Source organism: Genypterus blacodes, unplaced genomic scaffold (assembly GCF_046128005.1).
Source record: "Genypterus blacodes isolate CSIRO-AG114 ecotype Tasmania unplaced genomic scaffold, CSIRO-AGI_Gbla_v1 ptg000003l_1, whole genome shotgun sequence".
Taxonomy (NCBI): Eukaryota; Metazoa; Chordata; class Actinopteri; order Ophidiiformes; family Ophidiidae; genus Genypterus; species Genypterus blacodes.
Window position 1 is genome coordinate 5269471 of NW_027466817.1, and position 144179 is coordinate 5413649.

The 144179-nt window shown below is 42.2% G+C and overlaps 4 protein-coding genes across 17 annotated transcripts in view; 3 read left to right on the top strand and 1 right to left on the bottom strand.

Annotated features, from left to right (window-relative positions):
• The first annotated feature begins 2792 nt into the window (after nt 1–2792).
• get1 (guided entry of tail-anchored proteins factor 1) lies at nt 2793–5840 on the top strand. Its single transcript, XM_076145230.1, has 5 exons — nt 2793–2921; nt 3668–3833; nt 4764–4831; nt 5131–5245; nt 5472–5840. Exons 1-5 carry the CDS (start codon nt 2832–2834, stop codon nt 5543–5545), a joined length of 513 nt encoding a protein of 170 aa, XP_076001345.1. The 5' UTR covers nt 2793–2831; the 3' UTR covers nt 5546–5840.
• A 4101-nt stretch (nt 5841–9941) lies between these two features.
• On the top strand, nt 9942–20317 carry sh3bgr (SH3 domain binding glutamate-rich protein). 8 transcript variants are annotated; one of them, XM_076145184.1, is made up of 12 exons: nt 9942–10078; nt 10916–11101; nt 11428–11508; nt 12001–12093; nt 13868–14086; nt 14673–14699; nt 14791–14814; nt 15654–15677; nt 16080–16106; nt 17332–17358; nt 18644–18702; nt 19637–20317. In XM_076145184.1, exons 1-11 carry the CDS (start codon nt 10034–10036, stop codon nt 18656–18658), a joined length of 768 nt encoding a protein of 255 aa, XP_076001299.1. In that variant the 5' UTR covers nt 9942–10033; the 3' UTR covers nt 18659–18702; nt 19637–20317. The 8 variants fall into 8 exon arrangements, with proteins under 8 accessions (XP_076001299.1, XP_076001300.1, XP_076001301.1 ...); XM_076145185.1 differs by having other exon boundaries at nt 19691–20317; XM_076145186.1 differs by having other exon boundaries at nt 13868–14071.
• Nucleotides 20318–20799: 482 nt separating this feature from the next.
• On the top strand, nt 20800–74897 carry LOC142994540 (uncharacterized). Of its 5 annotated transcripts, none has more exons than XM_076145252.1 (11): nt 20800–20925; nt 21321–21411; nt 23067–23393; nt 26222–26349; nt 26847–27012; nt 27172–27303; nt 29242–29266; nt 29935–30032; nt 30295–30359; nt 67746–67797; nt 74172–74897. In XM_076145252.1, the coding sequence occupies exons 2-11, from the start codon at nt 21363–21365 to the stop codon at nt 74300–74302; spliced, it is 1173 nt and encodes a 390-aa protein (XP_076001367.1). In that variant the 5' UTR covers nt 20800–20925; nt 21321–21362; the 3' UTR covers nt 74303–74897. The 5 variants fall into 5 exon arrangements, with proteins under 5 accessions (XP_076001367.1, XP_076001395.1, XP_076001358.1 ...); XM_076145243.1 differs by lacking the exon at nt 20800–20925 and adding an exon at nt 20932–21101; XM_076145280.1 differs by lacking the exon at nt 21321–21411 and having other exon boundaries at nt 20826–20925.
• An 8404-nt stretch (nt 74898–83301) lies between these two features.
• Nucleotides 83302–144179, bottom strand: part of dscamb (Down syndrome cell adhesion molecule b) — an 82470-nt gene continuing 21592 nt past the window's right edge. The window contains exons 3-33 of one of the 3 annotated variants that reach the window (XM_076142191.1): nt 119052–119198; nt 117917–118195; nt 117249–117524; nt 116196–116492; nt 114966–115238; nt 113555–113833; nt 113342–113461; nt 110436–110615; nt 101588–101784; nt 100627–100723; nt 100373–100501; nt 100083–100250; nt 99333–99403; nt 98718–98961; nt 97641–97787; nt 96337–96492; nt 95901–96034; nt 95556–95709; nt 95258–95375; nt 94910–95076; nt 94446–94544; nt 93716–93904; nt 93058–93348; nt 91146–91322; nt 90666–90696; nt 90343–90458; nt 90072–90221; nt 88844–89044; nt 88339–88641; nt 84595–84807; nt 83302–84564 (exon numbers count right to left, since the gene is read on the bottom strand). In XM_076142191.1, the coding sequence (XP_075998306.1) occupies nt 84239–84564; nt 84595–84807; nt 88339–88641; nt 88844–89044; nt 90072–90221; nt 90343–90458; nt 90666–90696; nt 91146–91322; nt 93058–93348; nt 93716–93904; nt 94446–94544; nt 94910–95076; nt 95258–95375; nt 95556–95709; nt 95901–96034; nt 96337–96492; nt 97641–97787; nt 98718–98961; nt 99333–99403; nt 100083–100250; nt 100373–100501; nt 100627–100723; nt 101588–101784; nt 110436–110615; nt 113342–113461; nt 113555–113833; nt 114966–115238; nt 116196–116492; nt 117249–117524; nt 117917–118195; nt 119052–119198 (5729 nt within the window). In that variant the 3' untranslated portion in view covers nt 83302–84238. Of the gene's footprint in view, nt 84808–88338; nt 88642–88843; nt 89045–90056; nt 90222–90342; nt 90459–90665; nt 90697–91145; nt 91323–93057; nt 93349–93715; nt 93905–94445; nt 94545–94909; nt 95077–95257; nt 95376–95555; nt 95710–95900; nt 96035–96336; nt 96493–97640; nt 97788–98717; nt 98962–99332; nt 99404–100082; nt 100251–100372; nt 100502–100626; nt 100724–101587; nt 101785–110435; nt 110616–113341; nt 113462–113554; nt 113834–114965; nt 115239–116195; nt 116493–117248; nt 117525–117916; nt 118196–119051; nt 119199–144179 lie in introns of all 3 variants that reach the window. The other 2 variants (XM_076142201.1, XM_076142209.1) reach the window with 2 other exon arrangements.

The window sequence follows — 144179 nt, forward strand, 5'->3', positions numbered from 1 at the left end:
TAACACTGCAATCAAAATGAGTTTGCAAATGTTGCTTGCATGTTTGTTTATCATGGTCCTGCACTGAGACTTTAAATATAATCTTGTTTTTTCATGGAATGAGAAAATCCTATTGTGCTTACTGGAAACATTCATTACACTTTGAACATCATCAGCTTTAAGACCACAGATGCTCCAGCAGTGCCACCTACAAGTCGCATTGATCTTTGCACAAAGGCAGACTAGCTTGTTGGACCTAAACAAGCAATAAATATCGCTCTCCTTAGAGCTACACAGTCTGTTGCACAATTTAAACCAGGCTGTAGCAAAAACCACAATGGTCCTTTACCAAATCCTTTAATTTGCATTGACAAAAAAAGGAGAACAAAATGTTCATTTGCGTGTCGTTACACATCATGGCCACAAAACAACCAACGTGGACCGAAACTGAAATCCTAAGATACTAACCTCCGCCTTGGCGACTGAGTTCGCGGACTCCTGTAACAGACAGAGAGAAAAATATAGTATTTAGCCAAAAACAACAATCATTCATGAGTGAGCTGAAGTGGGTGTGTGCGCCAAAGGGGGGATGGGCACCTTTCCCTCCTTCCCTCACCCCAGTCACAAAGACATTATGCAATCTTTAAATGGGGAGGGGAGGCAAACAACATCTTGAATTCAACCAAAAATGCATATTCGCCGAGAAACGACGAGATTTAGAATGTGGCGGACTTATTGTTGAGTCAACATGTGCCCGCACAATAGGAAAATGAACAACGTATAGTCGCCGTTTCAATAAATGAATCGTTAAACGTCCTCCGTGTGGCCAGCGCGACTCGTTCACCAGGTTGCCTGCAGTACTTTATCGCACCGGTTTCAGGTGCAGGCGGCCGTGTTGGTGTCTTTTCGGCTGCCATGACACTCTTCAAGAAAAGACCACACGCCTATAAGTGCAGCATACGAGACGCGAACAACGAGGTCAAAATCTGGACGCTGTGGGCTGAATTTGGCGCCGGGACATGTTGGTACAAAAACACATCGCCCGTACGAACAGCTAAATGGTTGAATTTAACTCGTAAATGCACATTGATAGTGTTCAATAGTAAGAAAACCCGTCGTCCATTTTTAATCAAGGAATTTGTCTGCAATGGCAACCTGTGCATCGACGGCGGTTACACCCCTTTGTTTGATCTTAATGCGGAGTAGCGAAATTATTAAACCCCAAGGTGAAAAGCATTGGGGCAGCGAGACTAACAAACAATTAAAGGTGGAATAGTAAACGCGGTGATACAAGTAGAGAGCAGGAGCGGCGGAAACCCGCGTTGAACGCAGAGTAAAAAGGCGCCACTTCCCAGTATCAACAGGGCAAAGGCGGAAAACCGGAGCACAGCAAAGGTGGACATCTTTCATGCACATGCACACAAAACAGCTGCTCATACGAATAAAACACACAATGGCGAACTGGAAAATCGCGTATTTTTCAGTGAATGTATGTTTCTGTCTTGTAAATAGTAATTACACGCATTTAAACGGAAAATAATGTACATATTCGACTTACTTTTCTTCTTGGCATTGTTGCTTAAGGTGAACAACCGGGAGATAGAGAACTATTAAAGCGTTTAAGCCTTTTGGTTAGAGGGAATCAATGAAATGTGTGTTAACCCAACACCTCTGCATACACCTCCGGAGCAGTCTGTAACTTAACATAAATGTCCGATCAGGACCAGAACAGGCTCAAACCGGATTGGATACCCTGTCTGGTATATTTTATCCTTCATCCTACCGACCGACAGGGAAAGAGCAGGCCCCGCCCCCTGCCTGCGCCCATTGGCTGCTATGTCCGAGCAGCGCATTTTTGAACCACAACAAGTTACCTGTGTGGGTACGTTTGTGTGCCAATCAGTCCACGTAATTTACTCTCACTTTTTAATCTTTGCTCGTTTTTTGAAGAAGAAGAGGCTCTTAAAGAATTACAACCACCCAAATGATGGAATAGAGGTACAGGAGCATACCTAGTGTTAAAATGTGACTCTCCACAATGGAGTTTCTTTGTTTTAAAGACACATCTCTGTTGAATACTTATTATATTAAAGACATGTCTCTTCTATCTGATGAATCCTTGCAATAACAAGGCCACAAAATGCCATAGACGATTGAGAACGGCTCCCCCAGCCAAGTCATTTAGTTGACATTTTCATATGTGAACTAAGAAACAAAGTGGGCCTTGTAGTGACCCTGTACTATTTTAATTAACTTATATTTTCTATTATTCTTAGGCCCAGCACAGCACAACACAGCCTATTATGTTTCTTATATAACCCCAGTGTGGTCATTTTTTCCTCTCATAACTTTATTGACATAATGTGATAACAATATGAACAGAAACATACACAAATGTGCAGTTAATATCAGTCAATAATCAGAGTAGAAAGACAATGCATACATAATAAAGACACCAACCATCAAGAGACAATGATAATGTTTTTACATTGGTGAAGGAGCTTTAGTATTCTTAAAGCTGACTGGGTTCAACATGAGCTTGACTTAAATAAACAAAGGTTAGACATTTTACTGAAAATAAACGTTTAACAATAATTCCTTTTTTTAGAAGATGGCAATCAACGGCCAAAATATGGCATTATAGAATATAAGGTAAATATATGCAGTACGTGTATATATCTGTAATGTCCGTGCATTTGCGGATAGAATAATAGAAAATAGGATAGAAACAGACAGTATTTCCTTGCTTTAATTAGATAAAGGGTATTTGTGAGGGAATATGGAGTTTCTCTCTATGAACACGATCGATAGTAATAATCTCCAGCATCATTCCGGCAAACAAGACAACAAACATGGCGGCGGGGTACGCGTGGTTCCTTGTTCTGGGATCAGTATTTCTGTGTAATCTCATGAAAACACTCTTACCAACAATGTCCTCTTTCGTAAGTACGGATCAGTGCTTGATTATACGGAGTGTTTGGCGCAAAGTCACAGCCTGTTTGTGTTGGAATTGAGTGTTAAATTAGGCTCGACCCAGAACAGCAAAGCCTTATTCACATAGAGGCTAAGCTACATAGCTAATGCCATCGTTAAAGCGGTAGAGGGTGTGGTTCTCCTGCAACAACGAGAATATCTTTTTTTAACTTCCATTGCCACTCTGTCAACATTATAACAAGTACTGTTATTGTTACTTCAAGTTTCTTCTTATATGTGCTTACAAAAACGAATAACGATGGTTTAAAGTCACGCTGAGCCGTTAGCACAATACACAGGTGTTAGACTTAACGAGTGACCATGTTAACTGGTGACTTCAGATGCGGGTAGATGGAGACAAATGGAAGATGTCTTTAGTTGCCCCCGTGAATGCCTAAATGGCGATGTATGTGTTTAAATTAGAATGTTTAGTGTTGGTGACATTTTTTCACTTCATTTTCACACATTTTCTTACCACTTTATTGAGCCATCATTTTTCGAGACATATCTTAACTGTTTGCTACATTGTGAATATAAAGATAACGCTATCAATACATTATTCACGTTTTTGACATCTTTCGAGTCCCAATCCAGAACAATTTGAATGAAATTAACAGGACGTTTTGAAAATACTTAATCTTCATACATAAATACCTTATACATAAAAGCAGATAATTGTTATGTGTCCTAATTGTTTGTTTTTTTTCCTTTGAAGCTGTCAAAGATGGTTCAGAAAGATGCTGAACAGGAAAGTGAAATGAGGGCCGAAGTCCAGGAGATGAAGAAGGAACAGTCTTCAATTAGCATGATGGACGAGTTTGCCAGATATGCCAGGCTGGAACGCAAAATAAACAAGATGACAGACAAGCTGAAGACACATGGTGAGAAACAAAAGGTCTAGTCCTTATGACCAAAGTACTCGTGACACACCTGGGCTACACAGAACCCCTTAGTATGCAAATGCAAAGACCAGATGAGGTTTTAGTAAAAAAAAAAAAAAAGAAATGGGTACTGGAAATGTTGATTTGACTCTGTGGTTCTTTTTGAGGATGTAGTTTGTGATCCAATACAATATACAACAATTACAAAATTACAGTCTCAAAAGCTAGAATAAAGTTGTCCTCCCCTCTGTTTAAAAAAAAAAAAATTGTGAAAATTGTTATGAATCTACTATAAGTTATAACCAACAACTGTAAAAAAAGGCGGGAGGTTTTGAATAACACACTGTGAGACTGTTCTCTGTGCGAACAGCTGGTGCCTGTTGCTGTCTTTCACTCTCAGCCGTAAGATTAACAGAAGCTCAGTGTTTTACAGAAAGAGTACAATCCGTGCTTTTTTGTAAAATAATTCAATTAGCATCATCGGCCTGATTTTGTGTTCAGATTACAACATTTGCACTTATAATTGATACGTAATAATGTGTTTTTAGTTTTTTAAGTATTTAGTGATAAGCCCACATGGGCATTAACTGAAGAACCATGACCGAAACACTGTGACCGTAACTCCTCAGTGGAAGTTCTCATCTGTCCTACACTTATAACCGTTTGAATTAACACACTGTCTGAATCTATCAAAGTTATTGAATGTACTGTGACAATTATATGGTATGCGCATTTATGTTTTAATGACTTAGCTTCTTAAACCCCCGCTTATTCCCATGCTTTCAGTGATAATGGATGTGACGAACACATGAATTGTGATGTACAATACTAGGCACTGGGGCAGTATAATAGAAGGCAAAATCATCACAGAAAGCCTGTTGATATCTAAATTGTGTATTAATCAATGATTCTGTCTCTCCTGGTTTGCAGTGAAATCGAGGACAACCCAGCAGGCAACAATGACATGGGTCGTGAATATTGCCTTTTATATATTACAAGTAAGTGGAGAACATGAAAACATACAGAGGGAAGGAGATGGAGATCTCCTGTAGGAATAAGCACATCTATGGGATACAACATTGTATGTTGTCCACGATTTTGATTATTATTAAAGAGACAGTAAGACCTTACACTGTCTACATCATGGCTTGCTGCTGAATGTACAAAGTAGACATTTAGCCATCTACATACATACAGTACATACAAACTCATACCAGTAAGTACTGCATATTTTGTAAAATGATGTACTGCATAACTCACAGAAGTTGTTTTAACTTGCTATATTTGTATTTTTCAGGCTCTTCTGATGATCTCATTGATCTGGCAGTATTATTCTGATCCAGTGACAGTGGTTCCCAATAGATGGATTGCCCCCGTGGAGCGCCTTGTGGCTTTCCCCACAGGAGTAGCAGGTAAACAGTGATTAGTCCTCATCAACGGAGTCTTCCCTTGGCATTATTTTGGAAGTATATCAAACGGACATTGTATACTACACATAGGACAGTTTATAACATGTAAGAATACGGCACGTTTCCACAGTAACACAGTAGCAGATCTTTAAGTTTGGAGATGCAGTTATAATCTTATGAAGCACATTGTGTTTGTACATTCATTGACTGAACTCTTCATTTCTTTCAGGTGGAGTTGGAATCACATGCTGGTTGGTGGTTTGCAACAAAGTAGTTACGCTGGGACTCCATGCTTTCAGCTAGACCATTCCAGCGGTGATCACAAAAGCTATATTTATGTGTTTTCTAATTTATTGCTCGACATCTTGAGCTAAAATTTGGAATTCTTAAAAGTTTATTGTTTTCTTTGAAAAATTTGCTGCTCTGGTTGGCACATAACAAAGCTCTGCTGTGTTAGCATTGGTCATTTGAAATGGTAACACGGTCATTTGATAACATTTCATTCAGTTATGTTTGTGTTGATAATTATTTATTTGTGTAAATGTTTGAATGGACATTTTTTTTTAAATAAAAAAGGAGAAGCGCTGAGCCATTGTGACATTACAGATTGTGTATGTTTATTGTCTCAAAACAATCAAGATTTATTTTAGTTGACTAAAAATCTAGTAAACAACATAGACCACACAATATTATATAATCAAAATAAAACATTTAATAATTGAATATCCAAAAGCATGAGTTCATTATTGTCGCTGCTGCAGTGAATCTCCATGTACAATTGTAGTCAAGAGCTTTTGGTAGCCATCCACAAGCTTCTGGTAAGCTGGTCGAATGTTTGACCACTCCAATTGATATTGGTGCAGTTTAGCTAAATCTGTTGGCTTTCTGACATGGACTTGTTTCTTCACACTGCCCACATGTTCTCGAGTCAGGACTTAAGGAAGGCCGTTTTAAAACCTTCATTCTAGCCTGATTTAGCCATTCCTGTACCACTTTTGATTTGTGTTTGGGGTTATTGTTCTGTTGGAACACCCAACTGCGTTCCAAGACCTAACCTGGGTAATGATTTGAGGTTCTCCTGAAGAATTTGTAGGTAATCCTCCTTCATTATTCCATTTACTTAAATTTACTGGTGCTTTACTTTACCATTGGCAGCAAAACAGGCCAGAGCATAATACTACCACCCCCATGCTTGATGTAAGCCATCGTGTTCTTGGGGTTAAAGGCATCACCTTCTTCTGCTCCACACACATATCTGGTTATTGGGGCCAAACAACTCAATTTTTGTTTCATCTGACCACAGAACTTTACCCTAGAAGTCCTTTCAGTGACGGCAGCAAACTTCAGTCGAGCTTTAAGGTACCACTTCTGGAAAGAGGCTTCCTTCTTGCACGGCAGCCTCTCAACCCATGCAGATGTAAAACACGCTTGACTGTGGACACTGACACCTGTGTTGAAACAGCTTCTAATTCATTACAGAACTGCTTTTTGGTGGTTCATGGTTGACTCTTGACCATCCTGACCAATTTCTCTCAGCAGTAGGTGATAGCTTGTGTTTTCTTCCTGATCATGGAAAATCCAAATTTTTGGATCATGGAAATTCCAAATTTTTGGATCGTGGAAAATCCAAATCCATGTCTAAGTCCATGTCAGAAAGCCAACAGATTTAGCTAAACTACACCCATTTTATCAAGAGGAGTGTTCAAAGATTAATCGAGAAGCTTGCCAGAAGCTTGAGGATGGCTACCAAAAGAGCCTAATTGAGGTGACCCTGGCCATGGGACATATAACCAAACAGTAGCACTGCTGTATGTATACTTTTGACCCAGCAGATTCTGTCACATTTTCAGTAGACCCATAATACATTTATAAAATAACCAAACTTCATAAATATTTTTTGTGACAAAGTAGTTTGGGCTCCAATCACTCTATCACAGAAAAATAAGAGTTGTAGAAAATATTGGAAACTGCCATGACATAGATGTTCATCACAAGTTTTTACCACAACTGTACATAGCTGTTGGTTCAGTCAATGTTGAGCCAAACACGTCGGTTCAATGTGTGACTTCAGTATTATTTCTATGTTCTCCACCAACCCAGAATGTGGCTGCTGGTGCACTCTTAACACACATTTCCTACATCAGGTAGGCACTTGGCACTGTCATTTGACACTTGGTACAGATTGCTGCAATAGCCGGATCTGTCAGCATTCAGGTTCTCCATGGTTTGCTTGAGGGTGCCGTGGAGCCAGATCCTGGGGAGCTTGAATCTATCGCCCTTAGGTCCAGCTGTATTTTGAAACTTCTTTGAAGCGATATGCGACATCTGGCTTTTGTCAAACCAAAGATTAAAGAGTGAAAAATAGTATGTAATGATATGAGAGTGACAGGGTGAAATTACATAGCCTCTCCTACTTAGCTTAAACATTAATAAATGAAAAATGGGACAAAAGAATGTAAGACTTTCTCATCAGCTTGTCGGCATAAATCAATGGTTAATGACTCAAAAACAGCATGGAATGGAGTCCACGGTACTGGTATTTGAATGGTATTTCAATTGTTTGCTACATACCTAGTTCACAGAGCTATCCTGCTTGTCAGGCCTCCCCTCAGGCCCGAATACTTCTCCAAAAGATGCAGTCTCAGTGGGGTTTGAATCGTCTTGTTTTGTTGTCTGTAAAGTGGACAACATGATCACACATATTTGCTCTTGCAGATAGTAGGAATCTTTCTTGCTATCATTGGTCTTTCCACTGTGACTATTTGGCAACTGTCTTGGCACTACCATAGTTTGTAATAAATCATTGTGGGAAAAAGAACATTTGATCAATTTAATCATCAATTCCTATCATCATTAATGTGACAAATCTGATGTACTAAGTTGCAGAATGTTATCAGAAATCAGACAAACTGAATAATTCACAGGGAAAAGTTTCACTTAAATCTCTTCTTTATTACTTGAACTATGTTGTAGAGTTGTACTGCTGAACTATGTGTCCAAATGTAGATTAATCCACATTTTAGGTTAGAGAGGCTGCTTGAACCCTTGCACAGAATGTGACACTGGACTTCCACCACTAAATCAGCCATATTCCAATCCCTGGCCATACCGCTATCCTCTTTTAGGTGCTGTTCTTGGCCAGCTTGTGGGAGAGCTCCTTCCTCTGCAGCAGGCTGTGATCCTGATCCAGGCACTGAAGACTGTCCTTTGTGTTTTGTAACTTCTTTTCTGACGCCTCCAGCTGCTTTACCAGGCTGTTGCGGCAGATGCAAGTACCACAAAGGAACCCCTGTGGGGCTTGCACCTCGTTGTTGTGTCTAACTTGTATCTATATATTGAGTGCACATTGTAGGGTAGAGCAGAAGAAGTACATTTGACACATTTTGATCAATGATGACCCCAGACCCATTGTTTATTCAACTGAATATTTTTTTTCAACATTTGGTTGATTAATCTGAGTGGTCATGTAATGCATGGCCCACATATTAAATCAGTTCAGATTTTGATAATAAGATGCCTCCATTTGTTTTTGTCTGAGCTTCCTTTAAAACCTGAAATTTAGATCTGACTCAGCATTAGAGACACCAGAGGCTAGTGAGCCTGTGGCAGGGAACTCTCACAGTGCTGCTGTGCCACCATGTGGCCATACTCGATTCTCTTAATTTCATTCTCTGTCACATCATTCCTCTGGCACTGCAGAGCCCATGCTTGCCTCTAGCGGAGTGGATCCTTGGCTGTGAGGGCTTGACTTGGCGTCAGGACTGGTGGGATGCAACATACCAATGCATGCATCAGATAACTCACATCGCATAAAATACCTTTTTTTTCCTTTTTTCCTGAGACTTGACACTGGTCTGATGATTGAGACTTTGTGTTCTTCTTTATGTGTAAGTGTGCATGGTCTTTGGATTGATGTGGACTAATTGAGGAGAACCTGAATGTGTTACTGCTGTACATTGCAGCATCACTGTGACTGCCTGCTAGTGACTCTGCTGCCTCAGAGACATGACTTCTGTTCAGGGACAAAATAAAGGCAAACATTTAATCGAATTTTCAAATTTTAATACATTAAGACAGTATACTGATACAATAAGCAAGTCAGTCAAAGAGGTCAGTCACCTGTTAAAAGCACCTTTAAGGAATTCTAGATGTGCGTAATCGAAATATACTTGTTATAGAATTGGTATGCATTAATTATGTTTAACTTGTAGTAGTGTATTTCAATGAAATGTTATTAAGTAGTGTCATTAGAGCATCGTATTTTGAGAAGGAACGTTATGAGACTCAAGCAGGGCAGTGAACAAATGGTCACTTCTCTCCTATGCACACACACACACACACACACACACACACACACACACAGTCCAAACTCCTTACAGTCTAGTGAAAGACAACAGTATTGCTTGTTTTAACACCCTTCACTGGGAACCCCCAGCTCCACACAGAACTCCAAAGAGTACCAGAGTCCCGAGTTTGGAAACTGATGACCCTCCGCCAGCCTGCTATTTCGGTCCTTATATGCACGGAACCACTCACGTCTCTGCCCCCTGACCCAACTGGCACCTCATGTTGCCAATCAGTGTGAGTGGTGCTGCTGAGACCAACCCACCAATCCTGCATGGATGCAGACCGGAGACGAAAATAGCTTCAGCAGTATGTGCGTGTGCATGCGTGTTGTGTGTGTGTGTGAGCTCTCCGTGCTATGTCCTGGGTGCGCTCTAATAATAGAGGAGGCTGCCTGCTCCTTTAAGAACCCGCTGTTGCATACTCTACTAAATATCCTGCAACAAAATGGTTATCAAAGTATTTCTCGCTACTTCATCGGGATCCACCGCGGTAAGAATTCAATCCGTCATTTGTCTTTACTAAACCAACTTTCCTGGCTCAACTGGAGATGTTTCTTCCTCTCACACCGCTAAACCCAGAGCGGCAAACTTCGACACTCGCCTTTGATTTCGTAGATATGAATCTACTCGGAGTATTATTACTCTTTGGCTAAATTTGCGCCCCGGTTTGCGCTTGTTAGATGCTCAAGATCTCTTATTTAATTGTCTCGGTACTCGTGCAGAACCGTCTAGAACAGGGGGACCCCGATATAGAGACGCTTTTAAAGCCACATACCCGGTCTGAAATACATGATTCTCCCTCTTAAACATCACATATGATTTGGGTTATACGCCTTTTAAAAGCACTTAAACTTGGTTACAGCATATATGGGGCGATTGGCACACTTGTAACGGTAACAATCACTTCACTATCTCCCATGTTCTACTTTTGGCAAAGCAAAACTAAGCAGTTTGATCCAGGCCGGGGGGGCAGTGGGGGAGGGGGGGGCATGCTGGTTGACTAGTTTACACCCCGAGCCTGCCAAGTATGTAAGGTAAGGTTCAAGTCCCAATTTTACTTGTAGGAAATTGCAGGTGACAGTTTATTAGTAAATGTACTGACCTGCTTTGAACCCTACGAAACCCTAGATCAGTCCACTAAGACACCCACCCACTCCTAGTTCTATTTTTGAAAGGTTTTTATTGCTTTATTCAATTGTTCAAATAGACCACCCTGAACAGATTTGATCCCACCACTGAGAAAAGCACACAGATGCCACATTCTGATAAGTCAAAGTATTTGAATATGTTGACTTTGCTGCCATCTGTGTTTTGTTTTGTATGTCAGATCAAGAAGAAGCAGCAGGATGTGGTGGGTTTCTTGGAGGCTCTTAAAGTGGAGTACGCTCAGCTGGACATTGCCTGCAACGAGGACAACCGCATGTGGATGAGGCAAAATGTACCAGAGGAGAAGAAGCCGTCCAACGGCATCCCTCTTCCCCCTCAGATCTTCAACGAGGAGGGCTACTGTGGGGTGAGTACAGCGGGACCTTTGCATGTGGGCTGTGGGAAACGTTATTAAACCCCAAACCAATAAGACTTAGCTTTCAAGAAGGTAAAAGTAATCTAAAGTCAACTATTTCTAAGTCCTTTACTTAACTTTCCAGGAAATCACCTGAGGGCAAGGTGATGCAAGAAGGATCATATTTACATTTGCTTCTCAGTGCTACTTAGAAGACAGACGAAATATTTGCAAATGCAACCCACAGTTCATGCTGCATAATAAAAATAGTAGAAGAAGATTGTAGTTTGTTATTATAGTTTGAGCCGTTGACGAATATTTCCCTTATATACTTGCAGGATTATGACACATTCTTTGATGCCAAGGAAGATAATTCAGTGTATGCCTTCCTGGGGCTGCCCCCTCCTCCTGGGTCCAAGGTTGGAACTCTTCCTTATTTTATCTTTATCTTACACATTACCACAATGTTTTCTATTGTGACAAGACAATAACCGAGACAAAATAAGGTTGTACTTCTTCAGGTTTTGGCTGTTCAAATGGAATGTTTGACAAAATGGCTGTGTTGTGAAACTGCATGTGTGTTATATGTTTATTTAGCATATGTTTTGTCAAGGAATGTGTTGATTAGGATAATTACTTGTAGCAAATATCACATGAGAGACATATGAGGTTATTTGATCTCTGAGCAGTTATCTATCAAGCTTGAGATGCAGTATATTAGATGGCAATGTTGTCACGACAGTTAAGTGCAGAACCAAACTCACAATATTACTGAAGGTGCTCGGCCTTTTTTCCCCCTGAAATATGCTATTTAAGTGTGTGGCTATTAGATTTAAAAAATTGTACATTTTAAGGCCTGATTCTGTAATTCTGACTCACTTGTGTTAAACATGAACATTTCCTTAATGCAGGAAGCAGTAGAGGCTGAAAAGGCAAACATTGTGGAGAATGGGACCCATGCTGCTGAAGACACTAATGCAGAGGAAAACCTTGATGACTCACTAGTAATGCCTCCGACCCTTAATGCTTTGTTTTGTGTTTATATTGTCTCATCTTTATCCTTCCATCCCGTACAGCCTAACACATTCCCTCATAAATCTCACAATCTCTTAATTTCCTATAGGCGAGTCTGTCCGATCATCAAGTTGACTAATCTTTGTGTCGCATGGGTGAGTGGTTGTCTTTCACACTAAACAACTGTGTATCATTTTCTTTCACTAAAGGGGAATGATTGAGTGTTACTATGTTTTGTGTTCCCTTTTGTTCTGACTGCAACATAGATAGATGTGCAGCATCATGTCCCAGTAGGTTAATACAATTAGTAGGTTTGCCTTGGCAAGTTGCAGTCCTCATTGAAATCAAAGCATTAAAAACGACAAAATGTTCAGATTTAAATTAAATGAAAATTTTAATAATTTGGTTTTATAATCATGACATCACAGTCAATCAAGATTAACTTTTAACATATTTAAAAGCCAGTTTGTGTCTGAAACTGTAAAAATCATATGTGAGCAAGTGAGATTAACCACTTCAATAACTGTGTTCAATTTCTACATTTTACAATGACAAAATTCATAGTAGTACCTTTATCCATCCTTCATTCTGCACACACACTTGTATTTATTGTATTTAATATGTATTTTATGCTTTCTTGGAGACAAATGTTTTAAGTGTCTCTCTCCTCACTGGAAAGGATAAAGCTGCTGTTTCAACACAATACAAACGAGACGGCTACATGCATCAGAAAGGACAATACTATCAAAACTTGCAAGTCCTGCAATAAAGGAAAAGTTTGAAGATAGGATCATATTTATAACCAATTGTAAATTCATGACAGAGGCAAAAGTTGTAATCGTAAGCAGGATTTAATTCCACTCCAATGCCATACTCGGTGTACCACAGGACACTGATATGGCCACAGAATGTTGAGCACACATAACGGTTTATTGGTTATTGTTTCTAGCTACTTTGACTCATGCTGTATACTAAAGCAAAGCGTTAAGTAGTGCGTGTCAACTGTGATGTCCTTCACAACTGACATCATTCATGAAACCCAAAGAAGTGTGTGTGTGTGTGTGTGTGTGTGTGTGTGTGTGTGTGTGTGTGTGTGTGTGTGTGTGTGTGTGTGTGTGTGTGTGTGTGTGTGTGTGTGTGTGTGTGTGTGTGTGTGTGTGTGTGTGTGTGTGTGTGTGTGTGTGTGTGTGTGTGTGTGTGTGTGTGTGTGTGTGTGTGTGTGTGTGTGTGTGTGTGTGTGATTCCATGTCTTCCACTACTATGATTTGGTAATGCAAATTAAAATAAAACTGCTAATTTGATGTAAATTACATGAAAAACACCCTACACAAATGCAGAACTCCTTAACTAATGTTTCAGGCAGCTTTGGAGGCGAGGAATGGTGCTTGTTGTGTTGACGTACATACTGTACATACATACATACACACACGCCAGTACGAGTTAGAGTAGTGATGATGATGATAAGATATTCAAAGTAGCTCCAAACTGCTGATGCGCTCTGCCCTTCGAAGCTGTGACTTTAATTTTGAGATACCCAATGCATTCAGTACTTGCTGCTTGCTCTGAATTCACAGAATATCATTCCACATTTCTTCTTTTCACACAGAGCACTGAGTCTGCACCTCCAAACTGAATGATTTCCTCCTTCCTCTCCCTCACTCTCTCAGGCTTCTCCCAGTACACCCGTGCTGCTATTGCAATTTTAACTGCTAACATTATTTTGCTCCCTTCATCACAAGTTGTTATTTTCCACCTCCCAACAAGGAGGTTCCAGTGGAGGAGCGAAATGGGCACTCACACGAAGAGGAGGAGGAGCAGGCAGAGGAGGAGCAGGCAGAGGAGGAAGGGGAAGCTGGTGAGGTGGAAGTAGCAGAGGGGGAGACTGAAGAAGTAGACGCAGTGGAAGATGAGGCACCTGCAGAGGAGGAGGAGGAGGAGGAGGAGGAGGCCGTGGATGAAACAGAGGAGGTCACAGAGGACACAGTAATTGCTCCTTACTTGGAATCCTGTGCTGTGTATCCTCCCATTGTTCTGGAATGTTTCTTTCCCTCCACTCTACTACCATCCCTGGAATGTTCTCTTTTCCCTCTCATCTCTTCCTTAAATGTCAATCGTTTCTTCCATGTTAAGGTTTCCCGTTGTCGTCCTCCTATTGCATCTCCTCCACAAATCCCTCACTGGACTCGGTTCTATACTAATCCACACCGTGTCACCTCCCCATTTGCCTCTTCAGCACCCTTGACCTGTCTGGTTTCCATTTACCTTTTTCGAAGTTCCGTCTATCGTTGCAGCCTCTGCTTGTTCTTTGTGGATGATAAGTGTTCCTCCTGGTCTTCCTTCCTCATACCCATGTTGCATTGCATATGTATTATTCATCCATATTTATTAACTGTCCCACTCAAGGTGTGTCACTACGATCCCTACAAACACCCTACATTGTCTCCCATAAGCCTGATTTATGGTTTTTGTGTAATGAGCTGTCCTGTGTTGTCCACATGTACTGTTCGTCCTGTACAACCCACGTTAGTAATGTAAAATCTCTAATTGTTGTACTTTTCTCTTCTGTTAGAAGGCGGAAGAGGAGGAAGAATATGAGGTAAATGTCTCAAACTATTTTAATTGATCTGAACTCATTTATCACACTTAAAAAGACAAATTACAGCAATATTTGTCTTTATTATTGACAGGAGGAGGAAGTAGAGGATGACAAGGTAAGACTTACTTTATTTCAGGGGTATACAATGTTGCCTGAGCTAATATTTGTTACGTTACTCACTCCTTAACATGATTATCTGACAGGTCTTATTTTGACCTAATGACATGATTAGTAATGCAAAAATACGTGTCATGGTCCTTTCCTTCATAAATATAAGCAAAGCTACTGTCCACTAATTTTCGGGAGGAGTTGATCAGTCATATTCAGAGGTATAGTCCAACTTTGACCTCAGATAGATGTAGTAATTGTAGTAATCTCCTATTCTGTGATGAAGATCAGTGGTTCAACATATGGGTTTGCATTTCTTTGATTGCAGAACGTTTTTACTCACCTACTAAACTACATTCTATCTGTAGTAGATACTCATGTCTGCTGTGGGATGTGACTGCTTCGATAGTGCTTTATAAAAATATAGTATAATCTTTAAAAGACAAGTTGGGTTTACTGTTTTATTTTTGTAAATAGAATGGAGTGCATGTTATGAATCAATCAAACCAACACATTTTAACATATTTTATCTGTAAGAATGACAGTGAATTGAACTTATTACGCACCATGTATATATTAACCCTTTGTACATACCTTTCTTATATGGCATGTTTTGTATAACATGTTTTGTATGTATATTATTAAACCTACACCCAGGTGATGCAACACATTGCTTCATTTCACAACTGAACAATCTGACTAATTTCACACCACTTGCTGTAGGTGCATTACTTTCTTGTCTTTGTATTGGTGTTTTGCGCTGTCAGCCATGTTCCTGCTGCATGCATCTAATTACCTTTGACCCCCTCCATGCCCTTTTGTCCATCTCTTGGTTTGCTCCCCCAGGTGGAAGAGGAGTTGCAGTCAGAGGTAACTGCGTTGGTGGCCGTCTCTTTCTAAAGTTACCCCACCGCCAGTCACCAGGAGTGTCGGTGTGATTGTGTGGAGATCGGAGGATGGTTTTTGTCTTGCGGTCTGCTGTTCCCACTTATCTCCATAACTTAATTGAACGCATTTCATCACCTTCCGCTTCTCTCTCTCTCTCTGATCTCTCTTAGCACCTCTACTCCAGCTTTTACCATTTCTTTTTCCACTCCTGCTAACATCCTCTTCCTCATTTTCTTCTCAGTCCCGTTGCCGCTTCCTGACAGCCTCTACCGTCCCCATAGTTTCCATTTAAAATCAGATGACTTCCTATCTTTGTAACGCATGCCTGTGGTGCTCTCTCGCTCCCTGCGCAGCCTCTGACCTGCTATCTGTTATTCCCTATAGGAGGAAGAAGAGCTACGACAGCTTGAGGTAGATTGAAGTGATTGTTTCTTTTACCCTGATCCTAGTGTCCCTGTATTTGTCTGTTCTGACCAGCCTTTCGTTCCAGGCATTTGTGTGCCTCCTTCTTTTTCCAGAACATCAGACATTCCTTTCATTTTCTCCTCTACCTCATTTCCACGCATTTGTCCCCATAAGTTCCAGGGTTTTACAGTTTGGAGTTTTATAGAATCTAAAAGTTAGAAATAGCAAGATTGTAGGCCAACAAGTAGATTTGTTCATAACCTACATTTCATATTATCTTGTAACCTTTATTTATTGCCATATTTCACTTACCAATATCAATTACAATTTTAGATATCTGCTTTAATTTTCAGATTCTCAGGATTTTCAGATTCAGTGGTTTTTTTTTGCTGTTTTTATTGAAGCAAACATTTTACATGACATTGTGCATGCAATTGTAGGATATTTTGGAGATATTTTTTATACAGAAAGAGGGAAGAGGAGAGAGAGAGAAAGAAGTAAGGTTGTATTATTATTACTATTGTTGTTGTTAAACTTTATACGTAGACCCTGAGGTAGAATACAACTACATTGAAATTGCGATGATCTCATAGGGTAAATACAGGATTTACAGGATGATGTCAAACAGCAATGTAGGCTAGTACAAATCGCATCATAGGCGAGGCTCAGTGTTCAGAACCAGCTCAGGGTGACTTTTACTGCATTTTTGAACTCGTTGGTTAACTTGTCTCACCTGAGCAACATTATAAAGCCTCACTTAGTTTAACCTAAAAAAGCTCAGGTTAAAAACTAATGTCTCTGTGTGAAAAGGATTTTGGCGTCTTGGACATTCCAGTCACTGCCTGATACTCTGTTGCACATTCTTCTTCACTGCTTTGCTTTGCGTTGCCATGGCATGGTCCTTACCTTTCTTGCAGGGGCAAGAAGAGCAGTGCAGTTAGGTTGTTTCCTGTGGTTGCGGTGTGCTTCTGTGTGTGCGTGTGTGTGTGTGTGTGTGTGTCTGATCTATAGGCATCATGTTAATGCACACCACTCCTCTCTCCCTCGTTCTCTCGTTCTCTATGCTGCATGGGCTCGCAGATTCTTTTCCTGTGCTGCATGAAAGCGTTTCACTCGGATGAGTGTAGTTTGGTTACAGCAGTTCCAAATTCAAAAGGACCACTGTGTTTGTTATTTGATCTCCTTCCTTTTTGACACGTACATACTCATTATCACCTATTATCTCCCATAGGAAGAAGAAGAGGGAGACGTACAAGAGGTATATTTTGATTGCGGATTCTTTGTCACTGGTTTGCATGTGTGTAAAAGAAATCCAAAGGCACGATATGATTGTGTCTATTATCTCTACTCAAGGCAATCGTGTGTTTTTTGCAGTGACAAAATGTGATTTTATTTTTGGCATTTGACTTAATTAACACCATTTAGTGTCAGTTTAATGTTGTAGACTGCTTTATAGTGCATTTACACTGGCACCGTCTCTTTATATTCGTGGAGATATTCTATGTGCACAAGAGTTTGAGAGATTTGGAGGTTTGGAGATGTTGCACAGTGAAGGGACTCACTGATTTGACCTGAGACAGGGTCATATCTTTTTTGCTTCTTTTTGATTAAAGTATATTTGAAAGCACAGCAGATGTGACAAATGTCCGGATTGGAAGATGGATGAGATGGTGCACCAGTTTTTTACGGTGCGATCTGAAGGGAATAGAAGCAATGACAACACAGCCTGGCCTGCTGCTGCCTAGTTTGTTGGATCTGTTTGTCTGATATTGTTTCCATACTCACACACTGAAGTCATAACACAACATAATGAAATCAATTGATCGCAGTGTCTAACTATAGCTAATGATGTCGACTCCCTCAGTCCCTTGGTGAGCCAGTTGTTTACTTTATGAACGTGGTTATGAAACACTTTCCACCCACTGCAGCTTGAGTGCTTAGAATTTAGCATAACATCTTGTAAATTTAGGCTATAATAGACAATCTTTATGGTGCATCATCTACATATCTACATATCCACGACTGTTGTACCTTACCATACCTTTCTTTGATGACAACCTATAACCTATTTTACTGCAACTATTACTATATAACATCCTTTCACCGCCCTGCTAGGGGGAGGTTAACCCCTCCGACTCGCCCGTTTCTCTTTATTTTCCGCATAAAGGAGCAAGAAGAAGTTGAAGAAGCAAAGGCAGAATAACAGCAGCCCATAAAGCAAAGCCCACTTTGTCATGACCGAGTAGCTTTGCAGAGTCTCGCTCCACTCCTGTGAACAGGAAGGATCAAATACACAGATAGACCATCTTGATTACTTACTGACTCTTACTAATGACTGGTTTTAATGGAAAATTAATCCATGCCTCCAACTCATTAGCAGACTTGGGGAAAAGCAATCAGGCAAGACGTTTGTTTCCAGATAGTGAAGCTCTTGATTAGCTTTTCTCCATTGATTAAAGGTTCAAATCCTCTTTTTCTTCGTCAGATTTTGTTAACTTGCCTAAGCGTATTTGTTATTAATACATGACTATTTCTTTCATCAGGAGGAAGCTGAGTAGTTAGGGCTGGACAACGTGGACAATATTGACTTACTACTATCCAGGTAAAATCCTTCTTACTGCTTTGTTGCTATACATCTGCTTCACCACTGGATGGCAGTAAAAGATAATGTGAATTAGGGGGAAAATCACCAACAAACCATTAACCTGATCCTTGCTGTTTCTTTTATGTTGACCATTTATGTAAACTGATTAATTTCAAAGATATACATTTACTCCTAACACTGTTTTGCTTGTGTGTACATCCTTGACACTGCTCTCAAATCAACAGCCACCCAGTAATAACATAATTACTCAAACCTCTCGGTATTGTCAGCAGTAAACATTGTACCTATAAAGGAGTAAGAGCCAGTCGCAGCAAACTATTCACAGTGGTACACCGTTAGTGAGGTGCATGAATCTCACACAGTGACACTGATGTTCTCCTTGGGTCACCTTGGGGTTTGCTTAGTGGTTTGCATGCATTTCTAATGCGTTCAATCAGAGGAAACAAAATAATACAGCAGCTTGTTTACCAGAGGCTGATGCCACCGTCTCCATCTGTGAGCAGGTTCAGTGAGCATATGGTGTGCAGAATCACCTGGACCCTCTATAAACCCCCCCCCCCCCCCCCCCCCCCTGAGGGACGCTTGGTGAGGAGGAAGATCATAGTCATGATGATCCTCATCTTCAAAGCCTGTCTCTTAGTCCCAGTTTGCATGTCACACTTCTGTGCTTCCATGATGAGCTGTGGGACATGTGTGGGTGTTGGATAAGCTATAGAACAGTTAAGAGACAAAGCAGATGTTGATGATATGGCGACAAGTTCCTGGAGCCTCTGTCAGACCTTGCTAGAGAAAGCTACGAACAGATCTTCAGGGGAGCAGTGTGCATGCTGGGTGGCAGGGGTGGATGACTGGAGACTCACCCATCGCAGAGAACCGGGAAGTTTGCTCACAGTGGTCATTGTTTGTTTCTTCTATTGGTGTTGTGTTGTAGCCTGAAGACCCATCCGTTCCATCTCCTGACGCTTTACCCTCCCCACTCCCTCAGCCCCGCCCCCAAGGCTGCGTTGGACTGGACCCCACTGGAATCCTTTGGTCATGTACTTGAAGGCCCCAACCAGGCTGAAGAGTCTCAACCCTTCCCCTTTGACTGCAACATTGACTTAATTTTTATATTTTGCATGTAGAGGAAGAAGATATGCAGAGTAGCCTAGTGCTGTTTGTTTTTACCGAACAGCTTTTGTAAAAATGCACAAACACAGTTACTGTGTTCAACTCAAACATGTTTGTCATGTTTTACTTTTGGAAATTATAGTTTCGTAGCACAAAGTAAGAGGAAGTGGCCTTCAGAAAAGTAACCTTGGCACATTGTAGCCACTGTACTTCAGTTTCAGTGGTTCATAAATCAGTAACTGATGACTAGTTAGTGAATTATTCTGTCCTTTTATTACTGTAGTTTTAGCAATATTGTGCCTTGTAGACTTGGAAAGATTCTGCCAACTGTGTGTATGCAAACTAAGAGTTCTAATGGCCACATGAGAAAGATTCTGTAAACCTGCAGTAAGATGCATCTACTCTACCGTTATGACAGCTAAACTGCTGTCTAATCAATGCACTTTGTTGAATATAGAGCGAAATGTGACTGCAATGGTAAATGCAATAAAATAGACTGGTTAAAAACATCTCAGTGGATCTATTGTCTTTTATTTTAAACTCCTTTGTTGGCATATTTATAGATCAATGCACAATTGTGAAGGCAGGGCAGTGCTGTGGTGAACAGGAAATAAAAGTAAAAGACAAATCCCTTGGGATTCTGGGGATATGGGGGAACTCTCCTGAACCACTTGATTACAGGAGCCTATAATGGGAACTGAGGTATTTGAAGTTTGTCCAAGTTTAGAGACGACACTCAAAAGCTGAAAGGGATTTTGGGGATGATCCGAAAAAGGATCTGAACCAAAAAAATAAAAAATGCCCTGAACAAAACCTATTCTCAACATCTAGATTAAAAAACCCTGTCATAAACAACTGATCCATCATTCAGTGTGTTCTTTCTTTTAGAGAGGGAGGGGGGCTGAGTCGTGAGACCCGTGGGAATTGGGGAATTTCAGGAGCATTGTTCACAATGTGAGTCATACTGTGTATTTAGCACAGGGCAAAGTTCCCACTCAGTTTGGTAATATTTAACGTGATGTTTTGGGTGATACGGGTGAGTAGCGACATCGCCAACACTGTGGAACTAAGTGTGACACCTGCTGCTGATCACAGAGAGACCAAGCTGAGGTGAGTCACGCTAACACTTTACTGGACTCCAAGCTTACACTGGGCTTTCAGAGCTGCAATGTAACAAGGCTCTTATTGAGACGATCACAGTTATTTTCCTTTGTAACTGACACATTTAGTGGAATTTGCTTTGCTAATGCTGACATGAATGCATGATGATGAATCAAGGCTCAGAGGTAAGAACATGTGAATCATTGGAATCAAATGATTTATCACTATTTCACTTAAAGTACATTTACCAACAGAAAATCTCATGACCAGATGTACTATTACTTTCTATTTATTTGACGTTTCAAACATTCACATGAATAATTTCTACACTACAAACCAACACACACTGTTCAATTATGAATCATGCTGCTGTCTAGGGAATCACTTCCTTCTTTTCCTTTAAGGTGTCTTCACTGAACGATGGATTGACTTGTTTTCTGCGAACTATGGACCATTCAGTCCCGTTAGTGCTGCTCCTTTCATGTATGATTCAAGGTGAGAGTTCAGTCCTGCATAAACACAGCAGCTTGTTTGGTTTGAGATTGAGGTCATGGATATGGAGACATTTTCTGTTCTATGCGGTGCTTAATAGTAGCACCCTTGATATTAAAACCACAGCCATCTAATTAGAGGGTCTAATGATCTACATGCACAGTATAATTAATTTTCTTCTAAATGAGCACCCATCTAGTTCGCAGCAAGATGTAGGCAGTGGTCAGGGGACTTCAGAGTCACTGGTTCATGTTCCCAGTAGGAGCACACACAGATTATGTTCATTAGTCTGCCATTCTCTGATTGCAATGAAAAGAAAGAGCCATGGACTGGCCTAGATATTTCTCAGACCTAATTTCCTAAACGAATGCATAATTTACGGCTCCACACTCTGGCCGTAGAAAGGAATGCAGTTAGTTTACCACAAACAATGTATACATCACCCTGAGTACTGTTAGTTCATATTTCATGGTTAACATTAATATTCACTCCTTTTCTCTCTATTTCTCTCTCTCAATGCTGGAAAGCTACAGATGTGCTACACATGCATCTTGGTGATTTTTATAAAGTAAGCCAAGAGTAGGCCTTAATAGTGTATAATGGCTGAACATCTGTTTTATAGTGCGTAGTGGCTGAACATCTGTTTTAGTCCTAATCACATGCACAGTACTGTAGGTTTATCACATTCTACTGGTGATCGGAATTGCAGAATGATGTTGTGGCCTGTTGCTGGCAGCTAAAGATGAAACCATGTGGTCCTTTATGTCCCTGTTTAGTCCCTAAATCCTGTTTGTCCTCATTGTTGCAACTCAGCCAGATCACAAATCTCTAGCTGGACAGTTCAGAAACCGATTTAGGGAGTTCAGCTGTCATTCGCTTTCTTTGTCTATTCATCTCTCTCTCTCTCTCTCTCTCTCTCTCTCTCTCTCTCTCTCTCTCTCTCTCTCTCTTGGCCGTCCTCTCTTTCAAGCTTGTCTTTCTTGTTTCCATCTATTTTCTGCGTTGCTAGTTTGGGAAAAACTGTCTGCAGTCCTCTGTCACTGCAAGATATAGCTTTGGATGGTAGCCTACATCGATTCCTCTAGATCACATCTTTTTCCAAAAAGCTGACTCAGTCACTGCTATGAAGACATAAACCTGATCTTTCAAATGTTTTTCCTCCTTGTCACAATCTCTTACTGTATGCACGTGACTCATAGACTGTAATTCTATTGTAGTCATCCTGTGTTCGACAAATTCACCAAAATGCATGACAAACCATTCTTCAATGTAGCTTATCTTAATGGTTTTATACATTTAAAATCAGAATATATAATTATCTTAAATCGTATACATCTGGTACTGTTTGAATGTTTAAAGCCTTATTTCTTCTACAAATTTTTAGTAATGCTTTCTAATCTAATTTTCTGTCCTTGGTTTGAGATAAACTCTGCTCTGTTAATTTCCTATTAACCTGCTGATGTAATTTTTTTCACTCACTGTGCATATCTGAATTGCTTTGTCTTTCCTTTTTAATGAATTTGCTTACTAACTGGTTTTTTGATCTTGTAATCTGTGTCATTTTGTGACATTGCTTGATTTAAGTTTAGCACTGTTGCTGTGGGTGCTACAGCAGCAGTTTCAGTACAAAGTCACTCATCTTCAGTCCATGCCTACAGGCTCTTCAGCACTTGGAGCTCAAATTGAGCTGGTGCCTGAAACCTTGACTGTCCTACGAGGGGAGGAGGCCCGACTGACTTGCAGCACTACCAACACCCAGTGGACAGTGATGGTGTGGCTGCTGAACAGCGCCTCTGTGCTGACCATTTCCAGGGAGCACGGCGTTCTGCCCTCCAGCAACCCTAATGTGACTGCGGAGAAAAACTCCAGCAGGAAAAGGGACAGCTGGGTGTTTGTCCTAAAGAGCGCAGAGAGGGACCACCAGGGACAAGTGACCTGTGACCTCCAGAACTTCGAGAGAAAAACAGCAAGCCTGTTTGTACAAGGTCTATATGTTTAATGTGTGTTGTATGTGTGCATGTATATATTAAGCTGTGTATGTGTGTTACCCTGATTCAGTGTGGCTGGAATATCCAATGGCTTTTGTGAATCTGGGGTTTTAGAGCTACTTGCTTGCACAGACACACACATACACACACACAGTCAAGTACATGCACACAGCAGCAAAGGAAACCAAGCAGATGGCATGTCTCTTGAAAACAATTGCAGTGTGAGAGTGCAAACACACTGAATTTAACCTTGACAATGCAAAAAGCAAACGGGTAAAATGAGAGCCAAATGAAGGGACAAAACAAAAAGTTGTGTAAACGCTTTGATTCCACCCACCCACACACGGCTGTCTCTGCTCTGAAAATAAAGCTTCCAAGGTGCATGTGTTAATTAACTGCCTTTGTCTCAGTTTGCTTGAGGAATGCTGCACATGTTTCCAGTTTTGTATAAATGCGGTGCAACTAGGAACCTGAAGGATCCATAACGGTGCCTAACAGAGGTGGAGAATCACGTGGGCCTGTGTGTCTGGAGTACTGTTCGCCCAGACATGTTGGATGGTCCCAGTGACGTTGTTAATGGCCGTGTGGGTGGTGTCGAGGAGGGGAATTGATTGGTTAGATGTAGAAGTAGAAGACGGCAGGGCAGGATTTACAGGTTGCAGCTATACCCTCTCCTCTCCTCTCCCCTCCCCTCCCCTCCCCTCCCCTCCCCTCCCCTCCCCTCCCCTCCCCTCCCCTCCTCTCCTCTCCGTTCCAAAGGGCCAATGCTGTGTGAACACTGTGTATTACATTTGTGAGAGAGTCGAGAGTCGGAGCAGCAGAATTGCTCGTTCCCTACAATACTAATAGAGATGTTATCTTGAGCTGGAACGAACTGCAGTGAAAACCAATGGGAAGCACAATGAATAAGCATGTTAGAATAATACATTATTTCAACTTTCAATTAACAACTAATGTTTTAGAATATCTAAATTTCTACACAAATTAATTAATCAGTTGCTTAATAAACAGCTCATAAGATATAACTGACGTGTGTGTTGCTGGGTGAACAATAATGGAACTATTGATCACTAAGTGCTCCACCTCACTTTGAGTGGCAAATCCCAAACCAGATGACACCTTGGACACCTGCTTTAATGCTGTGAATTTGCATTAGTCTGTACTTTGGTATTGCTCAGCTAATTTGCAGCCAGGCCCCACTGAATTGAGAGCTCAGCTAAAAAACTTGCATGGAAACAACGCCTCTGCAAAAAGCTAGCGGTAACAAAACCAATGACCCATTGCTTCCAATATATTATGGAGAGAGCCTCCATTGCTGCCAGTGCCACAAATCCCCACTGACATATGCACCCATTAACAGTAGTAGGTGGATCAGGGCCTCCAGTATGGATGCAGAGCATCCACTATGGCCTGACACAGTCTTTGAATTAAGTGTGCATCTTGGCATGCCCAGTTAACAGTAAGCAACTCTGCCTGTGATTTGTGTACTGCAGCCCCAAAGATATTGTTGGAAAAAAGCCACAAATCTAGTCTGATCTAGGCTGATTCTCTATGCTACAATCCTCAATCCTCGCCTTAATTGTCCAATATGGGGATGGTTTTAATATGACCACCCTACTGCTCGAGCTCACTGCTCTTTCTCCCTGTTTACTTACTCACAAACACACGTGCATGCAAACGTTTCACACACACAAATCAATATGGCTGCACAAGCTGCTGAGTATGAACAGGATGGGTGGTGAAGGCTCCAGCTGCAGAAAATGGGGCCACTTTGATATAAATCACAGAGGAGTGAACATGCCTTCGGTGATTGGGCTGTACATGCACACTGCCCCCCCCCCCCCCACACACACACACTCAAAGGAATAAATTCACCCCCGCACGCATGAAACCACACACATAAATATGACACAGATCATCACATGCACACGCATTGCCACTAATCCTGAGGAGAGATTCTGCTCATCACAGCAGAGGAGCACTTCTTCCAGATTAAATGTTGCTTTCAACACAGCAATTTACCCTCTGAGGGCCTCTGTTGAAAAATCACTGGAATTAGCTGGAGCTTAAATTGCTACAGTGATTAACAAACCTTATGAAACCTGACTAAGATTGGAGCCTTAAGAAGGAGTGCTGATGTTGTTCAGATGTATCAATCAGCCATGATTGTGCAGAGCACTTCATCAGTTAGTGCCAATGAGGTTGTTGGTTCCTCTCCAACTTTTATTTTGTTCAGTGGCACCGGGATAGTCTAAGAGCAGCTGGAGTTCTCTCTGAGGGCCTGTGGCTTCTGAAATAAGATATGTGAATCAAAACCTTCCCATTGTTTATCACCCCAAGTCAGCCATTGCATTAAGGTCTGCCAGGGGAAAAGGAACATCTGAAGACTATAACCCTGAATCAATGTGGACATATTATTTGCTTAGACAAAGCACCCAAGCTTCTGTAATTATCTCACTGTCTATAGCAGTTAGCTGTTGCCGCTGCACATTTTTTTTTCTGTTAGACAATAGACTTCACAGATTAACTATCTCCAGGGGTCTCCAGGCTTATTTGGCTGGCAGGGATGGAAATGAAGGGGGAAATAGATAATTACTTCACAGGCAATTGAGACTTTTAGCCACGGTCAAGTGCCTGGGTAGTATTAAATCGGTCTTTTGTTAGTGAACAGGCAAACTAAAGAGGTGATGTTCATCTTTCGGTACAGATACTATATCCCTTTAAAAGAAGAATTAAGTCCATAAACTCTTCCACACTGACATGCAGGCACATAAATACTGTAAGAACAAATTACAAAACGCAATCCAATCTTCTTCTGATTGCAGAAAAGGGTGACGTGAGAATTTTGGGGGGAAACAAGACAGCTTGGATGGGGCACTGGATCCTGTTTCAGTGTCAAGCAACAGGATGGCACCCGGGCCCCACTTTGCAATGGGAGGTGAATGGCAAACAGGTAAATCAATCACAATGATCATTTTCTTTATCCATACCAGTATTGGTCGGTATTCGCACCTGCACTGACATGAACAGAGCATCTGTATGTACTGTATGAATAAATAGAAGGAAGAAGCTGTGGATTATTGTGCTTTTAAGTTAGAAAAGACAACTTGACAATCACATATATATTATTCCACCATGAATGCCTCTGAATTCAAGTCTAATATCTTTTTGTTCTTTTTGGTTTGCACTGAGTGGCTGTGTTACAAATAAAGTGCTGCCCCAAATCTCTGCTCACTCACAGCAAAACTGGATTGCATCATTCACTTGCTGCTGAAAGGATGGAAATTACATATTTTTGAAATCCCACTCATGCTGTTATAAGATAAACACAACAGAAAAATACCATCACACTTGTATAGGCTCTGCAGATGACGGCAGCTCAGAAACAGGGCGACAATAACTCTCTCTCTCTCTCTCTCTCTCTCTCTCTCACTGTAAAATGCTGTGCAGGTGAGCCAGAGTGACTACAACCTGAGCAGTGAAATGTCTGCACAGAGCCTCTACACTGTGTCCAGCAACCTGAGCATGCAGGCAGCAGAGAGCTCTCATGTGGACTGCCTGGCCTCTGTTTCAGCCCTCCACACACCCCTGACCAGCCGCGCCCATCTGACAGTAGGTGAGACTGTTTATAAAACAGGCACCGTCTTACATGTATGCACAACACACAATCGGACAGTATATGTCTGTGCAGAGTGGAATTTGTTCATTCTGGCCTAAATGTATGTTTTTGTGTTGTATATTAATTATATCCAAAGCTGTGACCATCTGTCCTCAGTTGCAGAGGTGATGCTGCAGGGTAATGATGCCTGCACAGTCCCATTGGCTGTAATGGGCACCGTCTCCGCTCTTCTGCTCCTTCTGCTCTGCATCTGCGTTATTCTCTGTTACAAGGAAAAAAGACAAGCAAGTAGGCACTTTACTTTTCATTAAATTCTACCTGATGGAAATTGTAGCCTCCTCTTTTCTTGTACTGAAGTGTGATTAAAGCATAAATGAAGAAGATGGGTGGTTACATTGAGTGCCTGATTCCCAGCCACCTGCAAGGGCACACAAGAGCCAGTATATCTGACAACGGTGGAACATTAGTTGTCAGCACAAAGTGTTACATCCCTGGAAACAGCAGTAGCACAAAGGTTACAGAAACAGGCTTCTAAGTGCAAGTTCAGCAGGTTAAATCCCCAGAGCACATTGGGAAAATACGCATGGAAAGGAGGAACGATCACCTTATCCTCAACTATCTCCCACTGTGAATGTGAATAACAAGGCGACCTAATATCACTCTTTTTCTCACCATTTACCAAATATGAGACATTACTGGTGGGCTACAAACTGTTCTTCCTTTATTCTTCTTCCTCTCTCTAACTGCACTAGCTGTCTGATTCTCTAAGTGGTATTTTTGAACTGTCTTTATCATATTATATTATCTAAGGCTATTGAGGGTGCTTTTCAGTTGGGGACGGGTGTGTTGATACCTGTACTTTGTCTCTTGGTAAAATCGGCCCCTTATAATTATTTATGTATTTTGTTACTGTAATCTATGAAGGAGGAGAGGCGATATCTTGTTTTGATAAAAATAAAGCAACAACAACATTATCCATCCATCCATCCATCCATCCATCCATCCATCCATCCATCCATCCGTCTATCCATTATCTATAGCTGCTTATCCTTTCAGGGTTGCGTTGGTCCTGCTCATTATGGAGTCATTCATAGTGAACAACAAATTAATTTGTGGATTGTATTGTTCTATTAATACAAATCTAGTCTGAACTTCTTTGAGCTGCATGAATATGTCTTCCAAGTATCAACTGTGATCTATCCAGGCAGATTTTCAACTCCGGAAGTCAGAATTTTGGAAGTGTCTGAGATAAGCTTGCTCCCAAAATGCTGCAAACACCTCAATACTTAATTCCAATTGTGGGACCGTTTTGCTGCACCTCTTTTAGAGCTCATAATCCAAACCAGAATATTTGTTATGAGGTGTTATGATCACCTTTCAGGAGTGCCGTGTTTGAGGGGATTGCTGCTGTAGTTCATTGAGAAGGAGGATGCCTGTTTGAGTGCGATATCAAAAAGGAGCTCAGAGTTGCGCATTTAGAACGCTGAATAATCCCCTCCATCACCAATCATGGCTGTAATTTGGAATTAAGGGATTAGCATAAAGCAAGTATGACCTTTCTCATCTGGCAGCTGATTCTGTACCTGTAAAGTCATCCTGGATCATCGTCCTTCAGTCTGACTCTTCCTGCTATAATGTGATTGTGATTCTTCAGCAACTCAAATGAATATCACAAAAGGATGTTCCGCGTCCTAGTGGATTGAACGTGCATTCAAATCACTAAGCTCTTTTTGTAAGTGATCAGCACGAAAGGGGAGTGATGTATGCTCTGAAAATATTGGAAAAATAGCAGGATAGAATATTATGACTCTTAAGGCTTTGACCAGCAGTGCAGCAGGAATTTAAAACAACAAAAGGCAATTTCTCTCCCTCTAGAAGGAGCTGTTTATTTCTCTCTGGAGATGAGCACCATCTGCATCATTATTGTTATGTTTTTCGCTGTGGCCAGGAGGACCTTCTGCAAAGGCAGCTATGAAGCCATGTTACAAGACTCATTAACCAACAGCTGCAGCTTTCCCTGTTTAACTGCAAACGGACCAGGGGCTGTGATATTAGTGTAGAACCCAAATATAATAAACGGCGGCACATTTACCGCTTTTGTGTTGCTGTAGATGCAGTGAAGCAAGCATAATGGAACTGTGGTCAATGCGGGGAGAATAATAGCGTTAGCAGCTGATGGCTTGGAATAGTTCTATAAACTTTATGCCTCTTTTTTCGTCTTTTTAGAATCAACTCTACAGGAGGCCAAACGGTAAGATTTAAAATTACTTTTTCTTGGCCCCTTTTGCTTTATGAGGGTATTTCTATGAAACTCAAACCTTTACATTTCCTCTCTTCTTACACTAACAAACCTCTGGTGGCTTCGTATAATCTGAGACTATTAGGCTGAGGAAGGATCTGGCAAAGACCCAGAAACCAAAGCCCTGCTGTATTGGCTCAGAGTCCCATTTCATATGAAGACTCAGCATGAATCTTAATAAATACAACCTATTTCAGACAATGACTGGCTTTTACAATTCCTGGTTATAAAAGAAAATTGAAGTCATGAATTTTAAATTACATGCATAAATAGTCATTACATTTTATAACAACCAAAGGAAAATACAAATTGTCATTAGCTCATTTAAGAAGTAGATATATTATTGCATTATATTTGTCAGCATTTTTAGTCAGCTGAAATCCTTTATTAAAGCTTTTTGATTGAACACATGTGCGAGAGTTAAGTAGTTTTGTTGGGGCTAATAAAGTGCAAGGAAAAGGGATGATGACGTTCATTTTTTATCTGTCAAAGCACTTGTGCAGTAACTCCTGATATACTGCAGCTTGGTGAGAAAAGAAAATTGCCATTACCTCTGACAAAGTGGCTGTGCAGCATATCTCAAGTTAAAGGTTGTGATTCTCATGGGTTTGTTCCCCTAGCATTCGAATGTTTCACCAATCAGAGAACAGGCGGAGCTCAGCTGCTAAGGTGACAGGGGGGAAGGTCAACCTGGCGTACTCAGTTGAAGGCCTCACAGGTGAGAGTGACATAGGGTTCACCATTATACATCAACATATAAGTGCCAATTTTTAAAATCTCACTTACATCTTCCTCTCTTGTTCGCTTGTATTTTAAGTACATTTCAGTTTAATCTAATAAACTAGGAATATACAATGTATATAGTGTTTCTATTGATCTCACAAGACTAAATAGTAATATATAATAATCGCAGCATTTACAAATGACTACATCATGAGGTTAAGCAAAATTGTTGTATTTCTACTATGATGCATTCACAGATGCAGGTCACAAGGACCTGATCACGGAAACCCAGAGCCAGACGGATTTTGTCAGCATTCAAAAGGTGAGACAGAGAGCAGACACAGACACAGAGAGAGACAGAAAGACAGAAGGGAGGAGACTTGTGTAGCCAGTCAATCTACAGCTGGATCTCCTTTCACCTCCTTCTGTGTGGGAGGGAAACACGCTGCTGCACTGTTCACCACTGGCCTCCCATCAAGACGGCACCATTGGGTTAAAAATAACTGTAACTGTTGGTGACAATATATCTTCCTCACTGCAGACATTTGACATGTCCAACTGAGATCTAAGTAATAGCACTAATAATGGGTACATTCTATTTAAGTGAACCACCAAGGCTGCCATATTGCACCTCTCACTCAATGACACGCCTAAATGGAACAGAACCATTATTAATGTTTCTCCTGCTATTGCAAGCCAAAGTGACAGTATGCTTGTTTAGTAATTCCTCTGCTTTATAGTGACTCAAAATGGATTAATGCATGTTTAAATTGCATCTCTAAGTGGTTTCAGAGGATACAAGAAAGCCCCTTTTACACCTTTGCATCAGCGTGTGTCGTCATTATCGAGATGCTGTCTGCATTGCCATGGGATCTGCGTAGGCAGGCTATTATGCTATTCAAGCCCATCCTTCTTCTTTTGTCTTATCCATTTATAAAATGACTATGAACTTAATCGCGTAGGCTGTTTCTGTCTGCTGTCCAGCCACATATCTCTGTTTACAGCAAGTCGGCAACTCCTATTGGATTAACTTTGTAAATGAGAGGGAGCAGGGGCTTGACTACATACGGATGTGCTCAGGCAGATCAGACATCATTCTGAGCATAGTGCGTTAACATCTGACCTCATTATCTGGATCACGTAAGAAGTTGAAGAGACCAAATATCTCGGTCATTTACATGTGCATCTCTATAGATCTGATGAACCGAGCGACAAATGGTGAAATCTGATGTTGCATCTATTTTGTGTCAATAATGCCACACCCTCAACATGGTTCTCTTTTCAAATATGTTACCTGTCAGTGCCCATGAGGTAATTGTACCTCAAAGGACTACTAAGCTTGACCTGTAAATGACCAATTGATTGTCTCATTGATTGCTGCTAACATATTGATTAATCATGAGTCCTGTCTCTCATAATGAAAAGGGGAAGGATATATGGGTCCTGTTTTTGTGAATATTACCTTTTTTATTGGTAGGTGGAAGAAAATGACTTTTCGAACCTTTAAGGCAATTGGTGATGGCTTTATGGGGAACTTTGATGGATAACAACATGCATCATCTTGTTACCAGGAATGGCTTTAGGAAAGGATCATTTTAAAGCTGTTTCTTGTGAATGTTGTCCGTCCACATTAATTCAAAGATTGATCTGGTGTATCATGTCTAACAAGAAAATCTGATCATGTCACCACAGGTCCCTGATGTTGTGTCCTCCAGCAACCTGTCTCTGCACAGTCAGAGCCAAGCCCAGGTTACCCTGACACAGGAGCCTTCCAACAGTGTCAGGAGAATTACCACAGTCTGAATATTTTCCCTTATGCTGCTATTTAACATATTGTTAACACTAGTCGACACCCACTTCCTGACGCTGTTTATTGGGTAATATTTCACCATTTTGTAATTCTGAGAGAGATCTAAAGACCGTTTTTGACATTTCACATTATTTAAGTTAAATGAATGCTTTACATTTATTAAATAGTTTCTATGTAATACACCAACTGGCTCAGATTCATGGTGTTGCTTTGTTTTGTTTTGTTTTAAAAAAAAAGAATCTTCAGTAAACATGTTATAAATTGACTTGTCTGTTGTTGATATCTCAAACTTGGCACTATTGACTGGATGAGGTTCCAGCTCACCTGATATTTTGGTTGACAAATTGTACGTGTACGTAAAAGTAGCTGCATGAATGTAGTTGCACTTTCTTTTCCCACAAACCTTCATAGACTCATTTAAGGGAATCAGGGTCCTGATTACTTCATCCAGAAGACAAAACACCTCATCACACAGTATATCCCTGCTTCACACTCACATCCCTATTCCATCATGTAGGCCTAAGCCTATTTTCAGGAAAGCCATAATCCAATATGTGATGGGTGTGCCTCTCCCGCCCTGCAAATGCAGTAAGATCTCAAATTCAATTTATTTCCCAGTTATGGAAATGAAAAGGGTGTAAAATAAAGTATCAGTGGTAATGGCCGGGGTGTAAATTAACACTATTTGACTAATGCTGCAATGAGAATGACGTAGTGGTGAGGCTGCCAGTAGTAACGTGCAGAATAACAAATTCATCTTTGTGTGAAGTGGGTGATATAACATTTGCATTTCATAATAGTAAAGGACAGTGAATAGAGAAGCGAGAGGTAATGTACAGTCAACAAATCTGCCATTCTCTATAGTTTCACAGAGGCTGCAATAATAAGTTTGACATACATTTAAAAAAGATGAGATTACAGGTCTGCAGTCCCGTTGAAATGCTCCTCTGTTGTCTATCACATTTCAGAAAACATTTTGGAATAATCTGGCATAGGGTAATTTAACATGGGGTCATTCTCTTTATTATTATATTATATTGCGATATTATTATTATTATCACAATATATCACGAAGGACCTGACTTTCCTTTGGAATCCCTAATGTGGGGTAGAATAGTTGTGGATCATTCGTTACCAACAGCATAGACCTTGAAATAATGGAAAAGCAAGCAATCAGAGGGCGTATGAATTGTTGAATGGTAAATACTCTTTCATTTCACTCAAGGCCAATCCACATTCTGATTCTACCATTTGGACCGGCTTCAATTTGATTTATCTCTGCTGGCAGGCTTGATTAGTTGAACATGACCCCAAACCCATAAGAGAATGAAACGCTCAGTAAATCTCCAAATGCACAGGCTGTTGAAAACATACAGTGATTGATACATATACAGCGTGCTCAACTGTGAGTGTGTATGTACTCTTATAAGTGAATCAAGTATAAGGGAGAATTTGTCTTTCTCTCCTCTACAAGGAGGTCAGAGGTCACAGCTAGCCAGAGCAGGACTGATGCATAATGGAGCCCTGTAGGGCCACAAAAGGCATACATCTGTCTTGTGTCTTGTTATGTCTTTTAATCTGCATTAGTATGGTTTGGGAGCAGCCTCTGATGTTAGACACTGGATGAAAGCATGAAAACAATGATGAAAACATTTTTGATGCCAAATGAAAAGGACAATTTTGCACCCAAACACCCCACACTGTACATGCCACTGAGTATAGTTTCAGTCATGTTTCCTTCTCCTTGAAAGGTCTCCTTGAATTAAATTGAATCAGTTATCTACAGACAGCATGCATGCCTGCATTATTGAAAGTAACACGCTGACATAGTTTCCTGCTATTCTCCATCACCAGATGGCTGACACAGATCTTCACTTTGGAAATCACATCTCGCCACTCAATGTGAGGAAACTGCTTGTCCTCTCCTCCCCGCTATGCTTTCATCGTTGCAGCCTTCTGTTTTCTCACACCAAATGCCTTGCATTGAAGTAGCAGGCTATTAAATAAATTAGATTTCCTCCAGTGGGCCTGACAAAATGAGAGGCCTATTACATGACCCACTTTAGAGTTTTGTTTTCCAGCTTAACCTTACCCCTCCCTGGGGCTTACTTAGGGCTCTCTACGGGTGTCAGTTACACTTCACAAATGGCGTCCTCGTATCATTTGGACGGATTGAAAACCAAGAGAGCCATTTAGGGCCAGCCAGTGTCTGATTCACCACCTGTAAGGACTCAGCAAAGGTCTCTTACTTTCACCTGTCGTTGCCTTGACATCTTCTGGAGTCCCCGTTTTGTATTCGTCCTGACCTCCTCCTTCAGGTCACTGTGCGATCCTCTTGTTACACATGCTCAGGTCAGTGCTACCAGACTCTGCTCTTACGTCAATGTAAGGCACTTGAGCAGGGATCCCCTTCCATCCTGAATGCAAGACAGATGCAAAACTATTGAGAGAAATAAATGAATAGGGATAAAGAAAGTGGATTGTATGCTGTGGCTGCTTCCTCCCCAGCTACCTTGACTGTTTTTCTTTTGTCCGTAATTAGCAAAGCATCACTGCACTCTTATTTACTATATGGATAAATAAACGGAAACTCTCACTAATGGTTCTCGGGAGCTCAGTGCAATGTCTCCAGTGGCTTGTTAAAGGGCTGCTCTTCTCTTCCTGTTCGTCAGGGTCCGCTGGCGGTCCAGTCAGCACGAAGATGAGCAGCAACACAGGCGGTTTGGGACAAAAGTATGTAAATTGGAAAGAATGGTATCGGACATAATCACATAAAAAAACGTCCCGGACGCCCTTTGGATTAGATTAGTCCAACTCCAGCTTCACCAACCCCTGAGCGACTGTGCTACACTGACAAAATGTTTTACAGTAAAAAGAATATGCCTGAGGTTGAGGTGGGTGAAGGGAAATGAGGCTTATTTGATTAGACACTTCATCACAATGGTGACAACAGTCGCCTCTTATCAGCAGCCTATGGATATGAGACAACCCAGGTTTCATTTACCATCACTTCTTCCAAGAGATGGAACATAAATCCTGGGAGCACCTCTTCAGCAGCTTTTTAAATATTTATTCATCAAAACTGAACTCAGTGAAACATAACCGCCCCCCCCCCAGAATACTGCTGTGCTGATGTAATTGACTTGAATTAAATAGGATCTTTTGGCACTAGTCAGGGCAACTGAAGCAGGTCTTGCTTTGTTTGGGCCACGAGTACTGCAGCACCACTGACAAATAACTTAACAAGTGCCATCTTTATTCAAAGCCAATGTGCTCAAGGGCAGAGGGCCGCTACTAAATCAAGGGCCTTTAAAAGTAACTCTGTGCCCCTCTATTATATGTCAATGGCCATAAACAGCAATTGAAGCAAAAATCCTTGACACGACCTTGTCAGCATAATTACGGTGGCCTTATTAGCTGATTTGTGCGACTCACCAGACCAAACGGATAAGAGCTGTTCAATGGTCACTTTTTCAAACTAAGTATTTGGGGTTCCACAGGTCGATTAGTTGGCATGAACTGACTAGCATGGACTGGATGCAACAGTCATTCCCACTTTCCTCAGCGTTTATTAGTAAGTGATGACTCAATACCACACATAGGAGAACACATTGTTTACCTATAGTGCACATACAGTAGTATGAACTGTGCAGCATATACAGTTCCTTTGTCCAGAAGGAAAGATGTTGCTACTATTTTACTATAGCGCTCAGTTTCAGAATGATCAAGTGATTTTTGATTTTCAGGCGGGTTCAGATCAGGGTGCTGAATCCACCTTTTTGTTATCATTGTGAGATTTTTTTTTGACATTTTTGTGAAAGGATTCAACCTCAATGGAAAAATGTATATTTGGTTTGGAACCACAGTGGATCTGGTGGTCATTTGAAGCAATTTTTATCGAGGCAAAGCCCAGTGCCTGGTTGGGGTACAAATCTGCAACATAATTCTTGTTTCACACCTGAATTGGTTGTTTTTGTTAAGGAGATTAAGTTCTTGCTTATGTTTGTTTGCGCGTCTGCTGGTACATAACACAAAAAGTTATGGATAGTTGAAGAAATGATGGCGAGGTAAGTCTGTAATGGGAGGGATCGGGACTGGGTCGAATAAGGGAATGGCTTCAAATTCTACAAACTGTAAGGGTATCATGGTCAAACAATTGGATGACAAACGGGAAATGCATAGGAATTAATGTTTTGGGTGTCATGGTAATAATGTTCAGTCTTGGCAGAGATGTGGTGTCTGGGTACTTACTTGTTTTGGAAATGGTTTTCATTTTTTTTTACAAGCTTTTGGGGATGATGAAGTGTGTTTTACTGGGCTAAATGAGAGAATTCACCTCAGGCTGTGAAAGGAAAGCCGCCCACACATCATCTACCTTATACCTCACAGGCATGGTCTGTTTTTCAAAATAGTGGAAAGGAAAAATCAATTGTGTGCTTTACACGAAGGTTGTAAAGGCAGATATTCTCCTGCAAAAACACATTTTGGAGGAGATCATGATGTCAAATGCACAGTTACCCACTGGAAGGTTCTTTCCATCAAAAGACATGGTGCTCGCAATTGGGGGGAACGGTGCTCATTGTACACACACACTCTTCAATCCTAGTAGTATACAGATAATAATATGCCTCTACGGTTTAAAGAACAAAGATTTGCATTCATTAACACTGAAGTTTGTTGGACAAACACTTGCTGTGTCAGGTGAAAAAGTATGTGTAAAGTTTGTACATTATTTGGTCCTGTAAGAAGCTTTTGGTTGATCAAAACATGTTTGTGAAGCTTTTTTATCAAATTAAACAGCTGTCACTTTTGGGTGATTCCCTTGCTTAAACGTGTCCTTCTACATTCCGCATTTCAATATTTCAATGACTCCAACACAAAAGTGGAAACACTCAAAACGCCAAAAGGGTTCTCTCTAGTGCTCTGCATAAATTGCTAGAACTGGAGCATAGCTGAAAACTGGAGAAAATGTGACTGATTTAAAAAGCACTTAAACAGAATTTCATCATTAGTATTGATAGTCTCAAGCATTTTATTCTCGCCCCTGGCTTACTCATTTTCCTACTGCAGACAAATCCCACTTAATTCCAAAGACAACTGAATAATCGCTGGTATTTCTAAGTGCTTGCAGCTATCTAAAAGAGTTTAATAATATAAATAATAGCAGCAAACAGCCTGAACGAACTCGCAGAAATCAAAGACACATTTTCCCCCTCGTGCGACTTTCTTTCCCATTAATTTTGCTTTTGGAGATCTCTTAAAAGACCAAATCACAGTGTGCATTGATTACCATGTCCTCAAGGCTATTAGGGAGCAATTGAGCATTTTCCTCTATTTAACTGAAACACACCAATCAATGACAAATGCATGACAAATGCGTTCGCTGCATAACTGATTGCAGCTGGGGATATTGCTACCACAGCCTTATTTGTTTTTAAGTCAGCTAATATTTCACATTAACAGCTTTTGACAACTTGTTTTACAGTCTTGCTGAAATCACCCTTTGAAAAGCTGGAGGGCAGGTTCTGTTCTGTCAGTGGAGCATTATTGATAGTCGTATTTGAGGGTTTATGCAATAAACCAATTATGACAAACCAAAAAGTGGAGCACTAATGTTCCTTTTTTTCCAAACCACTTAATACAAGAGTATCACTTGTGATATTTCTATTGATTGTACCTGATGAATCTCTTCATCTGGTTGACAGAGATGAAGCTCAGTGTGTTTACATGCATGTTAAAACTGTGATTGTACACTGATTAAGGAAGTAAAGTGATTACAGGATGTAAACAATATCTTATCTTATAGTTATAATCAAAATAAGCAATCATACATCTATTAAACACCCATATTTTGCAACCAGCTCTCTTGCTGTTTGGCTTCTTCAAGACCACTGTTAAAATCTATAAAACAAATATATAAAATAATGACATCATCCCTTAAAAGCCTCTCCTGTAACATGACTTGTGCTGTGACATCATTCATGTTTCTCTAAGTAGAGTGAGTCAGTGTTTTCATATCTGTGACATCATTAATGATGACGTTATCCATTCTCCGCTGTCACAAGTCTTATGTGCCCAATTTGTATACTGCAAATTGCTCTCCAAATATGAAGTAGTAAATAGATAGGATGAGTTTAACTCATGTAGTCTATATTAAAGGATGGCATCCTGTTTTAAAGCATTGCACTACAGACAAACATCTGAGTGCAGCATGAATGTAAACATAGTGATTGTGATTTTGGAGAAACAATTAATATATTGATTTAAACATTTTCGATGATTTGCTGGCCAAAACATTTCACATTGAAGAAATGATTGACATGAGGTGAAATCTACATCCTTTCTTACACGCTCTGTCAATGTCTCACTCCCATTTGTATTTTTCCTTCTTTCCTCCAAGCAAAAAACACAAGCAGTTGGGTGAATGAGAAATAATTAATAGGTTTTCCGGGCTAATGGGTATTGAAAGACCGTCAGTAATGTCCTCTCATGCTCTGACGGAGCCTCTTTGGCTCCCATCGAGAAGGTCTTTGCTTTGTTCAGCAATTTTCATGTCTCATAAAATACAACTTGAGGTAATCTTGAGAAGCGGTTTCCAATAATGCCACAGGGAGCTCAGAGGAGACAGGGTCCTCTAGTTGTGTAGTAATTAAGCACTGACTCATCTTTCCTGCTCTCTCTGTTGCTGCTGAGTTGACAGGTTCTCTCTCTGTAAGGACAGTGGGCCGTGATCTGGGCTCGACATACGTACATGGTTGTAAAGCAAATGGAAGATTATATGGATCATCACTTTCCCAGCTGAAGCAGCGACGTTGAAGGACAATTTTCACTCTTTCTCAATTTGGCTTAAGCTCTTTGGATGATCAATTTAATCAATTTTGTCTGTTTATTCAGAGGAAATGAAAGTAAACACAAAATCATAATTTCCTACAAACAGTCAATTCCCAGATTTGCTCGGCTCTCTTTCTCCCTCTGTCCACTTGAGCAGCATCAACAGTGCTCAGATCCAAACACAATTGAGCATTTGTTTACCTCCAAATGAAATTCTAAATTTTTTGTTGTACCAGTTTATGTCAGTGTGCTTTCTAAACTTTCACAGCTGTGTCATTTTATTACACAACTTCAGTAATTAACTTTGTATTTGAAGAGATTTAAAGATTACTGCAAATTTTAGTGATTCAAAGCTCCTTTTTTCTTTTTGGGTGGATGTCAACCACACAAGATTTATAGAAACAACTCTCATGTTCTAAAAATGCCACCTGCACTATCCTTATGGCAACTAAATTAGCATAATTATTATAATGGGGACGCACCTGAAAGCTACATTATGTAACAGCATGTAAAACACTCTTTTGAACAGCTGTCTTGTGTTCAAATCATGACGGCATGACTGACTTGTTGAGTTGTTACCTGAGGACATAACTTAACTTAACATATTTATTTTCTGCAGAGAGAATGTACAAACAATCCCCAGTTAAGTCTTCTATACTCAAATGACTCTTACTCTCATTTTTATTCTATGTATTCCACAGGGTGTCAATGAGTCAAGGACCTGGACAGGCAGTACATCATTGTGATTGTCCCCATCATGGGCGGTGCTACAGTGGTTCCATTCATGTCAACTTTTTGGTAATGAAATTAGAAAAAAAATCAATGAAAAGCACCCGAAGCAAATGTTGGAGTCTGAGCTAATGTTTTTGGCAAGTAAGGAGGAGATTGGAGAAAGGCTGCTCAATGCGGCTCAATGCAAATGTGCACACACATACACACACACACGCTCTCCAATAATAGTAGTAAGATTGCTGATACTTATCTTTGGCAGCCTGGATAATGTTCACAAATGGTGGAGAGAGGCTTGCAGATTATTGGACTGCCGAAGCGCAGAGCAAAGTCTTGCTCAATATCTGCAACTTTGGGCAGTCGCCATATTTGGAATTGGTGTGTGTGTGTGTGTGTGTGTGTGTGTGTGTGTGTGTGTGTGTCATTATGCAACATTGCCAGAATGTTGCCAGAATGCCCCATTTTGGCTTCGGTAACTTTATTATAAAACACAAAATGCGTTAACCTACTATAGGGCAAAGGGTAGCAAGGGTCCTATGGAAAGAAATGCAATAAAAAATAAAATATCTATCCCAGCATGCCTAGAGGCGACATAAAAGAACATTAGTTGTTGTTGTTGTAGCCTTTTCATTATTCCTGTTATATTTCACAGTTGTTGTTCTATTATTAGTCATCTTGGAGTGCTGTGTCAAACTGAATTGGAACCGTTGAATTGGAAGTTAAGTTGTCTGTGATCAGTGGCACTCGCACAGTGTGTATTGTGTTGTTTGATGGTAAGCCATGTTGCCAATAAAATCTGAGAATTTCAAGCAATACCAAAAAAGGACAGATAAAATAAATCACCAAATTCTAAAAATATCAAAGAATAAGGAATATTACAAGAATTTAAAGTAGATGTTGCCTGAAAGGATCATGATATATAAACTGTATACTCTGTTTGCCTCAAACTGACATCGTGATCTATTGATGTTACTCTTTTTAATTATCCTTAATTTGGTATTGATGCGCAGAATGAGATGAATCATTGTAAGATGGATTCAATTACTATCAATGTGTTTCTAAGTGATATGAATAAACAGCACGATGGCCAATATTCCCAGATGGATTCGTCCATGTGCGGGTGCTGACAGAGCACATCGGTTTAGAGCAGCTCCATTGCTAATACAGTTAGTATTGATCATGAGCTCAGAAAAGGGAAGACAAATTGAATCCAGACCTGACCAGTAGGGAATGAGTGCTAAATTCAGTCAGGGGACACAAGTTGGTGATTTTTAGTTCATTCATCTCTCTCTCTCTCTCTCTCTCTCTCTCTCTCTCTCTCTCTCTCTCTCTCCCTCTCTCTCTCTCTCCCTCTCTCTCTCTCTCTCTGTCAGGCAGTTATTCAACTGGCGCCTGACAAGCAGACAGGCCATCATCACTTTCCTTCAACTGGCAACATTCCTAGTAATTACACACTAATAACTGCTGTGTGCTGAGCTGAAACATAAAATGAACTGTACTCTGCAGCGGACCCCCCACTGGGCATGGCAGCTGGAGAGATACACACTTGAGAAATTGCTTTTGATGTGTGTGGTAAGCGTTTGTGTGTGTGTTTGTGTGTGAACGAGAATGAAGACGGGGAGTGATAAAGCGAGTGAGGCTCAGTGTGCACATTCATATTCATACGATTTCTGCTGGCATCTACAGAATACACCATATACAGTATGACAGTACAGTATCAGGACAACAAATAGCAAATTGAGTAGTTCCTTTTCTGACATTGCTTTATGCATACTGTTTAAACTTCCTCCAGCTCTAAACAATCGTTGCCATAGTTTTTCCTTCACACAAACACACATAGTTTGCATCTCATTTGATATAGCCTACATTCTCTTCACTAAGCTCATTGGCTCTGTTTCTCTATGCCTGGATATTAAAACTAAGAGCGGCCGTGTATATACTAAGGATCTTTTTAACATGCAGGAACCCGGCCAGGGCGGAAAACCGTTCACCAAGACGGGGGAGGGGGTGCAGGAGCGGATGGTGACAAGGCGTGTGACAGCAGGTGGAGGGTCTGCAGTGGAGGTGGACTAAAGGCAAAAAGACATAAGGAGGAGGATACAAGGAGAGTGAGGGAAGGCTAAAGGGAGCGAGGGATGGGCTGAAAATAGCTGTAGATCAGGGAGAAGTGGATCCCAGCAGGCTGAGCTGTCTGGTTCTCCCTGTGTGAGATTTTATTATGCAGCTGCCTCTGCGTCTCTCCAGTGTTGGCCGTGCTCACAGGATGAGATTAAGTTGCCAACCACAGTCATAAAAGCATGAATATCCCCAGGCTCTTTTGACACAATGTTTGTTTAGAGAGTGTGAGAAGATGCACACACATATGGACTCACACTCACACACACACAAACACACACACACACACACAGAGGCAAACACGTGATGCTTGGCAATAGTGTAGTAAAATATTTAAAAATGAGGGGTGTAAAGGTTAACTCTTCTTCATGCAAGACTTTTATTTAACAAGACTAAATGTGTATAGCCACAAAAGCAGCATGATAGCAAGGCTGCAATGCTCATTACACACAAGAGCACCAATCATTGGCTGGAGACAAATGGCTGCTGTCACCTTCTCAGGTCTTGTGTGGGTGGTGGTCAGGCTGGCAGTGATTAGTTTTCGAGGTATATTGTCTTGAACTTAATTGTTGCTCACATGGGAAGCGTGTCGGTGGCGCTACATTAAAGCAGCAGACTGTAAGACTGTGGAGTCCACGGAATTGTTTCTATCAGTTGGAGGTGCAACAGAGCGTGATGTTCTTCAAAGAGGTCCACATTCTATGTATCTGGATGTAATGAGATTTAAGCAAATTTTAATAATAATAGTTGAGTGCTTTAAGGTTGAGGTCAGTGGATCATATATTTAATTAGGATTCATCCTCTGGGGACCATGCATGTGTAAGACCAAAATGAAATTCAGATTGTCGCACACAAGACAGAAGTTGGCCTATTGGCGTTAAACTTCTGTGGATGTCTCAAAATTAAGCCATTATTTAGTTGTGTTCCTGTGTTAATGTAACTGTGCTTGGGTCTGTTGTTGTCCAGTCTCTAATAAGTGTTTACACAGAGACTGCAAAGGAATCTCAGGACTAACCTTATCTTAACTTCAACATAAAAGGCCAAGGATGATGCTTTAACCACAGAAAGGAATGCTGCATGGTCCAACAATGTTCTCAGATCACACCTCATCCCTTGGTGTTGCATGGAGGGCCATGTAATATGCATGAAGGATTGTTGTCTCAATCCACTGATCTCTGGGTGAGGGGACAAAGTAGTGGATACAATCACACATCTCAATCTGTTGTCAGTGGGTGTTCCAAAGAACCGATGTGAAAGTCTTTCATTGGTTGTGGCAAAAGTATGTAAATGTCCAGGATAAGGGTATTTAAGAGGCCATGGTGAAGGGGCTCTTTCCTCTATCTGCGCTCTGCTACCTTCGACTATCTCCTATATTCCCTTTGACCTGGGGCTCTGTCTCCCTGGCTCTTCTCTTTCTCCCTGATCCTTCCCATCTCTTGCTCTCTTGCTCTCTCAGATAAAGCACAGTTAACTATCTCTGTCCATAGGGTGTGAGTTTTTTTCATCCTTACAGTTGGTGACCTTGACATGACGCTCCACAGAAGCAATCTGAAAATTGTACGGAAATTGCGTTTTTAATCATCTGTGAATTGGTGAGTCCGTTTAAATTTGTATTTGGAGACCTCGCATTCATCAGGCTATAAGAGCGTTTAAAGGATCGACATATCGACACAAGAAAAAAAGACGCCTTTTGATGGGAGGTTTACTTTTCCTGTTGAACAAGAAATATTATGAAGAAATTGTAGACCTCCGTGATGGCATAAATAAATTGGGAAACATATGCATGGAAATGAGTAACAGACTTACAGTCGCTGAAGAGGAAAAAGAGCGCATAAAAGCTCTAAGTCAGACATGCAGTGTACAAAACGGAGTGCAAAGCATTCATGTTACATACAGTTGTGATTCTCCGTTAAACACAACTAAAGAGGATGCCTTCAAAACCGATTCAAATTCCAGTCAAAGCCAAAACCGCAATTTTCCCTATGCTGCACTGCAATTGCTGCGAAAATGCAGAGGACCAAAACGTCACAAGCGTACATCTCTCCGTAGCAACAAGTTCTGTGAGATCTGCCTTAAAGTGGGTCATGAGTCACAAAAATGCTGGGAATTGGGCAGGGGTAGGCCTCCACCATATTTCTTGAAGAGACCACAGTCCTCCTCAGTACGATATTCGGACCAGTCAGATTCAGACGCTGAGGAGAATGCACAGAAGATATTTGAGTTATTCAGTCAATTTATCATCATGGAACAAAACAGGGCACGGTGTAAAAAGATCCAGCGAAATATGTTATCATGGACAAATACTTTGCTGATGATTTTGGAATTGTTCGATATTGATTAGATTTCTCCAAGCCCTCTATTAAGAACACAGTATGGGTTTTAAATTCATTTGTGTAAGTTAATCATTGCACATCACTAAGCTGATGTACCAATAGCAGTTTTATGTGAGTATGTGTGAACTCTTATGCCTCATATGCTTTTGTAGCTGTTTATACTTGTTGGAACACTTAGACTGTACTAATCTGTTGTTTGTGTGATCCTGGTGCTTAGGTAGTTTTTCTTCTTATACAAATGCAATGAGTGTTTGGACTCTACCTTTGCTAAAGTAACAATGTACATTTCAATGCTTAATCAATGTTGTGTTTCTTCCTGAGACTTCTCTGATTGTACCAATCCTCATTGAGACTCTGGATGTCTTGAGTTAAAGATGTACAGTTATCCATATATTTTGTTGAAACATGGGTTATGAGAATCATTATTTTATCAAACACTGTACCTATTATTTGTTTGCATTTACAACTATGTTTTGCCCCTGCTGTGTTATTCTGTTCATATTGCTTAACAACCTTCTCCAAGGCTCCCCAAGGGGGCAGGTAACACGTAACCCTTTGTGGGGCTGATAATCTACCCCCTTCCAAGTTGTAGTCTGACCTGAAAATTGTCAAATGGCTTCACACCTACATCAACACTTCTCCTGGGTTGCCACATGTTGACAACAATGGCAGATCTTTGTAGAAACATGAACAGAGCTCCCAAAGGATAATGGGACATCTTGAGGAGACCACACCAACTGACACTGCCAAGCTTGCAATGAAGGAGGACGCAAGGCAGAGAAAGACTTGTGTGCCTGTGAAAGGGAAGTCAATTCAAGTACAGTTGACTTCATGGGACTCCTTTGTCTTCGCCTATTTGTCAAGAGGGCCAAACTGTAAGACCAAAATGGACATTCACATTGTCGCACACAAGACAGAAGTTGGCCTATTGGCTTTAAACCTCTGTGGATATCTCAAAATTAAGCCATTATTTAGTTGTGTTCCTGTGTTAATGTAACTGTGCTTGGGTTTGTTGTTGTCCAGTTTCTAAGTGTGTAAGTGTTTACACAAAGACTGCAAAGGAATCTCAGGACTAACCTTATCTTAACTTCAACATAAAAGGCCAAGATGATGCTTTAACCACAGAAAGGAATGCTGCATGGTCCAACAATGTTCTCCGATCACACCTCATATGGAGGGTCATATAATATGCGAATGGTGAAGGATTGTTATCTCAATCCACTGACCTTGGGGCAAGGGGACAAAGTAGTGGATACATTCACACATCTCAATCTGTTGTCAGTGTGTTTTCCAAAGATCTGATGTGACAGTCTTTCATTGTTTGTGGCAAAAGTATGTAAATGTCCAGGATAAGAGTATTTAAGAGGTCATTGAGACAAGGGCTCTCCCTCTTGTATCTGCGCTCTGCTACCTTCGGCTCTCACCTATATTCCCCTTGATCTGGCGCTCTGTCTCCCTGGCTCTTCTCTTTCTCTCTACTTCCTTTTCCATTTTCTCCTTTATTTTTGACCATCATTACCTGGTTTGTTTATCTGGTTTATTTTTTCATTTGTATTTCTTTAGATATTGTTTTACACTCTCTCAACTATTGCAACTGTAACTGTAATGTCAGCTATCAGCTCATGTTAGTAAACTATCCACCATTCATCTCACTTCTATTGTGCCATGCCTCTCTGTAAAGCTAAATTAGCATCACTAAATCATTGTGCCATTTTTTTTTATTAATGGATAAAACACCGTTAACTATCTCTGTCCATAGGGTGTGAGTGTTTTCATCCTTACACGTCTCTAGCAAATTTAATAGAAATCTATTTAATAGTTTCACTCAGGAAAGCTGCTGGATTGAAATCGAATCTCCAAAATGATGCTTAAACAGAGACACAAGGTGCAACACCACAGTAGCTGACCTTTACTTCAGCATGACAACATGAAGAACATCTCTCAGTGCTCCTTACTGATACAGAAGACACGGTGGAAAATGCTGACTTGTGCACTCGATATGTAAATTATCAACCATAGGCGTGTAAGTGTAATTCATACAAATTGATTCTACGACCCGCTGCAAATCTGTCAGTGTTTCCTCCAGCAGAAGTGGCACAAATTTGACACTTTGCCTGGTATGTTGCTCTCATGCAGCCCCAGCATCCGTGAGCAGAATAACAAACTGCAAACTGCACTGCCAATGGTCAGGTGGTGAGAGCAGGGTGGTATTACTTTAATCAAACAAGTGCAGACAGGAGATGTAGGACTGTGTGATGCAATGGCCTCAGGCTTAGGACAACAGAAATACAAAAAGGTGTTGGCTGTCTTCTACACCTTCTAGCTTTGTGATCATCTGCCTGGGTTTACAGATATGCCAAGATATGCCATAATAATGTGTATTCTCTGTATTGATGAGTTGGGGATGCTATTGTGGAAATCATATAAGCACAAGTGAATCATCTCTGACGATTTGACTGTTTATAACTTGCTACAAAATTCAATGTATCAGTTAGAAATAGTCCGCATATGCCTCAGGTTAAAAGCTGCAGTTATCCATGTGGGAGAAACATCAACCCTAGTTAAAAAAAAAAGGAGACAGCAGATATTTTTCAGGAGTCACCCAGCGGTCTTTGGGTCAGCAGCTGCTTGGTTTTCCTCCCTCTGCCTCAAGCTGCTTATATCCTTCACTATCCTTTCATCGTCATCTAGTTAAAGGTGTTCTGTAAGTTTGTGTACGTGTGAGAAAGAGGGGAATGTGGTTTAGTAATAATTTCTGTATTTTCTATTGTTTTTTGTGTAAAACTTTGGTTGGAACATCCTGCATGGTTATTAAATGAACCTGTTAAAGTTTATGTACAATTTGTTCAATAGAAGTTCATTTTCCTGATAGTGAGGAAAACAACCAACAGATTATCCTCTTCTTCACTTGAGATATTATCTGGCTAATTCCAGCCCCAACGGCCACGTTTCAAAGACAATATTGGAAAGGAAGGAAGATGTTGCATGAGATGATGCTTAAATGAATCGATTAAGAAAAGATAGAGCTAATGGAGGAGCATAATGTTTATTTTGTCTATCAAGGCAAACAGTATTCTGTGTCTGTAATAGAATCCCACAGGCATTATCGTCACGTGAGAGTGATACATATCAGGTTGAAGCTTAACCGCAGGCAGCAAACTGCAAATGCAATTCAGTATCTGTATCCTTGTGTGTGTATAGTCGGAAAGACTATAATGATAGCTATAAATCACTTCCATCTGCACATGCAATCATGTGGAGTGACACGGTGCTTGACAGAATGTAAAGGAAGCTGCATGAAGAATGTGCATGGGAAGAGTGATTTTGCGATACGAGCTGTGTTGCCCGTCCACATATACATCTGGTCCTGTCCCCTGCTGTGCACAATGATTGTGAATTGTACTTCAAATGAATGTTAATACTTAATCTACATAATTGTGGCCCTGCTTATTGCAGAAATAAATGACGGAATGATCAGATCAGGTGTGTGACGCCAGGTAGATATGTGACAGGAAGTGGAAGTAAGATGATCTCCGGTCCACGGAAATATACTCAAAGTGTCTCAGTGTTTGTTTTGTGCAGTGATTGTGATTGCTGTGTTCCTTCTCTATCATAGGGAGTCAAGTTAAGAAGCTACAAATTTTAATCTATATTATTTAGAAGGACATAAAATGCTCTTTTACCAGACCTTCGGGATATTTTATATATGTCAATGTATTTTTGCAGTACACCCCCTTTACTCAGTATGTGTAGTCTATTAGCATTGCTGTTGGCATTGAATCCCATTGGGTTTAAACATGGCTCTTCAGTGTATTGATGGTGCATATATGAGGGACTGTTAATGCCAAAGCTCAGCTCAGCTTGTGGATGATTGTGGGCCATCTTCTCCATCTCTCAGGGGGATAAACTACTACCACTAACAAATTATACCTGATACATTTTGAGATCAGAGTTAGAAATGCTTTTATTTCAACAGTCATACACTTCAGCAGTCTTAAAGGGGCAGTGATCTATAGTAAGCAGACCTCTGTGAAAAAATATTCCCAGCTCCATTAACCTGCAGAGTAGCAGGCCAATGGGTTTCCCCTCATTGGAGTGAATCAGAGATGTGATGTTGCCACCTGAAAGGAAATCACTCCCATCCTGTGAATCCACCACATAAATCCACATCTCCTTGCTTTTCAGCCAGTCCAGCAATATCTTGCAGATTTTGACAGATTCCTTACCCTTAACACCTTGATGTTTCTCAACATCTTCCAGCAACCAGCAGATGACGGTAAGAGCTGTGAGGTCATTCTCTTTGTCAAAGTCGATATGAGCAATAACATGGACCACCACACGCTGGGTTCGCACATTCTCATGCATTTCACGCTTTCATTCTGCTGTCTTACACCAAATCATTGATTGACTGAAGAAACCTGATTGATTATTGACTAATCGAGGAAAACTGTCATGGGCTGTATTATAGAATTGTGTACTCTATGTGTATATCTGTGTACCTCTGCACAAACATGTCTCACCCTGACCAAATCCTGAAAGCACACACATAACCCTGCAATCCACTGAGGGAGGCCTAACTTCAGCACAACAAAGCAGAAGGATTGCAACAGAATTATTCAAGAGTTAAAACCCCTTAGGTGTGATATAGAACAATAAATAAAAAGGTTGAAAGTAACACAGGACTTTGCACAGTGCAATGAAAGTGAAAGAGCATCGTGGTCTGCATGCCGATGTGTGTTATTGCTCTATCTTAAGGAGGTATAGAGAGAAAGACAGTGTATTTAAGGAATGTAAATATTGGCTAATACATTAAATATTGATGTAGCAGAAAGGGCTCTGTGTGCATTATCCAGAACACTGTAAAAGCAAGAAGACCCTCTATAGTCTGGAGTTAAGATAGACCACCCCTGAATCAAAGGATCCAGATGTAATCCCCTGTGTTCAGCCTCTCCCCCTGATGTGTCCTTCATCCTCTACTATGAATCTCTTCCTCCTCCTCTTTTTGTGTTCTGTAGATGTCTTTTCACCTCTGACCTCCCTGTGGAAACAATCGAGCAAAAATAGAATTCCCAATTTGGGGTTTAATTCAATGAAATCACATGCAGGTCTACTACCCAGTGCTCTTAAAGGGGAATTCCACTGTTCTTTGAGCAATGTGCTGATGAAATAGAGAAGTTCAACCTTCAGCGTTATATGGGCTATGGTGTAACAGTCTCCTGTGTCCTGCCATAATAGGGTGAGCATTCATACAGATGTACCCACTGTCCCACAATACCTACAAAATCCAGATTCAGTTTCCTCCGCAGCCACAAACACCAAAACTAATATTACTTTTACCTTGCATTCGCATGATGATCAAACGAGCACATAACACAATCTGCAATCTACAGTATATCAGCGAGCAATTTCTACAGCTGCTGAGATAATGGTGTGTCATATGTTACACTATAACGTCATAGTCACAGATATTGAGACAGGGGATGTGAGACCTCAGTTTACAAAAACAATCAGATAGACTGGTACAAATCCTCTTGCCCAGCATCATGCATTAACAGAGAATGGTACCAAAAAATGCAAAGTGTGGGTCTGATTGCACCATCAGACGTAATCATAACTGCTTTTTCCCATCCACAATTGAGTGGCTCGCTGTCTGTTATGACAAACCCTGGGCATCAAATCTCCATTTGGCACCTCTTATTTTTTAATCTGTGCTTTTAACACTCACTGCCAGTGTTCTAAATCATTTCCCTTCATCTGCTCCTACAACATCCTCCCAACGGCACATAATAAACATCCTTTCTTCCTCTGACGACAACATCAAGTCCTGCCTGAAGCTAGTGCTCACTGTTTTTCCGGTGGGATTACCAGCTGTTTCCCTAAATGTGTCGCTCATGTCAATCTAGAATTAGCTGCCCAACGATATGCATGCTCATAAATGTTTCTGCCTATTCATAGAAATCTCTTCCAATTTGATCCTTTGTTTTGTTTTTTAAATTGCTGCTGTTAGTCACGTATGATTACGTATGATGATGGGAGATTACGACAGAGAATCATACGTTTTACTTAGATTTTAATTACTTATTAATTTTCCATTAAGGAAGCTCCCTAATCTATAATGGTTCCCCCATATGTCCAGCCAAGTCAGATCACATGTTTGTATCCCTCACGTATGAACTAACTGCTCTTTATTACATCATTACTTCAGCAATGTTTGCCACAAAAAAACCTCAACACCAACTGGTCAATTTGGCAATCAAACACATAACATTGTCTTCCAGCTTGGCTAAACAGCTTAATTTAATGACTATTTTTTTTTACAGAACAATAGCTGCAAAGTCATTTTCATTCTATCTAGAGACAGAGACGCACAGGTCAGGTTGGAGCAGCATGTTAGGCCTCATTTATAAGCGCTCCCGTCTCCATCAGGACTCCAGAGGGACTTCATTGGTACTCTGGTGTAACTCCCTCAGGATGCCCAAACAGCTCTGAAGCTGCATCGACTTAAAAAAGTATTTCCATTTAGATGTGCACTGAGTACACACAGAGGCTCGATCCTGAATTCTAGATCAAACTTGCCAATTGCTTTGCTCAATGTTACAAAAAACCCAGTATTGGGTTTATATAAATACACTGCATAGGAAGTATGTAGTGCAAAAGACAATTAGCTTCCCCTCGCTGCAATGTATAGTTGATGCTGAAGGAGAATGGATAAGGTTAGTTCATTACATCAGATGGATTTGTATTTCATAAGCATTTAACACACAGCTTATTCTATGCGATGTCATAAATGTAATGTGTTGTATAGTTTTAGGAATGCAGGTGTGAAAATCCAATTAGCTTCCATCATAATAAACTGACTGCATAGAATGAATCCTACTGTAACATACATGGAGGATAGTAAGTAAACACCAATAAGTATTAAAGACAACAACAGGTCACATGGAAAAAGTGGAACTGGAATTGGAATATTAGAGGTTTGTTGAGGGATGACGCATCCTTATCCAAACCGGGAGTAAGGTTGATGATAATGATGATGATGATGATGATGAAAAGGGCTTACACAGCGTATGAGAAGTTGGGTGGGGACTTGTGGGGGGCGACGCTTCTGCCCGCGGCGCTCCTATTGGTTTATTGGAGACGTGATGGCACGGAGGAGTCGCTGTTAACACTTTATAAAGCTCCTCTTTCCGCGGCGAGTCACTCTATTTTGGGAGCACTGTTGCTGAAACTTCGCGCAACTGGAAACGGGCGAGAGAAGCTCTACATCACTATTCAACATGAGCGAGGTAGGAGTGCGTGTGTGTGCTCTTTTATATGTGTGTAAGCCAAAAGAAGCGCTTTGACGGCGTTTACGCGCGATCCGTGCTTAAACGGAAACGCAATTAACGAGTGTTTTTATCAGACGGAGCAATTATCGATACGATCTCTCATTTAGTATTTACTGTTTGACATAGAATCAGAGACGTGATGTAGTGCGACTAAAGTAGCGATCTGCAGCAGAGCGCTTCTGTTTACTGACGCTTTTCACCACTAAAGTCTCAATTTAGCGATTTTATCGCAAATGATTAAACATACTTCGTGAAAACTACTTCGTTTACAAGTCATAATACTGTGTGATTTATGAACTAGTGCAAACGATGAACAGGTTAGAAAGCAGGTCCGTCAAATAGATCCACGGCTGAACTACTAATAACGGCACGTTTAGCTACTTTATTATTCTTCGATTATTCGACTAAAAGATGTGAGAAAAAAACAGAAACATCCTCTGTTGAATATTCAGGGGACGTTAGTGTGATGGAAACGTATCACTGGTGTGATTGTAAGTGTTTCCAGTACTGTGTGTAGTGTAGTGCAGTGGATGGTGATGTGTGTGCGTGCGTGTGTGTGTGTGTGTGTGTGTGTGTGTGTGTTTGTGTGCAGTAGTGTGTTTCAGCAGGCTGATCTCTCCGTATGAGTAATCTAGCAGCAGCCCAGGCAGCAGGGATGTAACACCACAGGGGGGTTACAGCTCCACACTCCACACTGTTATTACATTCCCCACCGCACTGTCACAGATGTTCCAGAAAGACATCAGTGCACATTTTGTAGAAGATTTTAAGAACATTTGTATCCCGCTTTAACTCATTTTGAATGTGTGTTTCACAAGGAGGTTGGTGTCAAGAGGTCTATGGATCAGATACTGTAAGACCATAATAAAACATGATGGTAATGCAGTGTACACAAGTCTACCCTAAAGATGTACAAACACAACAGGCAAGGGACGTTTCTATGTAGTGTATTTAGCATTTAGACACAAAAGCAATTGAAAGCCAGCCAACGCTTTGGTCTTCTCCTATAGATTGTGATCGTCAGTGGAGTGATTATTGTGATTACTGTTATGAGACTTATCTGCATCCTGGTGGTGATGTCCTGGTGAGAGGTTTTGTAATCTCAACGCCAACCGCCCAGCTATCAGCCTGGAACTGCTCACTTTCAGCCCGATCAATGCAGAGCTGTAAAATTGCTCCATCGATCTCTGTAATTAAAAGACTGAATAATAAAGGGCACTGGGTTGTGCCTCATATGTACACATTTAGGCAATTATTTTGTAAGATTGATTGGCTTGGATTGTAGGAAACTTGACGATATTATGGAGCTTTGTCTTTGTTATTATCAAGGAAACCAGATTCTTGTGATATCCTGCAATCGGGCATTCAAACAGGAGCTTATTCAACTAAAGCACATTCTTATTTTGGGGGTACTTTTCATTCTTAACTCTTGTTTGTGTGAGTGTATGTATGAGCTTGTTTATATTGATTTGTACTCAAACAGTATTAGTTCCACATGCATATTTGCATTTATCTGTCGTCAGCTATCTGTGAAGTGGCGAAGCATATGAATGAATTTATGAGCAAGGCATAGGTTGGCAGCCCGAGCAGTCCCTTGCTGACACACACACACACACACACACCAAGGTTTATTCACCAGGTAAATAATGTCAATAGACACTGACAACCACTTTTGCATTAACAAGAAGACAGTATATAATTTAGATAGCAGGGGACTCAGTGTACCTCCCTGCATGCTGTTATAACAAGTCTGTCATTGGCCGCCGCCATGAATAATGAATTCTGTATGCACACACGCATCAACACAGCAGGAGCAATAACGGCTTCTGAATAATTGAACATTTGGCACAGGGTGGCATGAAAATCACCTGGGTCTTTCGCTTGGTTATAATGTGCAAAGTAAAGAGGAGCTGCTGTCTCTCATTGATTAAACCAGGTGCTATCTTGGGAGAGAAATTGTTTTTCCGCTTGGTGACTTTGTCTCAATCCAAGCCGGGAGCAAATTTGATCTCCAAACTAGACCTGAAGGCGGTAGAAGCAGAGCAGCTCAGCATGTTATGGTTGGGTGCGTCTCGCAGTGGTCAGCAGTCCTCCATCTTCTCCCTTCACCAAAGTCTCTGCCCTTCTTCTCCCTCCTTCTCCTCTCTGTTGTTATCTACGCATTACTGCTTAACGTAAATTCTGAAGTCCAGCTTTCAATCCCTGAAGTTTTCTTTACTTCAACTTGAAAAGCGACTCGAACACAGTCAAGGGCTTAAGAGAAGAGAAAATAGCCGAAGCAGGCAGTTTATAATTGTATTTCCAGAAGTTTTTGACTCCACACAAGCGGGATTTCAAGGATCTGGCATTGTAGCTGAACACCATGACGAGGTCTCAGATTTCAAGAAACTCAGTGTTTACAAGCGCTGACACTGACATTGACATTCCTGTAACACCTTTGCGGGAGACTTAAACTAGCTGCTGTTTTGGTCACCAGTGTTTTGGGGGCCTCCAGGGCGTCCTTGCAGGTTGTCCTTGCCCGCTGCTGCTCTATCAGGACAGGTTAAACTCATGAAGATTAACTGCTAAGCAATTAACATAAAACCTATTCAAAACCAAAATCATTCAGGGAGCCACAACATTACATAATATTCTGTAAAAACACTCAGGATGAATGCAGAGACTAATATGGATTCACATGGAGACACAAAACGGTGGATATTTTCACAACTATCTACCACATGCCTACATATCACAGCACATTTATCTGTATCTAAAAATAAAACTCCTTAATTTAGTCCAGTGATATCTGCGGTCTGCGGGCACGGCATCATTTGCGTAGATGTTTTGTAATCTTCGCACAGGCAGACTGGCTGTCATCATTTTTATGACCATATCACACTTGATGGAAATGATCATATTTCAGCGTTGATGTTTGTGCAGAAGCAAACGAGAGCGAGTGCAGATTGATGTTAAAAGTTTATACGTAGACCTTCCCGGGTGTGAAATCTTGACATGTGAAACAGGTGTAACGGAAAGCACAACATGAATAATGGCTGCAGCACAGTTGTCCCTGGCTTTTTTTTTAGGTCTCAGGTGCTGTTGTCTTCGGGGGGAGGGGGGCAGGGCACGCGTGGAGCACAGCAGCAGGGGCTTAGGAGGTTCCTCCCCTGGAAAACTTCAAGTTATTTAACTGAAAACTATGCATTTCCACATCGTTTTGGACCATTTCCACATTTGTTACATGAAAAGACATTGATTAAACTCACTATGTTGCATTCAGCTTTGTGTTTTCTCTCATTTGTTCGGCTTTGGCACTGCACCTAAACTGTGTAATAGAAGGGAAAACCCTGCATTCCATTCCATTTTGAGTTTGAGTCCATCGTATGCATACATTGTTCTTTGTGTTGCTCATGTACAATATGTAGATTTTGCAAACTTACAATGTTTTTAGTGTATGCAGTCACAGTGCTTGTCATTTGTTGAGGTTACTGTATAGAAAGCACAGTGTAAACAGTTACTGCTGAATTCATGCAACATTCCGAGGATGCTTGAACTCGCGTTGACTCGCAGGTATTTTTGGATTCCAAAATTGCACACAGTTGTGTTTCCACAGTCACTGACTCATAACTAAGCTGTCTCCAAGCCAGAGCAGCCTATAGGGCGACAGTCAATCCCCCTTTTCTTCTGCAGCTCACTTCCCACTCTGAAGACTGTGTAAATAAAGTCAGGGATATTCTTAGATCTTATTGATCTTACCCTGGCACCTCCCAGCCACACTCTGCCCTGCACTAATTAACATCAAAGGACTGTTGCTATGGACTGCTGTAACTTAATGCACAGACACAGATGTAGTGGGTGTGTTAGCAAGTAAAAGATGTATGCAGGCATTAACATTTTCACATGTGCATCAAAGTCTATTTCATTATACATTTTTATGACTTGCAACATATTTGGCTTTGCTGTAGAATGCTAATTAGTCCTGTTGAAAATTTGCATGAGCTCATCTTAGACTGGCTGCCAGCTGGACTACCAATATTGAGTATTACTGACTATATAAAAGCTTTAGTTTATGAGATCATGTGCTGTTTGGGGCCATTGTTAGGTAGACATTGAACAACAATTATTCAATGCACTTTAAGCAGCAGAAATTATTGTTATTTGCCTGCCAAGGTGTAGGGATGATATCACCCCGTTAATATGAATCTATTTTAGATTTTAGAGTCTCTGAAGACTTATGCTAATTGGAAATTATGGCAAAGTAAACTCCTCAGACATGCAAATGTAATGAAGCTATTTCTGGGTTCACTGTCTGACCACTTCAGCAATCAATAATTGATTCATAATTAACACAGATTGGAGGGATTGGAGTTTGGAGTCATGTTGTTGTGCTTATTATCATTTTTCACATCATGTCTAACAGTGTCTGGTAGGTGGAATGCACATTGAGTAGAGAGATGGTTTTTGCAGAACATAGGCAACTCACATGCCTGAATAGGGTCAATAGAGGCCACCTCGTAACAAAATGTGTACTTGTTATCTGGATGCCGTCTGGATTGCTGGACTGGAGATCTCGGCCCCTTTTAAGCCCCTTCTTCCTCCTTTCTATGTTGACGATCATCATCAATTCATAAAATACCTAATAGCTGTTATCCTTGGCCTGTTCTGGTTCAACATTCCGCCGGCCAAGATATCTGCTGTGTGCTGGACCAGAATGCTCTCTGTTAGCAGGACAGCTGCGTTTAAGTGCCACTTCAGTGTAATAGCCTGAAACCATAATGTAACCTTCTGCAGTAATTGCCGTACAAAAGTTGCTTGAAATTATTACGTCATCAACTTTATTTAACTCCAGTTTTGACTTTAAGCATTGTAATGTATTTCTATGTAACTGTTGATGCAACATCCTGTCAGTTTGGCATTAAGATCTGCAACGCAAGCATCAAAGTATCCAGGTCACGGGAGACATGTCAGACATACATTTTACACAGGCTAGTGTTGTTTTTACCAAATGCATTTCTTTATTGTAGTAAGGATGTTTGAGTCAATCAGGTATTAACTGACCATATTTAGCACCATTTCACACTTGGCCAGTTATAAAAATGGTCGTTCTGTTTAATTTTGGACTGACATACTCACAAATCATCACAGTCCCCTTCCTCAGATTGGGTTACTTTATGCTGCTCACGAGGCCTGGCCCAGCACTGAGCAGTGTCAAGGAGCTGGAATGAACCACAAGCTTCAGTAAATCCACTGTCTGCGTTTCTCCAGGCCTTTAAATTGGATGCATTTTCTGCTGCAGCTTGATATATCATGTTTAATAACAGCAGTGGGAGTAATAGCATTTCTGCAGAGGGAGCAGCTCCAGCGCTGCCCTCTCTCCACTGGGCTGAGGAGTGGAAATTCAGTTTTGATCAGTCAGTCTATTCTTTTTGTGTGAACCCCAGAAAATGAGATGTCATCCATTTTCATCTGTCCTCATTATCATGAAGCTGGTGTAGATGAGAGAAAAATCACTTTTTTTACACTCTACACTTTTCATCTCAGATTTCAAACGGTTACGCTCTAATCGATTCTAGTTCAAGACTGACAGCAGCAGGTTTTTACTTCGGGTTCACATGGTAGGTGTTTAATCTTCAAAATGGAAGCTGTATCTGAGGGGAGAAATCTGCGTTTATGATTAGCAAAAGTCAAAAGATAAGCCTGTAGTTGTCACTCCGGGGTGATAAACCTACATCAGGAACCGGCCTGTCGCCACAACATGTCCTGTCGCAACATTCAGGTGTTAAGCAGCTTTGAAGCATGAGCTGCTGGATTAGGGGACTTTTGTTGATTGTTGTGGATTTGCTGTGTTACTGCCTCCAATGGTGTCAGCCAAATCCTTATACACTGGCCATCAAGCAGCCAAGCCACACAAGGAGAGATCCTCCCTTACTAATGGCACACAGGTACAGATATGCTTGACCTTTCCAATTCAAATCTAAACTCATTATTGACCGACCATGATCAAATCCAAACATGCAGAGCTGAATGAATGAATGAATGTTCCCCCAGCACATTCTGTCATTTGTGTCTTTCATTGTTGCTATGGTGCTTTGTCTGTGCTTTGTGCCCAATTTTTATGTGAACAATTGTTTTTATCGGAGGCCAGGTTAATTTTTCAGAAGATACATTGGCAAATATAGTCATGCATTTTAGAACCACTCCACTGTTTTATTTTTAAAAGCTGAATTTTTGACATAAAGAAGTATTCAATAATTGTATTAGTTCCATTATAAAACCCTTCAACAAAAACTTTAATTCAGTAGGCTGAAGATTTGTATGGCAGGTCACTGAGAGCAGCGCCATAGATCAGTGAGCCAATTCCACACAGGCTGCTAAAGTGATGGTGCTGTGAGAACAGTTCTTGTAATGCCCATGTGGTCATTTGATTGCTATGCTGCCATAAATTAAGCCGCTGTGTATACAGAGCCAAGAGGCCCCTTTTGTTTGGTTGGATATGGGCTCTATTTTCCAGAGGCAATATAGAAGGTAAAGTAAATCAATACACTCAATTGGCATCTTTATTAAGTGTGTAGTGAGGTGTATTGGAAAACATTCACATCTCTTTTCTCATGCGGTGCCTGATGGATGAGCTTCAGATGAAACTACACAAATGCAAAAATCCACTCCTTTGAACTGGATAAAAAAATATGCAAAAACACAATTAAACTGAATATGAATCACTGACCATGTAACTTTAACATTCATGTTGTGCTTCTTGCTAATATTCTAATTGTCGCGCAACAGATTGTAATGAAACCTCCTAAAACACACAAAACGACGTTACAGCGTTTGAAAGCCACAGTCATCTTATCTCTGTGCACAGTGGTGTTTATCATACACATATATCAGCAGTGTCAGCCATAATGCCGCATGTGCACGCGTGCATCTGTACATGTTTCAATATTTCCCATTGCCAGTTGAATGGGTGGGGAAGGGCTGAATTAGCAGAGTGACATTCTTGCTGCACGCTGCAAGTTTACCTCCCACAAAATCATTGCTGCAGCGCACGGCAGTTTGAGTTGAGAATGGAGAGAAATCACTTTGGGGACTGCAGAGGTCTGCAAGGCAATCTAATAAGTAAAGAGGTCAGAGAATCAGTCTCCAATATCAATACCTCAAACAATATGAATATAGAACCTGTTTCATTCATTTAAACATGATTAATAATGTGCTTTTGAGCAAGTCACTGCAGCAAGTTGAAGGTTAAAGCTGTTTATAAGGCTTCTTGCTTCAGTTAGGTTCAGGTTGGCATCTGGTCCTACAGAAAACCATGCAGGCCAGGTGTGATTTGCATTGTTTTGATGTTGCCTTGTTAAATTTAACAAGTTTGAAAGGGAGGAACAGGAGATGACATGTGGATGAGAGCAGTTTTGTAATGCTTAAATCATTTCTGGACTTTATTCATGTAGTAACCTCAGTTTTTGGTCGAATCTAAAACTCTTCCGGACAGCACAGGTGCAGAACTAAATGTAAAAAAAAAAGGTTGATTATTTTCAGATAACTGGAGATTTCACAGCCTTAAGTGTGCTTAAGTTAGAATTAATCTTAGAAGATGAAGCAAAGACAACCGGCAGTGTGGCAGGAGATTTGTGGTTGTTGGCGCTTTGGCAGAACAAGAATTATGAGACAAATGGACATAAATCACCAGCTGACGGTTAATGTCTGTCATCCAGCTTCTCAGCACTTAATTAATTTGGGACCGACATGCCTCCACAATCCTCAGTGGAACCATTTGCTCCAATTTATGGCACAGAGTGTGTGATCTTCTTGGATTATCAATGCAAAAATATAAGAACATAATTCTGGATCTGATAATCAAAAACACCAACTGAATAGTAATCATGGAAAATTAGGGAATAAATCAGTTTATTCCAGGAACTTCATGCCAGTAAACTACAAGGATGGCAGCTGGTGAGCCATTAGTAAACAAATAAATTAACAAATCAGTAATGAAGAATCTGTTGTGATGTTGTTTTCTGTTTTAGAAGAGGGATCAGGCCATGGAAATTAAAGTGTCAAGTGTACAGTACACAGTTTAAATTAACCAAAGATCAAATGAAGCTTAACAAGGAAAGAAATTAAATAATGAAGAAGAAAGGAAAGGTCTCCTAAAATTGAAATACTCTATACTATAATCATTTTGGACCCAATCTGACCTTAATTTAGAGGGAATGCCAACATCTAGCCTGCCGTCAATTGTCAAGCAGTGACGGTCCAAGATCATAACAACACATATTCTAAAGATCAATGTATTTGTGATGCATTGCAAGATTAGAGCTAATAGGGATTCTGCTTAGATCCCTCCAGGTTTAAGACATACTGACCCAAGACTTGTGGCAGTAACAGGGGGATCACACTAAGACCTTATTAGAGCAAATATAACATGCAACTGCGGTCCTGTGAAGACTAATCTAACTTGGAGTCACACGCACACTTACTCTTGGCCAAATGACTTCCAACAGGAGCCCTCATTGGCCTCTGCAGTTTGCTCCTGACAGATCTATGTGGGAGTGAGAGCAAGACCAAGCACTAATTTCATCCTCTTCAACAACAGAGAGAAGAAGCGATTGAGCCTCGTCTTCTTTCTGCTTCGACTTTATGAAATTCTGGACACTGAATGTGGCAGCGAACGCTTATAACACTAAACTCTGCAGATTTGGTCGTCATCATTTATTCCTCCATTATTGTCGTCATGCTTCCAAGACGCCATAACAATTCATCTGTTACTGGTCTGTTGTTTGAATGCTATGAGATGATGCTGGTTCCTTTAACACTGAACACTCTCTGGCTGGCTGTGTACCTGGAAGTTATGTAGATTTCCTCTCGTCTCATGTGGGGCAGCACAAGTGGAGGACAGATTCATCATTTCTCATAATTAGAGCCTTAATATGAACACATTGCTCTCTTCCGGTTCATTTGCACACCTACTCTCCTGCTGCGTGGCCCACAAAAGCAGGCAGGAGCGTTTTCTGGGTTGTCTGGCTATGTAGTGTAGCGCTACGTCACACGGACAAACCCGCACCCGACGGGCGCCTGGCACTGAGTCACAGCAACAGACGAGCCAACAATCTCTGGGTCTTAGTCAAAACGGTGGCCGTGTCGCCAGAGCCAGATGAAGGAGCCGAAGCCAAAATATCAACCACGGCATTATGGCAGCCAAGCTTGTGAATCAGATATGACAGATTAACAAACTAAGGAGCTTTTGGAGGCACATGAATCTAGTTTTTCCAAATTTTATCCACTAAAAATAGCAGGAAGCTTTAACGTCCCACGTGTCTATTTCAGTAGAGGTCAGGTCTAATGTCAGTCACCCTTTCATAGTAATGGAAAATGTAATATTGTTGCACACCCACACAGGTGTTCTCAGTGAATCAGGCTCGGCTCCAGCAGAGTCCACCTCATTTCTGTGTCTTCTTAAAGGAAACAAAACTTCAATGAAAGGAAATGAAAAGCTTCCTCACCGCGGGCAGATTGTTTTCATTTCGATTTAAGTAAAAAAAAACAAAGATTTTCAAGCTCTCCACATAACTAAATCTCTTGCAGGGAGAAGCACTTTAACCAGCTGTAAATTAGAGGGCTGATGAAACCCTAAACCAGCCTGATTACAGGGGGACTCCCTCATCTATTTACTAGTTCGGCTGCTGGGGTTTGTCGCTTGTTGCTCCGTTGCACCACGCCTCTCAGTCCCCGTGTTGGGAAAACTAATCCCAAAAAGGTGGCTGACACCCACACTGACGCCACAAACACTGAATAATATAATCTCACCAATTTCCAGGCTCATTAGGTAGCGTAAGAGCTGGGACTTTGAGAATATGACTTGGAGATGACCTGTAATGTACGTTCTTATCCTCTCTGCTCCGCTTCTTTCCTCACGCTGTAATTACTGTGAATCAACGTATTATGTTTCCGCACCGACGGTACTAAGATGAAACCAATTTTGTTGTAGCTTCGTGAATTTGGCGGTTTGATCACGGATGGCTCCTCTGTATGCGTGACAGCGGGCCTGTTTTCGGCTCAGACACATAAACTCAACAAAAGCTCTCCTCAGTTCGATAGGAGGGAAGGAAGACAGCGGCGCTTATGTCTCGCGCTAAAAGTGAAGGGGAGCCGTGCGTGGGTGAGCAGGAGAAAGCACTTGGGGGGGGCCTGACAAGGGTTCACTTCAGAAGCGCGTCACCTTGGGATGGAAATGTCACCCAAATGGAAGCGTGCAGCAGTTCCACACAGTGGCAGCCTTCCCGCCTCGCCTGTCCCCCATCAAGCAGTCGACGTACGTAACAAGCGAAAAATCTGATCCTCTTTCTCCACTCCCGCTCACTCGTCCTACCTGTCCTTGAACGCTCCGCTTAGGACAGAAGTCATCGTCGCATTCACTTGTAGACACTAGAATCCACTCTGCCATCGTCCGCACACCCACGCGGTGTGATAAGCATGCAGATTAACAAGAGCCCTTGTGTGGAGAAATGGCGCCGGCAGCTCTTAAGACCCACAGCAGCGATATAAGAGAACTCACATCTACACTTAACACACAACTAGCTATTTTAATCAGACGATTACTCAGACAAAGTAAAATCGAGGTAACAGGAGTAGTTTCACATCTGAGCCGTTGCTGGTATTTGTCGCCTCACACGTTGGATCAAACTTGTGTCGCTGTGATGGTGGGAGAGCAGTTTGCTGCATCAGACTGGCCGCAGTCAATCCGTCCAATCAGGAACAGATTTGCGGTGAAGGTCGAACAGGCTCATGGATCCTTGCCCCTCCATCCGCTAAGCAGCAATAACGGGTTTCGGAATGTCATTACAAATGGTGAAGCAGGTGGATTTCCGGGTCGTGCGAGGATGGAGGAACTCATCGAATGGAATCAGAACTTCGAAATGCACAGTTTACGATTTGCGTTTCTTCACTTTTGTCAATGCAAGACTTATAATGCTTTACTTTGCTTTGCCTTTGCAGCTTTAGAAATTGCACTCACTGGTTGCTTCCCTGTGCTCATCACTGTGGTTAAATGGCTGTCAGAGAGTGGCGGGTGATTATGCTTTTCCTGGTAATTATTGACCTCTCTACTGCACCGACAACACTGCCTCCTCACTTTCTACCAGACGCGTTCTGGCTCCCCACCAAAGTGAAAGAAAACTCCAAAAAAGCTGGAGAGTTATTGAGCCGGCACTGATTTGGCAATGTTTCATCGCCCCGTAGCCATTATGACCGTATGCTTTATGTAACTGCAGAAAGAGCCAATGCAGATGAGTGGTCTGTAAACACACACACTTAAGTACACACACTCTTGCTCATGACCCACTCCCACTGCCTGCACGATGAGGAGAGGGGATGGAAAGGCACACACGGACACACGGACACACGGACACACTGACACACACACACACACGGACACACACACACACACACACACACACACAGACACACACACACACACACACACAGTGGAGCGGCGGCCTCCACAAAGTGTCACTGTCGTGGTAACAATGCAGCAACACCTACAGCAGCGTTTTTGAGACGTCAAAGGGGAGATAGTGGATACTCTCTTTGGCTCGGGTGTGTGTCTTTGTGTGTGTCTGTGTGTATGTGTGAATGGGGGATTCCTCCTCCTTTACCCCCTGACAATGAATGCCTGAGCCCAAACAGAGATAAAAAATATTTACATTTGTCTGATGTGCCGCTCGCTTCTGTGCTCACTGAATATTCCGCTATTCTGCTTCTGATTGTGTGTGTGTGTGTGTGTGCGTGCGTGCGTGCGTGCGTGTGTGTTTGTTTTCCCCTTGAAGTATTCTAATTGAGAGCCTGAAGGCACAAATTTTGTTGCAGCGACTGTGGAATTCACAACCACTATGCTGAAATAGTAGTAGACTCACAGACACACACAAACACACACACACACACAAATCAGAACACTTGATTGACCCTGTGTCCCTCTGAGTCAGCACCTAATGAGAGAAGCACCATATGTACGCGCCCCCCCAACACACTTCATCTATATCTTACAGTATATCAAACAGATAGTGTGTGTGTGTTTGTGTGTGTGTGTGTGTGTGTGTGTGTCTGCAGAGTGAGGAGATAGCCCCTTTCCCCCTCAGTAAACTCACTCACTGTGGGTGCAATTTACACTTGGCTGGGCCCCAGAGCTGCTCAGCCTGAATGGAGCCTCACTCAGTACTTTAGCTTTCATTTCCAATATTATGCCTGACGTCACCTTATTTGCGCATTGTTAGTAGCTGGATGTCTGTAGCACTTCATTTGTTTCTTCAATGCCGGTTTCTTAGCAAAAATACGTAAAAATGTTGATAGATGCCGCTATTTTGCAATGTCAACAATAAATATTCCTGGATCTGAATCCTGAACCGATAGATTGATTGTAATTAATTATCAGCTTATCGGCAAATTCTCACTTTTCGCTGCAGCCGGCTAGCAAACAGACAAACAGAATGATAAGACCCATAAAAGCTTAATCCCCTTAGCAGACAATTACATTTGAGTCTTCAGAAATATTGAAACAACTGTTAAACCACAGGCTAATTATAATCTGAAGCCTCTGCGTACTGTTTTATCTTGTTTTAATAATGCTGGAATGTTGCAGTCAATCATATCTCCCAAAACAAAGTGGAATAATGGGAAGCAGATGAAAGTTTGTTGTGGAAAGAGCTGGAGGGCAGTTGGATTGTGTTTATGAGGCACTGAGGCGCTGAGGAGCGACTTAGCCTCTCCGGTGCCGTTCGGGCGCCACATCGGTGCGTCGTGAAGAAGCTCCAGCGGTGATTTCACGGCCATTACCAGAGCCTGATGGAGAGACGCGCCTCCTTTCTTTGAACTGAGATTACAAAGGAGAGACTGAAACACTTCTCTTATCCCGTCCGGATATCATTTGAGGCTGCAGGGGTGTTGGAGGATGAGGCTCTCATGAATATATGTGGGGCGATTTCCTTTCTTGACAGATGAGAGAGATTTATTGACAGGCAAACCAACACGGCTCAAATTAGAAGTCTCTTCCCGAAAGGCAGGATTGTGTTGTGTTGTGAGCTTGCGAGGACGTTTCAAAACCCCCCTCACTGCCCATCCCACTCCTCAGCATCAAAGCCTGGGCACGCTGTTTGAAATTCATTGAAAGCATTGGATTAATAATGCAGAAAGAGAAGGCGAGAAAAGAGGACACATAGCCCGACGCCTTCCCCGACTCCTCGGTTATTAAAGTCTCAGGTCTTTCTGACACGGCCAAATGGGAAAGCTTTGAACAAGATGGGAGCAGCTGTGAAAAGGTCGTGGTGAAAGTAGATGAATCCCTCAGGAGGCCAGCAGGTACATGGTGTCTAAATGAAACCATTTTCCTTTCAGTGTTTTCTTACATCACCAGCTCCCCGGCGCTTCCTTCTGTTTGAGATCTGGGTCTTGTAAAAGGACATCAAACTTGGCAAGGAAGAATGATTTTTAGAAAACCCTTTATTGGAGGAAAAGATCAGACAAAACATTTGGGGAAGGGGCCACGCAAACACACACACACACGCACGCACACGCAAACACACAGGCTGCCAGGTGCTTAGTGGACAACACAACCAAAAGCACATTTGAGATATGAAAAATGTTTGAACATGAACAAATAACCCCAGTTCAAAGTCCAGCAAAGCAGGATGTTGCCATGGTGACAAGCACAGAGAGAACACAGTGTTTGTGAGGCTCTCAGGAATACGGTTGCTGTTCATTTAATGAAATCGCATCACTATAAATCCTACTATCATCAAAGTACACAAAACAATAAACGCATCAGAAGAGACCAACAGAGACCAACAAATGCAAAATGTACATGCATGATGCACACATTAAATATATACAAAGAAATACAAGTACACACCTACACATGTGTCTGTTGCACATACAGTACATAACACTAGTATACATACATAGAATTACACGCAGCATGCATGAACATCTGTGCGTAAACAATATAAACAAATGTACACAATCATACATACATGATACTACACAGCATACATGCATGGTACTTACATATATACACATTAATGCAAACATATAAAAGTAGAATTATCCAAACGTTGGGAATTACCGTAAATGAAAGTCGTTAAAAATTGTGTCTCTATATTGCCTCGTAATGATGGACTGGCGGAAAAAAACCCCTCAAAAATGCACAAGTTGCCACAAATTTCCATCTCTGCTGTTTCAATGTAGGTAAGGAAATACATATGTATTTATGAAGACTACAGGACATTTGAAGGTGGAGGTGTTGAGTTACTGCTGAGTCGATTCGCGTTGGAACTTTTTAAAAAATTGGCCGACTGTAAGTTGAGATGCCGCAGTCCCTCACTTTCCTCTGGCAGCGCTGGAGTTTGACTCTGGTCATTTATCTTCCCCGTGCCGATGTTTGCATTAGTATGTCTTGACTGCAGAGGGAGGTATTGATCCGCCCCTCCTGTCCTCCATTCATCCTCCTTCCCTCTCTCAGTATTCACCAGAGGATAAACCTCCCACCCAGGCCGCTCGTGAGGCCGCTGACAACCTGTCACTTGCCGCTCCGTCCAGCCCGGTAATAAGATATGAAAGCTGATGAAGAGGAGGGCGACGCTGTCATCCCTGCAATAACATCCTATCAGAGAATCATCTATTTTTCCCCGGTACACAAAGGCTCCTGATTGGAAATGGAAACAGATTGAGGAATGATTGCACAGGGACTCTCAAACCTCAGACCTGCTCTATCACCGTGTGCGGTTCCAGAGCGTCGACTCTGAGCACCGCTCCGTTATTAACCAGTTTTTCCTCACAAACTTGCAAGTTTTGGCAAAGTTTTCCTCTCTGGCGGCTACAGCTTTTTAGCTCCATCTGTATCCAGTCTCTACGGTTTGTGGCGGCCGTTCGACTCTTTCGACTTGTTTCTTCCCGTGAATCTCACTTTGATGCGGTTGTGAAGATAAATGGGCCACAGACGCCTCGACACACAACACACAACACACAACACACAACACATGGGCCCAGGGACATCAATTATAAGAGGGGTGACTAATGCTGGATTAGCAGGGGTAAATCGGAGAAGCACTTGATGCCATCATGTTTATGGCCACATTAGCACTGAACATCTTTGTAAATGGTCCCTGTCATCTGCAGTCATTTCTCCCCTCCACCATGTTGTGCAGAATGATAAATACTGGTCATGTAAGCATTTTATAACCGTATTTTTAGTTCACACCTGTGTACTTAGTCATATTTTGGATACTGGGCACTAGAAACTAATAACTCACAGTATTCTTAGCACAACACCTCTCTCCCCCGACGCCTAAACACTTTACAATTATTAATAAGAGGCTTAAAATCCTTTTCCCTCCATCCATCTTTCGGTTTCCTTTCTCCGGCTCCTTCGTCGTGTGATTCCACTCCTCTTTCTCTCTCTCTCTCTCGCTCGGCCGCATATTAAAAGCACAAGTGTAATATGATTCTAAGAATAGCCTCCTCTAATCGGCCCATTGTGTTAGAGTGTCACTCCTGTGCTTCTCTCTAATACAATATCTGCTTGACGTGTTCCACACCTTTAATGCCGCCACTACGTCAAGCCCTGAGGTCTGCACAATGCAGAATGCACAATGTGACACATGTTACGTAACCAGGATGCATGTAGATGACTGTGGAGAGAAACTGCGAATAGTTCAAACAAATTGTTGACCAATCATTTGTGAGGAAACGCCCTAAAATCAATCAGCATATTTGAAGACAGTGAGATGAAGATAATCGGGCTGGCTTGTGCTTTGTCTTAAAACTTGCATGTTACATCAGAAGAAAGGGGGATATACTATATATATATGTTACTGTATACGTTCACATACACACTGTAGGGTGAGTTCTTCAGAGATTAATGTGTGTCTGGTAAAGGAATGCAGAGGGCACAGCAGAAGCATACAAACGCCTGTAGCAGAGTGAAAGCTGATACGATATGATGAATGTTGTTGTATCTGTAGAGTGTCATGGCTATGTTCGTCATTTGGGACTCAGATTACCAAACTAAACTCTCTGTAAGCTGCTTGTACTCTGGTTTGAGAGAGTGGGTGGCTGTTTTAACACCTCTGCAGACTGCAACATATATGTCTTGTATGGCTAAGATAACCAGATATGATAAAAGTGCAGTTTTTTTTCAAATTTAATTTTGGACTTGCTTTTATTCATATATTCAGACTTTTCCAATTCTGACTCCTGTAGGGCCACGACGCCAAACTGCTGCCACGCTGCTTCTGGTACCTTTAGGCCTTTGTACTGTCACCGGGTCCTCAGCCTGCAGGGTCTCCTCTGCCTGCCACACGCTGTCAGGAGGAGGAGATCCCACAGGCTCAGGAACTCCACACTGGAGGCTTTATGGTAGCAGATTATGAAGGATCTCGGCCCCAGATACATGTCAGAGGCCTGGGCTTAATTAGAAAAGGGCACAGAGCACCAGAGCGTATTTGCCTCATGCGGTTACGGTGACGCAACCATAAATTGTGGAGTTTCTATCTGTCGTTTTAACTGCCTTTTTTTTCTGTTTTTCATTTCTGCAGAGACAAGGCTCCGGAGCAGCTGCCGCCAACAACAAGAACACTGAAGGACAAGGTAATCACGCGCACGAAATAAAGCCAGGGGTTGGTAAGGTTAACTAAACCTGAGACAGAGACAGAGACAGAGACAGAGACAGAGACAGAGACAGAGACACGGACAGAGACAGAGACAGAGACACGGACAGAGACAGAGACAGAGACACGGACAGAGACAGAGACAGAGACAGAGACAGAGACAGAGACAGCATCAGAAATTACATGTGGATCTCAGATGATCTTCAAAAGCTGCATTTCACAAGATCGCATTACATGTGCGCCACACACACACACACACTCACACAGTTTACATATGAAGAAGCTGACCGCAGAACTTTCCATCACATCCCATTGCAATCGAACAGGAGTTTATAGTCCTTGTTGACATGGGGAACATAACAGCATTTGGAGCAAGTTCATTAGTCATCTGGATCACGTCTCTTCATCTCTGCCATGTGAGGCTGTGAGAACACGAGTCATTTATTTTGAGGTTGCGTACTGAAGAAACAAGTTTCAGAGTATATTTATACATATTTCTTTATAGTGTTCTCACAAATCAGCAGAAATAATCGTTTCCATTCATAAAATTCACTTTTAATGTCCTGACTCGGCAGATAAAGCCGTGATGAGCGGAACCCTAACTGCGTAGATGGTCTCTATCAGTTTGGTCCAGGGGGAAATAAAGACTTTGAGAGAAAATGAATAACAGCTCCACACATCAAGTTCAGCATATAACAAATCATATTTATCTATCATCTATCACGGCAAAGCAAATAGAGGCTTTAACAAGAAAACTAATCTCCTCCCTGCTTCCTCCGCGCTCACAGATACAACATCAGGAGTTTGACTTCCACTCAGCACAGAAATTCAACACTTAAAGATGATTTAGCCTTAATCTGCACAATCAAGCACCGAGCAAAACGGAAAAGTGAGACGTATGCATAATTAGTTCTGAAAAAGTGTGATTTTTTTGCAGATGCTGCATTTTCCCCTGATAAGAGCTCCTGCAACGATGTCCACAGCCATGAAATTGGCCTTGTTGTTCATTTTATTATGAGCTAGACGTTGCAAATAACGCTACATACATTCGTCTTAAATGGGCACTGAGTCATGGTACAGACGTGGGATTTTTCCTCTAAAGCATATTCTGTATCAGAAACTTTTATCAAATCGAATTCTATCCATGTTGTGATATTTTCCAATCTTTGCCCCTCTGTGTTGTGTCTAAAGAAGCATTGGATTGAGATTTAGATGAACATAAATCACATAGTTTTGTGACCGGAGGAAGTAAACTCTCAGTCTGCAGCAGCACAGGGGCCCTGTGTGAAAATGAAATGGCTCAGTTAAACACCACTGCCATCCAGCAACATTATTCACCAGCGGCAATTAATGGAACTCGGATTACCTGCAGCTGCTGGCAGAGGTGAAACGTCGCACTGCAGGGGACTCGTTTTTCACTTTCACTTTAGGTTTCAGCTCCCTTTCTTTTTTTTTTATTCAAGTAATATAAAGAGAGAGTGAAGGGAGGCATACACGCTTCAGCACACACTCCACACACTGACACACACACATACGAGGGAAGTGAAATTCTTTGTTGTCTGACCTTGACAATTAATTTGATGCTTGGAAAAACTGCTTTCCCAGCATGTCGGAAGAATTTCACTCACTTGCAAAAGAGAGCGAGAGAGCTCTTAGTGTGGGTGAGGACGGCGCTGCGCTGCTATTGACTGACGCCCACTCGCCGTACCCCTGCACACAGCCGAGCGCGGCCCTTAGAGGGAAGCGCTCACAGGCTCAAGGACAGCCACAGAGAGACGCGTGCATATTCACTGGAACCACCAACGGCCATTTTCAACCCGGTAGCAGAGGCTGTTTACACCACAGCTGCAGCAATGAAGCGAAAGGGTGAATATTTGTTAAGCAAATGCAACTGAGGCGTGAGTGGAAAGAAAGGAAGAAAGACTCAGATGTGTTGCGTTTGTCTCATATGGTCCATATGTTCACTGACCTTATGAGTCAAGCCGTCTCACAGGCTGCAGCAGCTGGAGCCGCTCTGGCTTAGTGCAGCTTTCCTACTTTCACACAAACACACCAGGACTGATAGGACTATCAAAGAAAACCACTCGCTAATCTCCCCGGGAGGATGTGTGATCATCGCGTGAGAACGTTACCTCAGGAGACGGAATCTGCTCTATTTCTTTGTGCAGATATTAAGATGACAGAAGATTGTGGAATATCCACACCGGCCCCTTCCTCCCCCCTCGTGTCACAGAGACACGGACGTCGTCGCAAACTGGGACTCACCTGAGAGCTCAAAGTCATCTTATTCTTATAATTAGACGATGGCCCATTTTCTTGCACCGTTTTTTAATGAGCTTTACTGTACTCAATTAGAGCCCTAATGAATTCATCTGATTGTCAGCGGTGTAATTGGTGAATGTGCAGCACTTCACCGCGCTCGCTACGTTTCAGAGGCTTACAGCTTCACCTCGTAGGTTATACACAAGCCTCCTAAATGAGAGCCGACGCGAAACCAGAAAACCAATCAATGCGCAGCCGCTCCCTCATCTGTATTAGTGTATTGATCGCTGTGGTTACTCTCACGCTTTACTGCCCCTTAAAGTGTTTCCAGGCACTAAGGGGTCGTAATATTTACCCGACTTTTGCCCGTTTTGTGCACAATGCTCACGTGTGTAAATATCCTCACATTCTATTTGCACACTATACACACACATGGACAAATGAGTCCACACAGTACAACATGTAGAGTTATTATACTGTCAAAGCAAATTACCTTTAAAGTAATATAAGAATCTCTGAAAAAACTTGAAAAAATAGACACACAAATTGTTGGATTCACGGAATTATGGGAACTAGTTCTTTCCATACTTTCCAGTTGTACCAAATGTCATGTGTTTAACTGTTATCTAAATGTAGTGTGTATCAGTGTTAGGGGCCGTCAAAAAATGTACTTAGAGGATTTCATCATGATTGTGATGCTATTTAAAAGGTTACATGACAGGAAAATGACAAAAACATGTTTTTACAGGTATCACGGTCAAACTTTCTTTGTCCCACATTGTCAGAAGATAACTCATTAGAAGTCGTCATGTTTACCTGGTGCCATAGCAGCACAGAGCCGTGGCTTCTTCTGTTCCCCCTTTCTTCCTCTCGGCTCCATTATGCAGAGAATGACACGCCCGTGCATTCTGCTGGCCTTTACTTTCCTCTAAAAAGATGAAACGGATATTTCCCCGCCTTTACTTTGCACACACATACATTAACCGTGTTACGCTTAGAGGTCAGAGCGTGATGCACAGGACAGAGGCTTTGTCCACTCTGTGTAATTATTCATCTTTAGAGAACCAAAGCAGCAATGTTTTCCTTTTCATGTAACACAGCCTGCGTCTTTCTTGCCAGCGTCCATTCACCCTAATGGTTTAGTTTCAGTTTCATACAATCTGTTATTAAACATGTATCAAGATTGGCAGCATAGTTCTAATACAGACATCATACACATCCCAGCTCAGTTATTATTGAACGCCTTGGGGCTGCTGCTTATCTGTATTGACATTATCAGATCCATCTATGATTAATGACTAACTGACTGATCATTTAGGAAAGAAAACACAGACAAATGAGTTAAGAAATGAGTAATTGTTTATTAGTAAAAAAGTTTCTTCTCGAAAACAACAATCTCTGCCTCAAATGAAATATTTCCTTCATAAAATTTGCTTGTTTCTAGGTGGAGATGTTTTTTATTATCAGTCAATACAGGTCTCCATGGCACTTGCACTGTTATTAAGCTCTCATAGAGTTATAATATTTGCTTGTTGAAGTGTCATGATCATGAAATTTAAATTCAAACAATGGAGAGAGGGAAAGAAAGTCACCAACCCTTCATCAATCAAATACATGTGCAACATCTTTCTGGTCCATCTTTCACGTGTCCGGTGCTCCTGCTTCCACAAATCCATCTGGTGGCCAAAGTGAATTCAGGTTGTGTGAAATCAGTAAGACATCCTCGAGCTCCCTGCAGGATTTTAAAGACATTTTCAAAGGGAACCAATCAGGATGGTCTCATCGTGAATCCAAACCAATCCAGCTGAAGTTACAGCTTCACTGATTGCAGTTGTCACCGTTGCAGCTTATGAGGTGTAACTCTGCTGAGGCCCAGGCTTTTAGACACACACACACCAGGATTGAACATGAATAAATGAAAGCATTTTTCTTGCCTCTCCTGGAAGCGCGGTGAAGATGATCAGAGGTGACACACTGACAGCAGATATTACGTCCCCATTAGGCGAAGACATTGAAACTGAAAGTGCTGCCAGATGAAATTCTGATAATCTTCTGTGTGTGTCGGGGGAAAAGATGAAACCTCAAACTCTCGTAGTGGAGGAAACGATTCATCACAGCCGCGTTCAGCAGCTTCCTCCTGTCATGTAGAGATTGATGAAAACACACGGTGGTGTTCAGGTCTTGAACACTTGAACAAGATGACAGACTAATAACTGATCCGTCTGAAATTTCAATCTGGAGTTTTGCTGATATTTATTAACTTCACTTCACGGGCATAAAAATATCAGCCTGTAACTGTTGAGTTGCAGGATAGAAAGTGTGAACAAATATAAAAAATTCATCTGTGTCATATATCATAGAATAAAATGCTGCTTTCCCTTAGATTATGACTCAGCTTTGGAAGTTTTCCATATGACTGAATGAAACCCAAATGGACCCAAAGCTGCTCTATTACTTTCTGATTGATTCTTACAGTTATGTTGCAGCAGCATTTAGCAGCTCACCTGTCCTAAAGCATCTTTGTCCTTCAAGTATTGTGTAGATGTCTGGTGTTGACATGGTGGAGGACACAGTCGATAGCTAATGCTACTGGGATGAAAACAGCAGGCATTAGGCCACTGGAAAATTCAATATCAATTAATGCAGGATTCAGAGAGAGGGCTTGACCCAGCAGTTAGTGTTCTTCCTTAGAGACAGAGAGAGAGAGAGAGGGAGAGAGAGAGAGAGAGAGAGAGAGAGAGAGAGAGAGAGCTCTTCCCTTGGGCCTCTGGGGCTTAGCTGCACAGTCGATACACAGGTCGCCTCTCTGCCTTTGGTTCCCCTCTCACTGGCTGCCTCACACTCTGCTGTATCACTATGCTGATGACAATCAAACAGCAGCGGTGTGTGACTGTCCTTCCATAATTGAATACACATACACACACACAGAAATAATCTGCTAAAATGTAATTGCAATTTATTGTGTAATCAATATTCGATCTGATAAGCTGTGACTGACTGGTAAGGGGCTCAATTGTGATGATATATACATTCATACATGATCGGGCAGTTAAACCCACTTTTATTCTGTCTGACAGCAGAAATAATGATTCCATCTTTGGCTCAGGCGGCTGACACACATGGATTTGTCATGTGAAGTCGTCGGTATTAGCCGTGTCTAATAGACATTATATCCAGGGTGAAATTCCCCCCCGGGTCCGTGTTGACGTCTCCGCATGTTACCGGCCCCTAATGACCCCACACGGCCATCAAACGTGCTGAATTCCCCTCCTTCATTACGTCGCTCTGCTCTGCTCTGCTGCTGTCGCTTTGTCGCTGTCCGTTCAGCACCAAACTCTGGACAGCGACAGAGCGACACACCAGAGCAACAACACTAAGCACCTTTTGTCTCTAGAACTGTCAACATTTTGTTATGGGGCCTGAAATAATATATGACGGTGCTTTGATTTTGAATTTGTATTTTCTTATGGGCGAAATCCATGTGTTTTTACTCCGGTTCAGGATTTTGGGTGACATTATATTCTGTATGATGTAGATTTACATGTTGAATTCTTATATAAAAGTTTAAAAATGATGAGCCAGTCAGTTCATATGTAAGAAACCAAACAGGTCAAAATGATAACAGCATATGTAATTGTTTGCACATAAAACATTTCATTCCTATATGTCTTTTAAGTGTCAGTCTGACGATTCCCACTGAATCCAGCTTGTGTGATTTTAGTGTGATTACAGCGGTGCCCTCTTCTCAGTGGGACTGAGCTGAGCCGGATTAGGAATTGGGGATCAATTCCGCCGTAGATCTCTGACCTGGGACACAACTGCCCTGTGCTCGCTTTGAGAGATTGCCCACCATGAAATGAAGGGGGGGGGGGGGGGGTGATAATGGTTATGTTAATCTGTCCCACTAGATTATGCAGTATTGCTGTTTTTCTGTTCTCTTTATGTGTAAATGTTGTAGTGCTAAATACACCCCCACATTGAGCATCCTCCACCCACAGAGCTCCACAGGTGGACAGTCATTGTCCTCATAATGAAAGCCTTCAAACACTGCCTTTGTGTCACACCCTCATTTCCTGTCCTGTCCCGTCCCAGATGCGTCCAAGACGGACGTCCCTGAGGACTTTGACATCGACATGGAAGACCCCGAGACTGCGAAGGCGGCCGTCGCCATCCAGTCCCAGTTCAGGAAGTTCCAGAAGAAGAAGCGCGTGGAGAAATCCTAGTGAGGCCCACATTGCTCTGCCACTGTGCGCGGCGATGACGGCACGATGGCGCAGTGAGAGCGGTGTGAAGTTTGCATGTAAACAAATTCATACCTGTTGGAACTCCAGGGGTTGTGGTGGGGTTAGGGGAAGAATGCAATAGCCTGTTAATCCTATGAAATGTCTGTGAATTTTCATATCTCCTATTACTATAATTACTATTGTTGTCATGATTTGATTTCTGTATACATTGGTAACAGAAAGAGTTATGAAGATCTGTTTTCTTGTCCTGCCATAATTGTCCCATATATCATTAAGTCTGTTTGGTGTTTGTGTTAGAAAACGTTTTTGTACTTATCCCAGCCTCTTAGCTTACACCTCGCACCATCACTTTCTGTGCTTCTCATATCTGCTTCTCCCAAACGTACCAAATGCGATGAGCTTAGCGAGATAGACCGAGCAGAGGTGACGTTAACAAAGAGAGATTTTGGGAAACTGAGCCTGGAGGAATCCATCCTGAACAGAATATTTCAACCAGAGGCGTTTTTTCTTACCCGCATGGTACTATCAAACTGTGTATCAATGTACATTAAATCAATAAAGACTCTGTGTGGAACATGTGTGTAGAGTGTGTGAGTTCATACACAAATGTGCTAGTGTGTTTGATTTTCGGCTTTAATAAACATGCAGCAGATCCACAGGGTTTATATTCACATTATATAGACCAAATGAATTCAGACATACATACGTACAAAAAGAGTATATCCCTTAATAAAGGCGATATCTCAAAATAAAAGCTTGTCTTTGTCATCTTGTGACTGAGAAAAGACAATTGTGGTTGATTTGATTTGTCCATCTGCTGCTCCATACTCTGCTTGACTTTGTTTTCGCACTGTAAGGCCTGCCAGTACTTCAGCCGCCAGCAGCTGTCGCAAAACACATTTTCAGCTTGATTTTAAAGTTGATCGGAGAACAACACAATGCTTTCATTTCAATATACACAGCACAGCGCCCGCCAAAACTGCAAAATGTCTGATCGGTCATTGTAAAGAACAGACCAGCATGGAGACCTTTTATGGAAGCATGTGGTTTGAGGGATATAAAGCGTAATGAGTATATTTTGACTGATCAATTTGCATATAATTCATGTCACAATCTCATTGGCAGAGGCAGTTTAAATACTGCAATGAGATTAACTTTGTCCTTTAAAGTTGTACAGTATAAAACATAATGTAAAAGCATTGATAATAATAGATTATACATCACATTTGTAGTCTACAAAGTTGAGTTTTATGTTTGAAAATATGACATCATGCTGAAAAGGAAACCTTGAACCAGCAGCTAAACCATCAAAGACAATTTCATTATCACTTCACAGGACGCAGGAAGGTTGGCGGGGTGTGAGTTTAAACTATTAAAAGGCTAAGGGTGAAGAATTTGCACAGATCCTCCCTCCGCCCTCAGGATGGTGGCACTGCATTGGGGAGGATGGCTGGACTGTATTGCATCAAGGTCACGGCTGACCTTTGCACCCCAGGGGGAATTCATTCTCCCAGCAGATCTGCTTTGTAAGCCCAGAGGGATTAGACTGCCAAGATGAGTGCTCCAAATTCCTTGATATCCATAGCCAGATGTTTTATGAGGTCCAGTGGAAAACAGAAATAAAAAGAAAACTGTCCTTTACATTTCTATACAGTCTCTACATTTCCATAACAGTGGAATGTAAGGGTGGCATCAAAATGCAAATCCCTTTAAACCTTCTCATGCTCATTTACTGCTGAAAGAATGAAAAACCCTCATGAATAATAAACTACAAAGCAGGTTTGGTGCCATAGCTGAGGGGCTCTGCTGAGTCCTTAAAATGAACAGTGCGGTGGCCTTTAGATCTCCTGTGAAGGTCACGGTAACGTGGACATGAAAGCTCCTGTTACTTGTTTTTGTTTGCTTGCTGTTTTTACCCCCAAATGAATTCTAGAAAGGATCCACGATAAGTGAACCACAGGTCCACAGAGGATAACACCTCACCTCAGGCTGTGCTGTGCTCTTCAAACGGCAATGTGCAATAACGCCTCCTCTCCTCTCCTCTCCTCTCCTCTCCTCTCCTCTCCTCCTCTCTCCCCTCCTCCCTCTCCTCTCCTCTCCTCTCCTCTCCTCCTCTCTCCTCTCCTCTCCTCCCCTCCCCTCTCCTGAGGTGCACTGTGTCATTGCCTGTGGGTGTTTGCTGTGTCCCCAGAGAGCGGGCCTCCATTGGAAGGTGAACTCCTCTCACCTACAAAATTGCAGACATATTGCACTGTCACAGGCTCGGGGCAGATTTGTACTATTTTGAAGTTGCTGGTCTGGAGCTTAAAGTCAACAGAAGCACCATTTCCTTACGCTTTAGCCACAGCAACGCAAACACACACACACACACACACACACACTGAGTAAACACTGCAGGGTTATAATCTGCAAAATTCTGCATAAAAGACCTTGAAGTGCATTGTATTCCTGCTGTTTTATTTGTCTCCAGTGAAGAATAACAGTCTGACTTAACAGGCATTACCCTGTGGTGTCAATGACATTAAAGCAACATATAATGTAAATGCAGCGCACAACAAACAACAGCACAACAGTTCATCTATTATCTTTACATGAAGTCTCTAAAATGTTAAAGGAAAAGCTGCATTAAGCATTCTCTTCTGTCTGAACAGCTCAAGTAACTTGGCACTGCATGTTCACCAGCAGTAATTCATCATCCATGTTCTTATAAAAACTGACATGTTGGTGATTTTGTTCACACACTGCTGCCTGCATGTTTTATAATCTATTTATTATTGCCCTGAAAATAAAAAGAACATTTGCTCTTGTCAGTTCTCTTCTTGCATATTGCCGTGCATAGAGGTTTTATAGAATAATGAGGAGCATCTCTCTGCGTTATGTGATTGCTCAGATGGACCTGTGGGTATTTCCTTATATATATATGAACTCCCTGTAGATGGAAGATAGATGCATCTGCTTGGTTTGGTTTATTAAATATGCATTAGTCATCAGTGGCCAGCTACACTAACACTAACATGAGTTTGATCTAATCAGAAAATATGGAAGCGGTGAGGAAATCCATGGTAAAAATAACAATGACAGAAGCCTCCATGCATGGGTTTGTATGCACCACTGCTTTTCACATCGTGTAGTAAGTGTAACAGTTTGCAAAATGGGTTGAATCGTTTTAACCATGGCATCAGAAACTCTCCTTCCCTCTGTGCGCCTCACATTATGCCTTTCAAGTGGCTTTCTTTGATATTCGCACAATATATTCATCATTTTATTTCAATAAATAACCAAAGCAAAATATTGTGTTTCTGATTCAAACTTCCCATTCCCATCCTCAGTTTAACATGAGACTGAAAAGTTTGCATTTTGCACATGAAGTATATCTTACAATGAATCAAAGCAACATGAGTTTTAACATAGAGCATCTTGCACTGTTGATATAGTTGCATAGAGCAGACAGAGGGTCAAACCCAAGAGGCAACAACAAGTTTCACCATGAAACAAGAAGCGCTACTGCTAATTTCATAGTTCTAACTTATTTGATTTTGCAACGCGGGATTTGGAACCGGAAAACCTGATTTGGACCACACATCCGCTTCGCACTCAAACGAACACGGGCTCCATTTTCTTGTTACATTTGAGAATACTGATTTACGACATTTAAAATGTTTACATTTGTTTGATTTGCCTTGAGTTTGAGTTGTCTCTTGTTCATCTGCAGCCCAGCAATGACAAAATACGGAAGTGTGTTGCTGCCACAGCAAAAATCAAATACTGTGGATGCAGAGGTAACTCAGAGGTAAATGTTGATTTGATATGCACACACACTTACCCTGATGAGCCAAACAGCAAAGAACACAACAACGGGCCTCAAATTCAGAACCTGAAGTTGATGGTTGGTGATCACAAGGTTGTGAGTTCGAGGCCCGTTGTTGTGTTCTTTGCTGTTTGGCACCGCAGAATAAGTGTGTATGTGTGTGTGAAATCAACATTTACTAGACTGGAATCTTCAGTTTCCGACATAAAACAGCAGGAGGAGAATATTATTTGGGGCATTGAGTTACCGCTGGATCCACAGTATTCTATTTTGACATAGCTCTGTTTCTGTGAAGTATTTAAGGGAGTTATCAGATATAAATACATAAAAACAAGCAAAAATGACAGGGAGATTCATCAATGAGTGAACAGCAAGTCATGTGATGTAACTGATCATCGCACTGAAGTGATGTGTATGTGTCAGTGAAGTTAGGTGCACCAGCAAACTGCAGAGACAGCACTGAGCTCCAGCAGAGCAGTCACACTGCAGAATCCAAAATGACTGAAGCTCATCATTCTGTGGCTCATTTAACTGCCTCAAGTTCTTCTTTGGCAACATGAAAAATGCAACCCAAATGCCTGTTACAGTCTGAGGTGGGACAGCTGCTGACATGAAGGTAAACTGATCGGGTTTGTGCCTTAGGCTCACTGCAATCAGCTGCCACAGCTTTTCTTTCTGCTGCTGAATGAGCCTCTTCTCTCTCTCTCGGTTTCAGTATTCTGGCTCATATTAGCCCCCAGACTGAGTTAGGCTTAGCAGGGTGAGTTAAAATGCTGATGACTTTCCACATTTCATCCTCAGATTTGTGCTCTGCATTATTGTTGCCCCGGTGACCTCATGATTGAGACATAACTCCAGAAATAATATGTACTATTTATACCTGCGCTCTACCTCACTAATGAGACCGCACACAAACACAAAGGTCCCCACTGCATTGCATTATATTTCAATATATATCCATACCTTTATAGCCAAAGTGGACAACAATAGACATGATTGACAACTCAGGTAGCGATTCCCCTTGTGGTAAATGGTGGTACTGTATTTCTTGGGCTCAAATATTTATTCCAAATCAAATTTCATCAGTAGGGGCTACATGGATAATGAATACTTTCTCTGAGTACTCATTGATGTCATCCGTATTTCAGGAAATGTTTTACAAAAAACGTTGTCTTGGACCCGCCTAGCAGGTTTCATGACCTTAGGGTGGTGCAGGACCATAAGAGCGGCTGCAGTTTCCTTCATTGGCACCACACAGATGTTACAGACATAGAGTGCCTTTGGCAAAACAAAGTCTACATACTGTACCATGATGGAGTCGGCACAAGACAAAATCCCAGTGGAACTAACTCCATCCAGTGTTGTTGACGCCCTGTGTCTTCAGGCTGTTGTGGTTGCAAAAGTACTCCCTGCTGAGTGTATGTTCTTGTGATTGTTGGTTGAGTGAAATGGATTTTTGTGCAGGAAAAACAACAGTTTATTTCACGATTTGGCACTGGACTATATTCAGTAATGTCCAATGGTAAACAGACACAACAGGACTTCAAGGGTTAAAGTCAGTTAACTGTAATGGTCTGCTTTTGCTTTATATTCCAGGGAACAAGACAATCTGCATGAAGACAAAATAAGTACAATGTCTAACCATGTCTATCTATGCTGTTTTTAGGGTTAATAACAGCCATCCTTTAAAATAACAAAAGGTCAAAATGCCACAGTAGCATGTTTGTATGTACAGAACGTGTGTGTGAGCAGAGCTGCCATGGTTGCTCCTGGTGTGTGGCAACGGCAAGAGTGAAAACATCCTGGTAGTGACCTGTAAATTCTCTCACCCCGTGTTGTTTTATTCATGGCAATCACTGAAATTAGAAAATGAGTGCAAGGAAAATTCAGAGCAGGTAACCAATGATGAAATATGATGCAATGCTCTGAAATGACTGCCGACGTGACAGAACAGAGCACAAGTTCAAATCTAATCTGTCATGTGAAGCTTAGCGTTAAATGTGGCAGTTGGTTGGAGATTATCTAAAGTACGTTATTACAACAACACACATCCAAGTGATCAGAGGCCAATTCCTTATCATGAAGCGGCTTTGATTTTCATTGTGTGGTACAACACATTCAACAGGGCAGATTTGTGGATCGTCCGTGTGTAATTATGTACAAAGTGACCTCCAGCCTGCACCGGGGCGGTTTGCATCTAAGCGTAAAGCAGCAGGGGCGAGTATTAACACCTCAACACCAGAAGCTCATCGCCTGGTCTTAGATAAGCAGTTTAAAATGGATGCATGGATGGATAAGCAGCCCCTTTCTCCTTTCACAGCACAGCTCCTCATTTATTCATTGCAGAAATTAAAAAGTGACAAAATACTCATGTGTATGTCAGTAGTTGCACATCTGTCCTACAAACACTATGATTAGTTATTATTAGATTAATTTCATCAAGTCATCTGGAAGAGTTCAGAGAATCAGCTGTGAATGTTAAATTGTGCTAAAAACTCAATTTCTCCAGCTCAATAAGCGTAAAATTACTTTTCTATGAAATTGTCCTTGTAGTCCACTTTAATCCATTTTATTGTACAATTGTTGCTGTCCAAGGTTACTATTTCAATAACTTACCTTGAACAGCAGCATGTTTTCTAAGCACCTGGAAGGAGGGAGAATAATAATAAAAGTGCTTTAAAACTTTCAATTACACAGTAAATAAATGCAATTTGTCTCTTTGAACATCAGACAAAGCAACTCCTCTGTTTTTGTAAGTAGAATTTGCCATCAAAGCCCACAACAAATCTGAATCTGATAAATAAAAGAAGTTAAGAGAGCCACTCTGATTGTATCGCTTTGACAAAGCTGCACGATCAATACGCCGATCAGAGAGAGAGAGATGAACAAAGAGCGAACAATGTGGAGGAAATGAAGGAGGATTGTTCTTGTGAGGGTGGAGAAAGGTGAGTGTGTGACCGGGGAGCGTTGTGTGAACTCAGGGGGAAAGTCCTTCCGTTTCATGCTCTCTAAATTGCCCTCCTGTCTCCTGCCAACTCTTCAGGCGCCTCATTATCAGACCCAGTTGGTCTATCCCAAAACACGCTCTCCTCACTGACATCACATGACATAATACGGTATCCTCAGAGGAAACATCCAGAACAGAGAGCAGAATTACACCAGTGGGGGTAGTTTGGAAGCCCCACAGGAAAGTATTCTTCTAATCATGTGGAAACAAGATAATTATCCAAAACACAAACAAGATATAACAAAAAATAACTTGCCCGTGCTGGAAAATAACCTGCATGAGGGGAACCAGGCGCCGCCTTAAACTCACCAGGCACCGACAGACGACAACGCCTTCAAAAATCACATTAACAGTCATAACACATGATTAGATTTCCGCCCTCCTCTTCCTCGGCCTTCTGTGCCCTCTCCTCCCCGGCTGCTGTGCGTGGTGGGAGGTGTGATAATGGCCCGCAGCCAGAGAGGGAGTCACGCAGTAACATCTAACGTACGTGCGGTCATAAAGAATCCTCAGCCTACATGTGCCATCTATCTTCATTACACTGGGTTTTTTTTCCTCCATCTCCGCTCCATCATAGGCGGGGATATAAATGGCTCTATATGCCTCACTTTCATATCTTTCTGGGGAACATACACAGCGTTGAAATAAAAACAGAGCACTTGAGAGAGAATTGTAGCTCTTCCTCATCTCCACACCTCCCCTCAAGCAGCCAATCGCTGTGTGAGGCTGGAGATGCAAATGTTTATGTGCACAGAGGGCCGATGTGTCAGATGAGGCGGAATGCACCTTAAAGGAAACACTTAATTACTTCCTTCCTTGTCTACAAACAACCTAGAATGATGTTAGTTTGAAACAGTAATACTGTGTTTAGTCATAATGGTGTTAGTGGGCATCTACTCCCTTTTCAGGAAGAAGGCACATCTGCTGTTAACCCCTCAAGCACCGGTAACCAGCCTGGCCTGAGCCCTGGCTCAAGCTGATGTTTGGCGCGTCCTCTCGTGGTTTTACCTCGACTGGTGCTCCTGCTTGTCTCCTGTCTCTGCCCTTCTTCTTCTCTCCAGGGGCTGTGATGAGGTAACAGCACACACCTGTGCTGATCATAGCTGGAGGGAAACGAGGAGAAAAGCTCCAGACAGCATTCAGGCATCCACCTCCTGCTGAACTCCCTTTTATTGACTTATGTCTTGAGTTGGAGGTCACTGGTAGCACTGGTTTGACTCTGTGTTCTGGTTAGGCTATTTCGAAACTTTCTTCTCCCGAGGTTTCTTCCTTTTTTTATTTAGGATTAGGTTTTTTGGGACATTTTTCCGAGTCATCCCAGAGAGCTTTGCACCAGGTCAGGAACTGTTTGTTGTTGTGGGCATAAAAAGCCCCTTGAGACATTGGAGAGGATATTGGACTAAACAAATAAAGTTGACCTGGCTTGGCTTGAGACCATGAAGCCTCTCCATCCTGATTTTTTGCCAACTCATTTTTGAACTTATTTCAAAGTTTGGATTTCATTTGAAAGTTTGTTTTGGTGGTTTGGTTTCTGTGGCAGCTTGGATATGATGAGGACTCTGAACCACTGATTGTCTTGAGAGACTGTGACAATGAAGAATCTCCAGGCAGTGAAGCAGGTAAATGGAGTGAGCCTGCCGGTGACTGAGCATAGATGCAGCACTGCTAATGCTACTTATATCAACTTATACCTACAGATGAGTTATTTGAATGTATTTGTGTTTGAAACATTGCGTATGCGCAGGTTCCCCCTGCCTCTGCTGTGTCACCCACATTCTTGGGATCAGTCTGACAATGTCAAGCTGATCCAGGTCCCAGTGGCAGCACTGGCATGAATAATTCAATGTTCTGGGTGGTGTGCTGCTCCAAATGGCAACCGCAGACTGCAGCAGACTGCTTAAGTTGGTGTTGATGTCTCCCTCTACGATGTCCAACTTTATTTTTGGTGCTAAATCACCCTCTCCACCTCCTCAGGTCATAGAAACTCATTCCCTGCTACTGAAATGGAATTAATTTGGTGACTACACAGTTAAACTTAAAATCACTCTGCTACACATTTCCTGTTGGTTTCTTATTTCTGTAATCATTTTTTAATTAACTGATTTACTACGATAGACTTATGATCTCCTTCCTAAATAAATCTTCAAAGTAGTTAAACTAAAGTATAAGAGGAATGTAGTTTAGACAAAGTGGAAGGTGGAAGTGCAGAAACAGACACAAACACCAAACGGGCTTGAACATCACGAATCAAAGTCAGATGTGTGCAAACATGACTAAGGACTTTATTAACCAAATCATTTTCCCCATAATATCCACAAATAAAAGTGATCTCTTTATATATATTCACATTGTATAATTTCATAGTGTCACAAAAAACTCTCTTTTTTGGATAACCAGCCATTCCTATTAATTGTCATTTGATCAGTCGCCATGCAGTCGTCAGAAAGGTTGAAAAACATTACGATTGGTCAGCATTGGCGGTCGTGTCCAGCTTCACTCTTCTTCTCCTCTATTGGCTCTTTATAGTGCTAAAAACCCACAGATTTCATCACACTGCAACAATAAAATTAAAATAAATTAGGAAAGCAACGTTCTCCAGCAGACTGCTCTGTGAAGGTCTTCCTCCCTTTCACTTCTTGTTTATAGATATTTTCTGTTTTTATATAATAATAATAATAATAGAAATAATAATAATAATAACTATAATTATCCTTGATATAAATTCAATAGTATTTTTTCTCTTTCTCAAATTTTAAATAAATCATTTCGGCAATCCTCATATGTTGTCACTTTAGAATAAAAGAATACTCAAGTAGAAAATAAAAACTGTGAGAGAAAATTCAGAATGTCAGAAGAGGAGCAAGAGGATGAGAGGATGAGAAGTGTGAGAGCAACAGAGAAGAGCGACAGAGGAAAATAAGAAAAGAGTGAAAGAAAGACAGAAAGACTCAAAGAAACGCATCCAGTGCAGATGCATGTCAGAAACGGCTCTATATACAACAGTTTCTGTGGTGGAAAAATGTCCCTCCGCTGCCCGTCGCTCCTCCAGTGTGTCTGCAGTAGTCCTGTGGTCTGAAGAAGTCCAGTGTGTGTCCCAGTGTTATACCAGAGTGTAAGACTTGGCATAGGGGTTGTTGCTCTGTTTCAGGTGTCCTCTGGAGTCCAGCAGTGACTCCTGGGAGGTGCTGAGCTTGGCAGCCTGTGCTTGGGCCAGGTCTCCTGAGGAGGAGGCCTCGGCCCGGACCTCGCCCCGGGCCTCTCCCCTCTCTCGGACTTCCCTGTGGGGGAGAGTGGAGGCGGTTCCTGGCTGCCACTGCTGTACCTCCCTGGGTGAGGGCACTTCCATAGGGGTGGGCTCCATGGGAGGGGGCCTCTTCAGGGTGCGGCTCCTCTGGGGCTCCAGGCAGGTCTGGCCCATGGCTCCTCCTCCTCCTCCTCCTCCTCCTCCTCCTCCACCTCTCGATTCTGCTGTAGCACCAGCAACACCAGCAGCAGCGCCACCACCAGCGCCGCCGGCTCCTGCACCTCCACCTCCACCTCCTCCCCCTCCTCCACTGCTGCTGCTGCCACTGCTGCTGCTCACCGCTCCACCTCGGGCTGGCAGCGGCACACCACGGTTCAACAGGAAGTCCATACGGAGGTAAGGCGGCAAGTGGACCAGCTCTCCTCCTGAGGAGCAACACACAGGACAGAAAACAGGCGGTGGAGTTTAGGAGAATCACAGTGTATAAATAAGCACACGACTAAAGATATTGTGCAAGTACAAATACAGTAATAACCTGAGCCATATACTAGATATTACACAAAATATCCTTCAATATCCTTCACTATCCTCCCTCCTTATAAAATAATCAATCATTCATCAGAAGTGCAAAAACAAAAGGTTGAAGTCATTTCATTTGCAATTTAAGAAACACCAATAAGATTGCTAACATGATCTGTTGGCATGAATACAGAGACATTAAGTAATTTGGACTTTACACATATACTTGTGTCTGCTGCATATTCATGTGTTTACCTGCTGCATCAAATAAACAGTGCTCATTTTTACTGAAGGTGAGTAAACATGGCGCCTGAGTGCACTTCAGCCAAAAAGCTAGCTCTTTATGGAGCCAGGGGGCTGTAAAGATGGCTGATAAACATTCTGTTACAACCTTGTGCTGTTATGCATCCTTAAAAACAGTTTTTATAGTCTTTGGTGACCGATCAAACTGTGTCCTATGGGGGAACGTATCCACTTCCTCTCTGGAGCGGCGCTCTGCTGCTGTTCATGGATTCAAACTCTGGGGATCGATTACACTGGCAAGATGCAGCAAATATGAGTGTATGTTTAAAAACTCTCATTTTACCCCTTTTCATTATCACATGGCACTAGCTTGGTTTCCAAGGTAACTAGAGCATACATTGTGCTCTGCTTGCGCTCAGATGTCGTTATTTATTCACTCAACAGGGCTGAAATAAATCCAGTGATCCAGACTTTTCTCTATTGTCTCCACGTTCATTATTCATTGTGTTTATATGAAGATCATAGATAACTGTGATACTATGAAGGACAACAAAGATAAAAAGTAAAAAAAAGCAAAAGTATCACGATAAACTAAAAAATATATTAATATAGATAGAAATAATGGGAAAGAATATTATCGCTCTGATTTTTTTCATCAACAATTAAAGTCTTTAAATAAATATCATTCAATGTAGTTGAGTGAACAAAGGGTTCCTCTACTTTGTTTGTAAATCTGTTTCACTGACTGCATTACATATTAACCTGGTTAAATTATAACAGGCACACACACACCTAGCATGACTTGTGGCCCTGTACAGATGAGTCTGTCTCTGTGGATTCAGTTCAACATGAGACTTTGCTTAATGAATTTCTGGATTCACTGGGAGTTTCAATTCTGTTCTGTTTTATAATAAGCCTTATTAGTGCCAGCAAGGATGATGAATTTCTGGGAGAGTTAACTGCATTAAATATAGATTTAAGTGTTTCTATGGGAGCTCATTCGAAATGTATTCGGAAATTCATCAGGCCTATAAATTGCAGATTGTACAGTAATGAGACAATGTGTGGAATCATAATACAATAGCAATTCTCTGCCAAGCCATTCATCTCAGTGGAGTCTGTGTAAGTGACTGTTGCATCCTCAAGTCAGTAATTGTGACATTTGAATATGCTCTGACCTATGTCTGTTGCGTATTTCATTCAAGCAAACACATACACACACACGTTTACAGGCCTATTATACTCAGACTACGGCCTGTCGCTGCGTGATTACCAGCACTGCTGTAAAAGTTTATGAGCAAAGTGCTATGGAACACACTGTAATGGGACACAGGTCCAATCGATTTACCCCATGAAACATTGAAATAGAGGCACACAAACAAATAAACCACTGCCGCTAATTACAGCTCTGTCATCTGAGGCCGGTTACGTGACATGAGCTGAGAGCGAGAGAGCGAGAGAGCGAGAGCGAGAGAGCGGGAGAGTGAGCACAGGAGATAGAGAAAGTGAGAGAGAGAGCGAAAGGGAAGAGGTCCTTTTGACCTCTGCGATGGATAGGAGAGGTCATCTCAGGTCAGGCAGATGTAATGGAGACAGAGATGGGGTGAGTCAGGATCACACACTGGCTCTCAGTCACACACTGACCTCCACAGCTTGTGTTGGTTTCAATGGACTGATACTGTACTTCACTCTATCTAGAACTGACATGTGTGCGGTGATTTGAGGAGGAAAGTTCATAGTATATAGCATAAAAAAGCATCTTGCATATTATAGATTAAGAATTGAATAAATGGCCTCTCTACTTTATGTCCAAGGGAAAGAAGAAGGAGACATTTTACAAAGACGTAAATGCTGTAAATGCTTGTAATATTAAAATAATGTGTCTAAATCCAATCCTCTCTCACTTTTGTGGGCACACACACAGTAGAACTAAATGAGGAGAGTTTCTGTAAGTCTCTGTTAAATGTAGAAACGCCTGTCAGCAAACTAAATTATTACCATTTTGCAGTTGGTTAACTGCCGAGGCAGCTAAATACATAACAGTTGACACAGCTAAAAACATAGTGGATGTTTAGGTTTTATTCTCTGACAAAGAAACAAATGTAATTTACAATTTTCTGCTGAAGCTACTTAAACTTTGGACAACGTTGTACAAAAACTAATCAGGAGCGTTTCACCAGGAGGCAGCACAGACAACGCGTCATCCATCACTCACACACACCAGGCTGAAAGGCTGGAAGGCTGATATTACACTGAATGGTCGCTACTGTGGCAGTAAAATGCTGCTTTGTTCAGACAATAGCGTCAGATTAGGCTGACAGATAGCCTTTCCTTGCCCTCTCTCTATGGCCACCCGGTGACACGAGTCAGCTGTCTTGTGTACAGCTGATCAAATGATAATGAGATCTGAAACATAAGAAGCGGATCTGATGGCCTCTACTCTTGTCTTGCAGAGCTCAGGATTCTGGGACAGTGTACACTTCTACACTTCTACTTCTAGGAAAGGACGCTTCCAATAGTGCTAATTATCGGCCGCCCCAGATACTCTATAGCGTGACCGGAGGTGTGTGTCTGTCCGAATGTCGGCACTTCTGTGTGTGGTCACCGGTGCGTCCACATGCTGTGCCAGACCTTGTAAGTGATCTGCATGGCAGCCAGGTGGAGGAGCACAGGTTCATGTAAGGTGAGGTTCCATCCGGGAGCCTCTGTCAAGATGCAACCAAAGGCTTTGGAGGCAGAGTCTTGGTATAGTTTTAAAAGTTTGTCAAGTCAATGATTTTGATGCTTTATATTTGCTGAGGAGGAGCTTCTGCCACTAATAATGAGTCTAATGTATAATGGTTTAATCATGAGACCTGGTAACAGCAGACAACAGTGCGGACCAAGCTCTGAGTGTTGGTCATCATTTCCCTCATTTTCCAGAGTAATGTCAGTGTCTTTCATATGCTCTGCAGCAGAGATGAGAAAGTGATTTACAGGAATGTTACAGCTAGATGTTACAGGTTCATCTCTTTCTGGGACTATTCTAGTCTTCTTGAGTGACCCTTGGCTTGCTGTTGATTAAACATAAAGGCACATCATGTATTTGCTTATGTTGTATTTGAAAGGGAAAGTGGTGAAGAGCTGCTGAATGACTGCAGGGCAAACACACAGCTGAATGGTTTGTATTGTATGTGCGCTCTAAGTATCCTCACCAGGTCTGTGCGCCTTCGGCGCGGCCATGTTCATGACCCGGCTGACATCCTGAGGCTTGGGCGGTGAGGCGGTGAAGCGGCAGATGCCTGACTCGGACGGTGTGCTGGAGGTCAGGCTGTCGGTGTAATCGTTGGTCCCGGCTGTCATTTGCTCCGATGAGGTGTCGGAGATGAAGCACTCGGTGATGGTGAACTTGGCGTGGCGGAGCTGCTCTTCCATCTTGGCGTGTTCATAGGCTCTGGCCAGCTCCTCGTAGGTGGAGGATGCGCTCTCTGTAGACACCATGCTGCTCCGTGCACGATCTGAGGACACACAAGTCGACAGGGTGAACTGCTGTTACACTTGTTATTACTTATACTACTAAGTTTACTCAAAGTTGTATCAATTAATGTTTGGCTTCTGGTAAAATGACTGCCTGCGGGATTTGGACTCCACGCTGTAATCTCTTCTTATCTTTGTTGCACCTCTCAAGCTTATAACCTGTCTCACGGTCCCCCTCTTTACCTGTGTCCTGTGAGGGGCTGACGCTGTAGCTGTCGCTCTCTTTGTCCACAGATCCAGTGGCGCGTGGTGTGGGGAGTCTCCAGTCGGTGGTGAGGGTGTGTGATGAGCTGGTGGGGTGCGGCCGGTTCAGCGTCCACTGGCTGGCGTAGCGGCTCCGAGCCGCGGCAGGACCAGCTTTGGCAGTGCGTCTGGCAGTGGGATCTGGTGAGACGAGGAGGGACAGCGGCCGTTAATAGCAACGTATATAATTGCCTCGTCTCAACTTAGTCAATTTAACTTCATGCTGTGATAATTTCATGACACAAAGAAACATTTTACAAAGATGATTTCATTCAAACATATCATATTTTTTACAAACCAGCATGTAACATTTCAGATGGATGTCCAAAAGATTCATGCTGACAAAGACAAGCTCATCCATCTGGCCTCTAGCTGTCTTCACACAGACATATAGATAGTATCACTTTCAGCCTGACCCAGACATGATTCTGCTCTGTGATGCACTGTGAGGCTGGACCGGGTCCGAGCTTAGGGGAGGTGTAGTGCCGGTAATCGTAGTAGGTGTGACAGGGGCAGACAAGAGAAATTCAATCATGGACGGGCGGCCGGAAATGATGGACATATTTGGCCAACAGCGATTGCCAGAGCGCTGAGTCAGCAAAGTGTCCTCCAGCTCTACAGGTGGGTCAAAACAAATCAATCATGGCCGTTTGCTGGTGAGTACAAACGCATCGCTGACTGTGCCAATGTCAGCTTGAGAAATACTACTAAAAAATAATAGTCACAGGCCAAACGTATGTAATTAAAATATAAAATGTAGAGGATTGTACAGACTCAGACCTGTGTGCTTTCTCCCTTCCGCTGATATATTGTTGCTGTGGACATTTTTGGGAACAAATAGGAGCAACAAGGCAGGGGCGAATCAATCACTACTCTTCATCAAGTCCTGGCTCAACGGCACCTCGCTGGAGGGACGCTCGCACATGAATGCAGTGTCGGGGGAAAAGATGTTTGCCTCGGATGTAATGACAAACTACTACCAATGTTTGGACTTGGATGGTGCTAAAAGTAAAGTTTCATTTTACAGTGACATCGATCTCTGAGAGCTTCCCCGGGTTCTTTAGATTCAGGAGGACACAGAGCAGGACCAAGCTGGTGGCTGTACAGTAAAACATTCAGTTAGTAGTAAAGGAAGTAAAGGTAGAGCACTGACGGTGGTGGGACTCACTGGTTCCAGGCCTGGCATCGGACACATCCACCAGTGGTCCGGTGGCCTGGGACAGAGACTGGTAGTGGACGGTGTGGGTCACAGTAGAGGACTTCTGCTTGTTGGTCTCCCCAAAGTCATTGTCTGTCAATAGCACAGTGGATCTGTCATCTGGGAGACGGGGAGGAGAGGGGGAAGGGAAGGAAAGGAGGGAGCATAGAAGACACATTGTGAGGAAAAAGAACAGATTCAAGTCTTTCATCGTAAAGGACAGGAGAGGACGGGGTCTCACCGATTGTCTCCATGGTGTCCCTCTCCTCGATGAGAAGCTGTGCTCTGGGAATGTCGATGTGCATTCTTAGCGTCTGCTGCTGCTTGTTCACCGTGTCTGGCGTCCGCGTGTTCTTACTGAGAGGAGAAATTTATGACCGAGCCGCTCCATTTTGCACCGTATCACAGAAATGCTAATTCAGACCCATTTAAGTAAACAGGGGCAGCATATCCTTTGTGCTCCGTATCTGATTTTTAGCGCTGTAACTCTAGGCTGCACTTTGATTTATGTTAGATGCTTAAAAAGGAAGGCAGTGAGCATGAATTTAAATTAAATATACATACCTCATCAGCATTTCAGCCAGGCTTTTGGCATCTGTGAAGTCAGCAAAGAGGTTGTTACAACCATTATAGAACTGTCCCAATTGATAAGCTACAGTGGGTGGAACTGTTAGTTAATCTCTAATGTGACATGAATAGACGTGGCGACTCAAGAATGAGGCCGATGAAAGCATGTTAGCGTGAAGACAGAGGGAATATGGAAGTGTTTGTTGCCTACAATCGCTTCGGCAAAGTCAATCGCCTTCAGTTTTGGATTAACTCACTTAGAGGCCATTGATGTCAAGCTGGAGTGATCATCCCTGGACAGAGGATGATCAAAGGGTGTGTGTGTGTGTGTGTGTGTGTGTGTGTGTGTGTGTGTGTGTGTGTGTGTGTGTGTGTGTGTGTGTGTGTGTGTGCGTGTGCGTGTGTGCGTGTGTGCGTGTGTGTGTGTGTGATGCAATACACAGGGAGAGTAAACCATGATTTTATGGCGCGACCCACCTCTGAGTCTCTTGAGCCTCTGCTCCCTCCTCCTCCTCTTCAGAACCATCAGCATGATGAAGACCAACACGGCCACCACCAAGATAGACGTGATGGTCACCACCATCTTCAGACCGCTGCTGCCCGACATGTTGTCTGAGATGGGATCTCCTGTTTTCAGCAGCGGAGGGATGGTACCTGACAAGAGCACAACGTGAAGAAGCACTCGGGTTACATATGGAATTAAACGGGTCGTTTACTCCAGTTTGGCCATTGCTGTGTGTTATCTTATGTGTTTGTTTGATTTAACTATGTCATGCACCTGATTCTCCTAGTCCCACAATTATATTAGATTATTTTAATGCCAATTGGTTTGCACAACTAATGAAGTCAAGAGTACAGGACATTACATTTATTTGCTCTTTTTTAAAATGTCAGTTGAAAATAATGAATAAAGCGACTTCATGCCACACCAAATGATAACTAATAACATCAAAAGTTAACGTTTCCTAAGTAAAGGGTGGAAGAAAAACTGTTTTATCAACTCACTCACTTATAGGTGACCAATGAGCAAACTTGCCAATTTGTTTGTGCCAATTTTAAGATTTGTATCATATATTTGTATAATATGCCAAGAATATATTGCCAAAAATGTCTTTATGTACGAACTGTTACATATATTAGTCTTTAGCTGAGTGAAGCTAAGGCTCCAGGTTTGCAGAGGGCTGAGGACGTGTTGTAAATCTCCTGGGGTGCAGCCCAGCAGCTGAGCTGAGCTACAGAGCACACTGACAAACTGACAATAGCATCTAGTCCCAGACACACACACACACACACGCACACACACAGAAGCACATCCTCCTGTACGCACTGACAGGCAGCTTACACGTCTCAGCAGAACCCTTCAGAGGAAATTAATGAATAGTGTGGAGTGCAGCACAGAGCTCTCCTCGCCTCCCGTCCTTCTCTACAGCTTATGCAGTTCTTTTGTGTGTGACTGACACAATCTGTAGCTGTAGTCAAGTAAAGCAACAGCATGTGGAGAATCAGAGGACTGTCTCCATCCACTCAATGTACCTGTCAGTCTGCTTCAAGCCTGACAAAATAGTCTGATTTACAATTTCAGCATCTAACATAAAGCACATATAATGAATTTGGCTCAAATGCAGCACGTTGTTCTCCTCAAACCAGTGGCATTTACTCTTTAAGTCGCAACGTTTATGAGCCACTGCATTATGTGACAGCTACAGTGAGTTTTCTGTGTTTCAGTAAACATATTTGTCTACACACACACTTTCGCTTGAAGCTGTCACTTGATTTGCAAAGTGAGTCAGTACCTTTATAAATGCACTCAATACTCTTTATTATTCATCCTTACTATGATTAAAGGCAAAAAGCAATGAAACTGTATACATTCAGGGAACCAACGGGAGTCCACCGCTCTCTTAATATCCCTGAGGCTACAAAATGCTTTATTGATTTGACAAACGCTGGCCATGTGTTGTGCTGTATCCAAACCATATTGCAAATATGCTAATAATATGGTAAACATGATGGCCAGCAGAGGGCAGTAATGCCATAAGTACAGATTTATTAAGTCTTATCTTCATTTTATCATCTCTCTCCATTAAAGGCAGGCTGCCAAAGAATCATGTTAAAATGAGCTGAGTGTTGGAATGTGACCGAAGAAGAACAAAGACTGTACATTTTGTTGTGCTCCACATTTGCTTTAGGTTAGGTACTGTAGGTATTCTTATCATCTCTACTTATGTAGGATAGCAGCAAAGACAGAATGGAGACAGACTTCAAAAAGGTGTGTTATGGCATGTTAATATGCTTGGACAAGTTATTACTTCATCCGTAGTTACAGATCCTACTGGATGTGGAACGATCTATGCAACTCTGTGGGACAATCTGTACAATCCAAACTCACTTCCGTCAAAATTGAGAGTAGCGAAGGTGATCCTCTTTTCTGCCGAGCCGGCGCTGTTGGTGACCTTCATCTGCAGTTCGTACCAGGTCGCCTCCTGCAAGTCATACAGGATGTAGCTCTTGGTCAGCGAGGTGCGCTGGGCCGTGGTCCAGGTGGGCGAGTCCACGGCCCGGTACTCCAGGATGAAGGAGGTGATTGGACAGCCGCCGTTGTTCCAGCCCACCAGGTTGAGTCTGGCCCTGGTGGAGTTAATGCTGGTAAAGAGCTCGTGTTCTTTGGCGAACTGGGGTTCTGTGGAAAGGAGAGAGAGGAAGATGAAGCTACAAAACTGTTCACATAGTTCAATATTTATACAATGAAAACTTTTCAAATCGGATCATTAACTTTCATAGCCATAAACAAAGTCAGATGTCACGTGAATACCTCTTCCAATTCTGACAAGAAAACTTTATTTTCTTAAAACTTTGCCATTATTATGTTGTTTTAACAGGAGTTTGGAGTTATGAGTTTTTTAGGATCAATGAAAATAGTATGAGAACATGAATCCCCAAAGAAGTTCCCTCAAAATATCTGACACAATGTGATTAGTCGATATAGCTCTGAGGCCTCATAACTCAAAACTCTCAATGCACAAAAGGAAAAAGTATCCACTCCCCACCTTTCCCATGGGTCTTTGCCTCGATGATCTCACTGATGCGGCCCGGCCCCACTGCATTCTGGGCCGTGAGGGTGAATTTGTACCAGGTGCCGCACTTCAGGTTCTCCAGGCGGTACGAGCGCTCGCTGGGGCTGATGGGGAAGCTGCCCCACTGCTCGCTGTTGTCCTCCGAGTACTGCAAGATGTAACCTGGAGGGCAGCGTGGGGGAGAAGATGAGTGGAGGAGAAGAAGAGGAGGAGATGGGGGACCAGGGTACGGCCGGGAGTGCTACTAATGAAAAATACATACCCGCCGGCTCCTCGCTCGAGCGGGGGGGTGAAACAAATATCACAGAGGAATGACCATGGACAGCTTTACACAGTGACACGGCTTCTCTGAGGACAGGAGGCCCACTCGGTGCAGCCGTGATTAGGAGCAGTGATGAATCACCACAACTAGTCTCACTCTGATTGAGCAAGCAAGTGTTAAAATGGGGAACTTTAATCTCTCACTTTAACAGAACTAATCATCCCCACTCCATTTTAATCCACCTACTGTCTAAATTCTTAAGACAGCAGTACTCAGCACCAGCGCCGGATAATGAGAAACAAGGACAACGGGTACTTTAGAGCAGAGTAATGGAGGAGAGTGTGTGTGTGTGTGTGTGTGTGTGTGTGTGTGTGTGTGTGTGTGTAGAGTCGAGGTTCTGTTGCTGTACGGTTTCAAATGCTTCCTTTCTGTCTTCCTTACCTCTGATGGAGCTCCCTCCGTTGTCTCCAGGTATCCATGACAATGTGATTGATGTGGTGGTTGTCTTGGTAACCGTCAGGCGTGGTTGGTCAGGAGGGACTGTAGATATGCGAGCAAACATTGGAAAGTTCACCGCACGGTTAGTGTTTGTACTTCAATCGTCTCATTTCTCCTTGCCAAGATTCCTCATCTTTTATAGAGATACAGCGCCCCCTGTTGATCAAACTGTATGCTGACAGTATTTTGTGCAATAATACTTTGCCTGATCTTATACTGCCTCGTTTTGCCTCCTACAACAACGGTACATTAGCAAATAACGTGTGTCATAAATGTAATTCTATGTGTGAAAAATATTATCTGTGATGTGTTCCGTTCTATGTGATTCATTCATTTCATCATTTCATTTAGATCAAACAGGAATTTTAAAATGTATTTCATTACTAAAGCTCCAACTACCAACTGACCTTGAACCTGCAGGTTGAGCGTGATGTCATCCGACCCCCAGTTGTTGCTGGCCACACAGCTGTAGTTTCCGGAATCCTCTGCTTTGACTGTGCGGATGATGAAGCTGCCGTTGCCATGGACACTTCGACGGCCGTCCACTAAGACAGGGGTAGGAGTTCCATTGGTGCTAGAGATGAGATAAAGACAGAAACAGAGACGGTGAGACCACCACGACATCTGGCACTGTACTTGGAGCTCTACACCAATAGTTTCATTACAGTCTGAAGATGAATACTGAGGTTTAAATCTCTAACATGCTAAGATTCCATTACTGCTCTTGATGACATGACTATTTGTGTGTGACTTACTTTCCCTTGAGCCACTTAATGGTAGGAGGAGGGTCTCCAACAGCCTTACATGGCAAAACGATGTCCTTCATCCAGGGAGTGGTCACTGTTCCATTGAAGGTCAGAATTCTGGCTGGGGCTAAGTGTAACACACACACACACACACAGGGCATTGATACACAACTTTTCTATGCTGTCTAGATGACTGACAGCTTCAGCAACAGCCAACAAAGCGTGACACCGTTTCTCACTGTGGAAATAAAAAAAACAAACCAAACGAAAGCTCCATTTCTCGGCCACTCTAGTTGTGCTTGTGTACCTTTGTCCAGAGGCTCCACAGTGATCTTCTCGCTGTTGTTGCCGTGGCCAGCAGCTGTCACGGCCACCACCCAGATGCTGTACTGTCTGTTCCGAGCCAAGTTGGGGATCCGGTAGAAAAATGCATCCGGAGAAGCCTCAAACTCACTCATCACCTGGAAACAGAGGGGCGAGAGCAGAGAGATTCATGTAACACTGGACAAATGACACCAAAGAACATCTGGCAGACTTCAAACGTTCAATCTTGGTTCGTATGGATTTGCTTTAATACTCCAGTTATACAGGACTACAAGTGTGGCTGTTGAACAGAAGCACAGAAAAGGTACTGGTAAATAAATGCTATTACCATAGGATGGAGGTTCGAGCAAAAGACGATGTACTTCCTGATGATGCCGTTGAGTTTGAGTGGAGGCAGCCAAGAGACAAACACCACAGAGCTGCTGGAGGCTGCAGCCTTCACTCCCGCTGGAGGTCCAGGCACTATGACAGAAGACAACAGAATGTGGTTGAACAGACTGACTGGACAATGTTGTTTTAGTGGAAATGTCACATTAATACCTAATCTAATTTCTTACTGTATAAGATGTAGTGTTGATCGATTTAAATGTAACGTATTGTTTTGGTACAGAACACTATACTAGTGTATATATACACTATACTGTGTGATCTTGTTTTTGGATCAACAAGTGTAACTGGAGCTGTAGTTTCAGGCATTGGTGACCGTTGATTTAGTAAGACTGATAAATAGATAATAGATGGGCGTCCATGGCAATGTCTCGTACCATCCTCTTTGGTCCGCACGTAGATCTGTTCGCTGCGGACGCCATCTCCAGCATTGGTGAATGCCAAGACCTGGATGCTATAGTTTGTGTATTTCTCCAAACCGTCCAGCTCCAGGGATGGCTGGTTCGTCGTCACATTCTTTATTTCTCCCAGTTCTGACACATAACAAGTAAAGAATAACGAGATTAGGAAGTTATTTTCCTGTGAGGGGAGCTGTGAAATTAAGAGCATTCTGAACATATAGCATAGAAAGAAGATTTGCTTCATGACCTTTTCTTTTTTTAGTGCGGAGGACCTTAAAATAATCAGACATGTCATATTTTCCATTTTAGTCTATTGCAAGTGTGTGAAAGCACAATTGAATCAGGTGTTCTTATTCATCAAGACAAAGGTAGGAGGACTTTACTATAGCCTAACCTGCTTTGGCAATGAAATTCAACATGGTTTCTGAAATTGTCGCATAGTACAATTCTGTGACACATTTACTTGAGCCCGTTTTATTACATTACTATAGTATATTGCCAGTAGATCCTCTACTCTCCCCTGCTGTGCGCTCTGTCACTCACAGCCAGACAGAGAGCCTCCCTGAGTTACTGCATGGTGAATTATTAATGGAGACCAGGCTGGCTATAGGTTGGATCACTGCTATAGGTAATGATGTACATTTCAGAGAGAAACACAGGGAAATCCATTCCCCCCCTGAAATACAGATGTGATTAGAGTTAATCAGATGCTGCACCTTAGATATGCTGCATATCAGCTGATCAATTCAATAGAGGAAATGCAAGTGAGTGAGGAAAGTTAAGATTACATCAGTGCAAATCAGCAAAGCAAATAGCTACAGATTTGGATAATTCCACTAATTTGAAATGTATTGCATGAAAAAACGCAACATGAATCTTAATTATTTATTCACTGCACTATCATGTCTTTTCATTTACCCCCAGAAAACGAAAATGATGACACACAGCATCTCATGAATCTCAAATGAAGCCAGACACATATTGCTACTTAAAATCAACCTGCGGTGAATGAGATGTGATTGCCCACTAATGAAGAGAACTAATAAACTGTGATAAGTGATGACTCCTGGGGCCTTGATATAAACATTAGGTTAAAAAAAGATGAAAATATTAGTACAGAATGTTGATACCACCGCTCCCCCTAGTGGCCAAACCAAGGAACATCAATGAAAAACGTCGGATGGTGCAGTAATATTGACTTAAATGGTAAGTATTGCATAAGGATGTGTAAAATATGTGTGTATGTTTTTGACTTGGTGCATGTGTGCATGTGTGCATACCGCCATCAGGTAGGTTGGCCCAGTAGATGACTCTGTAGCCTTGCAGGTTTCCGTTGAGGGCCTCTCGGGGCAGCGGCAGCCAGGAGAGGGAGATGACCTCAGGAGACTTTGCCACAGCCAGGACATTTTCAGGAGGCCGAGAGGGAACTAGGACACAAACAGGGCAGAACATCTTCAAATGGGGGCCTGATGCCATTCTGATTGAGAGTTATTGAATATATACTGGTATTTTACCGCATCTAGTCATAAATAGTAATCACATTATGTAATCACATTATGTTCATCTTCATTATGCAAACTAATCTTGAGAATTATTGGAAAAGGCCATAATGAAATATTATGCATATATTTGCCTGTGTAGTTCAATAAACGTCCACTAGATGACAGTGTAGTCCACGGAATGAGTTTGGCCTTTTTATGCCTCACTGCTCAGGATGTCAGTGATCAAATCTGTTTCAAGATGTACAACTGCAAACTGATGCGTCACATTCACTCTTCCTGTAGCTTTTGCTAGACAGAATGTTCATCAATATAACAAGCAGAAGCTTAATAGAAGTTGAGCTCAGCAATGTTTTCCCCTGTAAGTTTGTGACAGTTGAAACAGCAGTTGTAGTTTGTTGTAATGGAGAACTTCTACAATTTGTCTTTAGATATTTTGTTTCTGTTTTTTGTTTTTTTTCTGTTTCTCTCCTCTCTCTCTCTCTCTTTCTCTCTCTCTCTCTCTCTCTCACACACACAACCTATGATGCGATTTGTACTAGCCTACATTGCTGTTTGACATCATCCTGTAAGAACTGTATGTACCCTATGACATCATTGCATTTCCAATCTACTTGTACTCTACCTCAGGGTCTATGTATAAAGTTTAACAACAATAGTAGGGATAATACAACCTTCCTTCCTTCTCTCTATCTCTCTCTCTCCTCTTTCCCCTCTTTCTATATAAAAAATGATCTCCAACATATCCTACAACTGTATGCGTAATGTCACGTACAATGTTTGCATTAATAAAAACAAATTGCAAAAAAAAAAAGATTAAGAAAAGTATGTTCCTATCCACCCACAGCCGTTACGTACCATCCTCCAGGGTCTTTGTGACCACCTGCTGTGAGGACGGTCCTGTCCCCGCCCTGTTTGCAGCCTGGACCACCACGCTGTACTGGGTGAACTTCTTCAGGTTGTCCAGTAAGATGTTTTCTGTGGTGTCTCCTGTGGTGTCCAGACTGATGACGGTGAACTGGTGGCTACCACCAGGACTGTATTCCCTGAAGCCCACCTGGTAGCAACGAATCACTCCATTCTGCAGGTGCTTCTGGGGAGGCTAGAAGGGACAAAGAGGTGATATCTGAGTCCCCGAAGTGCAGCATGTACCAAAAGTCACCTATTGATGTGTTGTTGCTCTCCCAAATGCTATTGATTGTGTATTTCTGATATATTACTGCAACATTAATATTGTAGTATCATCATCACTTGTATGGTCAATGGAACAGAATGTACAGTAGGTGCACCAGGCCCAGTTCTCCCTCTTCCAGGAACATTCATACTGTATGACAAATAGGTGCTTGAAACAGAGACTTTGCATTTTTCTTTCATGTTTACTTCATACCTATTGTAAATTGGTACATATCAAATACAGCCATTCACATCCTGGAATTTATGTCAGTGCCTCATATACATAAAGTTTGACTGTACCTTCCAGGAAACTTTGATGCTCTGGGGGGAGGTGGGCTCCAGAAGAACATCTTGTGGAGGGCCGTCAGGAGCTGTAAATCGAGCACATCTTTGTATTTAACAGCACGTCCACCTTGTAATGGAGGTAACACCAGGGAGACGTGTTGTTTCATTCTCATCCACTAGATGGTGGTGTTGAGATAGGAATGTATTTACAACCTCATACATGCACCTTGCAGCTTCTACCTCACATGAATTTAAAAAGAACCCACATTGTAATAATAACTTTAACCTTTGAAAATAATGTGAGAAATGATTCATGTGTGATTTCAATTCAGTTTTATGACCTTTTGTAGGCATGAGTCCAGTTAAATGTTGCACTTTAATGTGCTTGTGTACCTATGGGGGGATCATTATAACCTATAGCAGCAGGTGAACAGGGTTAGAGTGAGAGAGTGTTTCAGTGAATATAAAAGACAAAATAATGGCTTCCACTTAAAAACAACCATAACATAGTTACACGCAAGATGACTCATTAGCACCAGGACTCAAGGGGGAATGAACATGATATCTTAAGTGTTAGAGGACACTGTTGACTAGATAGAATAGAGCCATGATAGGCCAATTAATATTATGTTATTAATAGTATACTGTTTCCTTTGAGTGTGTCTCTTTATATGCCCGAGAGTGTAAAGATACTTCGAAAGTGCAGAGCTGCATGTATCGTGACGAGGTAGCCACAGGATGACGTGTCAAGCAAAGCTGACTAACCTGCTTCGTCAGTGGTGATGGTGAGCTCGTTGCTAGGGTTGCTGTTACCAATGATATTTTTGGCAACCATTCGGATGTTGTAAGTGGAGGAAGGATGGAGGTCGATAATAGTGGCCTGGTTGAGCTGGGGTGACACATCTTTGGTTACCTGGGCTGAGAGCCATGAAGCTAGAGGACAGAAAGACACAAAGGACATTTTATTTCTGCAGGGTTTCAGGGTTCATTTCTTTTAGGAATTGTTACATTTCGGATCTAAAATGTTTTGGGATTTTTTTTAGAACCCAATGTACCCGATTTGTTTTTGCACTCAATGTCATATCCTGTTATGGGGCTGTTGCCATCGAAGCCCATCGTCCAGCGGAGCGCTATGGTCCGATCTCTGACTTCCCGAATCTCCACCTCGGGAGGATCAGGTGGTTCTGTGGAGAGGGTGGAATAAATGAATAGACAGAGTAATGAATGAGCAAACACCTTCCTACTGCCTGATGAAATATTTGTCTCTCAAACACACGCAAGCAGGAGTGTGAGGCAAAGGGGAGCTCACCTTGCACTGTCAGCTGAATGATGCCTCGGTCTTCACCAAAAGAGTTGATGGCATGACAGGAGAAGAAGCCTGAGTCCTCACGAACAGTTGGCATGATCTACACAGAGAAGCACAACATGGAAGGCAGGTAGAGACTCACACTATCAATTTAAAATCTCAAATGATGCTGTACTCCAATTGATTTTCAAAGCGGGGATTGGAACTGTTGATCTTTACTTAGACTGAGATTAAGTTAAGAGAGAGATAAAGCTGTGCTTGGATTTTACTCAAAGTCACATGAGACGCTTAACCGCTCAATTATCTCTGTGCACACACACCTTGTGATCTTAAAATACTGCCATACACACATGTGCATATGCAGATTATGATTTTAAGATATGTAGCTCTAAAATGTTTCATACATACAGTTAGATTTTTGGATTTATTTTAACACATTCAACAGACTAAGGCATGAGGTGTTGCTCAAAATAAGATTAGGCAAGATCAGACAGTTTCAGGCCACAACGATATTTGTATCTACTTTCATCTTGATAATGTTATATATAGTTACAGGTGTGTATATGAGCATATACACTACCAGTCAAAAGTTTGGACTGAGAAGAGAAGAGAAGAGAAGAGAAGAGAAGAGAAGAGAAGAGAAGAGAAGAGAAGAGAAGAGAAGAGAAGAGAAGAGAAGAGAAGAGAAGAGAAGAGAAGAGAAGAGAAGAGAATGAGAAGGTGTGTCCAAACTTTTGACTGGTAGTGTATGTATAGATTTGCATGTATGTTTATATAGGTGTATTTATTTGATAGGAAACAATAAGGAAACATAAGAAGCAGGCGGCAGGAGTTTTAATGCTTCTCAGAGGTCTTTTGTATTTTGATGATATCCTTTTCGTTGTCATGTTTGAGTCTGCAATACCTCATTCATTCATTCATTCATTCATTCATTCATTCATTTACGTGAACTGAGGGAACCCACCACCAGTGTGGAGATGACTTCATCTGCCACCTCCTTGACAGTGACCACATATCTGCTGGTCTCTGGGTTGATGATGCGTTCCTCCTTCTCCCAGCGCACCATAATGGGCTTCTCCCCGTGAGCTGTGCAGCTCATCTTCTTCTCCTCCCCTTGTGTGGCCAGAGTGGTGTTGGGGTAGGAGGTGATCATGGCTGGGACTAGAGGAGAAAGAGAATATAGAGATTAATACTGCTTAAAATGTCTAGATGTGGTACTTTTAATGACATTGTGGTGTAATTTAATGTTTTTATATTGCAACTAATTTCCCTCCTGTGGATTAATGAAGTATTTCTCCAAACAGTATATCTAAACTTCTACTTGCCTTATTTCCACCACCATTACAACTTTTGAAATAAATGCTGCCATGTGATCATGTCTGGGTACATAAATAGATTCGGATTGAAATATTATTATAGATGGGGACTTGGTTATCACACATTTAATGAGTATTTCTTGTATTTTGCTCAGAAGTCTCCCACTCTCTTTTTCTGACAATTATAACAACCAGCACAACACTCCCGAGACTGTCGTGAACTCGTGTTTGAGTCTGCCTGTCTCCCGCAATGCTTAGAGAGTGGAAAGGAGCCCTTCAGGTAAGCCTCCGCCTGCTTTGATAATGACAGTGAAAGGTAACGTGCTGCTTTCAGAGCGGCAAGAGTTAGAACGAGGCAGAGGAATGGAGAAGAAAGTGGTGACTCCTGAGTGAACTCCCATTGGTCGGTGTGTGGAGCCAGGCTGGCTCTACGCCGTAACCGCACACCAGGCTCATTACCAATAGATCTTGATATGTGTGTGTGTGTGTGTGTGTGTGTGTGTGTGTGGTTTAGCAGACGGGGTAAGTATCTACTGTGAAAGTCTCAGACTCCTCACATTCTCACACGCTTTCGTTTATTGTGTCTCCTGATTATAACACAGAGACTTTCAGGAATTTGCAGTATAATTATCTGAGAAGTGTGAATTGAATTACCTCATATTAATCAAAGTCAAAGAATGTGCTGAACTTGATCCTCATCTTCATCTGCATTTGTTTGTTGAAAAGGTAACATAGTTATAAAGGGCATTTTCAATATATTTGCCTGTTTGTCCTCCTGGATTATGGCATGTGTATCCGATGATGGACTATCAACAGGTATATACATAAATATATCTTTATCTTTATATATCCAGGCACTAATCCAGATCATGAAGATTAAATGAAACGCTTGGGCAGGCGTCACATTTATGGCTTTGCTGTATACCAACAAATTCGGCTATTATCAGAACTGCTGTACAAGTTGCAGTTGCATGATGAATATGTTCCACATCTGATTTCACAGTAAAGACGGTAAAATTTGCTTTTATGCAGGAAAAAAACAGAGGACTCTAACTATCATGGCCATACATATAGAGGGGAATACATCTAAATTATTTTGAGCTAAGAGGTAATACACTGAATAACACATCCTGCATGTCAATATAATGTGTATACTAATTTGCCTCATATAATGCACGATAAGAGAGATTTCAATTAATTGCAGGTATCAGCATCTGACATTGACGGGCCAGAACAGGTGATCATGAAAAGGTTTCCAGGATGTGTTCTGTAAATACACACTGTCAGTGTAAAGGACAGCAGCAGCAGCCACATTTGGCAGATACCAGTGTTAACAGTGGTTGGAGGCCTTCTCCTCCTCCAAGAGTTGCTATGTGTGTTTGAGTCAGTGAAAGCCTGTACACTCCTGAAGAAAGTGTCTGTGTGCATGTGTATGAATGTTATACTGTGTGTGCATATGTATGAGTGTGTGTGTGTGTCTGGGGGAGCTAAGTGGGCGAGCGTAGAGAGCCGAAAAGTCTTGTGCTCATGACACATCTCAGCCACACTACACGGTGGAGGAGAGAGAGAGAGCATGTACCCCTGCAGCGCTAACTATGATCCCTCTCTCTCTCTCTCTCTCTCTCTCTCTCTCTCTCTCTCTCTCTCCATCTCCCTCCTCGGGCTCCCACCAGGATAGCGATGATTTAATGATGAGAGAGACCACTTTGATTATTCATACACAGCAGACAAGTCCGCTGGACGCGCTGCCGTCTCACACAGACTCACACGCACACTCCAACGCACAGAAATGCACAGATTGAGACAGATGCAGACATTTGCACGCACACACACACTCAGAAATGCACACAAAAAAAAAGACAGATGAGAGATAACGGGCGTGCACACATGTATGCTTGCACATACACTGTCAAGATAAGAGGACACACACACAAACACACAAATATAAACCAAGAGACAAAAATACACACACAGCCTTCCCAGACAGATTTCCTTGGGTCAAGTAGTTTTGTAGATAACTTTGTAAACATTTCTTTTAGTCACGACGGACAAGGGAACTTGGACATCATTTGCTAATCCTGACATTTTTGAAATTATAATGAATCATTTGTATTACTGTTTTTGTTTGAATGGCAATTTCTCTGACAAGATGAGAATTGGTCCAATGTGTAACCCAACATACTGTATGTTGTATCTAACACAGAATATGGTATATAAGTTTATATGTCTCATAAATGCAAATGCAAATAGAAAGACACATAATGCAAACAAACAGTCCAATATACTGCACAGTAGGACCCTCCCAAACACTGTATGCTTCTTTTTTCTCACTTCTCCATTTTTGATGTACCAAAAACTCAAATCAAAAAATGTGTTTGAGAGTAAAGTGGACATTCAGCATGAATGAGATGAAACCTGTCAGACTTAGGACTGTTAATGTTTAAAGCTCATCTCTTATTCACCCTTTCCCTTCCCTCCTTTCCTCCCTCCATCCTCTCTTCCCCCGGCGCCCCCCTCCCCACTGCCCCGTGCAGGAAAAACGATGATTTATTTTGCATAGCAACTATGAATTTTAAGTGAGTCCCATTAAAAGAGTCTCCTCAGCCCCTTTCTCTAAATGTTATTGCTCCTTAACGGGAGCTATTTTCTTCATCTTAATCCGAGGCCTTGGCAGTGTGTAAGTTACCACCGCTGAGGCTCGTGCTTGTTTCCTCATAGTAAGAATTCCATGAAGGGAACGCCAGGGACGAGGGGACGGCAAAGGAATGTCTTTGGTCTTCCTGTCTATACTGTGTGCGTGTGAATGAATGTGCATTTGGATGTGACGGTGTTTCATGTGCACCTCTGAAGGAAACATAAAAAAGTTGCGTGTGTGAGCGTGTGTGTGTGCAGACTGCAGTGTCTCCAACATTCTACAATCTTTACAACTCTTGGATGTGCTTCGGCGGCTGAGGCGACGCTGCTCTCTTCCTCCTCATCTCATCTCTATGCATCTACTGTGCAGCACTCGCAGGGCCCCGGGCTAAACCTAGTCTTTTTGATAGCTCATAATTGCTCGGTTGATGTATATTTTTTAATATCCAGCGATATTACAGGGAGCTGGTAATAAAACACGGGAGGGTAGAGGAGAGAGTGTGTGTGTGTGTGTATGTGGTGTGTGGGAAGAGGGGAAACAAAGGAGAGAGAGAGAGAGAGAGAAGGTTGAGAGAGGGGAATAAAAGGGGAGAAAATGAGAGAGAGGTACAGATGGGAGGAGGAAGAGGAAATGCAGAAAGGTGGACGGCCTGCATCCCGCTTTGACCTGAGCTGTCATCGTGTTATGAGCGGCACAGCTGTGAGGGAGGAGGCTGCACTCCCCACCAAGATTAAAATCCAGAAGGTCACTTTTCCAAAGTGTAATTTTTGAAGCTCTACTTACAAAGAGAAAACAGGTTCTTCATCCAAATCACGAAGACATCAAATCATTGATCATTTGCATTTATAACCTGCTTGAGGTGATGATGTGGGTATTGAAATGATCAGGTAGAGCAAAGCAGTCAAACAGAAGTCCTGGTGGTCAATTTGCTAAACTTCAATGGCTCCACACATCCAGAGTGGTTAGATTAAAGGAATCTCCTTTTCATCATGCATTCAGTATAAACCCGTTCTTGCTCTTTGTGGCCTTAATCGAACGTACACTATGTTCAATAATCACAATACATACAAGCCATTTACTTTGATTTCTTGTAATAATCTTCTAATGACAGACAGGTACTGTCATCATAAAGGGACAGGATAGAGATGTGTATTACTAGGATGTGTGTATATGTAGTATTTTGGTTTCATGCTTCATACTTGGATCCGGATCAGAGTGTGCTGTGGGTGCACAAAGTAACAGTGTGGACTGGTGTAAAATATAATTATTTAAATATACGATGTGGCGCTGCAATATTCATATGGGATTGATGTGTTTTACAGGGAGAGGGAATCAGTGAAGTTAAAAATGATTTATTAATGGTAAATAGATCTGCGCTTTGTTCTTCGCAACGGGGGGTTGGGACACTTTGAGGACACGTAGCTGCCAGCAAACGAAAGGATATAAAATGAAACAAATGAAATGTGTTATTTATCTTTTCAATCTGTCCCTTATTGCTGTGAAAGTCTGAAACAAAGACTAACAGAGTATAAGAGAGTTGAAGTAAATGCAGATTGTTTCTTCATTGGCTTCTAATTGGAGTATTGACGGATTTTAATGAAGCAGAAATGTGCTTAAGAGCCAGCGTCTTGGAACACACACATGCTGTATGCACTATTACACATGCATACACAGATTAAAATATCATATGATGCCAAACACAGTGAACACAAAGTGAAATAAAGTATGGCAACAATATAGATGATCACATACTGTATGTACTTTGTGTGTATGAGTGTGTGGACAACTGCACATACTCCTAATTTTAATACAAACATAATAGACAGCCAGAAACGCCTTTTCAAACCACTCATGTGAGTACGTACACTCTCACAGAAAGCATCTGGGATGTATGAATACAGAGTTTTGGGTATAGAAAGCATGAAATGTGATCTGTTGATGAGTGACAAGCAGGCGTTTGATCCAGCATCTAAGGACGGAGCAGCCAATAGCAGCACACATAGCAAAACACAAAGTACCTGATTGGCCAAAAGAGGTAAGAGCTGCTTCCTGTAATCTGAAATATTCTGTCTGTATAGCCGACATGTCTCTTGTAATTGAATCAAACTTGACTTAGGAGGTTTTAAGTGACCCAGCAAAGACGATTTCATTCATAAATAAATGGATTGAGTGCAAAAAGAGAATTGTGCTGATATGGGTTTAATCCATATTCATTGTTACAGAGAAATGCTGGTCTCATGGAGGCTTTTAAGTATTTTTTATAAAAGGTCAACAAAAAGCACTCAGACCATGGAAAAATTCCGATAAATTTCTGACCCTAACACCTCAAGCCATGCATTTCTATGTACGTCTGAATTTGATCCCATTGCCATTAATCCATACAATGAGAATCTGGACTATGAGGAGCCATTCACTCGTCCATAATAATCCAGATCCCTCCCATTACCGTAGACCTAAATTTACCCCATCACAAGGGACATGACATCTCATAAGAAGTGCTGCAAAACCCAGAAATGTGCTCATAATTCCTGAATGGTTATAAAATGAATGTCATATCTGGTATCAAATGTATAATATAGAATGGCTGGAGTGTAACATCATAGGATGTAGGCTTGATGAGACCAACCAACTCAAATGATATCTCTATCTTTATTAATTCAGTAGATATTAATAGAACTTAATAATTTGATGAGGGCAGAGCTGTTCTGGTTCTGAAGATATATTAAAACACTTTGTACTTAACTGACTCAGCACAATCTCACCTAGATGATGGTGGGAGTTGCATATTTGTAGCCCCACTAGACACACCGCTGTGCCTGGATAGACAGAGCTCCTATCTGAACACACACACCTGACCACCAGATCCAAATCCTTATTCAGATCCAAACAACAATAATTTTCTAAATTCACATTCGGATCTGGATTTGCCTTGAAATTGGTGAGTTATCCTGCTACATACAGACATATACATATAACACATAACCTAACCCTCACATGTATGTTTAAAGGTCAGCTGGCCAACGCAACAGTGTAATGTGTAACATTTGTAGCAGCCTGACAAAGGAAAATAAATATTACTGAAAGAAATCTGCATGATCATTTAAGGCCTTAAGAAGGCCTTTAGTGTATTGATTGAGTTTGAATAGCAATCACTTGACTAATGAAATACTGTCATTGCCTGAAGGATGAAGAAATCTGACCACCACATCATAATTATTTTGTAATAATAATTTGTAATTGTTTTAAATAAAGTTGCTATTAATGTTTGTGTTAATGAACCCAGACTATTAAAGGGTGTGAAATACCCTTTCAGAGATGTGCTATGCTGGTCTATCTCTCCACGCTTTCTCACAAATGCACCTGCCCGTGCATGCTCACACACACACATACACACACACACTCAGACTTACACACTGTGCTTGCTGATATGACGAACTATAAAAACCAGTGAAACTGAAACTACAAATGCAATCTCAGTTTCCCTCTTACTCTCCCTCATCTCCCACATCACTCCAAGGCACACACAAGTGCACACGTACAAACACACACACACACACACACACACACACACACACACACATTAAGGGCAGGCAGTGTGGCTGGGGCTGAGGCAGTGGTGCAGAGTGACAATGCACTGGAACCTCCATCTCTTGTTTTGCTAAGATGCACACACACGCACACATGCACACACACGCACACATGCACACACACACACACACACACACACACACACACACACACACACACACACACACACACACACACAGCTATCAAGTGTGTTTGTAGACATTAAATCACAATAGCTGGCTGAATGGAATCATCCAACAAACATGTATATTGCGGTTGTTCTTGGATACTTTCTCTGTGAACCCCTGTCTCAGCAAGATGGTCTCACAAATGGAGCAAAAGAACTCCTGGAGAGAAACAAAATGTGGGGAGGAGGAAGGAGGAGATCTGCAGTGTAGTACAGAGCAACAAGGGCCCAAAAGTGGTGCAGTGATTGGATTAGTGATGTGTATCATCTTGCTGTAACCACTTTATGGTGTGCCTTCTCTTTGACTCTGAGGGAGTCAAATTGGTATAATGGAGTCCAGTAGATACAGTACAAGCATATCATGAACAAATGCAGAATTTATTACCTGGATTTTTCTCTATATAGGCATACAGTATGGCACAGTAACAGTAAGTGCTTATTCGATGAAAGGAGTTTTCTTTTGAAATTGATTTTGAATATGTTTTAATACTTATTGTGGAACTTGAATAAGAAGTTGAGTAATTCAATTAAACCCAAGCAAAAAGTGTAGCTGCAGCCACAGTGTTTGCTGTCTGGTCGGTAGCGAGAGGAAGGAGAAAGGTTAGCGCTGCCATAGGTCAACTCGCTGCATAGCAACTGTGTCCCGAGCTTTGAACCAATGAAAACACAGGATGCACGTTCGTGTCTGTGCTCGTCGCTATAGCAGGAAAAACGTAACATAATGGGGAGGCTTTGGAAGTTTGTTACCTTCTAAACATAGTTAGTGGCACATCAATATAGTTATAAAGTTAATAGTAATGATTAAAAAAATAGGGGTCAGATAATGTCAGATATATCTGATATGTTACTGTAATGAAATTCTAGGTAAACATGGCTGTGATCAGTTTCAGTGTAGACAAAATTCACATGCAGAGAGAGAGAGAGAGAGAGAGAGAGAGAGAGAGAGAGAGAGAGAGAAAGAGAGAGTGAGAGAGAGAGAGAGAGAGAGAGAGAGAAAGAGAGAGAGAGAGAGAGAGAGAGAGAGAGAGAGAGAAAGAGAGAGAGAGAGAGAGAGAGTAGTCCATCAGCAGGGCTCCTCGTGCTCCAGTTTGATAACAGCAGCATACGTGGGGAAAATAATCCCCACTTGCACCTGAGCACTATCAAAATGAGGGGACCCTTGTAGCACTATAGGGGAGCTCTGTTAACGCTGAGTGAGGGGAAGGAGACACACGGTCGGGGACATCAGGCCTGCGTTCACACCTTACGTGAACAAGTGACCTCGTTATATGGATAACAAAAGTGGATACTGTGTGTCACAGCACAATGTAAACAGGGTCATAATGTACGAACCAGGATTCAGAACACGTACACAAGTGAGACACAAACACGTCAACGCCATTGCCCACACGGCAAGATTAACGAGATGACCTGCTTCCAATCAGGTATGTTAATTGATATGTTCTGAGCCTAATGCGTGAGGAAAGGTACACAGGCTGTGTAATGATAATATAATAGGGTTTTTGCTATCATTTGAGCTAGATCAGGCGACCCCCTCCTGGTCGCCTGATCTGGCCCCCTCAGACACCTCCCCCAAAATGAGGAAAAGGCTTTAGTCGAGCATAACAACATTAGTTCTGATTTAGCTGTTTCTATGCTTGGCTCAGAACCCTTGTTGTGTAAATATCAGCAGACGTGTAAAGCCTCAGTATGACTAAGAGCGCTGCTGTCAACACAGCTGTGTTCTTTGTCATTTCCCCTCCATTTGATGCTTCGCTTATAGTGTTTTTATAAGCTGGAGCTAATCAACTGTTTTGTAACAATTCCAACAATCTATTTATGCTGGTGTGGTGTTTTCCTAAAATAGATTAGGAGCAGGATCCGTGAACAAGCTAATCCTAGACTCAATCATTTATCAACCACATCTGCAGATTTGCATTTAACCTCCTTCCACTTTTCTTCATTCTTTTTTTAATACAAATTTGATTTCTTGTTGAAAAATGCAGTTCGGAAACATTTATTATGGCTGCCTACCGCTGCACCAATTCTGACATTTAAATGTACATTGTACATGTACAATGTACTGCCATCTGCTGTTATTGACGCTGTATCCGATGCGGGCTCTTACTTTTGACGGTGAGGTACATGGACTTGCTGACATCGGCTCCCACGTCGTTGCTGACCTTACACAGGTAGAAGCCGCTGTCATCCTCCAGCACGTGTTTGATCAGCAGTGAGCCGTTGCTCAGCAGTATGACGCGAGACCCGCTGTTCAGAGCGATGGGCTGAAACTGGGGGACACCTGCACCTGCAGCGTGGAAAGAGGATGACGTCAGATGGAAAATGGACCCAAATGGACTCGGGGTGATACAGGAAAACATGGAAAATAAGCATGTATATATGATATCAAACACCTATAGTATGTTGGATAGATTGCTCGTGTGTGCATTCATGTGTACATGCGTGTGTGTTGGGATTTGATGACAAAGATCGTCAGATTTAAGCGGGATTGTAAACATGTTTCGGAACACCAGGACTAAATCCTTAAACCGCCAAAGAGCTGCTGAGCAGAGGGTAGCAAGCCGAGCTGCTGCTGTGATCCAATCAGAACAGACATAATGCTCATGTTTAACAAGACGGCAGATTGCTGCAGCCGCACAACGGGCACAAAGACCTCGCAGGGCCGCCGATTGTGAACACGAAGGACAGACAGTCACATTCAAACATGTTTACTGTGTTACCTTTGATTTACTACAGACATTTATCCTTGACACATAAAAACCACAATTATTTGGACTTGTAATTGGACTGGTGACGTAGTGTAGCCTGTGATTAAAATACATTATTTCAACACAAATGATATAATTGCTCCATTCGCTTACAATACATTATCTCAGCTAATATCTTTTGCGACTCTAACTGCTCCTCTCTAGTAGTGCTGAAAGCGCCACGCCGTACACACGTGTGGACTGCATTAGCTCGTGTTAAAGTTAGCATGTAGAGATCAGAGCCATTTAGCGAGCTGTGGGTTTTCGCTTTTTTAATTAAAATGCAGTCAAGTGGCCATGGCTTGTAAAGGGTCAAGTGGTGACTTTGTTCCTCCTGCTCCCCTGGCTCAGAGAGAGAGAGAGAGAGAGAGAGAGAGAGAGAGAGAGAGAGAGAGAGAGAGAGAGAGAGAGAGAGAGAGAGAGATGAATTATGGATTTTGCATATCCAAATAGAGCTAGTCATTATGCTAATAGCAGTTGACCTTTAGTTACTGTTCCATATCTCCCGGAGACACTCATTTGGCTCTCACCTACTCCTGTTGTAATAAAAGCCTGCCAGACAGCCAAACAGTGGACTAAATGCACCTGCAAATTAGCACCACATTCACACGAGGCTCCCTGTTCATTTCTTAGATTTAGACTCTTTAAGTTCACTCTTTTATCCGGCCATTAGCCCGCCTTGCATTATAAACACTTCTACTTATGAAGATGGTAGGCAATTTACCCTCGTATTGTTTCACACAAAAAATTTAGATGGCCTATTGGTAAGAAATGTCAGAAATTCGTCCGAAAAAAAAAAAGATTTCAGTGCTTCCCACAATAAACAATGATAAAATTGATGTGTTTTCTGTATTGTGGTCATTCATCAAGGCTGGCCCTGCGTAACATTGAACCCTAACCCTACCCTAACCTAAGCCTTACTGCGATAACTTTACATTAGGATGTATATTGCTGAGATGGGGAGATGTTTGTTTCTTATGCAGGCCTAAAAAGGCTGAGCAAGGACACACACACACATATTGCTCTGCCTGATCCCTCCATGCTGATCTTGACTGGTCAGACAGTACCAATTAGGCACGAGGCCTTGTTGTCTCATATCCACACACGAACACTCACTCACACACACACGCCCGCACACACAAAATCCGATCAAAGGATACACGAGCAGATCTGATTCTTCTTTCGTTTGATCATGGGGGCCAAGCACGCACGCACGCGCACACACACACACACACACACACACACACTCACACACACTTGCACGCACACATCACTCCTCATTGGTTGCTGTCCTTCTGTTGGTGAGGCTTTCATCCCTGGTTATATGGATGATGGAGCAAACACCTGGGGCCCCTCTTCACGTACTCTGCTCAAGTGGCTCAACTCACCTGCTACCTTCCTTCCTTCCTGTCTCATTCGGCCTTTCTCTGTCTGTCTGTCTGTCTGTCTGTCTGTCTGTCTGTTTGCTTGCTTTTCTGTATCCCCCATCACTGAGGACCCACTAATGATGCAGGTGGATGCCCTGCAAGATCCCAACCCATGTTTGCAGTTCACACATCTGTTTCACACTCACACACACAGACACATGGGCTGCAGATGAACCAAACGGAACCCACTCACCTGCAAAACCACTTCTAGCACCACATTAGCTGTGTGCAGCGCTTGTCTCCATGCACAGTTGCTTCAACAAACACAAGCTGGGACCACAGTGCTGCCAAAAACAGTTTGGCTACACAAAGACGTGCATATGTGGCAAAAGGGCCCCTATATGATAAGCCTTAATGCAATAGTCAAATTTTCAGGTCATTTACAGCCTAACTGGGTCACTGACATTGTTCTTTGTAAGATGTGGCATTCTGCAGATTTGGCGTTCACTTACCTGGTCTGTAGGATTTTAACCTCAGTCTACATTTGTTTCCTGGGGAACCCAGAGGATACATTTAGCTTTTATTGTGGTGTGCATAGCCTCTATCGTTGCAGAGTTGAGTTAACAACAATGATCCATGAAATCCATAGGCCTACAGACCTGGTAAGTGAATGGCATAAATCTCCAATGTCAGTGATCTACTTCGGATGTAGATTCCATACAAATGCGTGGGAAAAGGTTTTCCATAACCTCCTGAGACCCTGTGTCCTTATATGTGGACAGATGAATTATTGAGCCTTAGAGCACCCTGATGAAGTAGTTTGCTCTGAAATTCTGTTAGTTCTGAGATTTTCAGATCATTCCAGGTGATGGTAACCATGCATGATGTGCTTAACATACCTTTGGAGTGTTCCCATACAATAGTGGGTGGTGGGTAACCTTCAGCTGAGCAGTTGAGAGTGACCGTTTTCCCATAGATCCCATCCTGGTCCTCAGGCTGAACCACAAACTGAGGAGGAACTACATACACACAAAACAAAATTATTCATTTGACTACTGATGATCTTCAGTCTGGAGGTGGAATTAGGTGCTACACGGATCAGTTCTTCTCACCTCTAACAATGAGCTGACTCTGGTGCTCCACGGCAGCAGCCTCATTGCGGGCGATGCATGTGTAGTTGCCGTTGTGGTCAGGGGTCAGGTCGTTTATGCGCAGGGAGCTGGTGAAGTCGATGTTATCCACAGTCACGCCCAGGTTGGCAGGGATCGGTCTGCCGTCTTTCTGCCAGGTGATGTCCAATGGCCGGTCTCCTGACATGACCACGCAGGGGATGAAGACACGCTGACCGATGGTGAAACGCTGGAACTCGAATGGCTGAATATAGGGAGGAACTGCATACAAGAAAGGAAGGCAAAGACAGACAGAGACACAAGGAGAAAAGATAAGACCTGATTTCAATCTTGCATCTCAAACACGCCTGGATTTTGCGGCAGATACGGTGTCCTACAATCTAATCTTACACACTTTTACCTTTCTTGTTTTAAAGGGGTCGTTGAAGGTACATAAAAGACTTAAATAGCAAAGAATCCTGCAAAAATTCAAACTGGAACATTTTGTCCTTTGAGCACAAGAAGCTTAAAGATGATACAAAAAACGGAAGAAAATCATTCTGTCGTGGCTCATTGAGGTTTTTGAAAGGAAAATAGGGAAAGTCTGTCTGTCTGTCTGATCTAAAGCCGCAAGCTTAGCATTTATTCAGAAATATGAAGTCGTGTACAAAGTCATTGTGGCTGCATAATATAATAACACAGTTAGACGATAAGACCCATTTAGATTGTCTGTATTATGTTCTCTGGGGAAACTGAAGCCATCACACGAGTCATCTGTGTTTGAGTGTCCAGTGAGTTCAAATAACATTGAAATAAGCAGCACTTTAGCAGCTTATTTAATTCACAACAAAGTGGGGATAATGGACTCCAGGGATCCCCTGAAGACACTCCAGCATTTTAAGCGTGAGCAGAGTAAATTAACGAACGCACTTGCTCACCAGCACCACTGGGAAGTGCTGCTTTATATCATCTCTCTTTCTTTCTTTGCCTCTCTCTCCATCTCTCACTCTCCCTACTCCTCCTCCTCCGCCTCCTACGTCTCCCTCGCTCCGTGTAAAACCGTAATGTAGTGGCTACATCCTTCATTACATACTGTGCAGAGGGAAGGAAACGGGTCATAATGGGGAAGCCCTTGTTAGCACTATTGCACATTCCGGGCTCTCGGTGGAGCTCAGGCAGTCAACTCAGTAATACCGGTGACACTGACACAGTTTTCATTAGCTACGCTGATGTACTAAGGAAAATAAAGCACCAGTGTCTTCAAATGGCCAGTAGGAGTCGGGGCTCGAGTCAGCCGGGTCCAGATTCAGTCTAATCAGGTTGAGTTTCTGTCTGTGTGTCCATATGTGTGCAACCCAAATGGACCCAAACAGATTCTAATCACATGGTGGTGACCAAGGACAATGTCTCTCACCTCTCACGCGGACATGGACGCTCTGGGTGTCCATCTTGTTGGGCTGTACCATCACCTTGCAGTTATATTCGCCGGCGTCCACCTGCTGCACGTTGGACAGCTTCAGGGTGCCGTTGTTCTCGAAGGCCCTCTGCCGATGGTTGAACGGGAGCAAGGCAGAGTTCTTGTACCACTTTATGGAGTAGTAAGGGTAACCAATCACACGGCAGTGAACAAAGGCATCCCGTCCGGCAATCGCGGTGATGTTTTTCATTGGCCGAATGCTGGCACGGCCTAGAGAGAGATACAGAGAATGGATATAAAGTCTTTTCGGGCTTAGCTCAAGAGTAATTTGGTGTAAATTCACATGTATATGTTCAAATCTCTTCCTATCTTGTTTCTACTCTTGCTCTTTCTCTTACAACCTCATCCTTGGCTTAACTCTAATAAGGAAGCTCGGAAACAACAAGCTAATTAAAGTGTGTTAACCATCTGAAGCAAAACAGAACTATTACAGCTACAAAATGTTGAAATAATGCTGCACTACTAGTACGAAATACTCTGAGGCGGAAGCTCTGGCTGCTCACCCACATAATAATATATTCCATGTCTCATAAAATGGAAACACAGTAATCGGTTTAACATCTGATCGTGAAGAGCTGAATTGGCTGCTTGAGTAAATACACAGAGACGCAGACTCACATTAACACTCAGTCACACTCACACACCAGCAACGCGCAGATAAATTTATTCATGCAAACAGAAGAAATCTATTTTTCTTCTGGCTATTTACAAACCAGCCCATTTTGGAACCCAATATCCAGAAACGCTAATGCGCAGCAAAGCGGCATAATTCATTTGACCTAAAAATTTGAGCACGTCGGAAAAACACAGTAATAATTTGGAAAGAGGGGAAAGGAGTCTGTCATGATTTTTTTTTAAATGTAGCCACGACAGATCATGTGAAAATAAAAGGAAGGAACTGAGGCCAAGTCACAGAAAGGAAAGGGAAATAGATTCAAGATTAAAACGATAGCCGAACTACTACAAACATGTCAGGGGCGGAAAGAAACGTAAGATGAATAAAAGTAAATAAATCTTTGTAAAAGATTTAAAGGAGCAAATCTAATAGGAAAAGCTGAAGATACACATACAACTAACATCCATGTCAATGTCACACACGCACACAGACACACACACACAGACAGGTATGTATATTGTTGTTCTTGGAGGAGCTGATTTGACAAGCACCTCTTACGTTTATTCGAGCCTGGTGGTACACGGCCCCGGCGGAGTTGCTGCACGTGCACCGGTACACCCCACCGTCCTGCACCTGGGTGTGTGTGACGTTCAGCTGGCTGACCACGTGTCCCTCGTGCGTCTCGTAGTGGCCCAGGTGATGGTGGCTGTCCTTGATGACGGGGTCTTCGTCTAGGGACCAGGTGCAGCGGGGAGGCGGCGTGCCCTTGACGTTGCAGACCAGGAAGACGGGCTCGTTCGGGTTGACCACCTTCTCGCTGAAGGAGGACAGGATCTTTGGAGTGCCATCTGTGGGGGATACAAGATGGTGGTGGGGAAAGGGAATTGAACTGTGGTATCAAGCCTGTCTCATCTGCATAACAACAAATCATACAAACGCAAGAACTAACCAGCAACTTGTAGTAGAGCTGAGATTCGCTCTCTGTGCAGTTTAGCTCATTTCTCACTGCTTCCCTGTCTGTGGGGTGTGGCACCACCTAACAATGTCCTTTTGAGGCACTATGACCATTTATTGGCACATTTAAACCTTTGCGATACAGGGTTATTTTCTGCACCGGGAACTAATCAGACACACACACACACAGGGGTTAGCTTTTGAAATGTCTGTGTCTGCCTGCTGCTGCTCTCTGATAATCTAGGTCTGTTCCACATGATTATAGATTATCAATATCTTCGTTTTACAGCTCCCTGGCCACAGGAGACAGTTGCTGAGCAACGCTGCCAAGGTAAGATATTGGAGTGAAGATTGTGTGCATGTGCGTGTGTGGGTGTGTGTGTGTTTGTTTGTATGTGTTTGTCTGGGATGATCTGACTAATAGCAGTCTATAGGACAGAGATGCAGCAGGCTGAACACATAAGGCTGATATTGATCGTCAAGGCCCAAATCTGTTTCTGCTAACTCACTGCTGGTACACACAAAGGACAGCTACTTTTGTGTAGCTTTTGGATATCACTGAAGACACAGACACACAGACACAGACACAGACATAGACACACACACACACACACACACATACGCAAAAAAGCCACATCCACCCTCTATACCTTCGAGGATGACTTGCACAAAGTCCTGTGCAGACATCTTGCCCTTCCTGGCGAAACACTGGTAAGCTCCACCATCACTCTTGGACATTCCCTCCATGATGAGGTTCTCCCTGTTGATCCCGGTGAAGCGAACATTGTTGCCAGGGTAGATGATCTCTCCGTTGCGATACCACGACAGCTCGTACTCGTCGGAGCCGCTCACGCTGCAGGACAGGGACACCTTGCTACCCACGCTGCCTTTCACCTTCCGAGGGCTGACCACTGCTTTCAACGGCTCTACAAACGGGTGCAAGAAGTGTGTTTTCAAAAAGGACATTTTATTTGATCAAGGAGGCTATGAAGAGGACAGGATGAAGATATAGGGGACAACGTTCAGGTGGGATTTGATACTTGGACATGGGATTACGTGGGATTACAGAGAAAATGGTTGTAGCTGGTATCTCTGGGCATCTTTGTGTCACAGTCAGTAACAATCTTTTGCCTTTTTAAACCCTTATAGCTCCCTTTCTGAAAAATAGTGCACAGTGGACTAAAGAAGATAAAATGTTTGTTACCGAATGACGAATGACAGGCAATTACTTTGCTATGCTCCCAAAGAAGCACCACACATTATGTAAGTATTTGCATTTAGAAGTACACAATCTTCAAATCAGAAGCTCCCGACTCACGTTTGACCAGCAGGTGGCCCATGACCTCGGCGTTACCATAGCTGTTCCACACTTCACACACGTACGTCCCGGAGTCGCTGGGCTGCACGCTCTCGATCAGCAACCCTGAGATGGTCTGGCGGAAGCGGCTGTCAGGCTCCAAAGGGCTGTTGTCTTTCAGCCAGCGGTATTTGGGTGTTGGGTAGCCTGACGCCTTACAGGGCAGCTCCACACGGTGATTAATCATCACCTCTCGGTGGTCAAAGCCATCCAAGATGCCTGGCTCAGCATTGGTGGGGTCTAGAGAGGGGAGAAAGGGTGGTGAATTTAGTGTTAATTAGCGGTGAGCATTGCCAGGAGCTTGACAATATAATCCAATATTGATTTGGGAGGTCACGATTCAGTTATATATACTGTATTTTGTAATGTGAGGAGGAGGAGATAGGAGTGTGTTTGGGGGAAAGTTTAATCCCCCCACATAATGACATCAGAGAAGACATTATTTGGTCCTTGTCTGTCCCTCTGTTTATCCATGTGTCCTTCATAATTCAACATAGACAACAACAGCATTAGCCTACAGGACAACCTGTGTCTATGTGTAAATTTCTGATTATAATCCTGTCCTTATAATTCCACCATTGTGCTCCACCAGCCTGCAAATCCCAGCTGTGCTAAGGAAAAGAAGATTCATGAGGCACAAAAACACACTGAAACTGAATCATTTTTCTCATGTATTTTCAAATCCCCAAACACAACTTAATAACATAAACATCTATCATGGTCTTAAGCATAAAATGTAGATCATGTATTGTATATTCCCTTAAATATCTACTAAAGTAAGAATAAAAAAGTTAACACGTTTCAGAACTACATTCAAATAAAAAAACACAAAAAACTCTTACTTTAATATAAAGTTATGATTTTTCACGTTATTGAAAATGCAAAACTCTGAGGTATCCTATAGTTTTTCAACATACATTTATTTAATAAAAATACGATGTAGTATAGATTTTCTTTTCATTATTTTTGCTTTTACATATGCCTGTATGTCCCCGATCCTGTTGTCCTCTCGTGTCACTATACAATGTACTGTAAGAGACCCACATTTCTGTACCTGGCAATTGAACTGATTTGAAGTGTTGACTCCTGCTCTCACCTGACATGGTGAGACGCGCGCTGTTGCTCTGCCGTGTCTCTCCGGTGTAGCGGTGGCGTGTGGTGCAGCGATAGTTGTTCAGCCCATCCTCAGGCAGGACGTCCACAATGTACAAGGCTCCCGTGGATGTGATGAGATATCTTTGTCCTGGAGCAGATGAGAAGAGGTAACGTCAAACATGAAAGGTTGCGTTTGTGTGGCTGTATTAAGTATTTTACAGAGTACAAGAGACAATAACTTAACATCAGCCATCATTTTCAGAAATAACCAACTAAAATGAGACTTGCATATTAAACGTTTGCTCTCTAACAGCCTTTACTGTCAAGTCTGCTGGTCTAGTAACCTCTCTGGCGCCAATGTCTGGCATGGAGAGCCAATCCCTCTTTAGCTGTCACGACCAGTTCCGAATGCAGGGTAATATTATGTTAATGCTGCAGATCAGACCAGGCTGAGTGGGGTTGTCAACATCCATAAGGAAAGAAACCTTCCTCTGTGCCATCACATGGTTGCCCACATTCCCAAGGGAGCAGATTGATGTCAAAACTGATCGAAAAAGCAATTTACAGGAGATTGTCTTCACTGCGCAGAGGTGGGCATACTAAAACAGAGGCGAGTCTGTAAAGCCTGATAGAGAAAGAGCGAGCTCTGGAACATCTACAGGTGATGCTGAGCGTAAAGGAACGCACAGCACACAGACATGACAGGGTTCATTTATGACATCAACTTAACACCTTCATGTTTTAATAGAAAGAACCAATGAGCAGGGTAAAGACCTTTTAGCTTCTTATTCTTAATTCTTAATTCTTTATTCATTATTACGTACCAATGTTTTGGTGTTGAAGCTACATTGAACTAACATGCTTGCTAAGATAGAAACATAAGAGGATTGGAATGTGGCTATATAGTTTGCCGTGACGTGTTTTAGGAGGGATGTCGTTTCCTTTCCTGTATCTCTGATCTGGACAGTAGACAGAGCATGATATAAAATGCACAATGGTGTGAAAGGTCTGAACTTCACCTAATAAGATAATTAACACGTAATTCAAATTTCAAGCCTGGCTTCTTCTTAAGTGACGGGTGTCTACAGATACTCCTCCCTTTAAATTCTACAGCAGCATGTAGAAGATGAAAAATATAGAAGAAGTACAACAACAAAACAACAAGGCTACTGGCTGTAAGTGGCGGTAAAGTTTTGATGTCCTTTTTTAAATTCTGACTTCTGAAATGAACAGAAATATTTTTTACATATTGGATTTTGGATTGCGATCCACTAAACAACAATCCAATAAACAATCCAGGCAAAACTATTTGTTTGTTGTAGTATTTCTCTAAAACAGAAAATAAGCTGGTATGATGCATGTATGTATTCATGCTACTAATGATTCCTTTTCATTCGGCTGAAGCACATTGGGATGAATTTCATATTTCTGAATAGGTTTTTGGTCAAGGTGGCCTTCAGAGGAGAAATTTCCAGATCAAAGGACTCACGGCATTTATGAAAAATGCATGACCAAGCAGGTGCAGATGCTTCGCTTTTCTGTATGGGTGAACAAATTAGATGCCTCTTCCCCGAGGTCACGTAAAATCAGGGAGATCACTCCAACACGTCTCACTATACCTACGGTGTTAGTGCTATATTTCACATACATGCTGAGATGAATAATGACATGGCCCAAAACTACTAGATGAAAGAAAATATTAAATAGAAATAAATAAGAATGATTTTCTGAAATACTACACATCACCATCAAAATAGTAATTGTTTTAATATTCCAAATGCAGACTCATACATATGAAGAAAGGAAAGCATTCTGGAAATGTCTATGTTTATTATGAAATGTATACAAGGGAAACTAAACCTTGTGGTTAAGCAAATAGGGGGATATGGAAAGAAGGGGGAGAAACTGGCAAATTGCACAGCTATTGTAAGCGTTGACCTAGATAGAACCGACAACAGATCCCATGAATTTGATGTCCTGAAGGGGTTTCACTGGTTTACATGCAGCACTGTTATATGGGCAACCAGAAAGTGAATCCATAAAGATAGAGAAGGAGGGAGTGTGACTGTGTGTATGTGCATGCACATGTATGTGTGTGTGCAGCTGCCTGCAGCCATGCATGCCAGTATGCGAGACAATTGGTGGGAGGACGTCTTGTCAGGGGTTGAGGAGGCCCGATGCAATAAACATTTGCATGTCAGTAAGCGTTGCTGCATTTCAGATTGCCATTATAGGCTTTTCTTTTTGGCTACATTCTCTGGATGCGTCTTGAGCAGAAAGAGAACATTTGTTCAATCCTTTTTCATGCAGCTTTGTATTTTTAGGATTCTTACAAATGCCTGTCAAATTGTAAAAATGAAAATCACTCACACATAGCTGTGATGAGGGACAGGGGAAAAAAGAAAGCAAGACTGAAGCTTTTATTCCGTTAAAATAAACAGGACTAAATCCTTCATAAAAAGGTAAAATCCTTGATATGCAGCAGCAAAAACAACTCGACACATCTACTTCAAAGCTGTCCAGTCCAAACAGTGTTTCCCTTTCTTCTTTCCTCCCTCCCCGCTTCTCCATTTTGATGCTGTACTGGTCCTCTGAAATCTCACTGTGGAATCCATCTTGAGTGAGACAAAATGGTATTTCACTCCAGCTGCTGTGAGCTGCTGCAATTTTCTCTTCAAGCACCTCTATGCTCCTACAATGCCTTTTAAGACGTCAGAGCTCAGTGATTGTGTTATGACAGAATGACGCTCAGGCAGAGGGGACGCTACAGTATGCAGAGGAAGCAAATTGAGAGCTATTGTATTGTATTGTATTGTATTTCTTCCCTGCGACCTGTCCGCTTAAATCATTTCCTTTGTCTTTCACTTGCTCAGTGCATATTTTTCTGAATTCAGCACTGTGCGCTGCAGTCTGACTTTATTAATTCACAATATCAAAACGATTCTGCATACGTCTATAAACACACAAAACGTGTCAGTATTGTAAATGCTGCTTTACAAATAGGGCAATAATTGAGTCCAAACAAAGTGGAGCCCCTTCTCCTCATTCATTCACAGCCACTGCTACAGTAAAGTGAAAAAGTGCTCCACTCCACCAGACACACTTTATCTAATCATCCCCACTTTGCCGGAGACAGAATCTAATACGAACAGCGGGCTCTCACTCTCAGCAGGCTAAATAAGCCTCGACGTACAGATGAGCTAGTGTCATAGCATCCACACTGCCGACAGAAGTGGAGGAGTCACTGTCGTATTATGATTCATAACAGACTACATTGGTCTGATCTTAGCCGACAATATGCAACACAGGTAGAAGAATAAGTGGTCTGGGAGGGAAACACTAATTCCAAAATACAGACATAAAGGCATCCCTGTAACAAAACCATTAAGATTTCCCTTAAGTTAACAAATCTCACGTCATTAAAGTTTGATACTGAATATTGAAGACAATGTTTCTTTATGGCTGCACCATTTGATTTCTTTGGTAAAAACACATTTCATAGGGCTACAAAATCATAAATCCTACAATTCAACATCGTCTCCCCACCTGCATTCAGGTAGATTGAAGTGCCAGATAAACCCTGAACAGCGGCAGGTCACTGGTAAATGTTCTCCCTCGGTGTAAGAGGCCAACCTGTCAATCCCATTATTATTATTATATTTAAAAAAGCAGTATGATTTTAAGTTTATGTTTTTATTACAGCTTACATCTGTGTTCTTGATTCTGATTGGTTTAAAAGTGGGGTTGAAAAACCCAATTCAGTCTAGTTGACGTCAGAGCTGGTCTGTAATTCTCATCGGCTGGGCTGTAAAAGTTGCATGTATATTAGTTTCAGAGTTGGGTCTGAACCACCAATCAAATCCGTGGTAGCTGGATGTTCTAGCTGCACTTGCTGGGAAGGCTGCCGTCTTGTTCAGTGTAATAAAGGAAAAATGGACCCCCTGCCTGTCTGCTTCCTATTGGGGTTTTCTGATGCATATTTTAGTAATGTCTGAAGTGTATCTTTATAAAGGCTAAAAGAGTGAGTCAGTGCTGTTGTGGTTTAACAACGGGGGGTGTAGGGGTGGACTGGCTCTACAGTGTGACTCAGACAGGGAGAGACTCAGTTCTAGTCGGGTCAGCAGAGAGTGTGAGATGATGGATGGTTCTGAGAAAGTTCGAGAACTGTGTGATTACTTTTCTGGCCCACTTCAACTGTCCTGAGTGAATTCAGCCACTATATCAAAATTTATATAAAGTATGGACAGCTGTCTATCACAAACGTCTGTGGAGAAAACGCACCACGTATCCAAAGGTTTCCAGCTCATAAATTACTTATGTCACACTGTATGTGTGTGGTTATATGGATTTGGAGCCTCTGTAGGATTTTACATTTATTAGTGGTGTGAAATCACAGAGAAATATTGAATGTTTTCATCATCATAAAGTTTATGATCCAATACTACACAAGCATCACAGAGGAGCTGCTGCACTGACTGCTGCGCTGGTGCTGTCAGAGTCAAAGAAGTCCTCAGATAAATTGCCGGCTGCTCAGGGTCGGTGGTACGTTCCATCATGAAACAGGGCACGAGGGGCCAGACACCGAATCGCAGCTTTAATCTGAGCTGATTGAGGTCAGATCGCAGGACTGAACTCTCCCACAGAGCTCCTTAGGGCTGCATGGCTACATGCAGAGAAACCAAAATGAGCGTGATAGCCATTCTGCAGAGCAACCCAGGAAATCTCTATTGTTAATCTGTCTACCATACCATACATGGTCAAACGTCCTACTCAGATCGAGACATTCTTTATTACAGAGAAGTGAACCTTGTGCTTTCGTGTGTCAAGCTGTTCTCATTGAGCTACATCGCTCTGTGGGGTTGGGCAGGGGGTGGGGGAGTAAATGCAGACACTGTGGCTCTCTCCAGGATCCATTTAATTAACATGATGACTCTAAAATCAATAAAAGACATGCTAATGGTCAAACTACTGTAACACTCTTTAAATCAATGGATACAACACTCTCACACGGCACAGGACTGGAAGAACCAAGTGCTCTTTACACCGGATAAAGGAATCAGTCCGTGAGACGAAATGAAACCTATATTAAATTAAATAAATGATAATATTGTTGGATGTGTTTGGAATCCTGTGCACAATGCAATGACTTTATAAGTGGTGGAAGTTCTTCTGCCGGCTTACATTGATCTTGTACTTTTTATTATGTATTTGCATTCCGGTAGGGATATGAACAAAATAAGAAAAGTTCCTGTCTGAATCATGAAAAGTACGAATGACAGGCGTGATCAGACACTGGTGGACTTGAAGGATCCCATCCGAGGGCCCAAATAAGACCCTTGCGGAACACCTTGAGCTAATCTGATACGGAAAGATAAAACAATTTGAGTTCTTCCAGTAAAACAGTCATAGACCCAAAGATCTGATGAGTCATCTCACCCTAAAATGGATAATTTAAGATTTCATGTTTACTTTAGATAAGTCAATGAACAGTGATTGCTGCAGTTGCGAATTCACAAAGGACTGAAGAACAAGCAGGGTAACCTTTAAGTAGCTGTTTAAACCCAACAGGGGCAGCTTTCCATATATTTGGAATTTGGAAGGAATATGAAGGATATAAGATGGTGGTGCTACAATTAACTGAGCTCTAAGGTACAGCTTTATCAGTTCATCATTATAAACTTGACCTCAGTTACTAACTGGAGAGAAAATGTATTGTTTCAAGCATTTAGCAATCTTGAATCTCGCAACCTCCTTCCTGTTTACAAGGCCTCGGCAAATGCTTTGTGTATCATGGCCAAACACTGCGGCTTTTCAACACACTGTGTAATCACCTTGGACTTGTTTGTCATATGCAAAGTTTCAGGGTGATTCTATTAACTTGATGGGAAAAGTAGTGAAGATGGATTTTGCATAAAACTATAGGTAGTGGAAAAAACAATCTGTATGTGCAATGGTTTTCTGTTCTTTTTTAAAAATGTAATCATGCATTTTATGGTTAATGTGTGACTGGTTAAATATAACGTTTCTCTTTATGGTGCCATAATCTGGGCAATCATGGTTTCATATTTCAATATAGCTGATGAGTTGAGTAGATTTGGAACTGATCCACCAAAACTGGTAGCCTAGGGTCAAAGATGTTTTTCATGCCTATAAGAAGTTGTTTAAGAAGAGAAACTTCACTAGTGTTAAATCTAATGAGATTAGGACAAAAACTAAAATGCTTTCAGTGCCAGTAAAAACACTTCTCTTTCTCTCTTTGCACCTGCCATGTGCATAAAATTATAGGAATAGAAGTGAATGACAGAGGTGCCATTGAAACCAGAGCGAAGAAGGCATCCTTGGTTCAGTGGAAGGTTTGGCATCAGAGCTAGAATGCTAAGAGACTCTCTGTTTTCTTATTCAGCCTCAAATACCACCGTGTTCCTGTTTGGCTCATTCCTCTTCCTCTCCGTGCTCCTGCTTCTTCTCTTTCCTCCTCTCCCTCTCTCTCTTTCTCTCAATCTCGCTCTCTCTCTCTTTCTGTGTGTGTCCTGAATGCTAAAATAGTGGTTGCCTGAGTCAGAACACTGCAATAAAATCCTGCAGTCTCAAATCCCCACATTAAGTCCCTGCTTTAGTTAAATGTTAGGTTAGGTGTACGTTAGGTGTCCTGTAATTAATCAATCAGTTGATAATGATTATAGTACAAATAAAACCAAATGAATCTGTATGGCCTAAAATAATCTGTCTGGTATCACAGGGCCACAGACCCGGGACTTGAGTCGGGCTTGGTCTAAGTTATATTCGTTTGGGTCCATGTGGCTCAGTCTGTGTGTCAGTATGTCTAAGCGGAGCCCCAGTCTGCAGCTCTGATTATGTGAGGCGTTTGTTTCAGATCAGTTAAAGCCTTAACTGTCTCTGTATCTATTAAAGATCCTTTCCTTTCAGTTCTGGTCCCTTTTTGGTTATAAATTTATTCATATGGGTTTTCATGTAACTGTTTCAGTTCATGTCCAAAATTCTGGACTAGATGTCAAAACATAAAGGGACAAAACAGTGACAGAGTAAAATCCATTATTGAAAACTGGATTTTACATTTTAAAACTCTTAAATGTATATTCAAAGGCCACCACAGAGTAAGCAAGATGCTAACTTTAAATGTGTGTATGCTGAGATCATATTATTATATATATTATATTATTATTATATTATTATTATAACTCTTGGATAAATATTTTTAAAAACTATTATTAAGAAATGTGTTTTCTCCAAAAAAGGAGTCAATAATCTAATGAAAAAGATTCACTGCAGTGTCAATGATGAATGTGGATGTAAGTGTGATAACGTTGCTTTGCTTCTTTTGCTTTTATTTCCTGAATCACAACACCACTAAAGACCAGGAGCCTTGATCCTTCACTCTCTCATACACTTTAGAATAACCATCAAATGCCCAACAGGTATGCACTTAAAAATATCGTCCTTATTTTAATTTAGTTTCCATGTATTTAAAAAAAATCCACTGTGAGAAAAGCAGACAATGAAATGGCAATTTGCTGACTACCATTGTTGTAAATTAAAGATGGGCTTTCATTTATCGTAAATGATTAATGTGAGTTGTAATCCATGCAAAAAATGTCCAACTGCCATCAGATGCACTATTCATATTTAATAAACAATTGAAAGAGTAAAGATGTCACCTTAATAAATCATGGTTGCCCGTGTGAGTGTATTTACTTGTTTGGTCAGACGGGAACGAACAGATTCAACATATTTACATCAAAAATCCGTAGCAAAGATTCAGAAGAAACTGTGCAAATATGCAAATTAAATTGTATTAGTTTAATTTAAGTATTGTGGCCGTACTTAGACGCAAGTTAATTCATAGTAAAGCATTTTAAACAGAGTGTGGATAAATATTGCACATAGACTGTTGGATTTTAACATTAGTAAGAGAACTAAATAAGACATAATTAATAACAACAACACGCTTTGCTTTCAAACCAGAATGTGACAGTAATATAGCAGATTACAAAGAAGCTGTCTGGTGCGTCAGGGTTGTGTGAGCCTCAATAAGAAAAGCAGAGATATGCAGCGTGCACACCGCTGAGCCACACTGCACCTGTGTGAAGGTTCAAGTCACGACACAGAGCACCCTCATACAAGATCGCACAGGGAAATGATTCATTTTATGTATAGTACCTTGCTGAGCTTGGTTATAGGCATGCACACACACACACACACACACACACACACACACACACACACACACACACACACAATCTGCTGAAAAGAGGAGTCAGGTCTCCAAGGTTAAAGAGTCTGGGGGTTGTTGATGTCTTTGATGAGGTTAGCAATTCAGTAATCTCCGCTGAAGCCCAGAGCTATTAAACAGCATGTTGCTAAGCAGGCCTGCGCATGGAAGAACGTCAGCACAACAGCGCCAAAACACGAGTTTAAAGCGTTTCTTCAGTGAGGCAGCTGGATGGACACGACAATGTTAGCAGGTCACAGGGATAATAAGCTGCAGTCTAGCCTGGGCGAAAGTTTTAAATACATAAATTGGGAGATCAGTTTTACGCCCGTGGCCCTGGACGATCCACAGCCCTGGGTGTGTTCCATCTCTCCCTGCTCGAGATCAGGCGTGACCAGCCAATCTAGATCTGCAAGGCACGTCTGCATCAAGTGAACACACCAGATTGAGGTAGAATACATTGTAGCAAGGTAGGGGGTCATTAGGTGCTGGTAGAGGTTGAACGTAAAGGAGCGAAAAGTCAAGCGCCAAAATGTATTGTAAATATGTAAAAATATATTTATCACACAACCAAAACAAGCTGCTGACTAATCTAATCATTTATTATATTTACAGCATATCAGCACACCAACAATTTTGGAAATAAATATCTTTCCGACCCACAGCAGGAGAATCCATCGTCAACTGTTGCACTCAATCTGTGTTTGACTCCATGTCTGGAAAATTACACTCACAGATGGATCATAAAATAAGTTATTAAATCCACCCTCCTATTTCCACCATACTGGAGAGAAGATGTTGGTTTTGTGTTGTGTGTGTATGTGTGTGCGTGTGTGCGTGTGAGTGTGTGCGTACGTGCATTTGTAAGCACATGCAACATGTGTAGCAGTCTGCCATCATAACCTAATTATTGCAGCAGCTTAACAACAGCAATTAGCACATTTCCATCAGACGACACTAATTTGTGCATTCCATTCCAGCAGTATTGAGGACTGAGCGAGAGAGAGAGAGAGAGAGAGAGAGAGAGAGAGAGAGAGAGAGAGAGAGAGAGAGAGGGGGAGGGAGAGACTTAATTCATTCCTGAGCTACTATGTTAAATCCATATCTATAGTGGAGTGAAAATTGCTTATGGTAATTGCAGTTATTGTAAAACTGGGTTGAAGCGTTAATGAAACTTCCAAATTTTAACCGTTTTGTTCACTTTTCCTTGCTTCTCCCTCAGGGAGGCCACGTTTCCTCATCTGACATCCCAGAAAAAACCCCTCCCAGACCGATATAAGACATTTGGAAGAGAGGATGTCTATACTGCCGCCTTCTGGAGTTAAACTATTAAACAAACCCATGGTAGATGTGTAGAAAATGTGCTTAGATGTTTTAGAGGTCAGATGGACCATACAGTGTTTACACTGTTAGGCCATTCTGCAAAGTCTGGTGCATTTCCGTCTCTCAACATTTCAACTACCAAAAATATAAAAAATATTTGTGCTACATTTGAATCCTATTGAATTTCCCGCTATGTAGAAACCAAAGGTTGTCCAGGTGTTTGGCTTTCATGATGAATGAATGAAGCTTTGAACGGGGCACCATTCGTCTTCTGTCTGTCACATTAACGGTTTGCTAAATATCGCCCGTGTACAGTCGCAGTCAAAGTTTGGCGTTGGGGAAACTTTCAAAGCTGCAGTTTGTTCATCTTATTGGATTTAGTGGATTATTGGATTCTTTTTTTTTTTGGTTGGAAAAATTGGATTTTCAAAGCTTCAATTTTCCTGATGTTTTTGAAGCCATTTTCCTTGAAGATGAATCAAACAAAACCTATTAAAGGTCTGCTGCCTCTGTCTCAGAAATATAACCTACCCTGTGTACCCCCCCCACCTTAATTGTCCCTCCCTTGCTCTGCCCCCAGACCCCCCTCCCTTCTTCCTACGCAGAGATGCATGTTGAGTGATAGGCCTGTGGATGAGTCTGGACAGTGCGTCTGAAGCCCTGGTTTTTAATAGGGTTCTGTTCCCAGTAATTATGCTGACACAATTTGATCAGCGCGGGGCTAAGTATCTTCATCTGAGGGAGATCGGGGGGAATTAACGCTGATGTAATAAGTACAATTTGTCACTATTAAGACAGAGGTGTTGACAGGCTCTGGTGTTGTCAGGGCAACTGATGGCTCTCCCGTGCTACAGTATGTATTCTACTGCATCCGCCGGCAAACCAGAGCTGTCAGGGCCCCTCAGTAATCGATTCCTAGTGTTCCTCTGCACAGGCAAAAGCACACATACAATGACACACTCAAACACACGTATAATAGCATATATATACTGTACATATATGGGCAAAACATGACATATGTGTAACATAACGTATATATATATGCTGGCATGCATGCACATACACTTATTGTATACTGCTTTCATGTTAGGACCTCCAACACAGAGGCCAGAGCGTAGTGCACCCAGAGCCACACACACACACACACACACACACACACACACACACACACACACACACACACACACACACGCCCTGAGCCCAAATAGCAACACACCCTCTTAGCAAACAGCCAACACATACGTCTTGACATACTGTGACATGACGAGTCGTGGTGTCAAATCTGCGATGGTGATGAGGTTCTAATATGCACCAATGAGATGAGAATTCATTCATTACCAGAGAGATTGCTAATGCCAAGATCCTGCCAAGATAAAACTGAATTGTCATTAAAATGTGAAAAGTCAAGTATTACAGAGGCACATCAGCTCAATCGGATCACAAATTGGTTGTTTACTTAATGTCTGAAAATGTCACAATGTTAATTAAACTCACTGTTAGTAGCTGCCAAGGGTGCTTCTCTGTAAAACGTCCATCCTGCTCACCAACTTTCAGAAAAATCCCACCAATACATTGATATCCTCATTGGTGAAGGCAAATAATGAATTCATGATGGAATAAATCCATAACTAAATAAATGCTTTCAAGCAATCTTATAGTAGCTTGATGCAGGCTAAGACCACTGAGTCGACCCAAACCAGCAACAATACCGCAATACCATCGATCTGTTCACACACTCTGGACTCAGGCATCTCCAGTGTCCAGCTGTGGGTCAAAACACAAAACCACCTGATCCAATCAGCCATCACTTTCACACACACACACGTCAAAAACTCACAGCGGCAGAATGGATTTAACATCTTCATTGAGGAAGAAACTTTTGTGTTTGTAAGTGCAAAGATTAATCTCTTATAATAATAAACAAGAAAGAGAAATACATAAATCCTCAACATTTACTGTATGCATGCCTAGAAATATGCATTTACTAGAATATGTAAAGTAACTATGTGGTTTCCCCGTGCTACAGGAAATCGTTGCAGGCGTATCATAAACACGAGCATATAAATCTATCGATATTGCAGAAAGAAAGACAACCTATCAAAATTATTGACAGTGTTGGTTATATATCATATAGAGAGTGGAGAACATATATTATTGATGGCTGCCCTTTAAAAGGCTTTAGGAAAAGGTCAGCATATATGCAATCCTGTTAACACACACACTGCAATGTAAAGCTATACTTTCTTTTTCACATTTAGCCATTTAGTTAATGATTTTGGCAGAATGATGTAACCTGATGATGCATCTGTTGCTGTGGAGTGCATTTATGAGTGACAGTTCCACTCTGTCATGCAAAGTTTCCACTCACGCAGACTTCTCAACAATTTACATCTGCAGTACTTCTAATTTACTGAGCTATAAAACTGTGGCAAATTATCATTTTATGAATCGAGGCTAAATCTGTACAAACAACTTGAAATAAGCAGCGTGACTGCGTGTCGCAATCCCGGCACATATGGCCCCCAGCACAATTATCACGTCTGTGCTTTAATATCAAGCAAAGGCAGCAGCAGTAACATCCCACTGTTCTTTATGGAAAATGGCTCAATGAAGCATGTAAAAGGGTCAAAAATGTTCCCTCGAATCACACACACATGCCCCAGGGCCTGATTTACCTGAGAGAACAAAGCAGAGGGATATCACAGAGACAGAAACATGCTGTTTGTTTATGTACACAAGGATGTTGCATAGACTTGTTAATGAAAGTTGCTTTATGCCGCGAGATGGGGACGACAAAGGAGGAGGGAACGAGCGGGTCAGGAAGACTGAAAGAAAGGAAGCACGGGAAAACAGAAGAGGGGGACGGGAGGACCAGCGCTCCGGGAGGTAGATGACACGCCACGCAGGATTTCACTGGAAAACCACCAGAAAACAATCTGTAGCCCGAGGCGCATTATTGTACTAACAGAGCCATTCTGTCTGCGCTCAGATGTAGCGAACAGGCAGCGAAGTGGCGCCCAGCAACAGCAGCAATCATGACAGATTCCCATTCCGCTGATAAAGGAAGACTGTGAATGTGATCATCCCCCTAACACGCCTCCGTCAGTGCATAAAGTACGTCAGTGTGGATGGAGCCGCAGCGGTGGAATGCTTGATTCTGATTGGTTAAAAGAGGCTTGGAAAATCTCAATACCAACGTCGGGGAAGGTTGCCATCTTGTTTGGTGCATTAAAGTCTGTCAGGTTGGTTTGAATGTTTTTTTGGTTCGGATTTGCATTTAATACTTAAATTTTCGACTTGAGGTTCTTCCTTATTGATTCATAGAGACTTGACCTGATATATGATCGTTATTGTTTAGAAACAGCAAAACAAAATCAAGTGCAATACATCACCGCTGTTCTATTGAAGTAAACCCAAATATGAAAGTGGCTATGACTTTACATCATCTCTGCCTAAACTCCCACTCGCACCTCCCTCCATGTTGAGCTGGAAGCGGAGGTTCACTAACAAGGTGAGTGGCATATAGTTTGACTCTGTGTATTAGTTTGAAACACAATTAAATGCTGTGTCCATTTTGTTCACGACACACTGAAAAGCTGCACTGCAATAATGGAGGATCATTTCTTTGCACTTGAAAATTTAGACTCAGGCCTTCGTCAAAGAGCAAAAAAATCTTCAAAGTGATGTTTCTGTCTCACACTGGGGAGAAAATCAGCCTTGATACCTCCCCTGTCCTCTGTCATTACTCTGTAGTGAAATCCTCAGGGTCACACACACGCATACACACATACACACACACATACTGCCTGTTTGGCCCCTCCCTTTTAGCCGCCTGCCCTTCGTCCATCAAGACCACTCACAAGGCTAATTAATGTTGCCCCGCCGCTCGGAAACATCCTTGATGAAGCCCTGCACTCTCGTGTGAAGGAGAAAAGAAAAAAAAGCCACTAAAGATTCCCGTCATGTCATGTTGTCATCTGGGTGTGACATAAACGCCTGTGACGTCTGACATTAAGCAAAGGTCGCATGTGGACTCCTTCCCCAGTCGCTCTGGCTCGGGGCATCGGAAGGATACTTGCTATCGTCCAATCGACGATAGCGGGCGGACGGCGGCGGGCGCTAAACAGGAAGTGATACTCTACGAGCATCTGGATGGGACAATGTGACGTAATGGCCTCTGGCAGCTCCGACCTGATGCCGACGACTCGTGGCGACGAAAGACGTTAGGCGCTCTGGAGTGACACGTGGCTTGTTAGCGGTCTGAAACATGCGATCGTCCATGTTGATGGTTATGTTAAAGTGCTGAAGACCGACAGACAGACACACACACACACACACACACACACACACACACACACACACACACACACACACAGCAAAGGGCAGGAATGGTGCGATCTGGGCACAGGATCTGATAGTCTGGGAAGACTGAGTTTACCATACACAAAAAATGCACGCACACCTACACACTTTCGCACTTGATATGCTGTGATGCACAATTTTCATGCATCGTCTTGGCAGGCATTTTGCGTGTGTGTGTGTGTGTGTGTGCAGAGGGCTCTGTCAGCACTTCCACACTGTGCTGTCCAGCTGACGTCAGGAGGGCAAGTTGCTACTGTAACAGGCAGCCAGGCAACCCCCGTCCAAAAACCCTGCAAATTCCTCCACTCTTTATCTACACGCATCCATACGGCTCTCTCTCCCTCTGCTCTCCCTCTCTCATCTTCCTCTCTTTTCATATCGCCGTCTCTTGTTGTCTTGTTCCCCCCCCCTTGTCGCCCTGCAGCTCTCCTTTCATCTCTTCCTCCTCTCTCCTCACCTCCATCTCTGTCTCCTTCCAGATCCCCCTTTCTGCTCTTCTATATACCTCTCTTATTCTCTTATAAGGTTGCCGTTCTTTTTCTTGTGCCTTCCTCTCAGGCCTCTCGTCCTCCTCTCCCTCCATCTCCTAATCCTTCCTCCTTCCCTCTGTCCCCGTGCATCTGTCTCCCCCCCCTCGCTCTCGTCTCTCTGTGTGCGCATCCTTCCTCTCCCTGCTCAAAGCAAACACTGGCTGTCCTTGTTCACCGTCTCCCCCTTTGGACAAAGACGCTCCTCTGTCCTCCAGCCACCTTTTTGGAAAGCCACTGCAGGCTTGTCGCTCAGTATGCACAGTGGCCACGTGGCCTGACAATGGCTCATTTCAACCTCAATTTCCCCTGAAATGAATGGAAGCCCACCCCAGTGCACGCGGCATGCCTTTTAATTGCCCCAAGTTAGATTCAAGCCATTAAACCACTGATGTTGACACGTCTCCATTGCCCCCAATACACACACAAGCACAGACACACAGGCACACACACACACACACACACGTCCTCCTCCCTTCTCCGGCTGCCAGAACATAAACGTCTTATCTCTTTGCCCCAACCGAGCACAGACAACATGAATATTCAGCAGCTTCCATCTCCGTTTCAGCAAACAACAGTAGGCGTATGCACACACGCGCACGCACGCACGCACGCACGCACACACACACACTAACACACACACACACACACACACACACACACACACACACACACACGCAAGCAGATGTACACAGACACACACAGCACAAGAGATAGACACAAAAAAACACATAAACACACACACACACATGCACGCAGACTGACTCTTTCTCTTGCACCCACTCTTTCAAGACGGGCATTGTTTACGCTTTGCTGAGTTTAGCTCGTTTGTCTCTTTCCCCTCATTTGCTACAGTGTGAGCGGTGTGTATCTGAGAGATATTGATTAAAAGCCAAGGAACAACCGCCAATGCAATTCTCACCATGTGCAGATATTAGCCTATTCTGTGGGCACCAAATAAACATTTTTCACTCTAGAATATCAATAAGACTTACCTGGACCCATGCAAAGGATGAGGAGACACTTTTAGATTTATATATTTACAAGATTGTCTGCATAGTGTATAATGGATGTGGCTTTGAACATGTATACACTACCCTACATACTGTGTGTACTATATACTAATACTATTTTAATATTGTAAAGTAGATTCTGAATGAATGAATAAACAGGTCAACATGTCCTATCACAGACATACAGTTTATGTTGACAGATTCAATATGAAAATAATTACACACTCCATTTTTATTCAATTATTTTGCAATGTTTGTTTAGGCCCTTATAATTTGGTATTATTGTTTTCATTCTTTTAAATATTTATATACTGTATTCATGTATTATTTTATATATGTAATTTAATAATGTAATTTAGAATAACTTGATTTTTTTGTAATGTAATTTAATAATTACATGTTTACAGTAAAGGATTTACTGCTATTTCATTCAAATACATTCTTCAGAAATACAATATAACGTTTCACTACTCTTTTACCTTCATCTCTTCTTCTTCTCTGGAACTAGTATTGGTCCGACTCTAAAATAAACATATACATGATGTAATGTTCTACTAAAACATGCCTTTAATGTCTGTTCACATTCAGTCATGCTGATTGTGCGACTGGACAGTGGCGTGATCATAATCATAAAGGCAGCTCAGCCTGATGAGCGAGGCGCCCGTGGTTGTGGAGCACAGAAGCTGGTCTGATCAGAGGAGAAGCCTGGGAAGCAGGTAGGAGGCTTCATCTCCCTGAAACGCGCAGCCGAGGGGCCCGGCCCAACTCCACTCCAACACCTCTTTGAAATATTTCACTTCAAATTCACAATAGCCCCCCCCCCCCCCCCCCCCCCCCCCCCCCCCCCCCCCAGTCCCCCCCATCTTCCCCCCTCCCCTCCCCCCATCCCCCGAGAATGTTGTCAAAGATGAAAGAGGCAGTGCTCTGTCCGCACTGCTCTCTCTTTCTCTCTTTCTCTCTGCCTCTCTCTCTTTCTCTCTCTCTCTGTGGAATACAGAGGGAAAAAAGCAAGTGAATCCTCAAGCAGCCCGTGCACTCTTCAACCATTTTACACTACCCGCTTTGATCTCCTTACAGCATGCCGCCGCCGCCGCCGCTGCCGTCTTAGCAACGGATCACAATCTCACCGTCTGTATTAGAAGCTTTCCCTTTTTTCTCTCACATTAGGTTGACTCACATGCATTTATTTGCTTGTCTAAACCGTCCCCTCTCCCCCTCCACGTCTGCCCACCTCTCCCTCACACTCTTTAGCTGTTAGGAGGGTTTTCCTCCTCGTTTAGCTCGTTAGTGTGCGGCTGGTAGTCAGCGGGATCAATTACGAGGGAATGTGAGCTTGCGTCTCAGTATCATTACCCAGCAAAAACTATTAGTTCAGTCTGAGGGGAACACATGGGCAGATGATGGTCTTATTATGATGCAAGCCTCCCAGCCTGCCACTGTTCCTGTTCTTCTGCTGCCAACCTCCAGCTGGTACCGGCCATGAACGCTCCTCTATGATGTTCTGAGTTGGAGAGATATGACGTTCGCTTTGATCAGGATCAAAATGACTTTAAATGACAACAAAGGCAAAGGAGGCTTTTCCTGGAGACACGTCGCGCTTTGTCAACAGCACAGTTTGGTGGACAGACATTTATCTCCAAGTAAAGAAAAAGTGACCTCACGTGGTGAGTTGAGGGACCGGATAGGACGTGTTGAATACTGAGGACTGTACATGCTCATCCAAACTTGTCCATGTACATTCAGGATCTAATAAGTGCACAATATGGCAATCCTTTATCATACAAATCCTAAAACACAGTGTGAATTTATAGTGTTGAAATGGATGCACTGTATTTACATCTCCAAATAGAACAATAACACTCACTCCCATCAGCTGAAATGTATTCTGCTAGGGGCAGTAACAGAGATAAACTGGACGATTTATTTTACTAAGTCTAATATCACCATAACAAATTGTAGCTTCATTGAACTATAATTTAAAGCCATTTAAGAGGAGAGAATGTATTCATAGATCTTCATCTGCATGGACAGTTTGACGAGCTTTTCTCTCTGCTGTTTATCTCTCAGGATTTTCCGAACCACTCGTCTTCACTTCGCTCTTTAACAACTTACATCTGTTTCTTTCTTGTTCTCTAACCCTTTAATTGCTCTTTGCCCACTCTCTTTTTGTTCCACTGTCCTCATTTTGGTCTCTGTGTCACTTTTCTTCCCCTCGCTGTTTTCATCTCCCTTTCCTCGCCTCCCTCAGAGGACAGACGCTGGGGAGTAATCCAGCCTCCCAGACAGCTGCACATCACCAGCTGTCTGAGAAAGCTGCACTCTCCTCGTCTTCCTCTGTCTGCCTCCGTTCCTCCTTCCTTCGCTCCCTCCCTCTGCCTCTCCCGGCTCATCTGAATACACGGAGCGGCTGCGGCCAGATGCAGCCCATCACCGATGTCAGACTGTGACACAAATTACCTCTATTTAATCTTTAATGGAAGCCACTTCATGTCTAACAACGCTGCACTACAAAACTACCAGAATAGGATGTTACTTCAATCAATGCTACACCATAGAAAGGACCAATGTGATGTAACCTAAGGCTTTAGCGATTAAAACATTCCCATACATTGCTCTCATGCTGTGGTAAAAAGATTGCTGGATATGATTTTTCATATGACCAGTGGGCATTACATCACTGCTTGATGTGGAAAATATATCATCTTTAATCTGCTATGATGGACAGCCAGTTTTACTCCCCACTAAATCTCTGCTGCTATATGAGGGACACATAGATTCTCTGGACCCCCTGAGGGTTTTTTGTGCAGCTGGCTTTATAATGCATTATTTAATATTTGGGGGTCATCCGGGTTACCAGAGAACAATGGACAGTTGTTTCATGGGATTGGATTAAAGAGGACCACATGTCAAACAGCAGACTAAACAATGGCCTCATCAAACGGAATGAGATCAAATAAAGAAATCCCCCCTATTAATGCAAAGCATGTGGATTAGATTAAGGTTGCATAAATGACATGTACATGTACAAATCCTCTACGTGACATATAAGTCTCCTATGCACATAAATCAATTGAATCTAATCCATTAATTGCTGCATAGCGGCTGACTTGTTGAATTCCTGATATCTGTATTTTAATATGTGGGGTTTTATGTCTCTCAGTGTTCCTTATTTACAGCCAAAGGGAAATAAGGTTTTGTGTGAATTATTTTGCAACACACAAGACAAATAAAAGAAAGAAATTGTATTCTTTAACTCTGCAGTGTGTAAGATTGTGTCGTGGGTGGAACTGCTGAGACATTTTGATGGCCTCCCTCCTCCCCCCACCTACCTGCTGCACCCCAGCCCTGCCTCCGACACTCCTCCCACCTGAAAACGGCAGACATGATTGACAACTGTAGTGATCCCCCCAGTGGTAAACTGTGGTATTATTTTGGTGGGGGACTTGTATCATGCTCAATCTTGAAGATGCGGCGCGGAGAGAACGACGGCTAGGAACCATCCTGGTGGCATCTGTCCTTCATCAATTCACTTTCATCTGCTCATAACTGTCAGCCAAGGCCGTGTATGCTCTCTCTCTCTCTCTCCACCCCCCCCCCCCCCTCCCTCTATCTCTCTCTCCCAGAATGACTTGGTTTGAGCATTTTCTCGCGTGTGTGCAGGAGGGAGGATGGAAGAATGGAAGGAGGAGGAGAGACAGAGAGAGAGAGAGTGAGGGAGAGAGAGAGGAGGGCAGGGGGCTGGTGAGATAGAAAGAAGGGCCCTGGCTGGAATTTTAATGACGGGCTGGATGGAGGTGGTGTGGGAAAATCTGCACGCCACAAGGTCACAGTTTTCATTCGCCAAGGCATATTAATTAAAGGCTGCTTTCTGGGATGGTTTACTGAAGGTCATGTCCCACTGGCTGTCTCCTGTCACAGTTTCATATTTTAGGGTAAAAGTTCCCCGGCGATTTGGGGACTCAGCACAAACAGCACGTGTTCCTGAAATTCATTATCAGGCTTGTTGTAAATGACATGTTGTTGCATAATAGGTGACAGTATGATGCAGCTGTTAAGCGGCCGCAGATCCTAAACCTGTATTTCTCAGAACGACTCAAATTCAGATTTTGGTCTCAGGCCAGCTCTAACCTAAGTGATGTGTATCGAGATCCTCCAATTCAGCTTTGGCCCGACTGCTGGTAACCTCTCACACGTGCATCAAGAAAGGCAAAACCATGGAGGAGCTGATAGGTCGTGTGGAATAAAGACTCACACCATGATCTCTCTCATGGTCTCTGCTCATACGTGAAACGAGTTCTTGATGACTTGGTCTAGGCGTGTTTGGCGTCAGGACAATGCTCTGACGGCTGCGTGGGCGGCAAAGTGAGCAACATGCAAATGACTTTCCACGGCGCAATTTTACCACCATCTTATGTGCAACTTGTCACATTCTTGTTTGTGCATCTCTCTCTCTCTCTCTCTCCCTCTCTCTCTCTCTCTCTCTCTGATGCACACGCGTGTCTAACAAACAAGGGAGATTATTCACTTGGAACTCAAGACAGTCAACCACTTACTCGGCCTAATGGGGGTGATTTCCAGTGTTAAGATTTCATTTAGCGACTGATGACAAGCTTCACGTGACTCCTCCCCACAGAAATAAGGGAGATGGAGAGATTGTTGCCACAGAGACCGGGGGAACGAGACGCTCCAGGATTTGCATAGGGCTTAATTTGATCTACTTGAGATTGCAACTTCCTTCCACTTGATGTAATTAAACCAAGAGATGTGACTAATTAAGTTGACGGCGAGAAACGGGAGCGCGGCAAAGGCGGCTGAGGAAACGGCGGAGGCAGACGATGGTAAATATTGACAAGGGAAGTTGATTTGGAGTGAGCGGCGTCTCGCGGTGACGACCTTCAGGCCTGTGAGAATGTCAGGGCGTTCATTACTCATAGTGCAGATGAATGTGTGAGTGTGTGTTGTGTGTTGTGTTTGTTTTGGTTTCGTTTTTTTTTTTCCAGCTTTCTCCATTTAGGGAAAGAGCAGCTTATGTTTGTTCATGTTGCCATTGCCGTTCTTCGATTCTACTTCTATGACCTCGTTTGTGGTCTGCAGACTAGAACAAGAATAGCACACGCTGCCACCTGCTGGTCTGGAGTAGTCTTCACAACCTGCAGCAGATCAGCATTTTGCCAAGAACATCAGGTCTGAAAAATCCTATAAGGCGTCCATTGTCGCAACATGAACACATATTATGTTCTTTTAAATGTGCCTCAAGGGTCAAATTCTCCTCATATGTATGTATTTGTTTATCGTACAGGGATACTGCATAACATATAACCACACACAGGGCATGTTGCTGCTGATTCGCTGCTCCCATCCCTGGTTGGGCTTTAAAGCCTAAATGTGAGAACCTCTGACTGATCTAGCTGTGTAGAAACTCTGTTAATGACCGTCCCTGTGAGATGCCGGCTAATGACATAAACAATTAGTGTCCCATGTAAACGTGCCTCAATTAAACCTGGGCTAATCGCCAATAACAACCAATAAAACACCAATAAAAATGTACCAGCTACCCCAGGTGAGCCATCAGACACACACACACACACACACACACACACACGAACGCACACACATAACATGTACCATGCACCTTATATCTTCCCCATGACAATACAAAGAATACATACTGTATGCATTCAACAGTGTGCCTCTTAACCTGTTGCGCACACACACACACACACACACACACACACACACACACACACAAATCCCAGTTAGTCCTGCTCATTAGCATTTGGCAAACGTGTTTCCCCACATGAAATACTCTGATCTGGAACACTTAGTGCTTCCTGAAATGTTGAGATGCATAATTGCCGATCTGAGCCTTGCCCAGAGGCCTCATTCACTCTGTTTAGGCCTTTTATGGTGCCGCAGCAGATGGAGAGAGTTTGAAACGACATAAAGGATCAGATGTTAACACCACACCGCTGTTCTGCCTTATTTCACACCCCCACCTTGCTTTTAATGTCGACACTATAAAGTACCTCTTTGCTTTTTAACCTTGATGTGCGGCTGGCATCGTATTGTCATAGAATATGAAGAATAATAGAATAGTTGTTTTAATTCATTTGATTTCTATCAGGCGAATACACATATTTAGTGTTATTATACGCGCATACATTAGATACAATCGCTGTTTGTGATTTATTGGGTTTAAATGGAGCCACTCAGCAAAGCAGAACTGCCACATTCGCACACACTATCACCTTTAATTAAATTTTAATCTCTGTTTGCGGTCGCAATTCGTGCAGTGCGGGGCAATTATCTATTAATGATAATGTTATTGGATTTATATGGAAATGCCCAGGCAGCAAACTGAAGTTGTGGTATGGTCACAAGCAGGCAGTTCATAATCAGGGATATGCTGCTGGCATAGCAGCGGCTCCCTTTGTTAGAGGGATCCTTGCCAGTTGACAGAGAGGTTTTCCTGTCTGCAAAGGAGAGATACAAGACAATGGCAATTCTGCCTCCCTGTGATATATCTGTCCCTTTCTCTGTGGCTGCACCCTCTTTCTCTCTCTCTCTCTCTCTCTCTCTCTCTCTCTCTCTCTCTCTCTCTCTCTCTCTCTCTCTCTCTCTCTCTCTCTCTCCCCCCCCCTTCCCTCTCTGTCTTCCTGTAGTCTCATTAGGGTGGGACTGTGAAGGGAAGGTGAGATGGTTACTGTGACAACAGCACCGAATGATGGGCAGAGTAGCAGAGAGCAGTGGATGTGTGTGTTTGCAGGAGTGCAGACATGTATACAGATGCGTATGTGGCTATTCCACAGTTTTCCTTATATGTGTGTCCCTAGGTAGCTATCCTATGCCGCTTTTTCTTGGCTCCCATTTATTGCACAAAAAGTCCAAGAAACCTCCGGCGCCTCGGTGGTGTGTGACGCAGGTTTACCGAACAGTCGAGCAGATGTGATGTTTGCAGGATGAATATCTCTATCAACAAGAAGGAAAAGGGAAGAAAAGAGGAATAGCGGTGATGGAAAAAGACAAATGCAAAAGGAAGACAGGAAAGGACAGACCAGGGTAGTGCAGAATGGAATGGGTTAAAAAAAAAAATAATAACACAAGATACAAAACAACAAAACATCACTGCATAATTGAGTAGGCCATCAATTAAGGTCCTTATCTCTTCCAGGGGTATCAAGCACGCAAAATCTGCTCACGGTACCACAGCTCCAGGAAATGATGGGCAGCACTGAGGGGCAGAGCTAAGATTAGACTGGAGTGATTGACAGCTTGATAGAGCCAACTGGAAGCCTGCCATTCCTCCCTTAAGATAGTCTCCTTACAGTAATGAAGCAGAGTGAGCCAACTCTACATGCGGCTTTAGGCAGCCAAGGAGATAATGGGGAAGTTGAGGACATTCTGTGCAATCCCTCCTTCCTCGCTGACTGACTTTCTCTCACATGCCTCTTGTTCAGGTACGGGAATGAATAAGAAAAGGTGTCTATTTGCTATCTTGGGACGATGACATTGGCCTCTGACCCAGACTGTCTCTTCAATGACCAACATGAATTAAACACGGAAAAAAAATGAAAAAGCAAAGAAGAAGTTTGCGAGGACTCAGTGAGGCAGAGAGAATCTTGCCTCCTGCGGTGTGGATGACCTTTGCAATTCCAAGTAACTCTGCAAGACTCTGATGATAGCAGCTGTGAGGTGACAAAATGCTCCAGTGGTGAACAGGATAGCACTGCTGAAGATGCACAAGGGCCAAAACACGAAATAATGATATTAGGCTCACAGAGAAGAAGACTGTTCCAATGGTAGGGCATATTTTATGGCAGGTTGATGCTGAAGTAGTTCAGGCAAGACACTCATTCCCTCGTACTTGTGGTGCACCACTACTGCCCTTGTTTGTTCTGGTACCCCAAATAAAATGCACAAAACGTTAGGAGAAGAGTGTGTGTTACTCACTGAGGCCACGATGTATCATAGTCTTGTGTAAAAAAAAGTGAATTGTTTGCTGCACGTTTGCATGCATCTATGTGAGCACAGATGGTACATTCAAGAAAAAATGGAATTTTGGAAAATGTCTGAATTGAAACGTGTGAATTGAGAATCTGTAAGAGGCAACAGAAGGAGGATGTGGTGAGATGACCCAAGGGAAAGCCAAAAAGCATTTGAAGGACTTTGTTAAAAATGTCCTTTTCCACATTAATTAGCCTCAGAGTATTCAACAAGAGTCAGAGTGTGAGAAGAGGAATTTGAAAAATGAAAGCTGAGGGGAATAAATGAGACGCTTGGTGTGCCTACATTAAATGGAGCAAACTGTGTTGAAGTACAGCATGTGTGACACACTGACATGCTATGCTGCCTATTAAATCCTCCAGTCCTTTGCAAATGTGTGCAACACATAAAGTGAAACACACACGGACACACACACCCACACAGACACACACACTGTCCACACAGACGCTGTCCGCCTGGCTGTCTGAAGCAGAGAGGTGGTAACAGGGTCAAACTGAAAGTATGCGTTTTGGCCACATATGCTGACAGGCCCACCAATACTAACAGAGCTGGGCCCAGTCCAAATGGCCACACACACACACACACACAGAAATAAACTGATTATCTAGCAGCTGTCACAGAAGGCCTTCATTGCTGTGGTTTATGTGGAGTCACAGTCACCCATATACATTAATATACAAATGTTTTAGGGCAAGTTTGTTCCTAATGATTTCTACACTGATCGTAAAATAGAGACTAATGAACCACATGCACAGAACATCAAAACAAAGGTCAAGAAGGATCATATATGCTGGATGAGCAATCACTTCCATTTCTATTCATTATACACAAAGACGTGAGTGGAGGTAATATATACACTCAAACATGACTCAAACTCTCTTAGATACACAGAAACATTAATACAAACACACATACAAGCACAAACACACACATGCACAGCCCAACTTAATTTCTGACTATTTCTTTCCATAACAGAGCTAATGGAAAAAAATGGAAATGTGCCTGTCAGTCAGACAGCGAGTGTGCTGACATCAGGACAGCGGGTTCCCTCTCCATGGTGATGAAAACACATTTAGTGACAGATATGTCAGCCTGACTGTCAGTCAGTCTGTCTGTGGACAGCAAGTCAATCAGTGAGTCAGAAGATGTAAGGAAGTTAGTTAATTAGTGAGTCAGTGAAGCAGTCATGTGGCCGGTTAGTTAGTAAGCTGGTCAGCCAGCCAGGCGGTAAGTCTCGCCCTAAGTCAGTCACTTACAGCGAGAATCAAATGGTGAGCCAGGCAGTCAATTAGAGTCAATATGTTAATCAGTGATTGCTGTCAGTCAGCCAGTCAGTGTGATGATGATGATGAAGTACCAGTTCATGCAGGATACAGACAGTCTCTGACTGAATAATGCAGGGAAAGCTGGGGAGAGAGGTGAGGCCTCGCTAATCGTATCCATGCTGCACATCAAAAATCAAAGGCAGAAAACACTCACTTTCATCATGTGAGAGTCGTTTGCTGAGGGGAAGTGCACTTTGTCATTGTCTTTGACTGTAACAGAAAATGTGTGTGTATCTGTGTGTGTTCAGGAATGAAGGTGCATGTGTCAGTGTCTGTGTGTGTGTGTTCCCATGCATGCCTGCCTTGTGTGTGAGTAATTCAGAGAACACAAGGGGTGGTCGCACT

Excerpts from the sequence above, each read along its gene's own strand:
- sh3bgr (XM_076145184.1), top strand. The coding sequence starts at position 10,034 with ATGGTTATCAAAGTATTTCTCGCTACTTCATCGGGATCCACCGCG. Across the intron at positions 10,079-10,915 it reads CTTCATCGGGATCCACCGCG|ATCAAGAAGAAGCAGCAGGA; the intron begins GTAAGAATTCAA and ends TTTGTATGTCAG. Across the intron at positions 11,509-12,000 it reads CCCCTCCTCCTGGGTCCAAG|GAAGCAGTAGAGGCTGAAAA; the intron begins GTTGGAACTCTT and ends TCCTTAATGCAG.
- get1 (XM_076145230.1), top strand. The coding sequence starts at position 2,832 with ATGGCGGCGGGGTACGCGTGGTTCCTTGTTCTGGGATCAGTATTTCTG. Across the intron at positions 2,922-3,667 it reads TACCAACAATGTCCTCTTTC|CTGTCAAAGATGGTTCAGAA; the intron begins GTAAGTACGGAT and ends TTTCCTTTGAAG. Across the intron at positions 5,246-5,471 it reads TTTCCCCACAGGAGTAGCAG|GTGGAGTTGGAATCACATGC; the intron begins GTAAACAGTGAT and ends CATTTCTTTCAG.
- LOC142994540 (XM_076145243.1), top strand. The coding sequence starts at position 21,078 with ATGATGATGAATCAAGGCTCAGAG. Across the intron at positions 21,102-21,320 it reads TGATGAATCAAGGCTCAGAG|GTGTCTTCACTGAACGATGG; the intron begins GTAAGAACATGT and ends TTTTCCTTTAAG. Across the intron at positions 30,033-30,294 it reads CTCAGTTGAAGGCCTCACAG|ATGCAGGTCACAAGGACCTG; the intron begins GTGAGAGTGACA and ends ATGCATTCACAG.